The 132,158-nt window shown below is 41.7% G+C and overlaps 2 protein-coding genes across 2 annotated transcripts; one reads left to right on the forward strand and one right to left on the reverse strand.

The window, feature by feature from the left end:
* Positions 1 to 1,994: 1,994 nt before the first annotated feature.
* Positions 1,995 to 107,271, forward strand: tmem117 (transmembrane protein 117). Its single transcript, XM_060908783.1, has 8 exons — positions 1,995 to 2,141; positions 9,783 to 10,091; positions 56,589 to 56,721; positions 75,626 to 75,725; positions 80,859 to 80,956; positions 85,052 to 85,211; positions 93,532 to 93,661; positions 106,640 to 107,271. The coding sequence occupies exons 1-8, from the start codon at positions 2,111 to 2,113 to the stop codon at positions 107,269 to 107,271; spliced, it is 1,593 nt and encodes a 530-aa protein (XP_060764766.1). The 5' UTR covers positions 1,995 to 2,110.
* LOC132875569 (P2Y purinoceptor 1-like) lies at positions 39,147 to 43,282 on the reverse strand. The gene is made up of 2 exons (XM_060912442.1): positions 43,246 to 43,282; positions 39,147 to 40,171 (listed from the first exon to the last, which is right to left on the reverse strand). Exons 1-2 carry the CDS (start codon positions 43,280 to 43,282, stop codon positions 39,147 to 39,149), a joined length of 1,062 nt encoding a protein of 353 aa, XP_060768425.1.
* Positions 107,272 to 132,158: the final 24,887 nt, after the last annotated feature.

Genomic DNA, 132,158 nt, shown 5'->3' on the forward strand with positions numbered 1-132,158 from the left:
AGACACGGGGAGAACATGCAAACTCCGCACAGAAAGGCCCTCGCCGGCAACGGGGCTCAAACCCGGACCTTCTTGCTGTGAGGCAACAGCGCTAACCACTACACCACCGTCCCGCCCTGTTATACCGTAAGATATTATCCATCCATCCATCCATCCATCCATCCATCCATTATCTGTAGTCACTTATCCTGTTCTACAGGGTCGCAGGCAAGCTGGAGCCTATCCCAGCTGACCATGGGTGAGAGGCGGGGTACACAAACAACCATTCACACTCACGATCAATTAACCTAACCTGCATATTTTCAGACTGTGTAAGGAAGCCCATGCAGACACAGGAAGGACATGCAAACTCCACACACAAAGGCTGGGTTTGAACCCAGAACCTTCTTGCTGTGAGGCGACAGTCTCATCTCATCTCATCTCATTATCTCTAGCCGTTTTATCCTGTTCTACAGGGTCGCAGGCAAGCTGGAGCCTATCCCAGCTGACTACGGGCGAAAGGCGGGGTACACCCTGGACAAGTCGCCAGGTCATCACAGGGCTGACACATAGACACAGACAACCATTCACACTCACATTCACACCTACGCTCAATTTAGAGTCACCAGTTAACCTAACCTGCATGTCTTTGGACTGTGGGGGAAACCGGAGCACCCGGAGGAAACCCACACGGACACGGGGAGAACATGGAAACTCCGCACAGAAAGGCCCTCGCCGGCAACGGGGCTCAAACCTGGACGTTCTTGCTGTGAGGCAACAGCGCTAACCACTACACCACCGTCCCGCCCTGTTATACCGTAAGATATTATCCATCCATCCATTATCTGTAGTCACTTATCCTGTTCTACAGGGTCGCAGGCAAGCTGGAGCCTATCCCAGCTGACCATGGGTGAGAGGCGGGGTACACAAACAACCATTCACACTCACGATCAATTAACCTAACCTGCATATTTTCAGACTGTGTAAGGAAGCCCATGCAGACACAGGAAGGACATGCAAACTCCACACACAAAGGCTGGGTTTGAACCCAGAACCTTCTTGCTGTGAGGCGACAGTCTCATCTCATCTCATCTCATCTCATCTCATTATCTCTAGCTGTTTTATCCTGTTCTACAGGGTCGCAGGTAAGCTGGAGCCTATCCCAGCTGACCATGGGTGAGAGGCGGGGTACACAAACATAGAGACACAGATAACCATTCACACTCACATTCACACCTATGGTCAATTTAGAGTCACCAGTTAACCTAACCTGCATGTCTTTGGACTGTGGGGGAAACCGGAGCACCCGGAGGAAACCCACGCGGACACGGGGAGAACATGCAAACTCCGCACAGAAAGGCCCTCGCCGGCCACAGGGCTCGAACCCGGACCTTCTTGCTGTGAGGCGACAGCGCTACTACACCATAATCCACCCCGTTATAAGACATTATCCATCCATCCATTATCTGTAGTCGCTTATCCTGTTCTACAGGGTCGCAGGCAAGCTGGAGCCTATCCCAGCCGACCATGGGTGAGAGGCGGGGTACACAAACAACCATTCACACTCACGATCAATTAATCTAACCTGCATATCTTCGGACTGTGTAAGGAAACCCATGCAGACACAGGGAGGACATGCAAACTCCACACACAAAGGCTGGGTTTGAACCCAGAACCTTCTTGCTGTGAGGCGACAGTATAACACGTATAACCTAGAAATTAAAATATGTCCCCTAGGTACCTCACTGTCTGTGTGTGTGTGTGTGTGTGTGTGTGTGTGTGTGTGTGTGTGTGTGTATTCTGTTATACTGCATTCCCGGTTTGTGCTGTTGGGGACAAAAATCAAAACAATGACCCAGGAGTGGAGCATGAGAGTGAGTCATAGTACTGTCCCAGTGTGTGTGTGGGTGGGTGACAGAGAGGAAGGCGTGATCTCAGTCTCAGTGCCTATATTTCTGTAACATTTCAGTATTGCGGTTTGTTACTGTATCGTATATTATCCCGGATTAATCTGGCTTGTGATCGCTGTGTGCAGGACTTTCCCCGCTCAGTCAGTGTGTAAGGGGAGCCGGATCAGAGGAAGCGCCATTGAGGAGAGAGGAGCTAACCGAGCCGCGGCTCAGATGAGGTGATGGGCTCCGGGATGCTTTCAGACTGCCCTCGTAAGAAAACAAACCAGTTCTCGTTTGCCATGTGCACGCTTTCCTCCTGAATAAAAAGCAGGAATGAATGACTACACACGGAATACGGGCTTGTTTGTCCAAAGTGGCCCACGGTATCTTATCTTGTTTGTGTCGTAAAGTGTCGCTTAGCCTCAGGGAACAGCTGTCAGCAGCCTGTCAACAAACCACAGCCTGGCACTACAAGTGCATTCATCTGCTGCAGAAACGCATTTCCTTATAGTGCTGTTAAAAACAGATCCGATGTTTTGATTTGATTTACTATAAAAGCCCATTTAAGGCACTTGAAAAAAATTGAAGTCACATAGTATGTGAATAATAATAATAATAATAGAACAAGAATGTGTCTCATAATTATGACTTATTAATATGGCTTAGTGAATGAGAAGGTTTTCTCAAACGTGTGACTCATTATGAAGAGAATTTGAGATGCTAGGACATAATTATGACTTAATGAACAATGAGAACGTTTTCTCAAAATTAGGACTTGATATCTCATCGCCATCAGATAAGTTTATTTATTATTATGATAATGTGTCATAATTATGAGATGGGGTGGTGTAGTGGTTAGCACAAGAAGGTCCTGGGTTTGAGCCCAGCAGCCAACGAGGGTGTGGAGATTGCATGTTCTCCGCATGGGTTTCCTCCGGGTGCTCTGGTTTCCTCCACAGTCCAAAGACACACTGTACATGTGTACAGTAACAAACCGCAAAGGCAATAGAACAAGAATGTGTCTCATAATTCTGATTTATTAATATGGCTTCGTGAATGAGAAGGTTTTCTCAAATGTGTGACTCATTATGAAGATAATTTGAGATGCTAAGACATAATTATGACTTATTAATATGTCATTAATAAACAATGAGAACGTTTTCTCAAAATTAGGACTTGATATCTCATCGCCATCAGATAAGTTTATTTATTATTATGATAATGTGTCATAATTATGAGATGGGGTGGTGTAGTGGTTAGCACAAGAAGGTCCTGGGTTTGAGCCCAGCAGCCAACGAGGGTGTGGAGATTGCATGTTCTCCGCATGGGTTTCCTCCGGGTGCTCTGGTTTCCTCCACAGTCCAAAGACACACTGTACATGTGTACAGTAACAAACCGCAAAGGCAATAGAACAAGAATGTGTCTCATAATTCTGATTTATTAATATGGCTTCGTGAATGAGAAGGTTTTCTCAAATGTGTGACTCATTATGAAGATAATTTGAGATGCTAAGACATAATTATGACTTATTAATATGTCATTAATAAACAATGAGAACGTTTTCTCAAAATTAGGACTTGATATCTCATCGCCATCAGATAAGTTTATTTATTATTATGATAATGTGTCATAATTATGAGATGGGGTCGTGTAGTGGTTAGCACAAGAAGGTCCTGGGTTTGAGCCCAGCAGCCGATGAGGGTGTGAAGATTGCATGTTCTCCGCATGGGTTTTCTCCAGGTGCTCCGGTTTCCTCCACAGTCCAAAGACACACTGTACTTGTGTATATTAACAAACCGCAAAGACAATAGAACAAGAATGTGTCTCATAATTATGATTTATTAATATGGCTTCGTGAATGAGAAGGTTTTCTCAAACGTGTGACTCATTATGAAGAGAATTTGAGATGCTAAGACATAATTATGACTTATTAATATGTCATTAATAAACAATGAGAACGTTTTCTCAAAATTAGGACTTAATATCTCATCGCCATCAGATAAGTTTATTTATTATTATGATAATGAGTCATAATTATGAGATAGTATCTCATACTCAGTCATTATTATGATCAAATCAAATCAAATCAAATCAAATCAAAGTCCTTCCCATGCCATGTGGCGCATGGAGCGGCTCCGATCTCTGTTTCCGTAGCCCTCGGCCTCTCGCCTATTTCATAGCTAGGGTTACAATGAGTCATAATTATGAGATAGTATCTCATAATTATGACTTACTATTTCATAATTATGGGATACCGAGTCATAATTATCAGAAACTTTCTCATATTTCATTATTATGAGATAAGTCATAATTATGGGATACTAAGTCATTTTAAAGAGATTGGATGTCATTATTATGAGATAGAAAGTCATAGGAGAAATTCTCATTATTTGAGATATTAAGCCATTATTATGAGAACTTAAGTCATGAGATACTAAGTCACTATTATGATACCAAGTCATACTTATGAGACAGTATCTCATAATTATGACTCACTGTTTCATAATTATGAGATAGTAAGTCATAATTATAAGAAACTTCTCATAATAATGAAATATGAGAAACAGGTCATAATTATGAGATACCAAGTCATTATAATGAGATAGGATCTTATTATTATGAGACTGGAAATCATAATTATTAGATCGGATCTAATTATTATGAGATAGAAAGCTATAATTATGAGAAATTCTCTCATTATTTGAGATATTAAGTCATTAGATATTAAGCCATTATTATGATACTAAGTCAAAATTACCAGATAGTATCTCATAATTATGACTTGCTATTTCATAATTATGAGACACCATGTCATAATTATAACAAAGTAAGTTTTAATTATCAGAAACTTTCTCATATTTCATTATTATGAGATAACAGGTCATAATTATGAGATACTAAGTTATTATAATAAGATAGGATCTCATTATTATGAGACAAAATCATAATTATGCGATATGATCTAATTATTATGAGATAGGATTTCTTAATTATGAGCTAGCCATTTATAGTAATGAGAAATTCTAATTATTTTAGATATTAGATCATTATTATGAGAACTTAAGTCATAATTATGAGAAACTTTATTATTATCATTGAGGAAATAAGCTTTGATAACTTTCACATTAGGTACATGATATTTATAGCTGTATCACACACATGTCTAGAAACAAGAGAGTAGGTGCCAGTTGGCTGGAGTGCTATTCCAAGCCTTCTCACATCATTCTCTTTTCCATGTGGGTATTTTTGGGAAGTCTTCATTACCATGAGGTTTATTAATCATAATGTTGGATTATAGAGGCTCAGTTACAGCTTCCTGTATACTTAGGCAGTAGAAGTCTGAGGTGCAACATGGTCTTGTGAATGCTGCATGAATAAAAATAGCTATAAATAGGAGGTGAGCATGTTGTTGCAGTTACTTTTAAACTCACTTTCAGTAAGTGCTTTATCCTAGTCAGGGTTGAGGTGGATTCAGAGCCTATCTTGGGAACATCAGGTGTGAGGTGGAAATATACCCTGGGTGGGAAGTCAGTCCATCGCAGGGCACAGTGCATGCATGGGGGGTGTTGAGGAGGAAACCAGAGAACCCAAAGGAACCCCACACGGATATGAAGGAGAACAAGTGAAACTATGCACAGACAGCAATCTGAGCTCAGGTTCGAACAGGAATCCTGGCCACTACTCACTGCCCACCATGCTGTCCCGAAAATTGCTATCTTTTAATTCAGTAACGAGTTTTCTAGGGATACACTACATGGCCAAAAGCTTGTGGACACCTGACCATGACACCCATATGTGCCTGTTGAACATCGCATTCGGCATTTAGTCCTCCCTTTACTGTTATATTAACCTCCAATCTTCTGGGAGGGTTTCCAACTAGATTTTGGAGTGTAGCTGTGGGAATTTGTGCTCATTCAGCCACAAAAGCATTAGTGAGGTCAGGCACTGACGTCAAATGAGGAGGCCTGGTGTGTAGTCAGCATAACCTTCAGTTCATCCCAAAGGTGTTCAGTGAGGTTGAGGTCAGGTCTCTGTGCATTCCACTCGTGCCCTTCCACTCCAACATTGGCAAACCATGTCTTTATAAACCTCACTTTGTGCACAATTCTCATGTTGGAACAGTTTTGGGCCTCTTAGTTCCAGTGAAGGAAAATCTTAAAACTACAGCATACAGAGACATTCTAGACAATTCTGAAGTTCTGACATTGTGGGAACATATGGCTGTGAATATCAGGTGTCCACATACTTTTACCCATATTGTGTACTCGCTTCAGTTGTCTCTGTTTCTGCACTTGACAGAGAGGAGGTGTGTGGGATCATTTATGTTCAGGGGTGCCTGCAGGAATACTGGGCCCTCATACAGGTTATTGCATTTAGCTGTGCGACTTTGGTCAACGGGTGGCACGGTGGTGTAGTGGTTAGCGCTGTCGCCTCACAGCAAGAAGGTCCGGGTTCAAGCCCCGTGGCCTTTCTGTGCGGAGTTTGCATGTTCTCCCCGTGTCTGCGTGGGTTTCCTCCGGGTGCTCCGGTTTCCCCCACAGTCCAAAGACATGCAGGTTAGGTTAACTGGTGACTCTAAATTGACTGTAGGTGTGAATGTGAATGGCTGTCTGTATCTATGTGTCAGCCCTGTGATGACCTGGCGACTTGTCCAGGGTGTACCCCGCCTTTCGCCCGTAGTCAGCTGGGATAGGCTCCAGCTTGCCTGCGACCCTGTAGAACAGGATAAAGCAGCTACAGATAATGAGATGAGAACTTTGGTCAATTTTCATTACCTATGGTTAGCCCCCTTTGGCACACTGTTTACTCTTCAGCCCTTGGATTCCCAGCCCTTTACAAGCACCCCGTAATGATTAGAGTTAACCACTGCACACATTCAGTCATCTACGAATATACAACACACATTTGTACATTCAATTTGTACATTCAATACAACTCAGCTTTTTTCAAATAAAGTGTCACTCTCAGTTACACATACAACCCGCCTTTAAACATTGGATAATCACATGCCTTTCAACAATAAATTACTCATTTAACAATACATGCAATACATCAGATTAGAAGTTTAAACTAAGTATTAAGCCGGAATTTATTCAAAACTACATGTAGCATACCTAAATATAAATGCATTGTGCTGACCAACCAACCAACAGAAATGATCGTTCTGTTAATTCTTTTACAAATATATGATCATTTATGTTTTCTTCAGCAGTACAGCCTTTCACCAATCAACCAAGAAAGCTATTTTAAAAACAATATAAAAGTTTTTTTTTTTCTAATTAATGCTCTGCTCAGATTTTGTCTGATCTGCAGTGTAGAGCTGGGTAATATGTCAATATAATATCAATATAATATCAATATTATGACAAAATATTTCACAACATGCTTTTTGGGGTTATAAGGGAAATTGTAATATTATTAATCTTCATTATTAGTAGTATTAGTATTTCAGTAATTATTATAACATACAGTGTCTTACAGATGTATTCATCCCCCTTAATGGTTGTCCTGTTTTGTCGCATTCCAAGCTGGAATTAAACTAGATTTTTGGGGGGTTAGCACCATTTCATTGACACAACATGCCTACAACTTTAAACGTGCAATTTAAAAAAAAATTGTGACACAAAAATTAAGATGAAAAAAAAAACCAACAACCCAGAAATCTAGAGTGTGCATAGGTATTCAACTCCCCTCCAAAAGTCAATACTTTGTAGAGCCACCATTTGCTACAATTACAGCTGCAAGTCTCTTGGGATATGTCTCTATTAGCTTAGCACATCTAGCCACTGGGATTTTTGCCCATTCCTCAAGGCAAAACTGCTCCAACTCCTTCAAGTTAGATGGGTTGTGTTGGTGTAAAGCAATCTTCAAGTTATGCCACAGATTCTCAATTGGATTGAGGTCTGGGCTTTGATTAGACCATTCCAAGACATTTAAATGTTTCCCTTTAAACCACTCCAGTGTAGCTTTAACAGTATGTTTAGAGTCATTCTCCTGCTGGCACGTGAACCTTCATCCCAGTCTCAAATCTGTGGCCGACTCAAACAGGTTTTCCTCCAGAATTGCCCTGTGTTTAGTGCCATCCATCTTTCCTTCAGTCCTGACCAGCTTTCCTGTCCCTGCAGATGAAAAATATCCCCACAGCATGATGCTGCCACCACCATGCTTCATTGTAGGAATGGTGTTCTCAGGGTGATGGAAAGCGTTAGGTTTATGACACACATGGCATTTCCCATGATGGCCAAAAGATTCAATTTTAGTCTCATTTGACAAGAGAATCTTCTTCCATATGTTTGGGGAGTCTGCCACATGCTGTTGGGCAAACTCCAAACAAGTTTTCTTATTTTTTTCTTTATGCAATGGCTTTTTTTCTGGCACCTCTTTCATAAATCCCTGCTCTGTGGAGTGTATGACTTAAAGTGGTCCTATGGACAGATACTCCCATCTCTGCTGTGGATCTTTGCAGCTCCTTCAGTGTTATCTTTGGTGTCTTTATTGCATCTCTGATTAATGCCCTCCTTGCCCGGTCTGTGAGTTTTGGTGGGCGGCCTTCTCTTGTCAGGTTTGTAGTGGTGCCATATTCTTTCCATTTTGCTATAATGGATTTAATGGTGCTCTGTGGGATATTCAAAGTTTGGGATATTTTTTATAACCCAACCCTGATCTATACTTCTCCACAACTTTGTCTCTGACCTGTTTGGAGGCTCCTTGGTTCTCATGTTGCTTGCTTTGTAGTGATGCAGAGTCGGGGTCCTTCCAGAACAGGTTGATTTATACAGACATCATGTGACAGATCATGTGACACTTTGATTGCACACAGGTGGATCTTAATCAACTAATCATGTGACTTATGAAGTGAATTGGTTGGAGCAGCTCTTATTTAGGGGTTTCATACAAAAGCAGGTGAATACCTATGCACACTCCAGATCTCTGTTTTTTCATCTGAATTATTGTTTGTGTCACAATTAAAAAAAAAAAAAACAATGTGCACCTTTAAAGTGGTAGGCATGTTGTGTAAATCAAATGGTGCTAACCCCCCAAAAAATCCATTTTAATTCCAGCTTGTAATGCGACAAAACAGGACAAACACCAAGGGGGATGAATACTTTTGCAAGACACTGTAATAATATTTTAATGTACAATACAGCTATGTAGTACTTATAACATTTTAAAAATGCAACACTACTGTATTGCAGGCATTTTGTGAGCAAGCGTATGGTAAAACATATGGTAGTAGGCCTACATATAGTGTATCGTAGAAACACTTTTAAGGATCATGATATTATATGTTTGTCATGACTGCAAAGTTTTTTGAGTGTGGATGCTTTTGGGTACTCATTCCCTTTATGTTACTATAACTCAGTATATATATTAGTAAAACATGGAGAACTGTTTACGATTCAGGTGGCATGGTGGTTTAGTGGTTAGCACTGTCGCTTCACAGCAAGAAGGTTTTGAGTTTAAACCTGCTGGTTAACTGGGGCCTTTCTGTGTGGAGTTTGCACGTATCTGTGTGGGTTTCCTCCGGGTTCTCCGGTTTCCCCTACAGTCCAAAGACATGAGGATTAGGTCAGCTGGCTACTCTAAATTGCCCATAGGTGTGAATGTGAGTGTGAATGTCTGTCTATCTCTCTCTGTTAGCCCTGTGATAGACGGGTGACCTGTCCAAGGTGTACCCTGCTTCTCACCCAGTGTCAGCTGGGATTGGCTCCAGCTTCCTCTATGACCCTAACAGATAAGCGGTGTTGAAAATGAATGGATAGATGAGTTAATTATTTGTGAGGAGCATTTTACATTGTCTACACAGTTGATTTAATTTGTGTTGAAACAAATTGTGTTGTGTGCCATGGTGCACTCATACATTTATTACTTTTGCATCATTCCAACTTGGTATTCTGTCTCTTTTTTGAGGAGGCGGGTGGATGGCGAGGATTAAAGGAATGAAGCTAGGTGTCCGCTTCCGTTATTATTTCCAGCATCCATGGTCACGCCTGGTTGTAGCCTACCTTGTCACCTTCTTCAACTTCCTCATCTTTGCTGAAGACCCTGTATCCCACAGCCAGACTGAGGCGCACATGATAGTTGTGGGAAACTGTTTCTCCTTCATACTGAATAAGTATCCAGGTGGAGGGTGGAACTTCCTGAAGGTTCTGATGTGGATTCTGGCGATCTTCGTAGGACTCATTGCTGGGAAGTTCTTCTTCCATCGAAGGCTGTTTGGTATGTAAGCTGACTCTATTTTATGTTGGCTATTTGGCATATGATTGTTGTCGAGAGCCATTATGCACACTTGCACTTACACTGTTGAGCTATTTGTGTACATCTTGATGGTAGAACCAAGGACTCTGTCAGTTTGGAGAGTTAATTAAGAGTGAGGTGTCACAACAGTTACAACTTGATGCAGCCTGTAGCATGATGATACTTGTACACTTGATGTTCTTAATATCCTTGACCATACAGCTCTTATACGTGAGGTGAATCCACTTGAAAACATGGAAGCTCAAATAACAACTCACCGCCATCTGTGATAATGCATAGTGCTGAGGAATCATTTAAATGGCCATGACATATTTAGGGCACAATATGACAAGCCCTTCAAAATGCATCCTTCTGGCAGCTTCTGTCTATTTCTAACCTTTCAAACCTTGCCAAACAAAACACACCGCTAAACTTCCTGGCTTTCTGAGATAATAAACGCTTTCAAAATGAGCGTAAACGGTTACAGTAAACAGCTTAGAGCATGTGCAAATGTACTGGTCATCAATACCTATCAGCATTGCTGTAAAAATATTGACCTGTCGTTATTTGTCTGTTTCAGCGTGATTTAATTCTGTGCTGTATAGCCCTGACTGGTTTTGGTTTCTTGGGAAGCACAGGCCAGTGATATCCTGTGAATCAGAGCTCATCCTGTCCATCGAAATGGAGTAACTATTTCAGAATGAACTCTTGTAGCATATAAAGAATCAAGTACAGGTAACTGAAAGATTTTGGAGATTTTTTCATTAAGATGGTACTGTATGATTAAAGCGTGTAAGGAATAAATAGAGGATATTACACGGTTGCATGAAGATATGAAGTTTATTATTGAGTGGTGAACATATTCATGAGTGAGCAAAGCGTACAAGTGAAATATTTTTCAACATGAGAAGATAAACTTCTTATCTTTGCGCCACCATGTAATGCTCTTTATATTATATGGACAGATCCACAAAAAAAAAAAAAACACCGCAAGTTAACCAAAAGAATTTTAATTTTGAACCGGTTCGCCATTTTGACAACGCACAACTCAGCAGGAAAACACTGGGAGTGACATAATCAGAGTGAAATAACGGGAATTATTATACATACAGGACACTTTTTCCATGGAATAAAGCATGTATTGTATTCCTTTCTAGCGGGTTTCATTCATTTGATTTGATAGCATGCAATATTTTTAGCATATCGCGTATCCTACATGTATTACACCACTCTACCCAATGGAGAATAAGCATGCAATATTGTTACAATATTGCACGTTGTCCAGACAACACAATGTCACACATCGGAGACATAAAACTTCCGCGCTAGCGAGCGACAGTGACAATTTGTAAACAAACATGGCTGCCAGGTTTGCTTCATTAAAAACAGAAGATTTTGAGAGAATTTTGGCTGCCAGGTCACTCTGTTGTGTGTAGCTGTCAATGTTGATTTTAAAAGTAACTAAGTAAATTACACAGACCTCTTCTGCTCCTCGGACCTGCCTGATCCATCCTGGTGCCCTGTGTCTGGTCGTAGTCTCATCGCATCGCTCCTGTGGAGGACGGCCCCATATGGACAGTTGAAAGTCACACTTGGAGGATGCTCTGGACTCTTACAGTAATGCTTTTATGGCTGAGGACTACAGTTGACTTGCTAACTTTAGGACTGCAGTTGTCATGAACAGCTTTGCACTCAAGTTTCCATCAATGAAGAATTATAACATCAACAAAACTGACTTCATATTAAAACTGTTAATGTTACAGTCATGTTGTCTGTTGTTGCCCAAATGAGGATGGGTTCCCTTTTGAGTCTGGTTCCTCTCAAGGTTTCTTCCTCATGTCGTCTGAAGGAGTTTTTCCTTGCCACCATCGCCACAGGCTCGCTCATTGGGGATAGATTAGGGATAAAATTAGCTTATGTTTCAAGTCATTCAAATTCTGTAAAGCTGCTTTGCAACAATGTCTATTGTTAAAAGCACTATAGAAATAAACTTGACTTGACACAGGGAAAACAATTGTAATAATATTTGGCTTGACTGCACTAGCATTGGCCTTTGCTAACACTATACTGGCTGGAAGGTAACTGGACTGCCATGCTAACAGCACCGAGTCGTGGGTGAACTAGCGTTGGCGTTCGAGAATGCTGATATGAAGACAGTGTGTATGTATAATAATAATAATAATAATAATAATAATAATAATAGCTGGCTTTTTTGTGGTCTATCAGATATATTTCATTCACCTAGCATGATACTGAACTCGTCTTTGACTCATTCAATATCATGCTAGCTGAATGTTATATATATCTGATATACCACTCAAAGCCAGCCAATATTATTTAAATGTCACTCAGCTCCACAATGTATTTCGTATGAAAAATGCAAGTTTTTCAACCCAAGAAGTTAAAGTTCATATCTTCAAACCAATGTGTGATTTTCTTTTTATTATATAGACACATTCAGATGCAAAAACTACACAAGTTAATCAAAATAATTTATCGATTTCCTCACGAGTGAAGATAATGGAAAACATGTCACTCAATGTCCCAGATTTAGTTCATATGAAAAGCACGAGTGGCGTATTTCCCCAGTAAAACACTATAGAGTCTATATAATAATTAGAATTATACCACGGCATAATTGAAATCTCTGTTCTGATTGGTCAAAAGAAGTTGATTAATATCAGCACAGCTCTGACAGTGCAGGCTGCCGGGCAAATCACAGGTTTATATTAACGTCCTGGAAAAGTCTGCATTCTTTCACTTTCACAATATTGCACGAGTGTTCAGTTTTCAGGATGCTCAAACCCTAGTCCATGCTTTCAGAAGCTCCAGTTTCAACATGTCTGTGAAGATTCTCAGTCATCCAGGTCATGGTAAACTGTGGGTGGTAAAAGAGAGCAACTGGACTTGCTTGAAGATTCTTGAAGACGTTTCACCTCTCATCCGAAAGGCTTCTTCAGTTCTGTCTGACTGGTAGGGAGCATCAGGTATTTATCCTCTCATGGATGAAAAGCTCATCTAAGGTGTCATTGAGTCATCCTGTTGGTGTGGGTCACTGGGGGCTGGTTGTGAACGGCCTTGAGAGTCGTTAGGATGATCAGTGGATCGCCCGTTAGGGTGATCAATGGAATGCTGATTCTCTCTGTCCTCCTGTGAGTCACTGAAAACAGCTGGGTTTTGGTGTGCATGGCTTCTTTAACTCCTCGCTCATACCAACGATCCTCTCTGGCTAAAATGTGTACGTTGCAATCCTGAAATGAGTGTCCTTTGTTGTTAAGATGAAGGTAGACAGCAGAGTCCTGGCCTGAGGAACTGGCTCTCCTGTGTTGAGCCATGCGCCTGTGAAGCGGTTGTTTTCTCTCTCCAATATATGAGTCCGTGCATTCCTCACTGCACTGAATGGCATACACTACGTTGTCCTGTTTGTGTCTGGGTATTCTGTCCTTAGGGTGGACCAGTTTCTGCTTCAGAGTGTTACTGGGTCTGAAATGTACCGGAATGTTGTGTTTGTAGAAGATCCTCCTGAGTTTCTCAGATAGACCAGAAATGTAGGGAATGACAATGTTCTTGCATTTGTTCCTGTTATCCTCCTTGTCCGTTCTGTTCCTTTTTCTGCTCTTGAGGAAAGACCAGTTGGGATACCCGCAGTTCTGAAGTGCTTTCTTGATGTGATTCTGCTCCTTCTCTTTTCCCTCTATCGTTGTAGGGATATTCTGAGCCCTGTGTTGCAAGGTCCTAATGACCCCCAATTTGTGTTCCAGTGGGTGGTGAGAGTCAAAGAGTAGGTACTGGTCTGTGTGTGTGGGTTTCCGGTAGACCTCGATGCTCAGGCTTCTGTCTTGTCTAATGTGTACATCACAATCCAAGAAGGCTAGATTATTCCCACTGGCGTCCTCCCAAGTGAAGTTGATGTTAATATTCACTGCATTGATGTGCTTAGAGAAGGCTTCCACCTCATGGGTTTTGATTTTAACCCAGGTGTCATCCACATAATCTGAACCAGTGGCTGGGAGCAACTCCTGAAAAAGTGGTCAAAGCTTTATGTTCCACTTCCTCCATGTAAAGATTGGCCACAATAGGGGATACCGGTGAGCCCATGGCGCATCCATGCTTCTGTCTGTAGAAACTTTCATTAAACTGGAAATAAGTGGTAGTCAGGCAGAGGTCAAGCAGGGTGCAAATCTGGTCCGTGGTGAGGTTCGTTCTATCCAATAAGGTGCTGTCTCGAAGGATTCGTTTTCTAACAGATTCAACTGCTTCTGTGGTGGGAATGCAGGTGAACAGAGAAGTGACGTCGTAGGAAACCATGGTTTCATCTGAGTCTAGTTTGAGGTCTGCAACTTTAGTAGCAAAATCTTGGGAGTTTTTGACGTGATGTGGCGTATTCCCAACGAGAGGAGCCAGGATGGTGGCTAGGTGTTTGGCAATGTTGTAAGTAACAGAGTTTATACTGCTGATGATAGATCTGAGTGGAGCTCCTTCCTTGTGAATCTTGGGGAGTCCGTATATGAGAGGAACGGCTTCCCCAGGGTACAATCTGTAGTACAGAGATCGGTTGATAGCTTGGTCCTTTTCTAGTTGTGGCAGGCAGCTAACAACTTTCTTTTTGTAACAACTTGTGGGGTCCTGCCTCAAGGTTTCATAGGTGGTAGTGTCACTGAGGAGACTGGTCATCCTGGAGTGGTAGTCCGCTGTGTTTAGCAACACTGTGCCTCTCCCTTTGTCAGCAGGAAGGATGGTGATGTTCCGGTCTCTTTGAAGCAATGTAAACGACTCTCGAGGCCGTTCACAACCAGCCCCCAGTGACCCACACCCACAGGATGACTCAATGACACCTTAGATGAGCTTTTCATCCATGAGAGGATAAATACCTGATGCTCCCTACCAGTCAGACAGAACTGAAGAAGCCTTTCGGATGAGAGGTGAAACGTCTTCAAGAATCTTCAAGCAAGTCCAGTTTCTCTCTTTTACCACCCACAGTCCAGTTTCAACAATTTCTACAATCTTTCTGCCACAACATTCTCCACACTCAGTAGCAGTATATCCAATAGTCAGCTCTCACTGACACCAAACATTCTGTCCACATCACACCCACTCTATTTAGATTGCACTTGTTACTCATCCGGTACCTTATTCAACACAAAATCCCACTTCTCACCGACAAAGCCTTACATGGCTGTGCCATGGGTTGCCGTAGTAAAGTAGCTCTAGCTCCAGTGCACTTGTGGTCCCCAGATGTAGACTTTCTTTCATGGGTAGCAGGTCTTTCAATACTGTAGCACTCAAGCGTTGCACTTTTTTTCCCCCCGCAGGGCATCCATGAAGTCTTATCTCTCTCTTGCTTTAAACACACCTCAGAAGTCATATATTCTCTCTCTCTCTCTCTCTCTCTCTCTCTCTCTCGCTATTAGTGTCTCGATAACTAAGCAGGTCCTCTCCTACACACAGTCTCAATGTGCCTTTATGCATCTGCTCAATCTCCATTAAACCTTCTTGTATAGATGTTTGTATGCAATAGTTATTTGTTACTTTTTAAAAATGTATTTCGTTAAAAATTGTTTTTATGTCAACTGGAAAAACAGATAGTTTTAACAGAGAAAATGTTTCTGAAAGGAGAATGATGTTTATAGCTGAAAGTGACATTGGTCGATGCAGTGTAATTTGTAACATGCAGTGATATTTACAATTTTATGCATTTTTTTTTGAATTGTAAATCCAACCCCGATTCCAAAAAGTTGGGACAAAGTACAAATTGTAAATAAAAACAGAATGCAATAATTTACAAATCTCAAAAACTGATATTGTATTCACAATCGAACATAGACAACATATCAAATGTTGAAAGTGAGACATTTTGAAATTTCATGCCAAATATTGGCTCATTTGAAATTTCATGACAGCAACACATCTCAAAAAAGTTGGGACAGGGGCAATAAGAGGCTGGAAAAGTTAAAGGTACAAAAAAGGAACAGCTGGAGGACCAAATTGCAACTCATTAGGTCAGTTGGCAATAGGTCATTAACATGACTGGGTAGGTATAAAAAGAGCATCTTGGAGTGGCAGCGGCTCTCAGAAGTAAAGCTGGGAAGAGGATCACCAATCCCCCTAATTCTGCGCCGACAAATAGTGGAGCAAAATCAGAAAGGAGTTCGACAGTGTAAAATTGCAAAGAGTTTGAACATATCATCATCTACAGTGCATATCATCATCAAAAGATTCAGAGAATCTGGAAGAATCTCTGTGCGTAAGGGTCAAGGCCGGAAAAACATACTGGGTGCCCGTGATCTTCGGGCCCTTAGACGGCACTGCATCACATACAGGCATGCTTCTGTATTGGAAATCACAAAATGGGCTCAGGAATATTTCCAGAGAACATTATCTGTGAACACAATTCACCGTGCCATCCGCCGTTGCCAGCTAAAACTCTATAGTTCAAAGAAGAAGCCGTATCTAAACATGATCCAGAAGCACAGACGTCTTCTCTGGGCCAAGGCTCATTTAAAATGGACTGTGGCAAAGTGAAAAACTGTTCTGTGGTCAGACGAATCAAAATTTGAAGTTCTTTATGGAAATCAGGGACGCCGTGTCATTCGGACTAAAGAGGAGAAGGACGACCCGAGTTGTTATCAGCGCTCAGTTCAGAAGCCTGCATCTCTGATGGTATGGGGTTGCATTAGTGTGTGTGGCATGGGCAGCTTACACATCTGGAAAGACACCATCAATGCTGAAAGGTATATCCAGGTTCTAGAGCAACATATGCTCCCATCCAGACGACGTCTCTTTCAGGGAAGACCTTGCATTTTCCAACATGACAATGCCAAACCACATACTGCATCAATTACAGCATCATGGCTGCGTAGAAGAAGGGTCCGGGTACTGAACTGGCCAGACTGCAGTCCAGATCTTTCACCCATAGAAAACATTTGGCGCATCATAAAACGGAAGATACGACAAAAAAGACCTAAGACAGTTGAGCAACTAGAATCCTACATTAGACAAGAATGGGTTAACATTCCTATCCCTAAACTTGAGCAACTTGTCTCCTCAGTCCCCAGACGTTTACAGACTGTTGTAAAGAGAAAAGGGGCTGTCTCACAGTGGTAAACATGGCCTTGTCCCAACTTTTTTGAGATGTGTTGTTGTCATGAAATTTAAAATCACCTAATTTTTCTTTTTAAATGACACATTTTCTCAGTTTAAACATTTGATATGTCATCTATGTTCTATTCTGAATAAAATATGGAATTTTGAAACTTCCACATCATTGCATTCCGTTTTTATTTACAATTTGTACTTTGTCCCAACTTTTTTGGAATCGGGGTTGTAAGCTGTTGGACAGCACATTGGCACATCGGGCTGCGTTTAATCCTATAAGATTCATTTTGCTTACGTGTGTGGGGTTTGTCTACATACAAACCTGTTTGTAGTTCTTCTTTATAGAGGCATTTCGTACCTTATACACAATGAATCATGTTCTCCAGCTAGTTAATGTTGCCTGTTTTGTTATCAGTGTTCTGCCAGAGAAAGTGCTGGGAATTAGAGGCTTTATTTGGAAATGCATGTTTAAAGTCATGTTGTACAGAACGAGAATAGCAGGCAGATAAAGATGCATTGAAATGGCATTGCTTTGGTGTGTGTGTGTGTGTGTGTGTGTGTGTGTGTGTGTGTGTGTGTGTGTGTGTGTGTGTGTGTGCACGCTCTGATGAGAAGTATTTATATTTCTGTCATAACAACTCATATAATTAGTATGTAATTAACAGAGGTGGACAGTAACAAAATACATTTACTTGAGTACTCTACTTAAGTACACTTTTTGAGTATCTGTACTTTACTTGAGTATTTTTTTTGGAAACTTATGACTTTAACTTCACTACATTTGAAAGACAAATATCGTACTTTTCACTCCACTACATTTCTATCAAGGTCCTCGTTACTCGTTACTATGAAGCAGCTTTGAAAGTGGGTGTTTTTTCCTTTCTTTTCTAAAACGTGATTGGTTTTTTCCCAGGTGACACTGAGAGCCCATCAGTAATCACTAGGGTCACGTCACGTCCATAGACTGTATAAAATCAAGTTCAGTGATTTCTCAGCAGCATTATTTAACACGATCATTTGATGGCAGAATGGAAGGAGGCGGTTCTTCTGAGGAATGCACACACTCATGGCCATAGCTAGAACCCATGTTTCAGTTTCACTGATCGTGATACTGCGCAAGCGCCGGCATGGCAGCCACCTGGAGTTTTAGCTCTCTGCTTTTTATGAATGTTTTTGTTATTATTTGTCGGTTTGCCTTACATGATTTGGATAGCTGTTTTCCTAATGATGGTTTTGATCGTTTGGCGCTTTATTCAAGATCTCAAGGATGTTTTGAGTCTGCTTTTGGTCTCAAAATACTTTCTAACAACTACAACAATGGCGGGAAGTTTAAAATCAATTTGGCGAAGTGTGGATTTAAGAAGACATCTTTCAGTGTCTCAAAATGGAACAAACATGGCCAGACGTCTCTCCTTGTTGCTGGACATGATGCTCCCGTGGACATAACTATCTTTGTGGACGTCTCTCGAAACCCCGGACCTGTATCTTCACTTCCGAACTTATTGCTTTCAAACGCTGCTTCGGTCGCGAATTTGCATGTTCGTTCAACCATCACGACTTACACAAGGAACGAATTGTTTAAACTTCACCGCGTTTTTGATACTTCGCTTCCTGTTCCAATACTTTCTGAATTAAAAAACGCTGGTATTTTTCACTATCGCGGAAGCCGAGCTGGATGCAAGAAAATTTCTACGGTTATTTCCTCTGAAGAGACTCGTGTTGCTTCGACAAGTTTCGCCTCGTTGCGTAGTGGTGTCGTAAATAGCAATTTGATTTCGATTTCTATACGGGCTCCACTGGAATTTGTTCAACGTCCTCAGCTCTGTAATTTTGCTCTCATCAATGCCAGGCCTATTAGAAACAAGACTCTTATGCTCAATGATTTTATTATTGAGCATGATGTTGACATTTTAGCAATCACGGAAACTTGGCTTCACGATAACGATTTCAATGCTTTCTTTTGCTTTGATAGCTGTCCTGCTGGTTGTAATTTCTTTCATGATCCCAGAACTACTTCTGATGGCGGTGGCGTTGCCCTCCTGACTAGGGAACCTTTCAAAGTAGTCAAACAACAGCTGGCTGATTTTAAGAGCTTTGAGGCCTACGAAGCGGTCTTGAAATCGTCTGAAAATTACAATCTGAGACTGGTTAATATTTATCGTCCTCCTCTGTCTACTACAAATGGTCTTAGTGTTGCTCTATTTCTGGACAAATTTTCTACATATCTTGAACACCTAAATCTGGCTCCTGGACTTTTATTAATGGCTGGTGACTTTAATTTCCATGTAGATCAACCAAATGACTTGGACTCAAGGCGGTTTATGAGTATTTTGGACTCTTGATTTGAAGCAACATGTTGTTGGTGCTACTCACCGAGATGGCCACACCCTCGATTTGATCATCACACGGGCCAATGAGGATGGCCTTGTTTCTAACCGTCATGTGGGCGATCGCATTTCTGATCATTTTGCCGTCCATTGCGAGTTGCAGTTCAAAAAACCTCCTCTTGAAAGGAAAGAAATATCTTTTCGCAAGATACGCTCCATCGATTTTACCGAGTTCTGTCACGAACTCAGTAACTCCTGTTTGGTTTTGGACCTTGCTGATGATCTTGAAGTCCTCGTTGGACAATATAACGTCACTTTGAAATCGATGCTTGATGCTCATGACCCTCTGAAGACAAAAATTGTAAATATTCGTCCTTACTCTCCATGGTTTACAGATGAGATCGCCAATGAAAAGAAAAAGAGGAGGGCGCTTGAGCGGCATTGGAGATCGTCAGGCTTGTCTAGTGATTATCACCTCTATGTTATTCAGTGTGATGTTGTAAATAGTCTGCTGAGGACATCGAAGATTTCTTACTATCGTAACATTATTGAGGGCTCAAATAATGATCAGAAAGTTCTTTTTGAGACCGTCGACAAGCTATTGCACACCAAGGTTGAGGCTCGCTATCCTTCATCTTTTTCGGATTACGCCCTGGCGAATGAATTTGTTAGCTTTTTCTGTGAGAAAATAGTTAACTTACGATCTTCATTGGACTCTCTTGCGGATGTCTTTGGGTCTACACCTTTGTTCTGGATACCTCGCCTCCTGCAAGTTGTGCGTTATCAAGCTTTACGGCGGTTACTGAAGAGCAGTCATCCAGTCTTGTTTGTTCTTCCACGATAAAGTCATGTGCTCTAGATCCAGTTCCAGCTTCTGTCTTGAAAGAATGCTTGACAGTTTTACTCCCGGTCATGATGAAAATTGTGAACTTATCTATTGACTCTGCTATGGTACCTGACTGTTTTAAACTAGCTCTTTTGAACCCTCTACTTAAGAAGCCATGCCTTGATTTTGAAATTTTTGCTCATTTCAGGCCTATTTCAAACCTAATGTTTATTTCTAAACTTACTGAAAAAGTAGTTGCTATCCAGCTTGTTGACTATATAATATGTAATAATGTAGATGAAATTTTTCAGTCCGCCTATAAGCAGCTTCATAGTACTGAGACTGCACTAGTTCGAGTTAACAATGATATTCTTGTTGCTTTAGACAACTATCAGTCCGTTATGCTGCTACTCCTAGATTTATCGGCTGCATTTGATACTGTTGACCATTAAATTTTGCTCACCAGCTGAGTCATCGTTTCGGTATCTGTGGTTTGGCTCTCTCCTGGTTAAAATCGTATCTTAGTAATAGATTTCAGTATGTGGAAATCAGAGGAGTGAAGTCTTTACACCAGCCACTGGTCAGTAGGACTTAGGTCTTCTTAATTTAGTCACAAATGTATTTATTCCACTTAAAGTGTTTGGCAAACCAGCTACCAGATTTAGGACATTACGACATCCTGAATTATTTAGTATTTGGGACTTCTAAATACACCGGAGATGCTAAAGACTTACAAAAGTACAGATGCCTACCAATATTTCGTGGCAGGTTTCGTGCCGGAATGTTATGGGAAATTCCCAATAAATAAAAATACCTTATTAGGACAAAGGTAAGCTCAAACACAGACTTCTAATAGTCATGAACAAGCCAGGGCCTAGATCTAGCATATTTTATTGTGTTTAGCCTCGTCTACATTATCAGTACATAACAAACATGCTGCTAGTCTTGCCAAGCTTTAGGCCTAATCAAATGTATCGTGTCCAAAGCTCACATCTAAATATACATTTTAATGTTGCACAGAGCTTTCACACTAACCTGATATAAAATGCTCTCCACACACACAGGGATGTTTTGTTGGCATCCAGTTTTCCTGTTTAACTGCAGCTCGCCATTTTTTCTCATCTTTCTGGGCTCTCCGGGAAGCGGTGAAAAGTTAAACCAGGCTTATCTCCACATCTGTTATTACATCCAAAAGCACTACAGGTCTCTGGCATTGTTCTTTTAGATGTAACTTCTGCAAGTTTATCTGTAGATGTTTACTGAACTGGGCTTACAATCACTTATGTACATTTGTTCTGGTCGTTGTCAAACACAAAGCTTGCCAGGCAACATGACTGCGTAAACAAATCCGCAGTTACGATGCTGTCACATGAAAGCCCTCCATAGGAATTAACCTAATGTTGTGGATGTTCCATGACATTAATGTAACTATAAACTGATAAAAAAATTGGCAAATTGCTGAGGTAGAAGAGGAATAGAACACGATAACATAAGGACATGTTTCACCATCTCTACATGTATTTACTTTTTCTCTCATCATTGGTCTTTTGCCTGTCTTTCTCTTTCTTTCTCCAAGTTTCTCTTTATCTTTCAGCCTTCCAAATCTTTCTGTCTCTGTCTCTAGCTCATGTAGCCACTAGGTGTGGCATGTCACATTCTTAGGTTTTTCAGACATTTACAATGAAGGTCATTGCACCTAGCCCACACTTTCCCTTCAGGGAGCATTTTCACAAACCATTTAGTGCCAAACACCACATAGTGAATAATCGGTGTAACTAAAGAGGAAAATCATTTTTTTTTTATATTAACACCACTAGGTGAGATCATATTACCAAATCATATTATCCGTTAGTGGTAGATCACTTCAGTCAGTCTCAGGAGGGAACAATGTGCTTTCTAGTGACAGCTATGTGGTAGCTTGCTGAATACTAATGGAGGGCGTTAAACAATCAAAGCCTTTAGTGCATTGTGCAACCCACTCCCTGAGCTGAAATGCCTCAGAAAAGGAGTCTGTTAGATTTAGAGTCAAAAGTCCTGCTGAAATAGAGACAGAATCTGCAGAATCAGCTTCCTGTGTCGAAGCCCTTTGAACTCTAGAACCTGTGTTCCTCAACTGCTTTATCTGATTAAAACACTCAATTGTCAGCCACAAAAACCCTCATTTTAATTTATTAGGAACACCTGTTAAAGGAGAACTGAAGTCATTTTTAAACTTGCTTTATTTCTTAATTAACGTGTTATTCAATTACATTTTCGGTTTTAGTAACCTTATATCGTGACTCGTATTGGCAACTAATTGCAATTAAATATTATACTTATCGGCCTATTCAGTTTTTAGCCATGCTGATGTAGGTGCATTTGGGTAATTGAGTGATCAATCTCATTAAATCTGAAGGTTAATAATTAAATTGAATCAGTCTCATTTGAATCGTTTTCAGTGAATCATTTTCATTGAATCAGTCTCATGTTATCATTAAATCACTCATGGAATCAGTCTCATTAATCAGTCTCATTAATTAATACCATTAATTTTGGTGCTTAATAATAAATTACCAAACAGCTAAATTATGGTATATTCCAAATTATTATGATCACTTACCATATTACATAAATCATATGCACCTTTTAGAATTCTTTGGAGATTGGGGACTTCAGAGATATTGGAACACAAATAAACACACAGTTTCAATAATAAATGAATTTATTATAACAAAGATAAAAATGGATAATGGCAGTTGAAATATATACAAACAGTGAGATGTGTGTGTGTGTGTGTGTGTGTGAGTGAAAGGCCCTATGGCCTGAGCAGAAGGTTAGCGTGGAATGCTAGCTAGGTATGTTCGTGCGTGTCCACGTGGTGTAGGGATCACCACGTGGGATTTGAGGAGAACAAAGGAATTAGCCTTGTGTGGCTAAGCTAAGACAAAGGGAAGCTAGCTAAGGTGTGTTTGTGTGTGGGGAGAGAGAGAGGCCTTGTGTGTGGCCTACAAAAAGGGTTAGCTCTGGTAGCTAACTCCACGTGTGTTTGTGGGGGAGGAGTTAACCACGTGGTAAGGCCTATGGCCTAGCAAAAGAAATAAGCTAGCATGGGATGCTAACTGAGGTGTATTTGTGAGGCCAGGTGAGGCCTGTGACCACGTGTTTGTGTGTGTGTCAGGCCTGGTGACCACGTGTTCATGTAGGCCTAGATTAACCTCGTGTGGCTAAGCTAAGACAAAGGGATGCTAGCTAAGGTGTGTTTGTGAGTGGGGGAGGACCGCCACATGTTTCTAAGACAATACACTTAGCTTTGGATGCTAATGGGACAAAAGAAATTAGCCGTAGGCTAATTTCACTAGCTTATAACAGTACTGAATCCACTGAAACCTTGATAAGGTCAAAAAGTGTGATAAGGAAATTAAAGTGTTAGTCAGGAATAAAGAGAAGCATGCACAGCCTATCTATTAAACAATTGAGAGATTAAAACAAAACAGAACAATCAACAATTCAACACGCTGCGTGTCGAACAGTGTAAACAATTAAACCGTTCGAGTTTAAATTCACACTACTTCAATAAAAGCTAATTCCTAAGACTAGTCTTTATGCCCAAAATTTGCCAGTCTTACTTAGTATCTTGCATCTAGCAAGATTATGAAGAGATGTTCCGAGACTTTGGAGTTTCGCCGTTGTGGAGCACGTGAGTTGCTTCCGTGAGGCGCAGAGAACTTCTCGGTCCGACACGTGGTCGCTCGTGATGAAAAGAAAGTCTCTGATCAAACAATGTGCACAGCTTTTGAGTTAAAAAGGATCCAGTCACTTCTTAACTTTAAAATAACTGCCTGGACTGCAGTAGTACGTACTTATAAGGAACAAATGAAAAACCGGTTGTAAACTCAAGCTGAGTTTAAAATCACGCGATCTTAGAGTCTACTGTGGCCAAAGGTAAACAAAGAAAAGCGCGAAACTGATTCTTGCAAGAAAGAAAAGAAAAGACGTCTTTTTGGGTTTGCTCGCGGAGCGAGCGATTCCTCCCTGTGTCCGTGTTGAAATCACGGCGCCAAAAGAGGAGGAGCTAGGAGTTTCCGGGTGGTTTATGCCTTCCTGGAGGACGTGACATAGATGATCCCGCCCACGCGTGACGTAGGTCAACGCGGAAGTTAGCTGATGGGAAATGTAGTTTCTTAAAGAGACAGACTGAATGTACCTACACTGAATTTAGTTCATTTGGTCCACGGCAGGCGTCGCTTATCCGCGCGATCTTCACGAGACTTGTGCAAGACTTCAAAACATGAAGTGTCAGCCAGGTGTCAGTGCCACCATTTTGAAAACTGTTCTCCAAACGAAATATTGCACAAAAACGAGTTTAAATGATGATTACTGACTACTTTTTTCAAACTTTCCTGATTGCTATCAAAACAAACAAAACTTCCGGCTTGATTACATCAACATTCAAAAGGTCGTGCGCGCGTCTTTTGACAACGTTGGCAGATGTTGGTCACTTTGATTTCCGCTGTACGTTTTACTTCCGTCCTACAATGTCTCACACAGGTCTCAATGAATCTCGTTTACAGCCATTGCTTTGACATATGGACTGATATCATACAGAGCATATTTCAAACACTCATAACGTGCTATACCAGTGACAACATAGCTATCAAAATGCATTCCTATATTTAATAAAATGAGAAATAGAACTTTGATAAAAAATTTGCCTTCAGTTCTCCTTTAATTTATGCAGCTATCTGATCAGTCAATCATGTGGCAGCAGCACAATGCATAAAATCATACAGATGCAGGTCAAGAACTTCAGTTAATATTCACATCAATCATCAGAATTGTGTGATCAATAAAGATGACATATTATACCCTTTTTCCACAAGTTAACACAGTTCCCTGATGTCTTAATGAAGTGTATGTGACATGATTTGGTCAAAATACTACAAGGATAAAGCACCACAGCTCCCTTCGCACTCTGTCTAAACAGCCCAGTTCAAAATGGCTGATTTGAGCGCCTGTTCCTTTAAATGATAATGAGCCACTGATCACCCCAGCTCCTTTTCCGCAAGCCAATCAGGTAGTACTTTCCTCACGAATATTCATTATCAAAGGCAGTTCTCAAGCCATGAGTGGAGAAACTCAGATGAGGGAGAAGGCATCAATCCTAATGAGCTCCACTTGTGACATAGAAAAGGGAGCCAAATCTGAACGGCTTGTTGAAGCACGTTTTCTGAAACAAGCAGCCCAAAAGAAACTGACTGGGTTACCTTATTTCAGAGTTTGTGGGTTGGGAGGCACTCCAGATACCCAATTGTATATGTACAAGCACTGTAAAAGTGAGTTTTTCATAATATATCCTCTTTAAAGGGCGGCATGGTGGTGTAGTGGTTAGTGCTGTCGCCTCACAGCAAGAAGGTCCGGGTTCGAGCCCCGTGGCCGGCGAGGGCCTTTCTGTGCGGAGTTTGCATGTTCTCCACGTGTCCACGTGGGTTTCCTCCGGGTGCTCCGGTTTCCCCCACAGTCCAGAGACATGCAGGTTAGGTTAACTGTCTCGTCTCGTCTTCTTCCGCTTATCCGGGACCGGGTCGCGGAGGCAGCAGTCTAAGCATGGAAGCCCAAACTTCCCTTTCCCCAGACACCTCAGCCAGCTCCTTGGGAAGAACACCGAGGCGTTCCCAGGCCAGCCGAGAGACATAGTCCCTCCAGCGTGTCCTGGGTCTTCCCCGGGGCCTCCTCCTGGGGGGACATGCCTGGAATACCTCCCCAGGGAGGCATCCAGGAGGCATCCGGAAAAGATGCCCGAGCCACCTCAGCTGATTCCTCTCGATGTGGAGGAGCAGCGGCTCTACTCCGAGCTCCTCCCGAGTGACTGTGCTTCTCACCCTATCTCTAAGGGAGCGCCCAGCCACCCTGCGAAGGAAACTCATTTCAGCCGCTTGTATCCGCGATCTTGTTTTTTCTGTCATTACCCAAAGCTCATGACCATAGGTGAGAATCAGAACGTAGATCGACCGGTAAATTGAGAGCTTCGCCTTTTGGCTCAGCTCCTTCTTCACCACGACGGACCGGTAAAGCGACCGCATCACTGCGGAGGCTGCACCGATCCGCCTGTCGATCTCACGCTCCATCTTTCCCTCACTCGTGAACAAGATCCCGAGATACTTAAACTCCTCCACTTGAGGCAGGACTTCTCCACCAACCTGGAGAGGGCAAGCCACCCTTTTCCGGTCGAGAACCATGGCCTCAGACTACATCAGACAACATCAGACAACATCCAGAGACTTGAGATACTCAGGGCGGATCTCATCCACCCCCGGTGCCTTGCCACCGAGGAGCTTGCAGACCACCTCAGTGAATTCGGCTTGGGTAATGGACGAGTCCACCTCTGAGTCATCAGCCTCAGTCTCCTCAGTGGAAGACATGATGGTGGGATTGAGGAGATCCTCAAAGTATTCCTTCCACCGCCCGACAATGTCCCTAGTCGAGGTCAACAGCTCCCCACCCGCACTGTAAACAGTGTTGGCAGAGTACTGCTTCCCCCTCCTGAGGCGCCGGACGGTTTGCCAGAATTTCTTCGAGGCCGAACGATAGTCCTTCTCCATGGCCTCCCCGAACTCCTCCCCGTTCCGAGTTTTTGCCTCCGCAACTGCCCGAGCTGCAGCACGCCTGGCCTGCCGATACCCGTCAGCTGCCTCAGGAGTCCCGGAGGTCAACATGGCCCGATAGGACTCCTCCTTCAGCTTGACGGCATCCCTTACTTCCGGTGTCCACCACCGGGTTCGGGGATTGCCGCCACGACAGGCACCGGAGACCTTGCGGCCACAGCTCCAAACAGCTGCGTCCACAATGGAGGTAGAGAACATGGTCCACTCAGACTCAATGTCCCCCGCCTCCCTCGGAAGCTGGGAAAAGCTCTCCCGGAGGTGGGAGTTAAAGACCTCCCCAACAGAGTGCTCAGCCAGACATTCCCAGCAGACCCTCACCATACGTTTGGGCCTGCCAGGTCTGTCCAGCTTCCTCCTCCTCCAGCGAATCCAACTCACCACCAGGTGGTGATCAGTTGACAGCTCAGCCCCTCTCTTCACCCGAGTGTCCAAGACATAGGGCCGGAGATCAGATGAAATGACTACAAAGTCGATCATCGACCTCCGACCTAAGGTGTCCTGGTGCCACGTGCACTTATAAACACCCCTATGCTCGAACATGGTGTTCGTTATGGACAAACCGTGACTAGCACAGAAGTCCAATAACAAAACACCACTCGGGTTCAAATCGGGGAGGCCGTTCCTCCCAACCACGCCCCTCCAGGTGTCACTGTCATCGCCCACGTGAGCACTGAAGTCCCCCAGTAGCACAATGGAGTCTCCAGTCTGAGCACCCCTCAGTACCTCTCCCAGGAACTCCAAGAAGGCCGGATACTCTATACTGCTATTTGGCCCATAGGCACAAACAACAGCAAGAGCCCTCTCCCCAATCCGAAGGCGCAGAGAGGCGACCCTCTCGTTCACTGGGGTAAACTCCAACACATGGCGGCTGAGCTGGGGAGCTATAAGCAAGCCCACACCAGCCCGCCGCCGCTCACCACAGGCGACTCCAGAGAAGTGGAAAGTCCAGCCCCTCTCGAGGAGCTGGGTTCCAGAGCCCAAGCTGTGCGTGGAGGTGAGCCCGACTATCTCTAGCCGGTACCTCTCAACCTCCCGCACAAGCTCAGGCTCTTTCCCCCCCAGCGAAGTGACATTCCATGTCCCAACAGCCAGCCGCTGTGTCCGGGGATCAGGTCGTCGAGGCCCCTGCCTTCGACTGCCACCCAATCCACACTGCACCAATCCCCTACTGCTACCTCTGTGGGTGGTGAACCCACAGGAGGTCGGGCCCACGTCACCTCTTCGGGCTGAGCCCGGCCGGGCCCCATGGGCAAAGGCCCGGCCACCAAGCGCTCGCATACGAGCCCCAACCCCGGGCCTGGCTCCAGGGTGGGGCCCCGGCTGCGTCATGCCGGGCAACGTCACGGTCCTTGCTTTTTTCTCCATAGGGGTTTTTGGTGAACTGCTCTTGGTCTGGCCTGTCACCTAGGACCTGTCTGCCTTGGGAAACCCTGACAGGGGCATAATGCCCCTGACAACATAGCTCCTAGGATCATTCAAGCACACAAACCCCTCCACCACAATAAGGTGGCAGTTCTAGGAGGGGTAGGTTAGGTTAACTGGTGACTCTAAATTGACCGTAGGTGTGAATGTGAGTGTGAACGGTTGTTTGTCCAGGGTGTACCCCGCCTTTCACCCATAGTCAGCTGGGATAGGCTCCAGCTTGCCTGCGACCCTGTCAAACAGGATAAGCGGATGGATATATAAAAAATGGACCCAGTATATGGATGGATGGATATGTAAAAAATGCTATGTAAAGCTACACTCAAACACTTTATTAGGAACCTATACACCTGCTCATTCATGTAGTTATCTAATCAGAAAATCACATGGCAGTGATGCAATGCATAAAATCAAGCAGATATGGGTCAGCAGCTTCAGGTAATGTTCACTTCAACCATCAGACTGGGGGAAACCGTGATCTCAGTAATTTTGACTGTGGCATGATTGTTGGTGCCAGACAGGCTGGTTTGAGTATTTCTGTAACTGCTGATCTTCGGGGATTTTCAGTCTGGACTTTACTCAGAACAGTTTAATAAACTAAAAAAACATCCAGTTAGTGCCTTTTTGATGAGAGAAATCAACAGAGAATGACCAGACTAGTTCAAGCTGACAGAAAGGCTATAATAATAATAATAATAATAATAATTTATATAATGCCTTTCACAAAAACAAGGACACTTTACAGAGTAGGGAAAGGAAATAAACCTTATTCGTTTCCAAACTGGGCTTATCCATGGAACAATTCAGTGACTGTGCCTGTATTATATCGCATCACATTTCATGCTCTTTACAACAAACACATTCAATGTCAGTTTTCCGCTTGGCACACTTTCCACATCAGCACCAGATATCTGCTGAACCCTTTTTCCTGCCTTCCTAACTTTGCATTTGCAAAGCACCACCAATTTCTTCATTAGAATCATCTGATGATTCGCTGCTGACATCATTCCCCAGATGCTGGTCGTCATTTTTCCAAGGTTCATACAGGTTTCTCCGCTGTCCGTACTGATTTGAAGATAACTCTTTCTCATCTGACTAAATAAATCCAGCTAACAAGTACCGTATGTTTACATCGACTGCACTTAACTTCCAGTACCTGGCTATTAATGACTTGACGTCACATCCTGGGTGCCGTATTGATTACCCATGTGCAATAAAACTTAACATGCTTTTGGAACTTTAAACACTTAAAGTTACTTAGGATAGCTCATCAGGTGGCTGCACTTGTGTGCATTATTATAATTAGGGCTTGTACTGTTGATATTAATCATGTTTAAATGCTGTATCAGTACCCTTTCTCTCATCTACCTGCTACACCGGTCACTTTTACACCTGGAGGGCACTGGGAGCACTGTGAGAGTCATGTTCTTTGACTTTTCCAGTGCTTTCAGCACAATCCAGCCATCACTGCTTAGGGGGAAGCTGGAGGGAGCTGGTGTCGACTGCCACCTGGTTGCATGGATCATCGACTACCTCATTAACAGACCGCAGTATGTGAGGCTCCACAACTGTGTGTCTGATGTGGTAGTCTGCAGCACAGGGGCTCCACAGGGTACAGTGCTCTCTCCTTTCCTCTTTACACATCTGACTTCAGCTACAACACGGACAGCTGCCACCTCCAGAAGTTCTCAGGTGATACAGCCATCGTTGGACGTGTGTCAGAGGGGGACGATCTGGAGAATAGAGAGGTCATCACCAACTTTGTTGCCTGGTGTGAACTGAACCACCTGCGCATCAACGCCAGCAAGACAAAGGAGGTGGTGATCGATTTCAGAAGGACAGCTCCTCAAATTGCACCAGTGAACATCCAGGATTTGGACATTGAGATCGTGGAGGAGTACAAATACCTGGGTGTTCACCTCAACAACAAACTGGACTGGACAAACAACACAGATGTCCTGTACAAGAAGGGCCAAAGTCATCTCCACCTCTTGAGAAGACTGAGGTCTTTTGGTGTGTGCAGGACACTGCTTAGGACTTTTTATGACTCTGTGGTGGCATCAGCGATTTTCTACACTGTGGTCTGCTGGGGCTGTGGAAGTTCAGAGAGGGACAGGAATAAACTTAATAAACTGGTCAGAAGGGCTGGCTCAGTCTTGGACTGTCCTCTGGACTCCATTGAGGTGGTGAGTGAGCGGAAGATGTTAGCCAAGCTGACATCAATCATGGATAACCCCGCTCACCCCCTGCATGAGGCTGTGGGGGCTTTAAGCAGCTCTTTTAGTAGTAGACTGCTAAACCCATGGTGTAAGAAGGAGAGATACCGCAGGTCATTCATACCTACTGCTGTCAGACTGTATAACACCCACAACTTGTAATGTAGCACCAATAACCTGTTTGTCGTTATATTTGCACTACTTCACCACTACTACCTCTGCCATCTCTCATCTCATCTCATCTCATCTCATCTCATCTCATCTCATCTCATCTCTCATTATCTCTAGCCGCTTTATCCTTCTACAGGGTTGCAGGCAAGCTGGAGCCTATCCCAGCTGACTACATCAATGCAATTATTATGTGCAATAATATAGGCCTTAAACTATTTTCATCTCATCTCATTATCTCTAGCCGCTTTATCCTGTTCTACAGGGTCGCAGGCAAGCTGGAGCCTATCCCAGCTGACTACGGGCGAAAGGCGGGGTACACCCTGGACAAGTCGCCAGGTCATCACAGGGCTGACACATAGACACAGACAACCATTCACACTCACATTCACACCTACGGTCAATTTAGAGTCACCAGTTAACCTAACCTGCATGTCTTTGGACTGTGGGGGAAACCGGAGCACCCGGAGGAAACCCACGCAGACACGGGGAGAACATGCAAACTCCACACAGAAAGGCCCTCGCCGGCCACGGGGCTCGAACCCGGACCTTCTTGCAGTGAGGCGACAGCGCTAACCACTACACCACCGTGCCGCCCCTGAAACTATTTTATACATATATATATTATACAGAGTCTACCTGTAATGTGCAATTTTTTCTGAGCCTCTCAATTAGTCAATATTTCTATACTTTTTCACAGTAGATAATGCAAATAGCCCTCTGTATTTAATCTTTCGTTTGTCTAATTTTTATTTCACTTTTATTTTGTTATCTGTATGACATTTTCTTGTGACTGTAACACGTGATTTTCCCCGATGTGGGATCAATAAAGTGTATCTAATCTAATCTAATCTAATCTAATCTAATCTAATCTAATCTAATCTAATCTAATCTAATCTAATCTAATCAATCTTTGCTTCAGTGCCACAACCTATTTGAGTATTGTTGCTGACCATGTGCATCCCTTCACAGCCACAATTTACAATCTTCTAATGGCTTCTTCCAGCATAATAAAGCACCATGTCACAAAGCAAAAGTTGTCTCACGCTGGTTTTATGAACATGACAATGAGTTCAGTGTTCTTCAGTGGCCTTCCCAGTCACCAGATCTGAATCCAATAGAACACCTTTGGGATGTAGTAGAACAGGAGAGTCACAGCATGGAAGTGCACCTGAAAAATTGCCGACATGGACCAGAATCTCAAAGGAATATTTCCAACATTTTGTAGAATCCATTCCATGACGAACTGCCGCTGTTTTGAGAGGAAAAGGAGGTCCTTGCCAGTATTAGTATGGTGTTCCTAATAAAGTGATCAGTGAGTGTATATATTGTAAATATTCACATTCAGATAAAAGGACTGACTTATATTCAATTGATTATTAATTGATTATTTAATTATATCCAAATCTTATACCAAATTGACCCCAAATTATTACACTCATTGCCATAAAAACAACCAGCACTCCACTGAATATGATGTGGTCTCATTGTCATAGCTAATCATTTATGAATATATATGTAATTCTGTGACTCCAGTTTTGAACATTTATGTTTATGGAGACTGTAAAACTTATTTTAATACTGCTTTGTTAAATAGGGTGACCAGACGTCCACGTTTTCCGGGGATAGGCCCTGTTTTTGGTGGCCTGTCCCCGGGTGGAGCTGTCCCCGGAAATCTCATCTCATCTCATTATCTGTAGCCGCTTTATCCTGTTCTACAGGGCCGCAGGCAAGCTGGAGCCTATCCCAGCTGACTACGGGCGACCGACAGACCTGGAAAAAAACAGACTGAAAAAAACCATACCGAAACCCTCTATCCATCCATCCATTATCTGTAACTGCTTATCCTGTGCAGGGTCGCGGGCAAACTGGAGCCTATCCCAGCTGACTACGGGCGAAAGGCGGGGTACACCCTGGACAAGTCGCCAGGTCATCACAGGGCTGACACATAGACACAGACAACCATTCACACTCACATTCACACCTACGCTCAATTTAGAGTCACCGGTTAACCTAACCTGCATGTCTTTGGACTGTGGGGGAAACCAGAGCACCCGGAGGAAACCCACGCGGACACGGGGAGAACATGCAAACTCCGCACAGAAAGGCCCTCGCCGGCCACGGGGCTCGAACCCGGACCTTCTTGCTGTGAGGCGACAGTGCTAACCACTACACCACCATGCCAACCACATACCGAAACATCTACCATATTTCAGCAGATGCCTCGTGGATCACTTTAAGTTGGGTTCAGGCCGATAGCAGAGATATTCTAGAACCCCTCTGGCAATAGCCTTTCCAGTATTTTGATTGGTGGAGCTGAGGAACAACTTTTTTAGCGCAGCGCTAGAATCTTTGCCTCAACAAAATTCACTCATGCAGCTTTGACAGATCGCTTCATCCGCTCCTGGACAGGTGACCCATAGTCTTTTCTTGTAGGCCTAAGTGACATTGTCATCTGTTATTTAGCCTTTAAATAGGTAAGCTACATTTTGCGATGTTGTATATGACATAACATTGCTTGTTTTAAGGCAAGGTCGTCAATTCAGCTATGGCTACAATTTAGGCTATGGGAGATCAGGAATAATTTGTATCCTCAATAATAATAATAATAATAATAATAATAATAACAACAACAACAACATGTTACCATACCTTGAAATTGCTTGGATTGAAGTAAACTGTTTATTTAAATTGTGTTATGTGTTTTGTATATTTTTAAATACATTGGCCATTACTAGGGGTAGCACGATGGTGTAGTGGTTAGCACTGTTGCCTCACAGCAAGAAGGTTCTGGGTTCGAGCCCAGTGGCCGATGGGGGCCTTTCTGTGTGGAGTTTGCATGTTCTCCCCGTGTCTGCATGGTTTTCCTCTGGGTGCTCCAGTTTCCCCTACATTTCAAAGACATGCAGGTTAGGCTAATTGGTGGCTCTAAATGCTGACCTCTTCTGCTCCTTGGACCTGCCTGATCCATCCTGATGCCCTATGTCTGGTTGGAGTCTCATCACATCGCTCCTGTGGAGGACGGCCCCATATAGACAGTTGAAAGTCACACTTGGAGGACGCTCTGGACCCTTACGGTAATGCTTTTATGGCCGAGGACTACAGTTGACTTGCTAACTTTAGGACTGCAGTTGTCATGAACAGTTTTGCACTCAAGTTTCCATCAATGAAGAGTTTATAACATCAATGAAACAGACTTCATGTTAAAACTGTTAAAAAATGTTATAATCACGTTGTCTGTTATCACCCAAATGAGGATGGGTTCCCTTTTGAGTCTGGTTCCTCTAGAGGTTTCTTCCTCATGTCGTCTGAGGGAGTTTTTCCTTGCCACCATTGCCACACAGGCTTGCTCATTGGGGATAAAATTAGCTCATGTTTAAAGTCATTCAAATTCTGTAAAGCTGCTTTGCAACAATGTCTATTGTTAAAAGTGCTATAAAAATAAACTTGACTTAAATTGACCGTAGGTGTGAATGTGAGTGTGAATGGGTGTTTGTGTCTATGTGTCAGCCCTGCGATGATCTGGCGACTTGTCCAGGGTGTACCCCGCCTCTCGCCCATAGTCAGCTGGGATAGGCTCCAGCTTGCCTGTGACCCTGCACAGGAAAGGTGGTTACGGATAATGGATGGACGGATGGATGTCCATTCCTCGTGGCATATATGGTAATTAATTTAAAATATTTACTTTCATGGCGGCACGGTGGTGTAGTGATTAGCGCTGTCGCCTCACAGCAAGAAGGTCCTGGGTTCGAGCCCCGTGGCCGGCGACGGCCTTTCTGTGTGGAGTTTGCATGTTCTCCCCGTGTCCGCGTGGGTTTCCTCCGGGTGCTCCGGTTTCCCCCACAGTCCAAAGACATGCAGGTTAGGTTAACTGGTGACTCTAAATTGACCATAGGTGTGAATGTGAATGGTTGTCTGTGTCTATGTGTCAGCCCTGTGATGACCTGGCGACTTGTCCAGGGTGTACCCCGCCTTTCGCCCGTAGTCAGCTGGGATAGGCTCCAGCTTGCCTGCGACCCTGTAGAACAGGATAAGCAGCTACAGATAATGGATGGATGGATGTTTCCTTTCTTCATTATCGACCTGACACACTGAAGCAGTATGTACAAAGCAGTGCTGTGTGGAAATCGCAGGTTTGCTTTGTCTGGAAACAGTGTAGCAGTGTGTTTGAACAGGTGAAACAGGATGCGTTGAGCGGAAGAGCACAGTTGCTGTGTGATGTGTTTGCCCACACACCTGCTGTGTTCTCACTGTTTCATTCACCACTCAAAATGGCTGGAAATTTCATTTCCCAACATTTTCTGATTAGGCTTGAATGAGCGTAGTGTTTATTCTCATCAGTAGCATTGAGAAACAGCTGAGCTTGCATCATTTATTCCAGATGACAGCATTGACCAGGTACCCACAGCTAATGAAATCATATTCAAAGGTGCTGAAGTAGGCTGTTATTCAGAGAGTAAGCATTAAATTGCCTTCTGCTTTGTTAGACATATGGAAAGAACAGGTTTCTTATGTCCAAAGAGAAACGCTAACAAGTATAATCAGCCTACTGGTTTCAAGATAGAGGATTTCTGCTGGCTCTTGTCCACACTGATGCTTAAATGGAACGAATTTGGCAAAAATGTTTTAAAAATACATACTGTAGATAAAATATGCACATATTTTACAATTTTCGGGGTGTTTTTAACAGCAGTATCCTCAAATGGAGACCAGACAGTGGTATTCCCATCCCTGATTAATCAATGTGAACAGTGTTTCTGCACTTATCTCCCCAGGGTCAGTCATGACATTAAACCACAACCCTTTTACAACATGATGAATGGATTCTCTCTGGCTGAGTCCATGGGGAACTGGGCACAAGTAGTTATGACTGGGTTTCAGTATGCCTGCGTTCACCCTGCATAGTCACGAAGCTCCCAAGAGGAACACACAGACAATGGCTTGACATTTATTATGTGCCAAATAGCCAAGAAGGGCTTATAACACTTTTGAGGATTGAAATATAATAATTACAAATGTAGTAATAATTGAAATATAATAATTACAATGTAGTAAAGCATGCAAGGTTATTCATATATATATATATATATATATATATATATATATATATATATATATACACACACACACACACACACACACATACACACACAGTGCTGTACAAAAGTCTGAGGCAAATGCAAAGAAATGCTGTTGATCAAAAATGGCTTAAAAATGATGAAATTAATTGTTTCAACATTTAAAAAAAAATCTATAAATAGCAGTAAGCCATAAAAAAATGAAGCAAAGTCAATGTTTGGTGTGAGACGACCCTTTGATTAAAAAAGAAAAATAATAGTCTCAGGTACAGTGAGTGCAGTTTTATAAGGAAATGAGCTGTAGGTTTTACTGAGCATCTTACAGAACCAGCCACAGTTCTTCTCAACACTTTGACTGTCACACTCGCGTCTTAATTTTGCAGCAAATCCCAGCAGTCTTCGTTATGTTTTCTTTTTTAATCTGAAATGTGGTCTCTTTTGTACAGTGCTGCTGAGATACAAACTTTTTTTTCTGTAACATTCAATTTTGTGCTGGAAAACAAACGTTTGGAAATCTAAAATGTTTTTGTACTGACTCGATAATGTAGAAGTCATAAAATAAAAATCTATAAGTTATATAAAATAAAAATCTATACACTTGAAAAAAAAAGATTCTTCAGCCCTGGAAAAATTGCTCAGAAAAAAGAGAAGATTTTACCTAAAAGGCTGTTATCTGAACTTGGCTCAATTAAAAGAATAAGTACAGCTCATTATTTTATGTGTTAAGTGTCTTTAAGATTTTGCATAAACGTTGTCTATTATTTTTAGCAATACCTACGTTCAGGAGATTTGTTGACTTGTTTCAAACATTTGACATGTAATGTTTTACAGGGTGTTGTTTATCTCTATCAAAAGGTGTTTTGACTGCAACATGAGGCAGCCTCGGCTAGCAAAGTGGAGCTCGCACTGATAAATTAGCAAATCTAAATGGGGTCAGTTTTTCAAATCATTAATTCAGTCTTTTACCAGAGATGTTCTTAAATACAACCGTGTTAGAACTTCTCGGGTTTTATTTGTTCATATCGTGAAGTCGGTCATTGATGTAAGTTTGCACCTGTGTGCTTTTGCTAGTTAACAGTACCATTGATCTAGTTTTCTGGACACGATGATTTGAAAGTTCTGTTATTATATGGTGATTATTAATTTATTTGTCATATAAGAAAATCTGTGTGTTATAGATTTTCACTGTGGTGGAAGTAGCAATAGTAGCAATAGTAGTTTTCATAGTGATAATGTTTAACCAAGATATTGCACATATACAACTTAAAATATTAAGAAAGTCTAAATGAAACAGCTTAATTTTACTGGCTGGAAAAACCTATATTTTTAAGTAAAGACATGAAGTGAAATTCAGATTTATTAGTAAAGTCAGCTTAATTTTATGTGTAAAAATGATACAAAAATTTATGCATTTTCTACATAAAATTTTGGATGCAAAAATCCAAAATTGTGATGACCTGGCGGCTTGTCCAGGGTGTACCCCGCCTTTCGCCCGTAGTCAGCTGGGATAGGCTCCAGCTCGCCTGCGACCCTGTAGACCAGGATAAAGTGGCTAGAGATAATGAGATGAGATGAGAGATATATATATTCACAACAATAATAATCAATTCCATCCACTTTAGCTTCTTCCTTTTCTTTAAAATATATTTTGCAGCAACAATAGTTGAATAAATAATTAAATTGGCCAAAATAATTGGTTGTATTTCAGTTTATAAATGTATACAAACTCTACAATTTACTGATTAGCCAGAAGGCAAATTTCTCCAATATCAGATTTCAAAATCCAACAAAAGCTGGAATAACAAATACAATTAATATACAATATCCAGTAATTGTGCAATCTTTAGCAGCAAACCAGCAAGAATCAATTGGTTTAGTTGTTTTTGAAAATAACAAAGAGGATAGCAGGCACGATGATAAACTTTGTTGCACACTTCTAACATTACTCACTGTAATGACTTTATAACAATGAGAACTTACTCTGAAACACATTAATCCTACCTTTGGCAACTCAGAAAAGCTGAAGATGCTGCTTGTCCCACAGGTTTCATTTGCATAGGAGTTTCTCATCTCATCTCATTATCTCTAGCCGCTTTATCCTTCTACAGGGTCGCAGGCAAGCTGGAGCCTATCCCAGCTGACTACGGGCGAAAGGCGGGGTACACCCTGGACAAGTCGCCAGGTCATCACAGGGCTGACACATAGACACAGACAACCATTCACATTCACACCTACGGTCAATTTAGAGTCACCAGTTAACCTAACCTGCATGTCTTTGGACTGTGGGGGAAACCGGAGCACCCGGAGGAAACCAACGCGGACACGGGGAGAACATGCAAACTCCACACAGAAAGGCCCTCGCCGGCCCCGGGGCTCGAACCCAGGACTTTCTTGCTGTGAGGCGACAGCGCTAACCACTACACCACCGTGCCGCCCGCATAGGAGTTTCTCCTTCCTTTTATCATTTCCAGTTCTCTCTTCAAAGTGTGACAATGATGAATAAAATTCCACAAATTTCCAATGCGCCTCCGAAAGCCGGTGCACTTGAATGCCATCATGAGACTCAAGCTCAAGAGAAATGAAAGGCTTTTGCTATTTTTGTATATATTTCATTTGTTTAGAATATTGAGTCATAGTACATTTTGACTTCTAAACTTGATAAGTGAAGAATGTGCTTTACAGAAGTAAAAATAACCTGTAAAATAATCTTTCTCTGGATCCGGAGGTGCTGTATTTTTCAGAAATAAAAAATTGCCAAAAATCTAATAAATCTGCAGAATTCATCAAATCTGGCTGAACAAATTGATGAATAGAATGGAATATTGAAAAGGGCACTCGTGACTCAGTGGTTACTGCTCTGGACTATTGGTCAGAAGGTTGAGATACAGGATTTTACTGCCACTTTTGGGCCGTTGAGCAAGGACCTTATCTTAAGTCCAGAAACTAGAAGCTGGAAGGCTTTATTAGGATAATTAGATGTATGTACAGTATGCTTTGGAGACCTTCATTCAAAAATGATTATGTATGGAGATTTCAGATCGTACTTTCTAAATTTTTATCCTAAAAATCATTATATGGTCAATCAGTTCAACCTTTTGGTCAACTTCTTTTGGCATTTTTTAGCGAATTCTGTTGTATTATTTGATAAATATTTATTTCTGCACAGATAGGCATCACATGAATAAAGCTGGCAATGCTCCCTTGATATCATCCCTGTTAAAAGAATCCTGCCAGAGTAATTTTCTTGCAAGGCATCTTTCCCACTCACAGTGGCTTCTGAACACCCACCCTCCTGGTGTCCCTGCAGCACAGGCGTGCCATGGCCATCTTCTGCCTCCTCCATCTCTGCTGGAAGTTCTGGCTGGCAAGAATGTAGAGCACAGGGTCCAGACAGCTGCTCACACTGCACAAGGCCTCCAGGAACTCGTAGGCTATGTAGAGTGTCTTCATGTTTTCAGTTGTCACCTTGCCAATGAATCGCATGAACACTAAAGTCACAATCATGATATGGTAGGGGGCATAAGACAACAAGAAAACCACCAAAGCTGCCGTTATCAGAAGGAGCGGCTTCCCAGTTCTGCGGGGAGCTGAACTCTGCATTCTCAAGGCCTTCCTTCCTGGCATGCTCCTCAACACCTTTATCATCTGGGTGTAAAAGGCCCCCATCACCATAAATGGCAGCAGGAAACCCACCAGCGCCCGCATTAGCGAGATGGTCATCACATAAGAGAATGGGCTGTGGATGTGGTCCGTGCAGATTGTAATGTTGCCAGGACGGTTCATGTCAAAGGTCATGAATAAATCTGGAATGCAACCCAAAATGAGGAAGATCCAGGTGAAAACGGAGCAGAGGCAGGCTTTTTTACCATCCCACCAGCGCAGGGAGCTGATCGGGTGGACCATACCAGCATAACGATCAAAACTTATTAGAGCCAGGAAGAAGATGCTACCGTACACATTGATGGTGAAGAACATGTTCTTGAACTGGCAGAAGATGTTCATGCCTTTTATATGTGTCTGACACAGGGTGAAGTAAACTGTAATTGGCAGCAAAAGGAGCCAGGTGATGTCGCACAGCGCCAAGTTTAGCAGAAACACCGTCCCTGTGTTCCAAGGTTGTCGACAGCATGTGTAGTTTACGATGGCCGCCATGTTACCCAGCAACCCCACTGGTAGACCGATGACAAATAAGACCAGCAAGATAGAGCAGTACCACCTACCAACCCTGAACTGACTGCACAATGGTGTGGTCTCATTGGGGTAATCCAGGAGTGCTTTCTCATGGTGTTCTGTGAGGAGATACAGAAATGGAGCATGTTTACCAAAAGTCTAATGTGCTTCACTCTATGCAGCAATAATTAAAATTGTGTTAAAAGTTTAAGTGTGATCTCTTATTAGATGTTCCCAAATCACAGAGTGTTTATATATAGTCAGTATTTAAATACGCTTTTAAGGCCCCGGTCACACCGCCCGAACTTTGCTGGAGCGTTCCTTGAACGGTAGGGAGGGGGGGCCGAATTTCGACAACGCTCGTCACCGCGCACAAAATGGGAAAAAAAATCGAAAACACGGGCGTTGGCTTAGCGGTGCACCGCTGAAGCCGGCGTTGCTTTAGCGTTGGTTTAGCGGTAGCGAGCGTTGGTTTACCGGTGACGCGAGCGTTGGTATAGCGGCGTTCTGCGCATGCAGGCTTTGGCTCAGCGGGGGTATAAAGTTGGTTTAGCACCAATCATAGCAAGTCTCTCAGCATCCATGGTGATACAGTTTTACTGTAACTTTGAGCAAATTCGATATAGATGAGGTCTGAACTCAACGGCAGCTCGATTCCAAATGAGCTCCTGGTCCATTTCTCCCTGTATTTATAGCCAAATTCTGGTCCCGCTCTGACACCTCTATACCAACGCCAAACCAAAGTTCATCGCCGCCATGGATAGCTGCTTCAACGCCCGACACCGTTCCAGCAACCCCGTGTCCGCTCGTAAAACGCTTACAACCGCTCCACCGAAGTTTGTGCAACGTTTAATCGCCGCCCGGGCAACGCTGGCGAAGCAGCGGTGGTCCAGCGTTCAAGATTTCTGCGTTGGCCTAGCGGACCCAAGCGTCCACGAACTTGCGTCTAGCGGTGCCAAACTTTGACTGGGCATTGGTGGAGCGGGGGTGAACTTTGCCGGTGCGGAAAATTGCCCCCTCCTCACCGCTCACAATATTTTGTGCAGCTCAAAACTTTCGGAGCGGTAGGAGGGCCCCTCGAGAAACATCAGCGGTGGCCGAGCGTATACGGCGTTGCTTTAATGGGGGCCAACTTTTGTTAAACGGTGGTGAACGGTTACGAGCAGTGATGAATTTTTTTCACCGCTCCAGGAACGCTCCAGCAAAGTTCGGGCGGTGTGACCGGGGCCTAAAGGTAGACTGCCGTTCAGATTTTTCAAGTGTAGGTCATAAAAAGGATTTTCCCTGACACCCAAATATTTTTGTTTAGTGGACTGAAAGCTCCTGAATTTGAATCACAGACTTCCAATTTTATTCAGGTTTTTTCCTTAATAGAACTGTTAATGAATTTAAGGCCATGTGGCCCAACATTCTCCGCTATTTTTTCCTGCTTCACCATGACCCAATTCAAGATACTGTACTACGTCATGCATCATGTGGTGGGCTTTCCCCGTTCGTGCAAGGCATTGTGGGATACAAATTTGAAACAGGAGAGAAAAATGGAGAACGTGAGTGTGCGAATGAAACATGAAGGACCGACTACAGTAACCGAAAGTGAAAAGAAAGACGCTGTATTGTGAAGGAAAAGAAACGCAGGACCACACTTGTAAATATTGGCGATCGGTGGAGATGGTAGGATGATCAAAGGTAAACTTATGCATGCACACATACACTTCCTCCGTTTGCTTAAGTGCACAAACCGGGTGATCTCATGCACATTATTTGCTATGGAATCCCCTCAAATTAGATATGTTCCCAGTCACATAATGGCCTGATATTTTGTGAGATATTAGAGAAATAAACATACATCATTATGACCAAGTTTCAGAAAGAACTACATTTTATCGATTTTATTAAATTGACAGGCAGTCTTCCTTTAAAGCTACACAGCCTTTTGATTTCATAAAATCGGTGAAATTTAGTTCCCTCTGAAATTTGGTCATTGTGATATATGTTTATTTCTGTAATATCTAAAAAAAAAAAAAAAAAACAGGTCATTATGTGGCTGGGAAGTTATTTAATTTGAGGGGATTCCATAGCAAATAATGAGCATAAAATTGCTCACTTCGTGCAGTCAAGCAGACAGAGGAAGTCTGTGTGCGCATGCACAGGTTCACCTGCTTCTTCTTCTTTTCCTTCTTCTTTTGGGTTTTACGGCAGCTGGCAGCCAGTGTTACATTACTGCCATCTACAGGTTTACCTTGACTGTGCACTGACAGTTACATCGTTTTGTCGCTAAATGAACAGCTGATCACACCGAGGTGCTCGCCGACCGCCGATATTTATTAGTTTGGTCCTGTGTTTCCTTTCCTTCGCAACATAACATCTTTTCTTCTCGCTTTCCGTTACTTCAGCCGGTCTTTCATATTTCATTTGCACACTCACGCCCTCCATTTTCCTCTCCTGTTACAAATTTGTATCCCACAATGCCTTGTGCGAACGGGGAAAGCCCACCACGTGATGCATGACATAGTATCCGGAATTGGGTCACGGTGAAGCAAGAAAAAATAGCGGAGAATTTAGGACCACATGGCCCTAAATTCATTAATTGTTCTATTTAAAAAAAAAAACTAATAAACTTGGAAGTCTGTGATTCGAATTCAGTAGCTTTCGGTCCACTAAACAAAAATAATTGGGTGTCGGGGAAAATTATTTTTATGGTTTACACTTGAAAAATCTGAAAGGCAGTCTACCTTTAAAATCGACAATAGAAAATGTCCAGTTTTTCCCTTCAGGTTTTGTATCAAACTTTTTCCAATATATCTGTCCCATTAAATTGCACACCAAGCTGTGTTTATAGAAGGTGCTTTTATTCATTAGAATTAATATATTGCTTCCTGCAGCTAACATAGTTGTTCATTTTCCATCTTAATTTTAATTGACATCATCATTGTAGAAAAAAAGCCTCAATACGCCTCAGTTCCCTGCAACAGAAAACATTTTTAAAACAAATCTCTATGCTACATGTAAAACGATGGAAGGAACTATAACTCACACCCACACCCAGTAAGAATCAATCTGGTAGATGTCAGCTCAAAAAAATGAAAGGTTATTATGTACATTTTATATATACTATACAGCTCTCTATATTGACCTGATGAGTATCCACTGTCTGTTCTAATCGCTCATGTTTGTGAAAAAGTCGAGTTCTTACCAGGATTATAAGAGTTATTGATGAGAAAATGGATCATGGTGACAGATCGCTGTTCTCTTCTCTCTGTTTGTCTACCAACTCCACCCACCTCATCAATCAACAACAGACGGTGTGGCGGTGCGTGTGTCTGTGTGTTTTTAAGGACATGGCCCTGGTATTTGAGAGTGTAAATACTGAGATCTGCATGTATTTCATCATGCATCTCCACTATGTTGGTCTATTCTGTGGCATTTTACTCCAAACTGAGTTGATCTGAGCTTTCAGGACTTACAGTGGTGTTTGAAAGTTTGTGAACCCTTTAGAATTTTCTATATTTCTGTATAAATATGATCTAAAACATCATCAGATTTTCACACAAGTCCTAAAAGGAGATAAAGAGAACCCAGTTAAACAAATGAGATAAAAATATTATACTTGGTCATTTATTTATTGAGGAAAATGATCCAATATTACATATCTGTGAGTGGCAAAAGTATGTGAACCTTTGCTTTCAGTATCTGGTGTGACCCCCTTGTGCAGCAATAACTGCAACTAAACGTTTGCGGTAACCGTTGATCAGTCCTGCACACCGGCTTGGAGGAATTTTAGCCCATTCCTCCGTACAGAACAGCTTCAACTCTGGGATGTTGGTGGGTTTCCTCACATGAACTGCTCGCTTCAGGTCCTTCCACAACATTTCGATTGGTTTAAGATCAGGACTTTGACTTGGCCATTCCAAAACATTAAATTTATTCTTCTTTAACCATTCTTTGGTAGAATGACTTGTGTGCTTAGGGCCGTTGTCTTGCTGCATGACCCACCTTCTCTTGAGATTCAGTTCATGGACAGATGTCCTGATATATTCCTTTAGAATTCGCTGGTATAATTCAGAATTCATTGTTCCATCAATGATGGCAAGCTGTCCTGGCCCAGATGCAGCAAAACAGGCCCAAACTATGATACTACCACCACCATGTTTCACAGATGGGATAAGGTTCTCATGCTGGAATGCAGTGTTTTCCTTTCTCCAAACATAAAGCTTCTCATTTAAACCAAAAAGTTATATTTTGGTCTCATCCGTCCACAAAACATTTTTCCAATAGCCTTCTGGCTTGTCCACGTGATCTTTAGCAAACTGCAGACGAGCAGCAATGTTCTTTTTGGAGAGCACTGGCTTTCTCCTTGCAACCCTGCCATGCACACCATTGTTGTTCAGTGTCCTCCTGATGGTGGACTCATGAACATTAACATTAGCCAATGGGAGAGAGGCCTTAAGTTGCTTAGAAGTTACCCTGGGGTCCTTTGTGACCTCGCCGACTATTACACGCCTTGCTCTTGGAGTGATCTTTGTTGGTCGACCACTCCTGGCGAGGGTAACAATGGTCTTGAATTTCCTCCATTTGTACACAATCTGTCTGACTGTGGATTGGTGGAGTCCAAACTCTTTAGAGATGGTTTTGTAACCTTTTCCAGCCTGATGAGCATCAACAACGCTTGAGGTCATCAATGAGGTCCTCAGAAATCTCCTTTGTTCGTGCCATGATACACTTCCACAAACATATGTTGTGAAGCTCAGACTTTGATAGATCCCTGTTCTTTAAATAAAACAGGGTGCCCACTCACACCTGATTGTCATCCCATTGATTGAAAACACCTGACTCTAATTTCACCTTTAAATTAACTGCTAATCCTAGAGGTTCACATACTTTTGCCACTCACAGATATGTAATATTGGATCATTTTCCTCAATAAATAAATGACCAAGTATAATATTTTTGTCTCATTTGTTTAACTGGGTTCTCTTTATCTACTTTTAGGACTTGTGTGAAAATCTGATGTTGTTTTAGGTCATATTTATGCAGAAATATAGAAAATTCTAAAGGGTTCACAAACTTTCAAGCACCACTGTATTAACAGTGTTGTTAGGAGGCAGTTATGAGGAATAAGCTTACTTTTAGAGCACATCAATAACTCATTTGCTAAATTTGGAGCTTAAGAGTTATAACCACTAGAGGGAACTGTCTGCAAAGTGATGAGGATTTTTTTTTCCCTCTTGCAATCAGGCGTTGGTTGTCTTGGTTGTAAATGTGTCCTGCAGTGAAGTATACCAACTTATACACTACCGTTCAAAAGTTTGGGCTCACTTTGAAATGTCCTTATTTTTGAAAGAAAAGCACTGTTCTTTTCAATGAAGATCACTTTAAACTAATCAGAAATACACTCTATACCAGGGGTGGGCAATTATTTTTTCCATGGGGCCACATGAGAAACAGAAAATTTTGTGGAGGGCCGGACCAAAAGGCTGAACTAAATTCTGCATAATATTAATTGTATTTCTTTATATAAAGCAGTAAATAACATTGTTTTTACAAGCTGCTAAGACTGGTAAGAGTGTGGAAAAAACGAGGTTGCCTTATAAAAAATGTCATTTCTTCAATCAAACTTCCCAAAACAATGGTTAACAAAATGTGAACGTTTGTACCATTTTTTTTCAGTCACATTCAGCCCAAAACACAATAAAGACATCACAATATTGTCTTTCTACTCCACATACCAAGCAAGATACATCATCTCATCTCATTATCTCTAGCCGCTTTATCCTTCTACAGGGTCGCAGGCAAGCTGGAGCCTATCCCAGCTGACTACGGGCGAAAGGCGGGGTACACCCTGGACAAGTCGCCAGGTCATCACAGGGCTGACACATAGACACAGACAACCATTCACACTCACATTCACACCTACGGTCAATTTAGAGTCACCAGTTAACCTAACCTGCATGTCTTTGGACTGTGGGGGAAACCGGAGCACCCGGAGGAAACCCACGCGGACACGGGGAGAACATGTAAACTCCGCACAGAAAGGCCCTCGCCGGCCCCGGGGCTCGAACCCAGGACCTTCTTGCTGTGAGGCGACAGCGCTAACCACTACACCACCGCGCCGCCCAAGATACAGCATATTATAATAATGATGCCATGTCAATTCGGTGTAGGTATCAGATCTACAGATCGGCTCGGGCTCCGGCGCCTGCTGGTGACGTCACACTATGTGATTGGCTGGACCGTTTGAAGGATGACGTACAAGTTTGTGGTTGGTCTGGACAAATTACGGAAGTAGTTGTCGCGGGATTAGGTTTCGTGGGATTTCATGTCGTGCGCATTGTGTTTTTGTTGAACACAACTTCAAAATGAAAGCAATGCACATTCAGTCCATGCATGAGGTAAAATTAGAAAATACGTTTATTTTGTAATTTCTAATTAACCTTACATGGGCCGGTCAGAATGAACCAAAGGGCCGGATGTGGCCCGCGGGCCGAAAAATGCCCAGGTCTGTTCTACACATTGCTAATGTGGTAAATGACTATTCTAGCTGCAAATGTGTGGTTTTTGGTGCAATATCTCCATAGGTGTATAGAGGCCCATTTCCAGCAACTCTCACTCCAGTGTTCTAATGGTCCAATGTGTTTGCTCATTGCCTCAGAAGGCTAATGGATGATTAGAAAACCCTTGTACAATCATGTTAGCACAGCTGAAAACAGTTGAGCTCTTTAGAGAAGCTATAAAACTGACCTTCCTTTGAGCAGATTGAGTTTCTGGAGCATCACATTTGTGGGGTCGATTAAATGCTCAAAATGGCCAGAAAAATGGCTTGACTATATTTTCGATTCATTTTACAACTTATGGTGGGAAATAAAAGTGAGACTTTTCATGGAAAACACAATTGTCTGGGTGACCCCAAACTTTTGAACGGTAGTGTATTACATCTGTTAATTCATCTTCTGTTATTACTAGCCACATCATTTTCTATCAAGCTGTCTTTACAATCCTGTACTACATTTGTATCTCTCTCTCTCTCTCTCTCTCTCTTACACCTTCTCGCTAAAAATGATGATCAGTTCTCATTCTCCAGTTTGGGGTCACGCACAAGGCCAAAATGAACAGAATGAATAGAAGCAGATGGCTGATTACTGTACCATCAGTGTGGTGTTTGTAATCACATTTAAAATGAAAAAGCCCAACACACACAGAGTTAGTTAGTTCACCTCCATGACTTTTGGCTTTTTTTTTTTTTTCCTGTGCGTGTCCCTTTCTGTCTTTCTCTTCTCCATGTTCCTCTCTCTCGCACATTGACACATACACAAGTAATCAGTCTCATCTACACACATACCGTTCACCTCCACTAGAGCCAAGTCTTTGAACGCCCAAAGCAATTAAATTCATTCATGCAAATCAGTCCAATTATGCAACTAAGACAGACCTTGAAATTACCCAAACTGGGCTCAGCTCAGAATGCAAGGAAATGTTCAGGGAAAAGTTGAGCAGTTAAGAGTTTCAGAGGGAGAGTCTTATTACAGTGTCGATCAGTTTATAATGTTCCAAAGGCAGTGAAAGCACAATTAACTATTTTAACAAATAAAGACATTCAACCATCCAATCATATCTAATATAAAGTGAAAATCCTGTGTTTATATTAGAATTAATATCAATGTATATAATTTTTTTTTTTTTACAATGAACGACCTGACATTACTTAATAGATCTGGGTGATAGAGGACAGTGTAATGTTTTACAGTGCTGAGCGTAAATGAGTGCACCCCCTTTGAAAAGTAACATTTTAAACAATATCTCAATGAACACAAACAATTTCCAAAATGTTGACGAGACAAAGTTTAATATAACATCTGTTTAACTTATAACGGGAAAGTAAGGTTAATAATATAACTTAGATTACACATTTTTTCAGTTTTACTCAAATTAGGGTGGTGCAAAAATGAGTACACCCCACAACAAAAACTACTACATCTAGTACTTTGTATGGCCTCCATGATTTTTAATGGCAGCACCAAGTCTTCTAGGCATGGAATGAAGAAGTTGCCGACATTTTGCAACATCAATCTTTTTCCATTCTTCAACAATGACCTCTTTCAGTGACTGGATGCTGGATGGAGAGTGATGCTCAACTTGTCTCTTCAGAATTCCCCAAAGAAAATAATTTCTTTACACCACCAAGGTGAAGGCTACAAGAAGATCAGCAAAGCTTTACTTATCAGTCAGAATACTGTCACAAAAGTGGTACAAACATTTCAGAAAGTTGGAATTGCAACCCTCTCACAGAGATGTCCAGGTCGTCCACGGAAGTTAACACCTCGACAGGAGCGTCTTCTGATGAGAAGGGTTGAAGAAAATCAGCATGCACTTTCACTGCAGTTATCTAAAGAAGTAGAAAGCCAAACTGGGGTGACTATTTCCCGTGACACAATACGGCGTACACTGCAGAGGAATGGCATGCATGGATGCTGTCCAAGAAAGAAGCCTCTCCTAAAGCCCAGGCACAAAAAAGCCCGCCTAGAGTTTGCCAGGGCCCATGCTGACAAAGATGAAGACTACTGGGACTCGATACTCTGGAGTGATGAGACCAAGATAAATGTTTTTGGAACTGATGGCTTCAAAACTGTATGGCGTCGCAAAGGTGAGGAATACAAAGAAAAATGCCTGGTGCCTACAGTGAAACATGGTGGTGGCAGTGTCCTTATGTAGGGCTGCATGAGTGCTGCTGGTGTCGGGGAGCTGCATTTCATTGATGGCATCATGAATTCACAGATGTATTGCTCTATACTGAAAGAGAAGATGCTACCATCACTCCGTGCCCTTGGTCGTCGTGCACTTTTCCAACATGATAATGATCCTAAACACACATCTAAGGCCACTGTTGCATTTCTGAAGAAGAACAGGGTGAAAGTGATTCAGTGGCCAAGTACGTCTCCTGATCTGAACCCAATCGAACACCTATGGGGAATTCTGAAGAGACAAGTTGAGCATCACTCTCCATTCAGCATCCAGTCACGGAAAGAGGTCATTGTTGAAGAATGGAAAAAGATTGATGCTGCAAAATGTCGCCAACTTGTTCATTCCATGCCTAGAAGACTTGGTGCTGTCATTAAAAATCATGGAGGCCATACAAAGTACTAGATGTAGTAGTTTTTGTTGTGGGGTGTACTCATTTTTGCACCACCCTAATTTGAGTAAAACTGAAAAATGTGTAATCTAAGTTATATTATTAACCTTACTTTCCCGTTCTAAGTTAAACAGATGTTATATTAAACTTTGTCTTGTCAACATTTTGGAAGTTGTTTGTGTTCATCGAGATATCGTTTAAAATGTTACTTTTCAAAGGGGGTGCACTCATTTACGCTCAGCACTGTATATATAGTAGCAGTTTTGCTTGGAAATGCACTTCCTGGAGCACATTTTGTGTTGATATAAAAAAAAAAAGATCCCAGCTGTATATGATATCCCTAAAGGATCCAGTTTAACTACTTTCCATAGAAGAAATGTGTAGAATAATGAATAATAAATACAGATACAATAGCAGTCTAAAGTTTGGACACCCCTACTTACTGTCAGTCCTGCGTGCCTTGGCTCGTGCCCCTGAATGTGCGCCTCGGGCTGCGTGCGCGCCGAGTGAGCTACAGCACGCATGCCTTGAACAAGGCGCACCTGTTTTCAATCAGTGAACTATGTTGGGCTATTTAAGGACTGCACCGATGGTAACGTGCTGCGAAGTATTACGTCATGTTCAGTGCGCATTACCGAGCCTTGTTTCCCATCCTTGTGGTTTTCCTGGTTTCTCGACTCCTGTTCCTGGTTCTAGTTCTCGTCCTCGTTTTGCCTCCGATATCCTGTTCGCGCCTCAATCAACCTTTTGCCTGTTTCCCTGTTTATGACCTTGCCTGCCGAGTTAGACTGTTTGCTTTTGTGTGTGCTTTCCTGCACTTCCTGTACAGATCGCACTGTATTATAATAAACACTTCTGCGTTTACATCCACCCAGGGGCGTCAGAAGCATTTTTAATGTGGGGGGGACATATTGGTGGGGGGTCCTCCCCCAGAAAATTTTTAATTAATTAGATGCCATTTCCTGCATTCTGGTGTATTTTTAACAGGTTGTTAAACACCTAATTTTACCTACAAAAGTCACTTAATTCAATGACTATTTTAGAGACTCAACAATAAGTCCTCATTCAACTAGTCCATATATTCATCAGCCTGTTTTTAAACCCACCGCTACGCCTAAGATAATGAGATGAATGTGACATAATTTATCACCAACAATGACTTTATGGGGGCGGCACAGTGGTGTAGTGGTTAGCGCTGTCGCCTCACAGCAAGAAGGTCCTGGGTTCGAGCCCCGGGGCCGGCGAGGGCCTTTCTGTGTGGAGTTTGCATGTTCTCCCCGTGTCCGCGTGGGTTTCCTCCGGGTGCTCCGGTTTCCCCCACAGTCCAAAGACATGCAGGTTAGGTTAACTGGTGACTCTAAATTGACCGTAGGTGTGAATGTGAATGGTTGTCTGTGTCTATGTGTCAGCCCTGTGATGACCTGGCGACTTGTCCAGGGTGTACCCCGCCTTTCGCCCGTAGTCAGCTGGGATAGGCTCCAGCTTGCCTGCGACCCTGTAGAAGGATAAAGCGGCTAGAGATAATGAGATGAGATGACCAGGCATGACATGGCATCATGCAAACTTCATAACACAAAATCACACTGTGTCAAGCAACGGTGACACATAAAAAATAACTTCACACAATGGACAGGTGCAATTTTGTTCACCACCAACAGTAACTTTAGTGGGTGCGTTTTACTTTTTTCCGATTTAGTGATACTCATAACAAAAATGGCATGGCATCATGCAGTCTTCATAACACAAAATTACACTGGGTCAAGCAATGATGCATAAAAGAGAACTTCACACAATGAACAAGTGCAGTTTTATCAACCTACATGCAATGGTGGTACTACAGTAACATTTACAGATTAGTATAACAAATAGATTTATAGATATTACTCCTTCTTATATTGGTGCCACCACAATTTCTACCACTTCATAACTTTTATCCCCCTTTCCTTCACAATCCACCTGGAATAACATCCATCTCTCTCCACTGCTTTCCTTTCTACTATTCCTTCCCCATACACTGATTTCCCATCTTACTTTCCAGAAAACTGGCAAAGACCAGACAAAACAAGGAATCAATAAATATCATCAGAGCAGACTTGACCTCATTCTTGGCATTACAGTAAGGTCGGCCTACTGGGTTTGAATTAAATGATAGCTAACATTAAGCTAGCTGATACATCTCCTAACATTGACTAGCCAGCTAACTGCACTAACATTTCCATTGGGACAAAAAAACCCTGTCCTGTGGGGAAATTTTGACTGACTTTCCGCTTCTTTGTAAAGAATGTCCTTATGTCCATTGTGTCTGGTGAGGGAGCAAATACTGCAAACAATTCATCATCAACCAAGAATACCCCATTAGGCTAAGCTTATTTCATTGTTTAGTTGAATATTAATTTAACGTGTCCTAGGGTTAATTTTGAGGGCATATAACAAAAGAATAAGGTTTTAGCAAAAGCTAGACATTATGAGGTTGCAATGGGGCTGACGTCACCTCCTCCACTTTCGTAGGGAACGCCCGGAAAACCCGGAGTGGATTTTCAGTGCTCTGTGTATTCTCTTATCGATCAGGTGGAATGGATTCTTTCACGAAGCAATAGAAACGGCGCTGGGTGAACTCATATTTTATGTTAAATGTGGGGGGGTCCAAACGAAGAATTATGAAATGTGAGGAGGACACGTCCCCTTCACATTCAATGGTGGCGACGCTCATGCATCCACCTCCTTCGCGCACCTGACACTCATTCATAGGTTTTTCTGTATTGTGACTATTTTCTACATTGCAGAACAATACTGAAGACATCAAAACTATGAAATAACATATAGAACATAGATGGAATTATGTGGTAAACAAAAAAAGTTTTAAACATAATATGTTTCATACATTGAGATCAATGCGTTTGAGATCAAACAGTAAATAGTAAATAATAAAAATACAGAAAATAGCCTTATTCCACAACTGTAGTAATCCACTGACGTTTTAATTAATAAAAATAAAGAAAAAAACTATTGAATTAGAAGGTGTGTCCAAACATTTTGACTGGCACTGTGTATTATAATGACAGTAAATGAATATGCTACTGAAAATGCAAAATGTTGATTGCATTGGTTTGAATTTTTTTTTTTTTGGGGGGGGATGTTTCAGTATATTATAAGTGATTGGTGGTCATGGTAAATAAATCAAATAGTACATTATTAGTACTAGCTACTGTATTTGTAATACTATACGAATAGTACAGTACATTAGAGGTTGCAGTATGCAATTTCATAGACAGTTTTACAAGAGGTGCAAAAGATGTATTGTTTAGGTGGTGGTGAAAGCCTTGCTGGAAGGGAACTGACAGAAAATCTAAGCATTATAAATAATACTTTGCAACATGGCGGCACGGTGGTGTAGTGGTTAGCGCTGTTGCCTCACAGCAAGAAGGTCCGGGTTTGAGCCCCGTGGCCGGCGAGGGCCTTTCTGTGTGGAGTTTGCATGTTCTCCCCGTGTCCGCGTGGGTTTCCTCCGGGTGCTCCGGTTTCCCCCACAGTCCAAAGACATGCAGGTTAGGTTAACTGGTGACTCTAAATTGACCGTAGGTGTGAATGTGAGTGTGAATGGTTGTCTGTGTCTATGTGTCAGCCCTGTGATGACCTGGCGACTTGTCCAGGGTGTACCCCGCCTTTCGCCCGTAGTCAGCTGGGATAGGCTCCAGCTTGCCTGCGACCCTGTAGAACAGGATAAAGCGGCTACAGATAATGAGATGAGACTTTGCAACATAGATTGGGAGAACATGCATGCCTGTTGGGAATGGTGATGGAAGAAGTGAGGACACGTGCAGGGTAACTGTAACATGGAACTGGGGCGGGTGGCTAAGCCTTCGTGATAATGGTGGAAATGCTACTATTTCACGTCCCCAGTAAATTTCACTTGACCATATTGACAGCTGGGCTATTTATTTATTGGAGCAGGTAGACACTTTGCTGTTCGCACTGGACTGACAGCATTTTCAGTGTTGAGTTGCTTTGCACACAATATGACATGACAGGCTCCTATGAAATTTGATCACTGTCAGAGGAAGCCCACAATAATTGTGTCAGCAGCAATGAAAACAGGAAGGAAGACTGGTAGTAGGGGCAAATGCTGTCACCTGTTGGTTAAGAAATTAGATCAAGTGACAGATTGGAGCTGGGTTGATATGATTTTCTTTGGGTCTTGGGGATTGTGTTAAAAACAGACTTGATGAATCCAGATGTTATAAGACATGTTGGAGACCTGTATTCATCACATCACTGGCTGAGCACTTTGCCCTGTAGGCTGATTCAAGTTAGGGTTCCTGAGTAATTTGACATGGACCAGTACCAAGCTGGCTTCTCAGAGCCCCAGGGCCTCAGTGTAATGGGAAAATAAATGGCCTCATCATGCCTGAATGAAGGCCGGAGAGCTGTGTCTGGGAAAGGGAATAATGCAGGCTGTCACTCAGTCACAGAGAAGGTCCCCAGGCTCATGAAGCGAACATAGTAGGAAACGTGCAGTGTGTAGGTCAGACAAGAGCAAAAGTATGTGCTTACCTACACAGGCACTAAACTCATCCTCATCTTGTTGGCTTCATCCCAGCCTGACTGGGTCTTGGAAAAGCAATAATCCAGAACAAGTGTAGTTACATTTGTGTTTTCATATTTCTCATAATACTGGAGACTGTTCTTACTTTTATTCCACATAAATATGTTACCAGCTGTGTCACTGTCTAATTTAATCCTCACTGCTTGACTTTATATTGCTTGGCTGTCTGGTGCTACACTCAGATGCTACACTCAGTGCATGAAAATAATATATAGTTTTATGAGGATTTATGTGGATTTTTCTTATGCCTACGCTATTCTATGTGTTTGTTTTCATAATTACGCAGCCAACTAATCGTTCTTCTAAAGCATATCTAAGAGGTGAGCCTCCGTAATGCATTTTTAATTGCAGCGATTAAACATTTTAATGGCAAATCATAAATTGTTAGGACTAGGACTGTTTTGGCCTCTAGAGGCCGCTGTTATTTCCTTTTCATGTCGTGTTTATTTTGGCCTCTAGAGGCCGCCACTGTTCCTGTGTTTTGTGTTTGTGTTAATTGCCTAATTATCTTCACCTGTGTCCTTAATTAGTTTGTCTATTTATACCCCTGAGTTCAGTCCTCTTGTCACGGAGTCTTTGTGCTGTTATGTTTATCTCCAGTTTCCTTTGTACTGTGTTTTTTGATCTTCTTAGCTTTTGAATTTTTGCACTTTGCTTTTCTTTTGGATTATTACTCTTTGGTTTTTTTTTGTCTTTTGTTTTGCCCTGTATATAGTGTATATAGTTTAAATAAACCTTTTGATTCTTTTTCTACTTCCGCCTCACGCCTCTGCATTTGAGTCATCCCCCTGGTGGCCTAGTGGGGGTTTGCTGGATTATCACACCAACGAACCAGGTTCGAATCCCAGCAAAACCCTAACATAAATAGTAGTACACAAAGCCATTATGAGGAAACATTTGAAATAAATTTATTAGAGTATAAATAAAATTGATTTCTATGAATGTTCTGCATGAATGCAAATACTCAATGTCACTTTTCCTTCAATGCAATGAGATTTATTTTCTTACATACAATTTGGGATTCATTACATTCTAATATGGCCAGCATGTAGTGGTTCATAATATTATTGTCTCGGGGTGGAAAATACATCATTAATCTATATAATAAGCAGTAAAGTTTGTTTGTTTGTTTGTCTTGAGCTAACATTGACATTTCTCGACTGATTTTCACCCAATTTGGCAAGAAGGTCCGGGGATGACCCTGAATTTTGCAGATATAAACAAAATTCATGTACGGGCCCCAGGGAAGTTCCTGGGGGGCACAACATCCACCCATCCCCCTCCCTCAATGCCTTTCACGTTACATTTATCAACACAAACTCTTGACAGATCTTCACTACAATTGGCACGTAGGTACAGGAGATAGCCACAATTTGGCACAACTCAGAAATTCCATATTTGGGCCCCAGGGGGTCCTCGGTGGGCCCCTGGGTGGTGGATGTTTGGATTTTTGTTTGTCTTGGGTTAACATCACCATTTCTCAACGGATCTTCAACAAATTTGACATGGAAGTCTGGGGGCAACCCAGAATTTTGCAAAACCCGGGCAACACCGGGTAACCTGCTAGTTTAAGATAAAGTACACATTTTAGCATATTACATTATTCTTATACCATGCATGGAAATTGCTTTCCTATACAGGAGCTCAACAATATAAAATGCCTCTAGGGGTCACTAACCTGCTGCACGTTGGCCAGAAAATAAAATAAAATTTAAAAAAACCCTCTCTTTCTCATATCCATGAGATATTAGCGTCATGACTGCTATTGTGGAAAAAGTGAACAGTGAGGCAAGGAACATGCCTCTGATTACATGCTCCTCAGTTTATTCATTGTGGTTTATTATAATTTTGATCATTATTGTTGGCGGTTATGTGAGTTGGCTTTAGTTCTATGACATCTCTGTTTACAGTCACTTAATTGTCTCAGTAAAGATGACACCAGCTGGGCATACATACAAAACAGGAAAAAACAATCCTTAAACAGGCCAAGTAACGATGAGGGAAAACATTAAAATGTGTTAGAAAATGGATTTGAAAAGGTAAAACGGTGCTTTGGAAGTTTTGTATTACTTCAGTATGCATAAGGGATGTTGTGTTTGCTCTCCTTGGCAACACAATGCATTATTAAGTTGGTGCATAGCAAAACTAATTGAGTAACACTATAATAGGAACATTAGAAATGTGATTTATTCCTTATTCACTGCCCAGGAAGTGTTTCATTTTAAATGCCTGTTCCGAGCTTAAACAAAGATTCTGCGTAATGGTGCAGCCTTAAACTCAATTTCCCTGAAACATCAAGGCAGAGGAGAAACAGAAGGACGTGATTACACATTCAGAGCAGACACTTTGGTATCTGAATCAATCTCATAGTCTCAGAGAGGGAGTGTGCACAAGAGAGGGAGAGTTATCCTGCAGTGATTTGATTTTTTTCTGCAATAATTTGATTCCCAAGGGAAGAGAAAAGAGAAAGCTTTACAGGTTGTGTGTGTCAGAGCAATCTCTGTGATCATATAAAGTCAACATGAAGCCCAAACAGCAGATTAGAATCAGAAAAACGCCATGCAGACTAGTGAGTAGTTCATATAATCAAAAAGTGAATATTTACTGCCAAGTGAATTGTCATTAAAGTGAACTTAAGGTGATGGACTTGGTTTGAATAAACTTTAAAGCTCTTCATCATCGGGTCTGAACCCATACTGATGAGAAATACTAGGACATGCTACTAGGGATTGTGCATGCATATTTTAAACATTTAGTTTTATGAAGATGAGGAGTTTGTACTTAGAATGGGCTCTTCTCTATGTACTAGGGCGGTTCCTGCGACTGAAGATGTTTCGTGAGGACCATGGCTCCTGGATGACTATGTTCTTTAGCACTATCCTTTTCCTCTTCATCTTCTCTAACATCTACAACCTCTTCCTCCTCATGACTGAAGGCATGCGGTAAGATCACTATTTTTTGTTTTGTATTTGTCCGACCATGTACCCATGTTTTCCTTTATGTATGCGTGTATCAGACAACAAACCCAAGTCCATTCAATTCCTTCATTCATTGATTCATTTTCTATATTGCTTATCCATTGCGGGTCGCTTGTGAGCTGGAGCCAATCCAGGGGCACACCCCAGACAGGTCACCAGTCCATCACAGAGAGACAGACAGCCATTTACACTTACATTCACACCTATGGGCAATTGAGAGGTACCAGTTGACCTAATCCACCTGTCTCTGGACTGTCGGAGGAAACCGGAGCACCCGGAAGAAACCCATGCAGACACTGGGAGTGCATGCAAACTCCACACAGAAAGGCCCCAGTCAACCAGAAGGTTCGAACCTGGAACCTGCTTGGTTTGAGGCAACAGTGTTAACCATGGCACCACCATGCCACCTACCCATTAAATTGCATTTATGTACAGTACATACTCTATTTCACCCATATCATGTCAGTAATAGGTATTATTCTATCCACATTCAATGGATATGAGCAATCACACACTCTGATTGGCTACTCTGCTACTAGGCTATCAGCTCATATACCGTGAGTAGAGAAAAACAAAATGGCGGAGCGTGTTACTGAACCAACTGAGGATGAAATAAAAACTCTACTCGAAAACAAAACCCCAAAAAATACAAAAAAAGCAACCAAATATGGAATGAAAGTTTTTGAAGGCAAGACCTTTTTTTTCCCCAAGAATTATTATTAGAGCATTTTTCACAAATTGCTACTGTCATTTCACCAGTTTGTTTACATTCTAAGTGGAAATTATTTTATTGGACATTTTGCATAAAGTTTTTATTTGTCAAATTTGCAAAAAATAGAAATAAAAATGTTCGGTTTCTCAAAGTCTCGTCGGCTATCAGCTCATGTACGACTCAATTTCGTGGAATAACTGCTAATTATTTGCCTTCTACCTTTGTACATACTTCTTTATTCAGAATCTAATCAGCTAAAATGCTTTACTCTGAAACTAATCAACTAAACTCCTTCAGATACTAACCAATGAGCTGTCAAAAAGAATGGACTTGAAAGTCTTGTTAAAATGGTCAGTAAGATCTCAAGAAGGAGTCAAGCCAAGCTTATGGTCGTTTATAACAGGCAGGTCCTTAGGAGGGCTAATGCTATCCTGAATTGCCAGGACAAATCCACTCCAGAGAGATTTTGAGCTATGGTCTCAGGCCGTCGTTTTAGGACACCTGTTTGGAGGATGAAAAGACTCCACATCTCTTTCATCCCAAGTGTCATTAATATGCTTAATGGAAATTGGCACTCTGGTCCATTCCTTGCACCACCCTGGCACATTTGCACATTTGTACTTGATATGAATTTCCATTTCCTTGCACTAGTTTTGTGATTTATTTTTGATTTTGTCCCTTTGTATTCTGTCATTATGTGAACCCTTGCTGCATAGCAAAATTCCTCTAGTGGGACAATAAAGATAACCTTAACCCCTAAACTGTTTGTTACACAGACGTTGATCAGATAATATTCTTTACTCAGATGCTCATCAGTTTGTATTATTTACTCAGATGTTAATCATCTAACGTTCTTTATTCAGAAGCTAATCAGTTAAGATTATTTGCTCAGTCAGCTAATATTCTTTACTCAGAATTAAATTAGGTAATATTAACTGTGCAGAAGCTAAAATGATTTACTCAGAAGCTAATCAGCAAATAATATCTGCTCATTACATTACTGGCATTTAGCAGATGCTCTTATCCAGAGTGACATACAACACACCCAGAGCAGCCTTGGGAGCAGATGGAGGTTAGGTGCCTTGCTCAAGGGCCCTTCAGCCATTCCTGCTGGTCCTGGGAATTGAACCAGCAACCTTTTGGTCCCAAAGCGGCTTCTCTCATCATTAGGCCATGGCTTCCTCAGAAGCTAATCAGCTAATATTTACTCAGAAGCTAATTAGCTAATATTATTTAATCAGAAGCTACTCAGCTTGGTAGCATGGTGGTGCAGTGGTTAGCACTGTTGCCTCACAGCAAGAAGGTTCTGGGTTCAAACCTCACAGGCAATGGGGGCCTTTCTATGTGGAGTTTGCATGTTCTCCCCGTGTCTGCGTGGGTTTCCTCCGGGTGCTCCAGTTTCCTCCACAGTCCAAAGACATGCAGATTAGGTAAAATACCCAGCCACTGGGGTTGCACAAGCCAGTGCATACTTAGTGCTGGTCCCAAGCCCAGATAGACTGGGGAGGGTTGCGTTAGGAAGGGCATCCGGTGTAAAACCTAAGCCAAATCTAATACACGGAACTGATCCACTGTGGCGACCCCTAATGGGAGCAGCTATGAAGAAGCAGAAGAAGCTACTCAGCTAAGCAAAATCAACTTCTGTCATCAGAAGCTACTTAGCTAAGCAAAATCAGTTTTCATTATTTGCTCAGATGTTAATCAGGTAATATTCTTTAGTCAGAATGTATTAATTGTGCAGTGAATATAATTTACTCAGAAGTACAAAATAACATTCTTCCTGGTTTCAATCCCCAAAGCAGAGTCCCATCTCCTTTTCCGTGTCTTACTCACACTGCACTGCTGACTAATGTCTACAGCTAGTGATTTTGAGACAGCTGTGATTTTTTTCGCATTCGCATGGCCACCGATGGACTTGTGAATGGATGATCCAGAGTCACTTCTTAAATATGGGTATTCATTAGATCATTTAAATATTAGAGTAGCCATTTTGGCTCCATACCATCAAGCAAGATTAATGTCCCACTTAGGGCCTGCCTTTTTTGTCTGAACCATGGTTTCACGCTGATGTCTTCTGTTTTTGAAGCGTTCAGAACCAACAAGGGACTTGAAGATTGAGTGTGTTTGTGTGGGCATTATGACCACAATCCATCACTCCAAGGTTACTTTCAGCTGACAGAAAACACAACGGTCATTAATGTGCACATGGCCTGATAGCGGTCACTTTGTTGTTTCTCTACATAAAAAAACATACCTTGTTGACATGGCTTGTAAAATCCCTGGCTGTGTTCATTAAATAAATGTTTTCATACATTTTCGAGACATAAAGTAACATTGGAAGCCCAGGGCAGATTTTATTTTAATAACTTGTTAAGAAAATGTTTACCGCTATTTAAATTATATTTTGGTATTCCAGGAAAGGTCTAAAGAACGGAGCTAGCCAATCTGTTTCTCTTATAATTGTCACAAATGTCTTATTTATTGATTGATTGATTGCCTGACCAACAAATGGCATGTTGTCAAGCTGTATTTGGGTCATTTAGTGTGAATTGCTGAGGTCATTCTGGTATGACCAGCTAATTTCTCACACATTCTGAGCCATGACAGTGATATCCATCATATCCATTCGCTCTGATTGGCTCAGAGAGACAGGAAACCTGTCACTGCATATTATCGGTCAATAAAGAATTGATCCATGAATGCAGAATGAAATGTATGAATAACCTATACGGTGTCATTTTTCAAAAATATTGCTGCTGCCTTGTGTTTTTTTTTCCCCCCAAACATGAGCTAAGAGCGTATGCTCATATCTAATTGCAGTGTAGTTTTGTTGCGGTTTTTACAACAGCTCAATTGAATTTGGCCCAACCACTGTTATGCTACTGGTCCCCTCTGATAGTATAAAACACAGATAATGCGTTTGGCACACATGGCTGCCGATGGGTGGTGCTGTGCCACAGCAGGCAAATATATCACACACAGTGAGTGTTTCCTCCATCGCAGAGCTCTGAACTGTTTTCTGTCCTTAACGATGTTCTTTTTTCTCAACCTCTCCTTTTCCCTTCACTTACTTTTTGGCCCATCCTGTCAGGTACACAGCGAGGAATTGTTTTGCTTTGTCATGAGAAATTAATGTTTACACACTGGTAGACAGCAGACACGTGGGAAGCTCAGCATGCTTTCTACAGGAGACCTGCTGCAGACATGCTGCTACACAGCCACTGCTGCGGGAGAGAGAGTTTTCCCATCAAACACCTTTATTTACACCTTAATTGCTTTCATTTTACGTAAAAATTCTTCGATATTACTGTATACAAAGCACTGCTCAGACTAAATATTAGAAAAGTAATATAAAACTTAGTTGTCCATATTAGCGACTGACCTCCTTGTAATTACATCTGAAAAACTGATAAGTTATCAAGTCCACTGACATCGAGCATCTGCATTAGATCTTATGGCCTGTACTCTTTCAAATTGTTTCATTTTATCAGTCAAAAGGCAGTATTGCTCAGAATACTAACATGTACAACATACGTACATATCATAAGTTTCATTAAGATCAGGACAAGCTTATTATGCAGGGTTAGTCAAAATTATGTTAACACTAATGGATTATTTTTCTCCTGAATGTGTGGTGCGCCGTAACCGCTGCTGGCGTAATTGGGCCCTACTTTTTTGACACCCCAACAGTGACGTCAGACATCTACTTACAGATGGTGCAGCAGTACGCCATTGATGAACTTCCACGACAGATCCGATTGGCGGGGTATTTCCAACAGGATGGCGTACTGCCGCATTTTAGCCATACTGTTCGTGCTTATCTCGACCACACATTTCCAAGTCGATGGATAGGTCGCGGTAGACCATTGCCGTGGCCTCCACACTCCCCTGATTTGACGCCCTGTGATTCTGGTTATGGGGTATGGTGAAGGAGCACGTGCATAGCAGGAAAGTTCGTGATATCAATGACCTCAAGGACAGAATAAGGACTGTGGTGTCATCTATTCCCCGCGTAATGTGTGTCCGGGCTTTAAATGGTACTGTTGCTCGCTGGTTTTTGTGTGTTGAACACAATGGCGAACAAGTTGAGACTGTCCTGTAAATCATCTTGCACATATGATGTATGTTTTGTGAATAAATGGTTTCTACCATTTAAGTGTGAACATAATTTTGACTAACCCTGCATATCTGGGTTAACAGTTTTTTATGCACAGTGACCTGATGGATAAATAGGTCTAGTAAGCTGCTGATGTAACTCAGTTCGATTCAATTTAATTTTAGAAACACATCCTCTTCTGAGTGGCACTGGATAGTGGGACGATGAATCATCACTTTTCCACAAATAATAGCCACCAGTATTTTTTAACTCACTCCTCCAACAACTGGAGAAAGAAACTTTTTAATGATATATGTTTGTTGCAACATAACATGCTCTGATTAGTTTATATAACTTTCAGCACCTAAAAGCTGTGGCACCTGCAACTCTTTTCTGAATCCATGCCACCTGCTGCACTATGCACATGCACAGAGGATTTGGACTGGCCATTAATTCAATTCAATTTCATTTACATTGTGCTTTTAAGAATGGACATTACCACAATGCAGCTTTAAAGACAGCAGGATACATATTTAGATTTATCCCTAATGAGCAAGCTAGAGGCTTGTATGTTGTAGAGACTAATGTTGTAGTCATGACCACCTAAACCGAGACCAAGTCATGACCAAGACAAGACCAAGATTTTGATGGGTTGAGATCAAGTCAAGACCAAGGCAGGGCAAGACCGAGTCAAGACCAGGACTAGACCAGTGTGTGTGAAGGGGTGACAGTCATTAACAGGAAGAAAATTTTCAAATCAGCAGTGAGTCACATTATTGGTCGCATTTGAAGTTACATCCAATCACAGTAATGATGTTACCAAATAAATCAGACAGTGCACAGGCAATCTAGTGATATCCTTGCATTTATGGTCTTGACAAGCCTTGAAATAAAATCCTGAGTCCTTTATGTCTGAGACCGAGACAAGACCGAATAAAAATGCGGTCGATTCTGTGACGAGACCAAGATCTTCAAAAAGTGGTCATGAGACCAAGACCAGTCTCAAGTACTACAATGCTAGAGGAAATATGCCTTCAAAAATAATGAAATTAAACATTTTACCAAGCATTTGTTTTTACATTTTGTTAAAGAGAAATACTATAAGGAGCAGTAAACAGTAATAAACTAAACAAAGTGTGACAATACTGCTTTTTTAAGAATTATTAGTCTCAGGTACAAAAATGTTGTACAGTTTTATAAGGAAATGAGCTGTAAGTTTTACTGAGCATCTTGCAGAACCAGCCACAGTTCTTCTGGAGAGTTTGACTGTCACACTCGCTTCCTTTTTTTTTTCTTTTTTTGCAGGAAAACCCAGCAGTTGTCTGAAAAGTGACCTCTTACATAATATGCTGCTTTCTTCACTTCCATACAAATATTTTTGTAACACTTCTTTTTCATACTGACTCAGTAATGCACAAGTCCTAAAATAAACATCTATAGCAAGACTTGTTAAAAAACAACAACAACCTTTTGCACAGTACTGTGCGTGTAACATATATCCAAAACACACTCACAACACTTGGGCTTAAAGAAATGGTCAACTATAGAATGTACAGTAAGACTATTGAAACAGAGTAATATCTCATCTCATCTCATTATCTGTAGCCGCTTTATCCTGTTCTACAGGGTCGCAGGCAAGCTGGAGCCTATCCCAGCTGACTACGGGCGAAAGGCGGGGTACACCCTGGACAAGTCGCCAGGTCATCACAGGGCTGACACATAGACACAGACAACCATTCACACTCACATTCACACCTACGCTCAATTTAGAGTCGCCAGTTAACCTAACCTGCATGTCTTTGGACTGTGGGGGAAACCGGAGCACCCGGAGGAAACCCACGCGGACACGGGGAGAACATGCAAACTCCGCACAGAAAGGCCCTCGCCGGCCATGGGGCTCGAACCCGGACCTTCTTGCTGTGAGGCGACAGCGCTAACCACTACACCACCGTGCCGCCCACAGAGTAATATACAATATAAAATATAAGGGAGAATGAAACAGAAGTAGCATACACTCAGCAAAATAATGGTATGGGTAATTAGCTGACAAATGTAAGCTTAATATATAAACATTTGGTTAGTCTAGTCCAAATAGTCTCTGAGTAACTGAGAGAAATTCAAAAAGTGCTGCAACCTTCCTCAGTCTCACCAACAATATACAGTAAGGGGGAATTAAACAGAATTAGTGGAGGTACACTTGACAAAATAATGCGTGAAAGTGCAAAGTGATTAAGTGGCAAATAAAAAGTTATTCAATGCTAATTAAATGTTAATTAAGTGTTTTGATTTAATTTGACACTATATGTAATGTTTGCCAGAGTTAATTCTACACTATAAATAATTCATAAAGCATGAATTAATTTTAAGGAATAAATTATTTTGCATAAAATTATTTGCTCACCAAGTTAATTAATAACAGTGTAATAACAGGTGTAATTAGCATGTAAGAATAGAATGGATTGACAATGGAATAACTATGCAATAACACATTACAACATGTGTAATAACGTGTAATAAACAGTAATAATTGCTATAATAATGTAATAACAGGTGTAATAACATGGGCAATAAGCGGTGTAATATTATAATCACGTGCAATAACAACGGGTATATAGCATTGCAATAGAAGATGTAATAATGCACTATTGTGCAATAGCGTGTGTGGGCCAACACTGTAATAACACTGTAATAACATGTTACAGGTGTAGTAATGTGGAATAATGTGTAATAAACATGTAATAACAGGTCTAATAACATTTGTAATAATAGGTGCATTAACAGGTGTAATATCAGGTCTCATAACTGCATTGTCAGTCACCCAGCATGGCACTGATGTCACTACCCACTGTAATACACAGCCATCAGTAAATCACACTTTTTACTTCAGCGTTATTACACAGCACAATGATGATGAAACTGAACTTAACAAGCAAAAGAACAGCTCTCTCCCTCTCTCTCCCACTCTCTATCGCTGGTTCTGTTTCTCTATCTCTCCTTGTCTCTTTTTTCTCTCTGTCTGTCTGTCCATATCTCTCTCGCTCCTCTGTGTGTGTGTGTGTGTGTGTGTGTGTGTGTTATGATGATGATGATGATGATGATGAACAGGTGACAAGATGCTACTTCTGAATACCAGAACTAATAACGTGTGTGATGAAGACTTGTGCTCCCACGTAAATGTGCTATGTATCATTATTGATGGATGGTGTTCATTCAGGTGATTCAAAATGAATAAATAAACATAAATAAGGCTTGTAATGTAAATGTGAATGTTACTTTAAGTCTATGGCTGCATCATTGGGAATGAACAGAAGAGGGCAGCACATCAACAAATCAGTCCAGCTCGAGATGCAGTGTGTACATTCACCTTCATTAAGAAACTTATCTTGCACAGAATACATGGGAATGGAAAGAAAATCCTCCCCCCCGACACACAGAGATCAATTTCAAGTGCTACAACGCTATCTGAGACAATGTTACCCCTTTTCAACCAACAGGGGACAGGTTCCATTCTTGTTAACACACCAAATTTTGAACCATTCGGACCAAAAATAAATTGGCTTGGAGCATGAAAATTTGGTTCCCAGCTGGAACCAAAATATAGCTGGTTTTTCCAGTGCAAACCGTGACATCAGTGGGCATGTCATTAGTTTGGAGAAGAAATGAAGCACAGCAATGGAGAATGCAATAGAAAAGGATACAGTTTCAAAAAAAATGGACTGAAAAGAAATATGTGCAATAACAGAAGGAAAGCTCACAGGTAATCAGTGCACTCTGCCATCTTGCTACTACTGTTTACTCCGATTGTGAATTGTGCAACACCCTCTGATCATGACGCATCCTTGATTAGAACAGTTCCACTCAAAACTGGTGGGCCGGTTCGCTAGCTGGCACCAAGGTTCAAAGATTCTTGAACAGAACCAGTTCAAGAACCAGTTTCCTGTTGGTCAGGAAGGGGTATGTGAGGAAATCACATTAAGAGGAGCCAGACTGAAAAGGGAATCCATCCTATCACATCTGGATGTTACCTTATAGTGGGAATATAAATCATTACTCTTCTATTACTGTATACTATAGAGTTAAGCACCTCTATGTGTATTGGAAAGATCTTCAGTATAAACGTCAATGCCTGTTTTGATTTCAGTAGATACTAGGAGCTATATTTAATAGCTATTTTCATTAGCTTGAATGAATGCTCAACAATCTTCATGATAATCAGTGACAAAACAGTGATAAACCTGTTATATAACTGTAATGCTTGCACAAAATAGAGTCGCCTTGCATTTAAACACTTCACTGAACAAAAACAAAGATGCTAGTCAGACACAAGCAGCACTTTTATGAGCGACGAGGGAACACCAGAGCTCAAAGCTGAAATGCTAGTCAAAGACTTTCCATCTCTTTTGTGGATGCAAACACCATATTTCATCACAAGAGCATGAGAGAGACGATGGCTACATAAAAACACCCCTCTCTGGGATTAAACTACCTGCTTATTTTCCATACTCTGTATTAATGCATGTAATTAGCTTTTCATACTTTTGTGGTAAATGACATTAGTTGCTGCTTTTTAGCCAAGGTAATTGGACTTCCTGGCAAGCAAACCATGGGATTGGCCAAACATATTGGAGTTTTCATTTTCCCAGTAGGCTAGCTAATGCATTTATAATTGATCCACCACTGTATGCATCAGCGCAATAACAAAAAGGCTGTCAATCAACACCTCTGAAAATATAGTGTATTTTTCTCCTCATGTAAACAAGTAAGCAAGTAGGGAATAGATTTAATTTGTAATGACGATGTCATTTTGAAGATTTATGGCAATGGTGCCATTTGTTTATTTCACAGTTTAGCTGTAGATTTTATTCCTTCTACGGGTGGCAGAATACACACTGTCGCATCTGTCATACTGTTCCTGCGCTTTTATATACTTTTTTTTATGTCTGTTACTTTGATAGCTATGCGTTTCTTTGTTAATCTTTCCTGTTTACTTTCTTAAGTGCTTTCTGTCATGACATATTCATTCTGTATGTACAGTACGTACATGTATATATGAACACTAAGTATCTCAATGTCTGAGGTTTTGCATATCGTCACTTTAAGCTAACTTGTGTGTGTGTTTATCTCTCTCTCTCTCTATCTATCTCTCCATCTTCCTGTCACACCTCTCTTTTTGTGTGAACCTTATGGCTGTCTGTCTCACCTGCTGTCTTTCTGCTCAGACAGCATCTGTTGCTTCTCATCTCATCTCATTGATATTCTTTTATTCTCCGTGACCTTCCAGCCTGCAGGGGTGAGGGGGGAGGAATATTCACCAAGCACCCCTCAACCACTGGCACTGAAATCAAATTTCAGCTGAAGATACATCCTAATGCTTTCTCTTATATTGAATAAATCATATTACTGTCACACATACGCTTGCACTATAAATGTGCATGAGCTAGGCGTTTTATGTTTAAATCACTGTAAGAGATTGTAATAAGATAGTCACTGTTGCTAAAGAACAGTCAGCCATTTGGCACAGAAGCTTTTCTTCTTTCTAATGTAGCTTTATCTGGATTGGCTAAAAGATATTAGCTATCACCTTGAGATAAACCCACTTTGATTGAACATAATGAAACATCAGTGTTGAGGTTTAGCCAGGGGTTAAATTAGGGGGCTCACAGGGAAATGGAGCTCCCCCACCATTCTTTTATGTGAATGACAAGCTGAGCTGTACTAAAATCTAATAAAAATGTAAATTATAGGATGGTGTAATGGCGATAATGATGATGTGATGCTGGTTCGTATAAAAATGCTTTCATTTCTATTCAAAACCGTAAAACTGTAACATGTAATGTAAAATGCCATTCGTCAAGGTGGTTGTTAACTACTGTGTAAATGTATTTTTTGCAAGGTTAAAAAAAAAAAAGAATCTTATTGCCAGAAAAAAAAAATTAGAAGATATTTTAATGCCAAAAAGTGAGAAACAAGCCAAACTGAAAACTTAAGCATCGTTAGTAAAATGAAGCACTAAAGACAGGAACTTAAATTTTGAAAAAAAGTTATTATTAATAATAATAATAATAATAATAATAATAATGGGGTGGCACGGTGGTGTAGTGGTTAGCGCTGTCGCCTCACAGCAAGAAGGTCCAGGTTCGAGCCCCGTGGCCGGCGAGGGCCTTTCTGTGCGGAGTTTGCATGTTCTCCCCGTGTCCGCGTGGGTTTCCTCCGGGTGCTCCGGTTTCCCCCACAGTCCAAAGACATGCAGGTTAGGTTAACTGGTGACTCTAAATTGACCGTAGGTGTGAATGTGAGTGTGAATGGTTGTCTGTGTCTATGTGTCAGCCCTGTGATGACCTGGCGACTTGTCCAGGGTGTACCCCGCCTTTCACCCGTAGTCAGCTGGGATAGGCTCCAGCTCGCCTGCGACCCTGTAGAACAGGATAAAGCGGCTAGAGATAATGAGATGAGATGAGATAATAATAATGGGGCGGCATGGTGGTGTAGTGGTTAGCTCTGTCGCCTCACAGCAAGAAGGTCCGGGTTCGAGCCCCGTGGCCGGCGAGGCCCTTTCTGTGTGGAGTTTGCATGTTCTCCCTGTGTCCGCGTGGGTTTCCTCCGGGTGCTCCGGTTTCCCCCACAGTCCAAAGACATGCAGGTTAGGTTAACTAGTGACTCTAAATTGACCGTAGGTGTGAATGTGAGTGTGAATGGTTGTCTGTGTCTCTGTGTCAGCCCTGTGATGACCTGGCGACTTGTCCAGGGTGTACCCCGCCTTTCTGTACCCCGCCTTTCGCCCGTAGTCAGCTGGGATAGGCTCCAGCTTGCCTGCGACCCTGTAGAACAGGATAAAGTGGCTACAGATAATGAGATGAGATAAGATAATAATAATAATCATCATCATGGGCGGCACGGTGGTGTAGTGGTTAGCGCTGTCGCCTCACAGCAAGAAGGTCCGGGTTCAAGCCCCGTGGCCGGCGAGGGCCTTTCTGTGTGGAGTTTGCATGTTCTCCCTGTGTCCGCGTGGGTTTCCTCCGGGTGCTCCGGTTTCCCCCACAGTCCAAAGACATGCAGGTTAGGTTAACTGGTGACTCTAAATTGACCATAGGTGTGAATGTGAGTGTGAATGGTTGTCTGTGTCTATGTGTCAGCCCTGTGATGACCTGGCGACTTGTCCAGGGTGTACCCCGCCTTTCGCCCGTAGTCAGCTGGGATAGGCTCCAGCTTGCCTGCGACCCTGTAGAAGGATAAAGCGGCTAGAGCTAATGAGATGAGATGAGATCATCATCATCATTGATGCTGTAAACGGCAAAAATGTGATTGAAATATTATACAATATATACATGGTTAAATCTTACACCTTACACGTAGATAATGTTAGAGCCGTTAGCGTCTAGTCTGATTAATGGCAGAATTACTGATATGAACATGTCGTCTCGCTGTGCTCAGGCTGTCACCCAGCGGCACTTCGTAACTCATTCTGATTTGAGTCAGCGTCTGCGTGATCACGATCACAGGACAGTAACCTGCACTTGCTGGCTCATTCTGTCTCTGTCCATTTGCTTGTTCACCAAGACTGTCATAATAGTGAGGGGGGACAGAGAACAGTAGGTGCTGCTCATGTAGTAAGCTTCAGGGAGAGAGGAGGAGCCTCTCTCCTTTCCTCTATCTTAAGGCATCCATTATGGGCATAAATCATTTGCTAATTAAGCAGTGTTATTTAATTAAGAACGCCCAGCGCGTGGAGATCTCATTAATCACACCCGATTTAGAGCCATGGCGCATCTGTGCCTGGTAGAGAGAGGGATCTGCATGGACCCAATGACACATCTGCAAAAAGAGAGAGAGAGAGAGAGAGAGAATAAGGTGGAAGAAGAAGAGGAGGAGTGAGAGGTTGACTGAGAAGGGTCTGAGTGATGGAAAGAAGATGATGGAAGATGGAGGAAAAGATCATGCATGCACGAGTGTGCAATGAATAGAGGAGAAACAGATGGAGAGGGGGAGACAGAGGGGTTTTTTCTCACTCAGCTATAGAAAGGAGGGCAAGGTAATGCACAAGAAGTCATAGCTACCGTACATTAGTCAGAATCACAGTGTTGGTTCAGTCCTGTTTTTCCCTACACATGTGCCACGTGTGTAGAGCTAACAGAACTCATTAGTTCTCGTATTCCGTAGTTCAAAAACCCACAGAGAGATACAAAGAAAGAGATAAACTATGTTTTGTCTGCAGTTTATCTCTCCTCCATGCAGAGGCAGCTAGGGGCAGAATGGGTGAAATTGAACAAGGTCACTGGTGCACTGAAGTGCTGAGTTTAAAACGTCTTGACCTACAAAATCTAAAACCCCATCTGGTGATGGATCTGTTGGTTCTGCTCCAACTCCCAATGAACTAAAAGTAGTTGATGTTATTTAACTGGTGTAAACCTGTATTCTCTTAAAGCATTGTTAGACGAAATTATGTGCATGGACTCTTACTATTGAATAATCAATGGAATCGATTTGCTCAATTGAATAGGATAGAATTGAATAAACTTTTATTTCCTCCTGTGGCTGCAGGAGATAGGAATATCTAGGACTATGTGCTGTTATTGTCAAACAGTGGAAAGACGCATGTGTAACACAACACAATGACAGTTATGATGCTTGATGTATTATGAAAGCATCTTGTGTTCTGTGTGTGTGACTGAACTGGGACCCAGTTTCAATCCTCAGGACTACTTTTCCCCATAAAACAGTAGCACTGAAGCTAACTAGGCCAGTGGGCAGGGCCAAAGCAGAAGGAGGTGTGGCTTAGAAGGAGCAATTGTTACCGTGACAACCAGGGTGGATCCCATGGGATTCACGGATATACGTACAGCTAGAGTTATACATCAAGACTGTCAAATTGTATCTGGGTGAAAAAGTGTGTGTGTGTGTGTGTGTGTGTGTGTGTGTGTCGCAGTCCATAGGATCTTGGATTACAACCCAATATTCCCATCATAGTATGGTTTTAACAGCAGGGGTTGTCATAAATTACAGTTTCAGCTCTGTTAGCTGTCAGTTTTAATGTTAAATATTTCTCATTAAACTCTGCATGACACTTCTAAATACTGCACTCTGTCCAAATCCCCTGGGGAAGTGCAAAAAAAATTCCTGTGTTTTAATTTATTTTTGATTTGAGTTTGATTATTTAATAGCTAATTGCTTATCATAAATGGCGTTAAACGCATCTCTGCAGCGGCTGACTGGAATTGTAAATACAGCAGGTGGCTGTGATAATGAGATATTGATATTCACACTAGATTCATTTGGACCTGTTCAACTCTGACTTGTTCATTTTTTATTACATTCATTATGCAGTGGATACTTTATGCACAGTTTCTGTGCTTGTCTAAAGAGCTTCAAAGAGCCCAGGAATGCTGACGTGGGTTTCAGAGACTTTCTGAACCGAGAAGGTATTATGCTGATCGAAAATATATTGTTGAATGATGGTGTGGTAGCTGCACCAGGGCTCCGTGGAAATTCATTGCAATGGAGCGTAGAAGAAACCCGGGACATCATATTTTAACTGGAAGCTAACATTTCTGGGTTGTATTTTCACTAAAAGTTTTTCATCAAAGTTCTCCAAGCAAATTTACCAGATGGTAATATCTCATCTCATCTCATTATCTGTAGCCGCTTTATCCTGTTCTACAGGGTCGCAGGCAAGCTGGAGCCTATCCCAGCTGACTACGGGCGAAAGGCAGGGTACACCCTGGACAAGTCGCCAGGTCATCACAGGGCTGACACATAGACACAGACAACCATTCACACTCACATTCACACCTACGCTCAATTTAGAGTCACCAGTTAACCTAACCTGCATGTCTTTGGACTGTGGGGAAACCGGAGCACCCGGAGGAAACCCACGCGGACACGGGGAGAACATGCAAACTCCGCACAGAAAGGCCCTCACCGGCCCCGGGGCTGGAACCCGGACCTTCTTGCTGTGAGGCGACAGTGCTAACCACTACACCACCGTGCCGCCCCAGATGGTAATATGCCCCCTTGAAATAAAATGAAGGATATTTACATTAAATGTAGAGTACTTTCATGTTGTGATGCCAAGCAAAGACAATTAATCAGAAGCCTTTAATTACCATAATTCGGTTGATGTCTTCAGCATGTGACTAGGCTTTATGAGTGAGAGCTCTGCAGCATCAGGCACCAGGCTTGGGAATGAAGAATTTGCACATGCATATTAATATGCATGGCTGGAGTCCTCTAGGCCCATGGGCTTATGCTACAAGTGGTGTATGATGTGCTTGGACAGACCACACAAGCATATGTTCAGAATCATTAATAATCTTGTCACGACCATGATCTATGGAGGAAACAGGCATCTGAACTTCTTTTTCCAAGTGAAAAAAATACTTGAGAGAATGACTAGGTAATTTTGTAATTTCTCACGTTTTTGAGTCAAGCCAACAGGCAGAACATTTAATCTCCTCAATGAACCAGAACACCTGGGTCCTCTTCCAGTAGATCCCCTGGACTAGGCCTGATTTCCATGAGCCTAGCTGCTGGAGATTATAATTAACACAAGAGCCTTAGGCAAAGTGCCGCTTCGTGTCTGCATCTTAGCACTCTCACAAAGGGTTTCCATGTTGTTGTTGTTTGGATAACCGCAATGTTATGGCAATTTCTCTTTCCCCATTCTCATTAGTGGTGTAACCTCACTTCAGCGGATCCATATGTAACGGGAACCTTCGGTCTGCTGTAGTGTAAAGAGAGTAGCACTATGACATGACATTACAGCGGCTTATGGTTCTGAGGCAGTGATATAGTTTATATTGTCACATTGATTACTGACTGACTGGCTGTTTCCCATTGTTGAAATGTCACAGGTTCCCATGTGGCACCACAGAAATGCATTCACTCTGTTGTTGGGAGATCACAAGTTCAAATCCAGACTGGCCATGCTGTTTGGTTGGAAGTGATGACATTACTCTCCCCTATCACTCAGAGCCACTCTAACCAATCACGGGCATCTGTGAGCTCATGTATGAGGAAGAGGGTAGTCGGCACTTTGATTTAAGTGTACAGTTGACCTATGATGCAGCATTTGACACAGTTTGAATGGCTTCACATGAGAGGATAAAGTCACCTTTCTTGCTTGACAGCTGTTGTGTGATAGGGGGTGCTTCTCAGTATTTGGTGTCCTTGACGAGCTTCATCTCAAGTTTTAGAGGTCACTGAGATACTGATGTTTTTAACATCACTCACAGGGTAAATCCAAAGTTGCTCCTTCAATTCAATTCAGTTTTATTTGGATTCTTGTCTGAAACAAACTCAGAACACATTGCGTTCACAATGTGGAGTTTGCATGCTCTCCCTGTGTCTGCGTGGGTTTCCTTCAGTTTCCTCCCACAGTTCAAAGACAAGGTAAAAACACCCAGTCACTGGGGTTGCACAAGTCAGTGTAAGGGTAGGGTAGGAGTGGCGTCCCCCATCTGACGTTAGCTATAGAAAGGCAAGTTGCCCGCGGAGACTCGCAATGATAATAATAATAATAAAGTCTGAAACAGGGTTAATGTAGCAGCAATGAGATATTGGATAGAGGTGCTCAGGAGCTGGCTGAATGAAGCTTTGCATTAAAGGTGCCTGATCCTGCTGTCTATGTTGCTTATGCTAAGGACTGCTTTCCAACTACTTTTTTTTTTCTTTTTGCTTTGGTTAGTTACAATGATGTGAATATTCCATTGATTAACTGCCATCCTGGGAAAATAGTTTTGCCTCTTTCTTTTTAAATAAGGCCTTTTGGTGTGTGTGTGTGTGTGTGTGTGTGTGTGTGTGTGTGTGTGTGTGTGTGTGTGAGGCTTGTAGTACTGGACTCGAGTCCGACTCATACCCTAATTTTAAGGACTCGTGACTTGACTTGGACTTGAGCACTGATGACTCCGACTCGTACATTAATTGCATTCGGACTCATAAATTGGAGACGAGGACTCAGATTTTTTCTTTATTTTTTGTAACATGCCATAATAATTTGGCACAAGATATTTATATCTACATTCATTTTTGTACTAATTTCGTGTAAGAGTGTCACACCTGCGTGCCTTGGCGCGTGCATCAGATAGACTCTCGGGCGCGCTCTGGACAGCGTACACACAAATTAGACTCTCGCGCATGCAGCATAAATTACTCACACCTGCACAGGATTAAGGCGCAATCAGCGCCTATATAAAAAGTGTGAAAACACACTTACTTTGCGAAGTATTGAGTTGCATTGCTGACACATTACCGAGCCTTATTTGGTTTCCTGATCCCTGATTTCCTGTTTCTCGTCTTTGATTCTGCCGAGTCTACGGTAGCCTGTTTGTGCCTCACTCGACCTATTGCCTGTTTCACTGTTTTACGATTTTGCCTGCCGTTCTGGATTGTTTACCTGTCTTCACTTGTATTAATAAACACACCTTCTGCACTTACATCTGTCTCCCAACCATCCCTGACAGAATACTTCGCACTCACAATGCACATTCACCTGTTCATGTGTCATGTTCAGGAACAAACTAATGTTAATGGCGCTGAAACAGCCACCGTCAAATGGTGCGGTTGGAGTGTTGGACTCGACTCAGACTCAACTCGAAATTTTCTTTAATGACTTGGGCTTGAACACTGGGGACTCGAGACTGGACTCGGACTCGAGGTTTAGTGACTCGACTACAACACTGGCACGTGTGTGTGTGTGTGTGTGTGAGAGAGAGAGAGAGAGAGAGAGAGAAAATGCAGGGGTATTTTATGGAGGAACTGAGGGAAATATTGCACCAGTGTTTTAGCACACAGAACTTCCTTCATTAGACCACTTGACTTGTTACTGCATTAAAATTTCAGCCTTTATGAATAAGTCAAACCCCCAAGCTTTAATCACATGGAGTAGACAAATTTTAATAGAGTACAGACACAACATCTACAGGATACAGGAAAAAGAGGGGAGGGGAGTTTAAAAATAAACAGCACACAGATTCATCCTGTTCACAATTTGGTGCATTTTAAAAAGAGAGAGAGAGAGAGAGAGAGAGAGAGAGAGAGAGAGAAAGAGATTTAAAAAAAAAAATGCTCTTCATTTTGCAAGAAGCCTGTATGCTGTTTAAGTATGACACAGGAACTTGAACAGAGTGCTTAAGATTTATCGATCAGAATGTGTGTCCTCAGCGAAGGGCTTCCCATGGGATCGTTATAGTGACTGGCAGTGTTCCAAATCCAGACACTGTTCTGAAGTGTCTTAACAGTATGACAAATCTGCATCCTAACCACGCAGGCTTTATTCACAAGCAAAGTGTGCTGTTCAGCATCCATGCCGCTTGCGTTCGCTCTAACGAGGGCCTGTCCACCAGTCCTAAACAATGGGATATAGATGCACTTAATGCATCAGGCATACCTAATGCAGGACAATGATGGCAGTTTGCCAGGCTGTTTGATGCAATGTGGTGTTTGTACACTGAGACACGTGAATGAATAAAGAGAAAATGAGTGTGGTGGAAGGTATATTGTTGAATAATAATCATATTGCCAGCTCTTTCTTTAATGGCTGAGTGTATGTAATGCTCTGCTATGGGGAGGAAATGTCAGCTAATGGAAAGAGGAAGGGACGGATAATTGGCATTCATTAAGATGAGAGCCTGTTAAAGCTGTCCGTGTTCGTTAATAAAATGACATAACTACTTTAGTGCTGGGAGGGAGACAGGAGAATGCAGCGTTTATTCTGTCATCAGCCCATCCAACACAAAGTTGGCTGCAATCACAAGTTCCCTGGTCCTGGATATTTTAGGTTAATTTTATTAACTTTTGGCTTCTAATGGCCAAGATTAAGCCACAGTCAGGGTGGAGTGTTTTGTACTCTGTCACTGTAAAATCAACTAAAGAGGCAGTATCTGATTCTAAGCTTAAAACGTTTGGGGTTGTTTTTTTTTTTATGTGCGGGGAAAATGGAAAGCAATCAAGTGTGACAGCCAACATCATGACACTTCATGACCATTTCTGGCCTTTTCTCCATCTGCTTTTCATAAACCTTCTATATTCATCACCTCCTCTCCCTCCTTCTCTGTCTGTCTCTGCAGCACTCACATGGTCACAGAGTACATGGGCATAAGGAATGAGAGCTTTATGAAAATGGCTGCTGTTGGTACGTGGATGGGAGACTTTGTGACTGCGTGGATGGTAAGGTGGTTTTCAACTACAGCTCTGCTTTTTTGCCATAACCTTTACCTCAGTAGCCGCCATAAACATCATATTAAATGCCAAATCACAGAAAATATTGCAGCTGCTGTGAAAACCAGCATTACAAACATTCCCATGTTGTTGTAGTGGAATAATTGTTTGTTTGTTGCTAATGAGTTTTTTTTAAAAAAAACATTTAAAAGTTATAATTTAATTGTTCAGAATTTAACCTGGCGCGCCGAGTCTAATCGAAATAAATAACTTGAAATAAATAATTACTGAAATTCATAAATAAGTGAAAAGACATATTCCTATGAAATGTCATTACATTTAATTATTAATATAATTTTCTTATATGTTTTAGTATTACATAAATGATTTTTATAACATATGCATTATTTTATTTATTTATCTCTATTTAATCAAATCCTCTATTGTACACCAAGGAATAATTTTTACCTTTTCTTATCACTGAAGTGGTACCATCATAGGTACTCTTTAGTACCTTTAGTGTATATCTATTACATTTAAAACAAATTATGGACCACTCTGGTACCTTTAGTAAGCTTGAATAGAGTAATAAAGGGACATGAAAGGTACATTAACCTTTAAAGACGTACCCTTTACGGTATCGCCTCAGTCACAAGGTCAAAAGGTAGATTTTAATCACAGTTTACAGGCCTGTTTATCACTTTTCACTGCCTACAGACTAGAAATAGGAATTAGCATGTTCAACAAGCACATATGGGTGTGGTGGTCAGGTGTCCACATACTTTTGGCCAAATAGTTCAGATTGAAGTGAGATGGCAATGCTGTAAAAATGTTGAAATAAAATGGGTAATACAGTATAATGCCTTGTGCTGCACTTGAACCAACACATACGGTGTACAATGAACCAAAGATGTATAAACTTATACCACATATTTCTAATTTATTAACTCATGGCATTTATGCAAAACTGTCAGATCATGTGTTTGAGTTATTTCCATATTCATGCACTTCTATTCACTGTATATTTCTTCTTTAAGAGTATACGGTTAAAAAATTACATATATCCATCCATCCATTATCTGTAGCCACTTATCCTGTTCTACTGGATCGCAGGCAAGCTGGAGCCAGCTGACTATGGACGAGATACACACACACACACACACACACACACACACACACACAGAGTGGTGCTTGAAAGTTTGTGAACCCTTTAGAATTTTCTATATTTCTGCATAAATGTGACCTAAAACATCATCAGGTTTTCACACAAGTCCTTGAAGTAGATAAAGAGAACCCAGTTAAACAAATGAGACAAAAATATTATACTTGGACATTTATTTATTGAGGAAAATGATCCAATATTACATATCTTTGAGTGGCAAAAATATGTGAACCTTTGCTTTCAGTATCTGGTGTGACCCCCTTGTGCAGCAATAACTGCAACTAAACGTTTGCGGTAACTGTTGATCAGTCCTGCACACCGGCTTGGAGGAATTTTAGCCCATTCCTCCATACAGAACAGCTTCAACTCTGGGATGTTGGTGGGTTTCCTCACATGAACTGCTCGCTTCAGGTCCTTCCACAACATTTCAATTGGATTAAGGTCAGGACTTTGACTTGGCCATTCCAAAACATTAACTGTTTATTCTTCTTTAACCATTCTTTGGTAGAACGACTTGTGTGCTTAGGGTCATTGTCTTGCTGCATGACCCACCTTCTCTTGAGATTCAGTTCATGGACAGATGTCCTGACATTTTCCTTTCAAATTCACTGGTATAATTCAGAATTCATTGTTCCATCAATGATGGCAAGCCATCCTGGCCCAGATGCAGCAAAACAGGCTCAAACCATGATACTACCACCACCATGTTTCACAGATGGGATAAGGTTCTTATGCTGGAATGCAGTGTTTTCCTTTCTCCAAACATAACACTTCTTATTTTAACCAAAAAGTTCTATTTTGGGCTCATCCATCCACAAAACATTTTTCCAATAGCCTTCTGGCTTGTCCATGTGATCTTTAGCAAACTGCAGACGAGCAGCAATGTTCTTTTTGGAGAGCAGTGGCTTTCTCCTTGCAACCCTGCCATGCACACCATTGCTGTTCAGTGTTCTCCTGATGGTGGACTCATGAACATTAACATTAGCCAATGTGAGAGAGGCCTTCAATTGCTTAGAAGTTACCCTGGGGTCCTTTGTGACCTCGCTGACTATTACACGCCTTGCTCTTGGAGTGATCTTTGTTGGTCGACCACTCCTGGGGAGGGTAACAATGGTCTTGAATTTCCTCCATTTGTACACAATCTGTCTGACTGTGGATTGGTGGAGTCCAAACTCTTTAGAGATGGTTTTGTAACCTTTTCCAGCCTGATGAGCATCAACAACGCTTTTTCTGAGGTCCTCAGAAATCTCCTTTGTTCGTGCCATGATACACTTCCACAAATGTGTTGTGAAGATCAGACTTTGATAGATCCCTGTTCTTTAAATAAAACAGGGTGCCCACTCACACCTGATTGTCATCCCATTGATTGAAAACACCTGACTCTAATTTCACCTTCAAATTAACTGCTAATCCTAGAGGTTCACATACTTTTGCCACTCACAGGTATGTAATATTGGATTATTTTCCTCAATAAATAAATGACCAAGTATAATATTTTTTGTCTCATTTGTTTAACTGGGTTCTCTTTATCTACTTTTAGGACTTGTGTGAAAATCTGATGATGTTTTAGATCATATTTATGCAGAAATATAGAAAATTCTAAAGGGTTCACAAACTTTCAAGCACCACTGTGTGTATATATCATTGATGTATTTCAGTGGAGAAAGTAGCAGCTCCTTCTTAATCCACAAAATCAGAAGACCTCACCATAAAGAAAAAAAAAGAAAGAAAGAACAACTTTATTCATCACACACTCGTGAAATTTCCTCTCTGCATTTAACCCATCTGAAGCAGTGAACACACACACACGTGAGCAATGAGTACACACATATACCCAGAGCAGTGGGCAGCCATACTAACAGCGCCTGGGGAGAGTTAGGTGCCTCGCTCAAGGGCACCTCAGCCCAAGGCCGTCCCATATTAACCTAACCACATGTCTTTGGACTGTGGGGGAAACCGGAGCACCCGGAGGAAACCCACGCAGGCACGAGGAGAACATGCAAACTCCACACAAAAAGGTCCTCGCCGGCCACAGGGCTCGAACCCAGAAGCTTCTTGCTGTGAGGCGACCGTGCTAACCACTACACCACCGTGCCGCCGACACGGTGGTGTAAAGCACGTTTAATGAGGTTTATATGTGATCATAAACAAGGGCCATTCTTCATCACACACAAGCACGTCATGACCATATCTCCTGTCTCATCTCGGCTGGGTTAGGGATCATGGGGGACAGAACTGTCTGTAGCGGACAAGCAGCCCGGCCAGTTCGGACTGTTTATGTGTGTCTTTAGATAGCAGTGTGTGTTTGTGTGTGCATAAATGTGTATGTGTTTGGATGTGGATGAGGCTCAGTTTTGACAACCCTGTGCTGCCTACATTACATTAGTATGCCTGACAGGGAGGGAGAGAAAAGAGAACGCGTGAGAGAGAGACAGAGAGAGAGAGAGAGAGAGGAGAGGAGAAAGAGCAAACAGCCTCTGAAAGTGCTGAATCGCGACGTTACAAGGCTTTTTTCATACCATTAATTCAACACAGCTCTCTTTCAACGACCTCCCTGTCTCCTCTATTGGGCTTTGCCTTTTTATGGGGGTGGGGGGGTTTCATGGTCCGAGGAGGGAACACACACACACACACACACACACACACACACACAGGCGGTTTCAGACTGTTGGCCATAGCACAGAGATTCCATGCCAGTCTCTCCCCAGTGAGGGGACATGCTGTGCTCTTGCCTCAGGGCACACTAATCTATCGACATACTAACCTTGGACAAAATGTGTCATCCTGAAAAGGCCAGATTTGCATAGAAAAAGAGAGAAGCAGAGGGAGACAGGACCAGAGACGGATAGAGAGGCGGCTGAGTTTAATTACTTTTACAGATTCCTCACGGGCGATATTTTTCCCAAACAGCAGTAAACTTTGACAGTAAAAGCGTGCTCTGACTACGAAATCTGTCTACAGGGAACTCAATTGTCTGCAAGACTTTTCGAAAAAGCAAAAGGGAAAACAATAAATTAAAAATCACTAAGTTGTATTATGTCTCTGTTTGCTAACATTCCAGTGGTGGATGCACCAGTATGTTATTTTCAGCCCTTCTTTCTTCCATATATCCATCTGCTGATTTCAGTGTTCGAGAATAGAAATGCAATGATCCAAATTTGAAATAAAACACGGTTTGGTGGCTTTTTATTTATTTATTTGAAGCAGCATACAGTATATTTAAAGCGATCACAGGAACGATAAATGATGTGTATCCATAATGTCAGTCAGTATGTTTACATGCACACTAATATTTCACTATTATTCCGAATATGATCATAATTCGGTAAGTGCATGTTCCAAATTTGTACCAAAAGTGCATTTGGTAAACAGCATGTTCCAAATTTGACCTCATTCTGAATTTATCATTTTCTGATTAAGACGTGGGATATGTAGATATTATTCGGGTACACAAATCAACTAGATAATCAGTATGCATGGCTGCATGTAAAAGGGAATATTTGTAGAATATTCATTTTCATTAGCCATGTAAACAGCTTCGTAGGAATATTGTCTTTTTCCAAATAAGGGGAAAAACTGAAATATTTTGTGCATGTAAACATAGTGAGTGTAAGGTAAGAGCAGTACTTGTACCCATTTTTGAGTAGGAATTAAATGTAAAATAAATAAATAAACAAACAAACAATTTACCTTCTTTCTAGAAAATAGGCATTTGGAATAAGCACAATTTTCTGTCAAAACGATAAGACGAAATTCATACATGTTAATGGGTAGAATATCTGGAAATAGACTTAATAATATATTTGTTTTTGAATGATCTTATGACAAGAAGCATTGCATAAATGTCGTATATATTTCAATATGTTTAGTTCTTCAGACATATTTTTGTAGTGAACTGTTATGGCCTGCACTAAGCATAGTTTAATCACATTTGCACAGAATTACCAACACAGATCCATCTTGCTCTCTCTCTGGGTCAGGTGACGGATATGATGCTGCAGGACTCACTGTACCCGGACTGGGGACGAGCAGCTCGACGCTTCTGGAAACGGGGCAACAACAGAATCGTGCTCTTCTGGTGAGCTACAGGATGATTCTCTCCTTCAGGTGATGGATTTCTGGGGAAAACATGACAGCCGTGTCAAATCACCAGGCAGCAGCGTGAGAGATACTATTATTTATGTAAGCCAATTGGAGGAGGTTTACTAAAAAAGGGCCATAGTAGCCTGTAATAAATGTTTGGTGCATTTCTGTGGGTTTATGCATGTATCTTTGAAGAACTTTAATGATAGTAAATCAGATTATGTACTCCATTCAACAGCACAAAAATGTACTCGGAAGTTTAAAGCAATAGTTCAAGCAAATATTTCTTCTTGGACAAGTTTCACCCTAAGCTCAATTCAAATAAGAGACAACTCCAATTCCAAAAGAGTTGGGATGCTGTGTAAACTGTAAATAAAAACAGAATGCGATAATTTGTAAATCATGGAAGCCCTATATTTCATTGAAAATAGTACAAAGACAACATATCAAATGTTGAAACTGAGAAATGTTATTGTTTTTTGAAAAAAATATGCTCATTTTGAATTTGATGTCAGAAGCACATTTCAAAAAAGTTGGGACAGGGGCATGTTTACCACTGTGTTGCATCACCTCTACTTTTAACAGTCTGTAAACGTTTGGGAACCGAGGAGACCAATTGCTGTAGTTTTGAAAGAGAAATGTTGTCCCATTCTTGCCTGATATACAAATTCAGTTGCTCAACAGTTCGGGGTCTCCTTTGTCATATTTTGTGCTTCATAATGTATCAGATGTTTTAAATGGGAGACAGATCTGGACTGCAGGCAGGCCAGTTTAGCACCCGGACTCTTTTACTACTGAGTCGTGCAGTTTTAATAAGTGCATAAAATGGTTTGGCATCGTCTTGCTGAAAGAAGGAAGGTTTTCCCTGAAAAAGATTTGGTCAGGATGGCAGCATATTGCTCTGAAACGTGTATATCTCATCTCATTATCTCTAGCCGCTTTATCCTGTTCTACAGGGTCGCAGGCAAGCTGGAGCCTATCCCAGCTGACTACGGGCGAAAGGCAGGGTACACCCTGGACAGGTTGCCAGGTCGTCACAGGGCTGACACATAGACACAGACAACCATTCATACTCACATTCACACCTATGGTCAATTTAGAGCCACCAATTAGCCTAACCTGCATGTCTTTGGACTGTGGGGGAAACCGGAGCACCCGGAGGAAACCCACGCGGACACGGGGAGAACATGCAAACTCCACACAGAAAGGCCCTCGCCGGCCACGGGGCTCAAACCCGGACCTTCTTGCTGTGAGGCGACAGCGCTAACCACTACACCACCGTGCCACCCCAAACGTGTATATATGATTCAGGATTAATGATGCCTTCCCAGATGTACAAGCTACCCATGTCATGTGCACTAATGCACCCTCATACAATCACAGATGCTGGCTTTTGAACTGTGCACTGATAACAAGCCAGATGGTCCCTTTCCTCTTTAGTCTGGAGGACATGATGTCCATGATTTCTAAAAATAATTTCTACTTTTGATTCGTGGGGGCGGCACGGTGGTGTAGTGGTTAGCGCTGTCGCCTCACAACAAGAAGGTCCTGGGTTCGAGCCCCGGGGCCGGCGAGGGCCTTTCTGTGTGGAGTTTGCATGTTCTCCCCGTGTCCGCGTGGGTTTCCTCCGGGTGCTCCGGTTTCCCCCACAGTCCAAAGACATGCAGGTTAGGTTAACTGGTGACTCTAAATTGACCATAGGTGTGAATGTGAGTGTGAATGGTTGTCTGTGTCTATGTGTCAGCCCTGTGATGACCTGGCGACTTGTCCAGGGTGTACCCCGCCTTTCGCCCGTAGTCAGCTGGGATAGGCTCCAGCTTGCCTGCGACCCTGTAGAAGGATAAAGCGGCTAGAGATGATGAGATGAGATGAGATTCGTCAGACCTCGGGACAGTTTTCCACTTCACTTCAGTCCATTGTAAACGAGCTCAGGCCCAGAGAAGGTGGCTGTGTTTCTGGATATTGTTTATATCTGGTTTTAACTTGCATTTGTGGATGCAGTAATGAACTGTTTTCACATAAGATGGTTTTCTGAAGTGTTCCTGAGCCCATACAGTGATTTCCACTACAGACTCGTGTCTGCTTTTAATGCAGTGTTGCCTGAGTGCCTGAAGGTCACAGGCATCCAATATCAGTTTTCAGCCTTGTCTCTTGCATACAGAGATTTCTCCAGATTCTCTAAATCTTTTCATGATATTATGTACCATAGTTAATGTGATCCTCAAATTCTTTGCAGTTTTATATTGAGGAATGTTATTCTTGTTGCCCTGTTTGTCCACGCAGTCTTTCACAGAGCAGTGAACCCCTCCCCATCTTTACTTCTGAGAGACTCTGCCTCTCTGGGATGCTCTTTTTATACCCAATCATTTTACTGACCTGTTGCCAATTAAAAATTAAATTAGGTTTTTTGTTTCTTTTTAGCGTTACACAACTTTTTCAGTCTTTTGTTGCCCATCCGGACTTTTCTGAAATGTGTTGCTGACATCAAATTCAAAAAGAGCATATATTTTCCAAAAAACAATAAAATTTCTCAGTTTCAACATTTGATATGTTGTCTTTGTCCTATTTTCAATGAAATATAGGGTTTCCATGATTTGCAAATCTTCACATTCTGTTTTTATTTATGTTTTACACAATGTCCCAACTCTTTTGGAATTGTCGTTATATGTTTGGTCACATGGTTCTCACCAATGATAAGAATAGTGTTAATATACAGTACATGCACCTGTGACCACAAGACAGTAACTGTATTCTGTATTAATGTGCCAGGTTTTAAACCAATAAAACCTTTATTCTTAAGTCATTCTTCTGTCCATACATTTTCCTAATCATTGTTATGTTGCTTAGCAATTAAAGTTAACAGTTAGCATGCATGGCATATGTGAAGAATTGTTTATGAACATTATTAATGATAAAATATTTCTCAAAAACTGGATATTAGCTTATAGTTTTATAAAAAATTACAGTGATAAACTCACTGTAATGCACGTGCTCATGTGGCTTATTGTGTTAAGCAACTGGCTGAAACATCACGTTTACCTTATATGACATTGAGTTCTATGTGACTTCCTCCTGTATGACATATAGATATTTATAAAAATAATCACATAGCTACAACCCTGTAGTGACAGTTTTTATGAAATGTAAGAGCAGCATGATGCTACTTGATGGTGAAACGTTTCCATTATTTATTGGCCTGTTAGTTTAGCCTCGTAGACAATTTGTGCTAATTAGATTTTCTCCCCCAAACTTTTCATTTAACTGCTTAATAACAAGAATTTGTCATTTGTCAAGGCATTTTCCATTACTCCTACCATCTGTCTCAGCTCCTGATCATCAACTGATTGGTGTTAGAGCAGGAAAGTGCAGTGCACTGTAAGAGAAGGAAACTGGTCAAGTATAACATGAAATAGATGAAGTCTTGGGTTTCCACAGTGAATATTATGAAGATTTTATCTCACTTTGGAGTCACAGCCAGATGTCACTCTAACAGTTCACATGACTGAAATGTGCCCAAAAGCCATTTGGTATTTCACCATTGTAGCATACTTGGTGAATTAACAGGACCTAATAACAAATGACTAGTAATTTACTTTCATTGTACTATGTGCTTCCATAGATTTGTTTAGCAGGACTATCCTCTTCTTAACTAAACTCAGCTTTGCATGCATTTTGTTATGTAACTGTTGATGATGCATTCTGATGCAAAAGCAGACCAGGAGGGGAGAGAGGGGTGGTTGGGGAATCGGGGTGTCGATAGTGTACTTAATGCTTAACTGAAAATTGCTACTTCCATGCAAGGGTAGGTAGTTGAACGTTTGTGTTTTTGCTAATGAGATTTCATTAAGTTTTCGTTTCTGCTGCCCTAGCTTTTGATTTTCTCTAACTTTTGCATGCAAAATTAATTCAGGCCTTTTATTTCTACTGAGCAGCAGGAAGTGAGAGATCAGAGATGATATCAGTTTGATTTTTTTCCCCTCACAAGAACAGCTGCATAGTCGCAAAGAACTTGCATTTAAAATTTCACCGCATCATCAGGAAACTTACACTATTTGCTCTTTCTCTCTCTCTCTCTCTCTCTCTCTCTCAGGACAGTGTTGATTTCTCTGACCTCAGTGGTGGTATTGGTTATTAGTACAGATTGGATTAGTTGGGATAATCTGAACCGAGGGTTCTTACCTAGCGATGAAGTCTCTCGAGCCTTCCTCGCCTCCTTTATTCTCGTCTTCGACCTCCTCATCATCATGCAGGTGAAGCACTGCCCCCTCCGATGACCAGTTAACTCGCATGTCCATCTGCTTTCTCTCTTTTTCTTTTGCCTTCTCCTTGACTCTCTCTTTTTCCCCTTTCTTTTCTCGCGCTATCTATTTAATGCTCTTTGAAACAATTGTGTTTTTGTGCATTGTGCATGTTTTTGAGGATCTCAGTTATCATAATCCTGTGTATGTGTTTCTGGCTTTGTGTTTGAGGGGGTTTTTTTGTTTGCTTTTCAACTGATTCATGTTTAAAGATGGATCACTATAGTATGTCACTAATTTATGCACATGATAAAGTTATCTTTTGCTTTAAGTTTGCTCAGAGCGTAATAAGTGGATATTGATATTATGTTTTGACTGGAAGGCTGGGTTTGCAAAACATTATTATGTAATTCACCCCCGATAATTATACAAACTGCACACTTTTAAGTCTCTCAGTGCTAATGAAATAGAGTGATGTTAAATGCATGTCACCTTTAACCTGAGAGTACTAGTATTTACACTGTTAAAAAGTTTAATCACGACAAAAATTAAATGTGACATTATGAAAAACCTACTTTTTTAGTGCATGTGCACCTATATTTGGGTATCTGGAGTGCCTGCTAACCCACAACCCAGTCAGTTTCTTTTGGGACTGCTTATTTCAGAAAACATGTGTTTTAACAAGTTGTTCAGATTTGGCTCCCCTTTCTATGTCACAAGAGGAGCTCATTAGAATGATCCCACCTACTCATCCGAGTATCTCCACTCATGGCTTGAGAACTGCCTTTGTGAATGAATATTCATGAGGAAAGTACTACCTGATTGGCTGGCACTGGGGGGGGGGGGGATGAGCAGTGGCTCATTATCATTTAAAGGATATGGGACATGGATTTTTACCTGGGCATAATTATGTATAAAGGACATAAGAAATGCCATCTAAATCACTGCAGGGCGTCAAAAATGTGAAAATCATCACATTATTCAAGTTTTTTTATACATCAGCGTAAAACAAGGATTCGTTAATGAGCTAGGTGGTCACGTGACCCGTGACGTCACAAAAACTTTCCAAGGAGCCAGCGCTTGGGAATCTAATGTGTAAACAGGTTACCGAAATGGACACCATCGACAGTGACATTCCCGATGTTTCACAGAGATGTGAATTTAGACCCTATCAATTCGAACAGATAGCTGGAAATTCACATGAACATGGATCTTGTCTTTACTCTGACGGGTCAGATGATTCTGAGAGTGAGAGTTCATTCAGCCCTCATGAAACTGAAAGCGGTCGGCTCGATAACACTTCCTGGTAAGTTAAAAACAATTCTGCTCAAAGGCTAATGATCTGTTGAAAGAAGTATTATTTTTGTATCATACATTGAAAGTTCATCATAGATCTAGCTAAAGTCCGTTGCAAGCTAGTTTTTTTTTTTTGCTGATATTTTTCGAGATTGATTGCGATACAATGCTTCCAGAGTCCAAGATGAAAACATTCAAAATGGCGAAACGAGTCAGAATTATGATAATCAATAATTGATACACCCAAAATTATAATACTAATCCTTACCTCGGCTTTCAGTCGCTTAGCGCAGAGGTCTTCAACAGGGGGGTCGCGAAATCGCACCGGATCACTCATATCAATAAAAATATTCCTGCCCTGTCCCCTGGCCTCCGTGCAGGGATGCAAACAGCGCGCCTTTCGGCGGATGCCGCCTTTTTCACGGCTGAATCGCACAGATCCGATTTAAAAAAAAAAAATAGCGATGTTGGTTCATGGAGCACGAGGCATGAAGTGTAAGGATGAGAGAGAGGCGGTTTGGGTCGGGAAGCTGCGCGCATTTGTGCAGCCTGGCGCAGGTGTGCGCGGCTTCCCGATTTGAACTGGTTTTTTTTCTCATCCTTATGCTTCCTGTTTCATGTTTCATGAATTAATATCGCTCAGTACCCGAGTATTAATGTTGAAAGAATCCTCAGTGAAATGGTCCGAATACAGTCTGTGGGAAACAGTAGGTGCAAAGTTTTTTTCAACAGGTGTTCTGTAAAGTTGTCCTACCAAGCCTACTGCGCATGCGCGAAGCCTACTGCGCATGCGCAGGTGAGCCCACACTTTCCTCAGCTTCGGGTCCTTGGGGAATGCAAAAAAACTTACTCCAGGGCATTTCCCATTGGAATTACTGCAACCATAAGCAGCACAATACACCATGATGTCCAATGTATGATGTCCAATGTACTTTAAAGACTATAAAAACAATTTTCTTGTCATCCACTTCTCCGTTCATCTACCCGCTTGTGCTGTGCCCGAAAGTTTTTGTGACGTATGATCACGTGACAGCGGCTCTTCCGGTTGCAAAAAATGCATATCGGAAGTCGAGCAGAAATGCCATATAATCATCACGAATATAACGATTTTGCTGAATTTAATAGATGATTTTGTATTTGTTGATGCAATTAATTCATATTTTTAATGGAAAGAAACTGATATAGCGTGCTTTTATGTTTCATGTCCCATATCCTTTAAAGGACCAGGCACTCAAATCAGCCATTTTGAACAGGGCTGTTTAGGCAGAGTGAGAAGGTGCTGTGGTGCTTTATCCTCATGGTATTTTGACCAAAGCATGTCAGAGACATTTCATTAAGACTTCAACGAACTGTATCAACTTGTGGAAAAGGGGTATGTCACCTTTAATCTATGCAGTAAAATGTAACCAGTGCTAATTGAGAAACTGAGAGGTGTGTCCAGAATAAGTACCAACTCTGTAGTCGATTCCAAAATGGCTGAAAAAGCTGTATAGCATTGAGAATGACTGGGAATATATTGGGAATAAAACATGTCAGGAGTGATGTTATAAGAAAATTATCAATAACAGGTTGAAGTGTTACCGTGACAAAAGTTGATTATTTTCGAATACCAGAAGGCCTACAAGTGTTTTGCTCCTCTTATACGACAGACATTTGCCAACAGTTCCAGTTTTTATGAAGTAAGGAATAACACACTTTTTAATCATCTATTGTTGTATGTTGTGACTCATCTGTGAGATCAATTACATGTCCTCACCAGCCTCCCTCTCTTCTCTCTGTTCAAGCCAATAAGCCAAAATACTTACTTTACCATGATACCAAAAAACTGCAAAGCATAACGTCCTCTGTCGTGAAGACTCTCCTGTATCTCCTTATAGCAAACTTCATATCAAGGATTATACATATTTATTCATTTAATAACAGCACATTTGGTATCTGATTATTATTAGTCTTAGATTATGTGGAGCATCCACGACAAGTCCTTGTGAGTAAATTGTTACGATAGAAATTATAATATATTAGAGCTAGTACATTAATATAATCCTCTGATTCGCCTTACTGTCAGAGCTGCAGTTATAGAAAATTAATCAATGCCTTTACACCAATCAGATTAGAGAATTCAACAGCACTGTGGTATTAAATAAAATACTCTGAGAATGCCTCATGTATGCAAAGCACTGCTCAAATCTCAAGGTGGAAACTTTGAGGAAAAATGGCCATACTTTGATATTTACAATGTATTACAGTATATATGCACTATAATCTTTACTAAAATATAGTTTTTCCTCAACTACTTGAATCCATACAAAGATGAACCATACATGAGTCGCATCGCTTTATAAAGTGTTCCACTATTCCAGTCAACCATCATTCAGCAAATTAACTTCATCGGTGATGTGATTAGTACTTGTTGCAAACCATCTCAGTTTCAGCCAACGATATTGATCTCATGCGGTGATGCTCTGCCAGCCCAGATCCATTGTGTAGCCATTATCTTGCAGCCATTGTTTCGTTCTAGTTTTTTGTGGGGCTTTTTGCTTTCAGTACCTTTGGTGGAATTCATTCTTAGTGAGGTTCAAGCCACATAATTTATGTATTCAGACAAGAACATTCCACTGTTTGGACCTGAAAAACTGAAATGTTGTTTTCGTGGTATATTTCACGAAATATTCCTGCTGCAGGTTAAGTCTTTGAAACCACTTGGTTAGATTTAAGCAGTTTATCATCCCTTGTACACGTCTGAATTAATTCTATCTCAAGCTCGTTTATGTACTTGTTCTTAAACTGCAACCTTGCATTCCTGTGCTGGAGGCCAGTGCCAGGCATCTTACAGTAAAACGTCTGGTATATTCTTCTTGTTAACATATCTGTCAGTCTTTGATAGTGTCCTTTACCAGTTATTCCTAACAAAGTACAAAACATACCACTGTCTCTGATGTGGTTTCATTTTTTCAGCCACGTGATGGTCTGCTTTAGAGAACGTGGCACATCTGTGGGCCTTATGTTAAGAGATAACAGCATATAAATCCACAAAATCATGACAGTGGCCAATTACTTAGAGACTGCACTGTACCCATTAGCCTTGAGTTATGGTATCCTTCAAAAAGCCACCTCACTTTGATTTAGAGTAAAGTACAGGCCGCCCACATAGGACCTTAAATTCTGCTCAATATGCAATACTTTGAGAGACACGTCCAGGATTGCCAATTTCCATTTGCGGCCCTGTGTACCTTGCCAACATGTTTATTAGCCTTATTTACGACTTCAATTAGTCCTTTACATCTTGAATATACATCTCCTTGATCAATTGTTTCCCTCACAAGTGCAGTCAATAAACAACGAGGTCTCCGATGCGGGAATGTCTTGCTTTACCTTTGTCTGTGTTCGCCATGTGTGACAGTTAATCTCCATGCTCTTTGTGATGCCCCTGATATTTTATTCAAAGACTAATTAACTTTTCCTGTGTATTGACCCTGATCATGCAGAACCTCTTCAGCCTTGGCTCTTAGAAGATTTACAAGATTTTTATTTGACATACTGCTATTACGTTTTTTCCCCCCTCACTTTTAAGGCTTAAAGCAGGCTCTGAAGCTAGTGGAAAGAACTAGAGGGAAGGAAGAGACTAATTATCATCTTTTTAAAGAGCGAAGATTATTTTTGTCTTATACCACAGCATTATTGACTCCTCCAATCTGATTGGTCAGAAGGTCAACTTCTATAACAGCAGCTCTGACAGTAGTGCTGACTGCTAATTCCAAAAGAGTTGGGACATTGTGTAAAATATAAATAAAAACAGAATGTGAAGATTTGCAAATCATGGAAACCCTATATTTCATTGAAAATAGGACAAAGACAACATATCAAATATTGAAACTGAGAAATTTTATTGTTTTTTGGAAAATATATGCTCATTTTGAATTTGATGTCAGCAACACATTTCAGAAAAGTTCGGACAGGGGCAACAAAAGACTGAAAAAGTTGCGTAATGCTAAAAAAAAATAATAATTTGGTTAATAGGCAACAGGTCAGTAACATGATTGGGTATAAAAAGAGCATCCCAGAGAGGCTGAGTCTCTCAGAAGTAAAGATGGGGAGGGGTTCACTGCTCTGTGAAAGACTGCGTGGGCAAACAGTGCAACAATTTAAGAATAATGTTCCTCAGTGTAAAATTGCAAAGAATTTGGGGATCACATCATCTATGGTACATAATATCATGAAAAGATTCAAAGAATCTGGAGAAATCTCTGTCTGCAAGAGACAAGGCTGAAAACTGATATTGGATGCCTGTGATCTTCAGGCACTCAGGGGACACTGCATTAAAAGCAGACACGAGTCTGTAGTGGAAGTCACTGTATGGATTCAGGAACACTTCAGAAAACCATCGTATGTGAAAACAGTTCATTACTGCATCCACAAATGCAAGTTAAACCCATATATAAACAATTTCCAGAAACACAGCCACCTTCTCGGGGCCCGAGCTCTTTTACAATGGACTTAGGTGAAGTGTAAAATTGTCCCGAGGTCTGACGAATCAAATGTAGAAATTCTTTTTGGAACTCATGGACACCATGTCCTCCAGACTAAAAAGGAGAGGGACCATCCGGCTTGTTATCAGTGCACAGTTCAAAAGCCAGCATCTGTGATGGTATGAGGGTGCATTAGTGCACATGACATGGGTAGCTTGGACATCTAGGAAGGCATCATTAATGCTGAATGATATATACACGTTTCAGAGTAATATGCTGCCATCCAGACCAAATATTTATCAGGGAAGGCCTTCCTTCTTTCAGCAAGACAATGCCGAACCATTTTATGCACATATTAAAACTAGATGGCTCAGTAGTAAAAGAGTCCGGGTGCTAAACTGGCCTGCCTGCAGTCCAGACCTGTCTCCCATTTAAAACATTTGGCACATTATGAAGAGCAAAATATGACAAAGGAGACCCCGAACTTTTGAGCAAGTTCAGGCAAGAATAGGACAACATTTCTCTTTCAAAACTACAATCAATTTGTCTCCTCAGTTCCCAAACATTTACAGAGTGTTGTTAAAAGTAGAGGTGATGCAACACAGTGGTAAACATGCCCCGTCACAACTTTTTTGAAACGTGTTGCTGACATCAAATTCAAAATAAGCATATATTTTAAAAAAAACAAAACAATACATTTTCTCAGTTTCAACATTTGATAGGTTGTACTATTTTCAATGAAATATAGAGTTTCCATGTTAATTTGCATATTATTACATTCTGTTTTTATTTACAGTTTACACAACCTCCCAACTTTTTTGGAAATGGGGTTGGATATATTCGTGAGCTCATTCTAATGTATTATCATTTCTTACACAGGTGGTTGTATAGTGGATGCGCCACATAAACTGAATTGAAAAAAGAAGTGGTGTAATTGTTGATATGGTGAAGTTTTCTGTGAGGAGACATTTATTTGGAAGGAGTTACCAGTGTTAGCACATTGTACCAGTTTTCAGGACACAGAGCTTTGCAGATTTTTTTGTGACTTATTAACTTTAAGAGGGAAAGAGCAAAAAGTGAGGCTGGTGAGAGGAGGACTGTTTATACTGTAGCTGCTATAATGTAAGTGATAACAGAAATTAACTTGGTTCATGGACCAAGTTAACACACACAGCTATAAACAGATAAAATGTATAGTCTGTTGTTCTTTAAAAAAAAAAAGTGTTGGGGATTATTTGGCAAATTGCTGTGGGATAAACAAAGTAAAACACTTTGGGATGTGTTAGATATACATCTGTGATTTATTCCTGACTTAATTAGAAGTATCTCTTGAGGTTTTCATGTTTCAAATTTTATTAGTATAGCACTTTTAACAACATTGTCGCAAAGCAGCTTTACAAACAATTAAAGACTTTAACCATATGAGCTAATTTTATCCCTAATTTAATCCCTAAAATTGATTTATCCCTGATGAGCAAGCCTGTGGTGATGGTGGCAAGGAAAAACCATGAGGAAGAAACGGTGAGAGGAACCAGACTCAAAAGGGCACCCATCCTCATCTGGGTGATGAGATAGTGTGATTATAAATTGCTTGCTTCTATAACTGTGTCCTATATGGTCACAAAGTACAACTGTATAACCAGGAAATTCGTTATAGTTTTAGCATGAAGTCTATTTTGTTGAAGTTATCAACTGTTTGTTGATGGAGACTTGAGTGCAAAATTGTTCATGACAACTGCAATCCTAAAGTTATCATGACACCTGTAGTCTTCAGCCATCATAGCAAAACTATGATGGCTAAAGACTATAGTTTTGCTATGATGGCTGAAGTGTCCAGAGAGTCTTCCAAGTGCAACTTTCGACTGTCCATATGGGGCTGTCCTCCACAGGAGTGATGTGATGAGACTCCAGCCAGACGTAGAGCATCAGGATGGATCAGGCGGGTCTAAAGAGCAGAAGAGATCAGCATCACTGGTGTCTCAGGATCGACATGTACCTCGACAGACGGGGGGTGTACAAGTTTTCAAATTCAAATTACCTAACATCTATATTCTTTTCTTACTCCAATTATTTTTCTCTCCAACCCAAAAGACGAGCTTAGGTCGTACATAATTCATACTGATATATGAAAGTTATGGTCAGATGTCATCAGCAGCTGTTGAGATCCTACATCAACCACATGCTGTGTGAGGTTTGACTGGGTTTACGAGCTCCTATATCAGTGACGCTACAAGCAGATAATAGGCAAATCTGGCATCTGCTCATCTGATGTTTAATGTCACTAGTCACTGCAGAGCCCTGCAGAAACCTCCGGCCAAATATGGGCTTTCTGTCTGATTGTGAATAAATGTCAAAAAAATTCAATATCTGAAGTTTTCTGATCTGCGAAAGTCAAAGAAGGATTTTTAATGAGTGTGTGGAAAAATCTCCATCTACTATTATTGGTGTTACCAAAGACTTTATTGTACATTACTTTGTAATTTGGTTTCAAGTTTGTTTGTACTCTAAATTATGAACTTTATCCTGTGCTCATATAAACATTTCTTATTCTTCTGTTTCTTCTTCTTCAGGACTGGGAGTTTCCCCATTTCATGGGGGATTTGGATATGAACCTACCTGGCTTGTCTACAACTCAGCTAAAATTTAAACTCCCAGTCTGCAAACGAATTTTCAAGGAGGAGTATCATATACACATCACCGGTATGTTTGTATTCATTACCCATTTTATGTATTCACCCACAATGTTAACAGATCATTAAAACATAACTAATGCAACATCATGTTCTCAGGCATCATTTCAGGTGCATGTAAGAAATCACTTTCTTCCCATCGGACAAACTAAGAACATTTCACTTTGTAATTACATATATGATGTACATGTTTATATTTATGATCTATATTTATGATCTATATTTAAAATGTAGGGACACACACACACACACACACACACACACACACACACACACACACACACACACACACAGTACTACAGCCCTTCAGCAGTGGCTGCCAAGGTTGTTATTGTCCCCTTGCTGGGCAAATTCTTTTCATGTTTCAGCCATCAGCAACATCAAGTTGCCAAGTCACTGAACCAAAAAGCTCACCTTAGTCAACAGTGTCTTAAAAGTAAATCCCCTGGAGTTTCACTCTGTGGTTATCAGGTGCTGCCAGTGCTTTGTGTGCCAGACACTCTTCATGTCACAGCTATCAATGTGATCAAAGTGTAAGCCTGATGTCAGATATATCCAAGTAAATGTAAAAAAAAAAAAAAGAAATCTGAACAGAAGGACATAACATGTTTACAACAAAGTATGATAGCAAAACAGTAAAACAACCAACAAGACACTTTTCCTAATTTTCCTTCACATATCTGGAAGTAGGAGTTTTCCAGAACACTCACAGCATCCAATGTTGTACACTATGCTATTTGTATGGTTATTACATGCACTATGAACGTGTTATCCTTTCTTTTTTTTTACTGAAATATGCACAGAGCAAGACATCTACTGTATATCACATTTGGTGTGTCATGGTATCTCAAATCATACTGGGAACCTTCTAGTTATATACCATGAACATACTTAAATAATTTTGGCTCTTTTTTTCATGATATATTAGATACAGTATATTCCATCCAGCTAGCATGATATTGAACAAGTCAAAGACAAGTTCAATATCATGCTAGCTGAATAGAATATATCTGATATACCATGAAAAAAGCTAGCCATTATTATTATTATTATTATTATTATTCATACACACTCTTCATATCAGCATTCTCGAAGGCCAACACTAGCTTACCCGTGAGTTGGTGCTGTTAGTGCAGCAGTGCAGTCTCCTTCCAGTCGGTGTAGTGTTCATGAGTAGTGTTAGTGAATGCTAATAAAGCAGTGCTATCAAGACTAAGTAACACAGGCTAACGACCGAGAAACTAAAATTTCTGTCTCCAGACTCTTCTATGCGTGCTCGCCACAGTATTTTTCACTCAGACTTAAGTATTCATTTCCCTGTATAATTTACTTAGTTACTTTTAAAATCAACATCGACAACTACACACAACGGCACTACCTGGCAGCGAAAATTCTCTCAAAATCTTCCATTTTTAACGAAGCAAACCTGGCGGCCATGTTTGTTTACAAATTGTCACAGTCGCTAGCTAGCGCGGAAGTTTTACATCTACAACATGTCTCTTTTCCAGTTTTCCAATGTCCTTTGGCGTGTTTTTCTCTTATAAATATGCATGAAGAATATCTAATGAAGTTTTAGTAACCTTTCAGGTGTTCAACGTGTCTTTCTCTTTCTTGGCGAACACAGAAATGATTGTGTGCATGCGCAGCAGAAATGTTTCTCATTGCATATTCGCACACCGACGTGTGACATCGTGATTGTCTTGCCAACGTGCAATATCATAATATTGCACGCTCATTCTCCATTGGGTAGGAGTAATGTAATACACGTAGGATAAGCAATATGCTAACAATATTGTATGCTATTGAACCAAATGAAGGAAACCTGCTAGAAGGGAATAGAATACATGTTTTTATTCCATGGAAAAAGTGTCCTGTATGTATAATAATTCCTGCTACACAACAGTTCCTAATATATACAACAGGTTGTGATATGTGACACCTTTGTGAAGTTATAACCAGTCAGTATCTTCTGCAAAATACAAGCTGGTAAAACTGACACTCGTCAGCATACAACAGTTACATTTTTTTTATCGTCTTAAAGATATTCTGTTGGAGGTTTCTACTTAAAAATGTGTTTCTTAGAGCGTAAACAGTGCAATTAATGCTCATGTTTAAAATAATTTCTTAATCAAAATGTATTAATAAGTAGTTTTTACTTGTTAAGTTATTTCCCCAGATACATAGCTTTCAGTTATTCCAGGTAAGCTAAGTAAACTCTGCCCATTTGGGAAGTTTAATAACGCTCCCTCATTAAGCTGTCACGATATTAGAGGCAAAAGCAGATGCTTAAGTGCAGAATAGTTTAATGTGGAGCTGTAGAACACACACACACACACACAAAAAAAAACCACACACACACAAACTATAAGCATGCAGTCATAGAACTCAAGCAAACATGGCATGAGTAAACAGCAGTGGCAAACTATTATTATTAGAGCTCATTACTATCAGCTTTACTATCAACATTAGCTTTACTTTACTATCAACATTACTATCAGCTCAGCCAAAACTTAGCCAGACACACCAAAAAAGGCAGCAGGGCAAAGGATTTTGCAAGGGATTAGCAGCAGGCTTCCAGGTAGCTCTGTTGTGTGTAGTTGTCAATGTTAACTTTGAAAGTAACTAAGGCTACGTTTACACTAGACCGTATCTGTCTCGTTTTCTTCGCGGACGCACTGTCCGTTTACATTAACCCCCCTGAAAAAGCGGGGAAACGGGAATCCGCCAGCGTCCACGTATTCAATCTAGATCGTATCAGCTCCGGTGCTGTGTAAACATTGAGAATACGCGAATACGCTGTGCTGAGCTCTAGCTGGCGTCTCATTGGACAACGTCACTGTGACATCCACCTTCCTGATTCGCTGGCGTTGGTCATGTGACACGACTGCTGAAAAACGGCGCAGACTTCCGCCTTGTATCACCTTTCATTAAAGAGTATAAAAGTATGAAAATACTGCAAATACTGATGCAAATACTGCCCATTGTGTAGTTATGATTGTCTTTAGGCTTGCCATCCTTCCACTTGCAAGTAATAAGTGATCTGCGCTGGGATCTCACACACAGCGGCTCAGTCCCGAATCGTGGCTTGTTCACTTCACTCGCGCGCTGTGTGAGCTGCGCAGGGCCGGAGTGCGCACCCTCCAGAGGGCACTCGCTGTTCAGGGCGGAGTGATTTGGAGCGCAGGATGCCTGCGGAGCCGAGCGTATCCGCGTATTGGTGTTGCTGTGTGCACGGCTAACGGTTGTAGTGTCAACGCGAATCGTTTTAAGAACGTTAATCTGATGATCCGCTGATTCGACGTAATGTAAACGTAGCCTAAGTAAATTACATCAGGAAATGAATACTTAAGTGAAAAATACTGTGGCGAGCGTGCATGGAAGAAGATTCTGGAGACAGAAATCTTAGGCCCTGTCCACACGGCAACGGATTCAGGGGAATCTGATAAAATTGTTTATCGTTTCGGCCTGGCATCCACACGGCACCAGCGTTTTGGGTGCCCCAAAACAAAATCTTTTGAGAATGGGTTCCAGAGTGGAAAAATCTGGCAACGGCGCCGTTGCAAAGTCGTCTGGATAAGTAGAATGGATTTGTTTACGATGACGTCACAACCACATGACTGTCAGTGCTTCACGCCGGGTAGAAGTGTAACGAACTCGATGCGAGTTGTCAACAAATCCTATAACTTGGTTCATGAAACGCGCTTACAAAATATTTTCACTGCTTAACAAAAACAATCCCGCCAGCAAAAATAGGGAAAAAAAGGAGCGATCTCACCTCTTCAAATGTTGGTTTAAGTCCAACAATACATTCCTCAAAAAGGGCGTAGAAGAACAAAGTAATCCATCAACGTGTAGCATTCAATTTATTCCGGACCATTAAAGAATTCTGGAGGATATCAGAATGTTGGTGTACCGGCTTCCATCTACCCCCATTCATTCCTCTTTCCGCGTCTTTCGTTTTACGCTACTGATTAATAATCAAAACTTTATGTGGCTGATGCTACAGAAGAAGGGGTTTATGCGCATGCGTCTACTTCTTCTATTGTTCTGGTGTCTCTGATGGGACCGTCTTACAGCGCACGTAGAGGTGTGGCATGTGTATTGCATCGTTTTCAGCAAGCGTTGCGTTGCCATATGTACCTGAAATTTTACTGATCCGTTGCCCATGTGGACGCGATATTTAAAAAAAAAAAAATCTCGTTGCCGTTGTCGTGTGGATGTAGCCTTAGTTTCTCGGTCGTTAGCTTGTGCTGTTTGCTCTTGATAGCACTAGCTTGACTGCTTTATTAGCATTCGCTAACACTACTGATGAACGCTACACTGGCTGGAAGGTTACATCACTGCTGCGTTGAGTCACGGTTAAGTTAGCTTTGGCCTTCGAGAAGGCCTAGGGCAATAAATTTTTGGCCTCTCCCACTATAACTCAAAATCTAATTGGTTAATTAATGTCACTTCCTACATATATATACACTGCCATAACCTTCTGTCCTGGCAGTGAAGTCCTAACTAACGAGTGAGCCAGCTCTAAACCCTTCTCAGCCTAGAGACAACAAACAAAAAATCTCACTGGATAACTATTTTAATGTTTTCAGGACAGTAACCCTTTCATTTCCAAAGCAAATTTGAGAGAAAATGAGGCTAAAGTAAAATTAGAAGAGAATAATTATAATGAACTTATGAAAGAAATTAAATATAACATTTGAAATGCTGATATTATGTTTGGGCCTTCTCTGAAGGTCTAGAAGCCCCTGACAGTTCCCCTCTGGTAAACACGATAACATACAACAATAGCTAGACCAAGGAACCTTGGTACTGAGCTTAAATAGAGTGCTAAATTAGGCATGACAAGACACAGGTGCTAGTGATGTGAGACATGTGACATGCAGTGGTTGATGGGTAAGGTGGCTATGTTTGTAGACCATGGTGCATTCTGGGAAGCGTAGTCTGGCACCAGTTTCGGCATTGAAGTGACAGATGCCAAGAGTGTGTCAAAATCTCTCATCTCATTATCTCTAGCCGCTTTATCCTTCTACAGGGTCGCAGGCAAGCTGGAGCCTATCCCAGCTGACTACGGGCGAAAGGCGGGGTACACCCTGGACAAGTCGCCAGGTCATCACAGGGCTGACACATAGACACAGACAACCATTCACACTCACATTCACACCTACGCTCAATTTAGAGTCACCAGTTAACCTAACCTGCATGTCTTTGGACTGTGGGGGAAACCGGAGCACCCGGAGGAAACCCACGCGGACACAGGGAGAACATGCAAACTCTGCACAGAAAGTCCCTCGCCGGCCACGGGGCTCGAACCCGGACCTTCTTGCTGTGAGGCGACAGTGCTAACCACTACACCACCGTGCCGCCCTGTGTCAAAATCTTGTTATGAATTTAAAATATTAAAGAGATTTGATTTGTTGAATACTTTTCTTGGTCACTTCATAATTCAAAATGTGTTATTTAACAGTACTGTCTTTGTTGTTATTCTAAATTAAAATATGAGAATTGCATTCGACTGGCCGTTTCTAAAACGTATAGTTTCAATTCTAAAATCTCATTGGCAGAGCCATTTGCAAAGATGGAAAACACTCGATGCGCACACACACACCTGTGACTGCATCACAATAATTGAATTCTATTTTAATACACCTGATTTTAAACCAATAAAACCTTTACATTTGATGAGCCATTGTTCTGTCCATACATTGTGTCCATTTTGAGGGAATTGATTGATCATAAATCTGATTGGCTGGTGGAAAGAAGCATTTCCAGTGTCTGGTTTTTGATGCACATTGATCTAAAGCACCTGCTGGAGGGAAGGAGTTTAAATACGTGGAGGTCTGACTGTGGAGAGTCAATAATGATTTTTTTTTTGCTGCTCGCTTCCTGGCTCTGGAGAAGAATAGATCCTTGTGGGAGGGCAGGTTGCTTCCTCTGAGCTTTTCATCTGACCTGAAAATACATTGCAGTCTCTTCTGCTCATTACTGGTTGCAGAGCCAAACCAGACTGTTATTGAGGTGGTGAGCTCACTCTCAATGGTGGTTGCGTAGAACTGGGTCAACAGCTCCTGTAGTAGGTTGCTTGCTCAACTGTCACAAGAAGTACATCCTCTAGTAAATCTTTTTGGCAGTACAGTCAATGTTGACTACCCATATACATATATAGTAGTCTTCAGGAACTTGAATGCCCACTCAACCATCACAGGGTTGTCCAGTATGATAATGAGCGGTAGTGATGGTGGCACTGCTTGAAATCCAGCTCCACCATTTTGAGCATGTTATGCTCTTTGCTTTTGTGACTGCAGGGAAAAAAACAATAGAAGTAGTAATCCAGTGTTGATGGCTACAGTTGCAGATGTGAGGGTTCTGTTGCTTCCTCACTCACTTGAAGCTCCTTCTTCCAGCTTATCACACTTATATGTGTGGGGTCACTGCCACATGGACCCTATTGATCCACATGTCATATTAGGTGGGGTTTACATTAGACCGTATCAGCGGATCATCAGATTAACGTTTTTAAAACGATTAGTGTGCACACAGCAACGCCAATACACGATTCGCGTGCACACAGCAACGCCAATACACGGATCCGCTCGGCTCCGCAGGCATCCTGCGCTCCAAATCACTCTGCCCTGAACAGCGAGTGCCCTCTGGAGGGTGCGTACTCCGGCCCTGCGCAGCTCACAGAGCGCGCGAGTGAAGCGCACGAGCAGTGATTCGGGACTGAGCCGCTGTGTGTGTGGTCCCAGTGCATATCGGGCATGCGCGTCACTTACCACTTGCAAGTGGAAGGATGGCAAGCCTAAAGACAATCATAACTACACAATGGGCAGTATTCGCATCAGTATTTGCAGTATTTTCATACTTTTATACTCTTTAATGAAAGGTGATACAAGGCAGAAGTCCGCGCCGTTTTTCAGCAGTCGCGTCACGTGACCAATGCCAGCGAATCAGGAAGGTGGCTGTCACAGTGACGTTGTCCAATGACGACGCCAGCTAGAGCTCAGCACAGCGTATCCGCGTATTCTCAATGTTTACACAGCACCGGACCAGACACGATCTGGATTGAATACGTGGACCCTGGCGGATTCCCATTTCCCGGCGTTTCCAGGCGTTTTAATGTAAACGGACAGTGCATCCACGAAGAAAACGAGACAGATACGGTCTAATGTAAACTTGGCTTTAATTGGAGCATGGTTTTACACTGGATGCCCTTCCTGCCACAACCCTCCTATTTCCGGGCTTGGGAAACAACCATTCACACCTATGGGCAAGTTAGAGTAGCCAGTTAACTTAACTGCATGTCTTTGGACTGTGGGGGAAACCGGAGTACCCGGAGAGAACCCACACAGACACAGGGAGAATATGCAAACTCCACACAGTAAGGCCCCCCCCGCCAGCCATTGGGCTCAAACCCAGAACCTTCTTCCTGTGAGGCAACAGTGCTAACTAGTGTACCACCGTGCTGGTGCGGTTCTATTGCTTCCTACCAGTCAGAAAGCTTATGATCCAGTGATAGGTGGAGGCAGCTATGCTGAGAAGAAGAGCTTGGAGTGGATCAGATCCAGAGTGGTTGTATTAAATGCTGAACTAATGTAGAGGAACATAGTAAAAATAAAGGAAAAATGTCATATTACTGGAAATATGAATGTAAGCTGCTCACACCTGTCTCTGAGGTGTGCATGGAATTTCCACCCATAGTATCTAGACTATCCATGATCAATTTCACAGTATTCCAGAGTAACATTGGCTGATATTTATCTCAGTATGTGTTTCCTGTTACAAGATGAAAGCAAATGAGAAACTGATGTTTAGGATGATCACAAGACTTCCTCACGTCACAGCAAGACCTCTCGCTCACTAACCGAGAACACACTCCGTGGCCTCAACGTTTAAGGGAATAAAAGGGTGCGAGGCAGAGAATAGGAGGGTACAATTAAAAAGGCTGAAGCCCTTTACCGTGGTGAGAAAAATGGAAAACTGGTTTTATCAGAGACACAGTTTCAAGGCATCTGGGGAGGAATTTCCAATTTATTGTAAACAGCAAAATAGAGTCTGAGTGATGATAATCAATAAGAAAAATTTTAACAAACTGCCATATAGTAACGAATCAAAAAGAAATTTGAGAATAAAAAACTTTATATATTTTTGATGTTTACAAAATCAAGTAGGAGTTAGAATAACTTGATTTTGTAAACATCAAAAACATGCAAGTTTTGTATAGTCAAATTTCTTTTTGATTCATTATTCAATTTCTGAACAATCTGAGTATTGATCTAATCCTAAAGCTTCTATAACAGTGTCTGTAGTGATATCAGGTACTGAACTTGATTCAGGTTTTTTTTTTACATGTTCTATCTTCCCCTTTATTCTTCTTTTCTTTGAAAGGAACTGCTCTGTTGCCTTTTGCACAAGTCTATTCACTTCAGATGAAGTCAAATGAGGTCCAAATTAGGTATTATATTAGATATTATGCTTTATGTATATATTGATATATGTGATGGTCCCTTTATATTAAGGAGGTTCAGAGTTCAAAAGATTTTTCAGATATTTTGAAAAAATATATGAATTAATTTAATCACAGTGTTTTCATTTGGCATTGCACTTTATATGTTATAATAAGTGAATCTATATTCATCTGACAATGAGTGACAGTTCTTGCAACAGCAACTGTACAAAAACAAATTCGTATAAACTCGTATACACATCATTTTAACGATTACCGTTAACATTAACTGCATGACAGATGTCAAGTCTCGATAAGTGACTTCCCTACAAGGATACATTGCATTCCATCGCAAGTTAAAATGTAAACAATGTCAATGCGCCAAGCGTGCCGAATGGGCAGGTTTGACCCAAAACAGGCCGTATACAATAATGGGATAGCGATCGATAGTTAGCCGACCAGCATTTATACATGGACCCATACTCAGATGTATTTCACTCGGTAATCAGAGTGATGGCTAAAATTACAGACTTACCTGTGGTTCGAGGCCTTTTTGAAAACCAGGCATCTAATGTGCCGCTCCGCTTCTTAGTCGCCATTTCTAGCCATGTGCTAACACGGCTCAATCACAGTACACGAAACAGTCAACACCTTGTCATCCAATCAGATTACATCTTAGTTACAGCACACGGCTAGCCTGGCAAGCTAGACTAAATGTGAATATTAAGTCTGGCCTCGGTCGTAGACATTTCCGAAGCGGGTAGGAGGAACAACCCGCTGTCTTTCAAACTGTCTCTGTGCGTATAGGCCAACGCTCTGACCAATCAGCACAACAGTGACTGTGACGCAGTCAGAGCAACAGAAAGCAGTGGGGGAGGCCTTGAAATAAATAATTTTTCAAAATGCATATTAATTAATAAACAGGTTCTAGATATTAAGAAGTTTGGAGATAATGACCACAAGTTTGGAGTCTGTACCACATACTTAACATACACTCTTATTTTTTTCAAGTGTTTTTCAAGGGTTTGCTTAAACTGTTTTTGAGAGTTTTTATTTAGTGGTGTTTGGTGAAATAATTTCCCTTAAATTTAAAATAACGGGAAAATAAGAAACAATCAAAAAGTAATGTTTCAAAGCTGTTTATTAATTCTTCGTACTGCACAAACTAGCCCCATCCTTTTGGCTACCAGCGGAGCCAGCTGGTAGATCAGACTTTTGCTATAGCCGGTCGGCAAAACAGCGAAAACGTCCTTCTTGAAAAGGAATGAGCGGAGAGCCTCTTCCTGCTCATGTTTCAACGAAAACTCCAAATCTAATTCTTCTAAAACTGATTCCAAAGCGGAGTCAAACGTGCGCTGTTCACTAGCCCGTAGCCATCTTTCCTGTTGTGCTTTCTCCAGCGTCGCGCAGCTTTGTCGTCGCTCCTGCAAAAGCCCGCCCAAAGAATCCAAACAAAAACCTTGTGTTGTGATTGGCGGGCACGATTTGATGCCCGGGGTGTTTTGTTGATATGGTGCGAGGCTAGACCCACTCGCAGGCAAAAAATATTTTTGGCCGCTAGGCGGGTGGGTCTAGTTTACTAGGCTAGCACACGGCAGCATAATGTCTGCCTCTATTTCCTATGGACGTGTTAGTATTTGTCCATTATTTAGTTGAATAAAACTTAGTTTCACATCGCACGCTGCTCAGTTTTGTACAGCTATGTAAACAAAAATATTTTTTGTTACTCAGTGAAAAATAGACGGTGGCAAATCCTACTACAGATGGTGAGTTGCCACCACCGACCGGCTACTTTTGAGACCTCTGCACACTGTCTTAATTTAACGATAAAGCTTCTCTACTGACCTTCCCCAGTGTTAGCTTAGTAGTGTAGCTATAATTACCTCATTTATCTTCAATGTCCATATTACCACTGTTCACTGTACTCCATCATGGAATATGTATAGAGTGAGAGAGAATATACTCTCTCAATGTAGTGTCTTTGCTATGCTGCCTCCTTTTCCTGCTGCTGTCCTATTTTCCATTCTACCATTAGCATCCACAGATTTTGTACAGAAAATATTTTACTTAAGAAGAATAAGCCTTTGTGACACATACACTCAAGAACAGACTTACGTAGCTTTATCTGTTTACTCTAATGGCTATTGTGGGAATGCTCTTTAGTTCCCTCATGCACTGCTCAGTGAACTGCATACTCAACAATTAGCAGTTCAGTGTTCACCTTAAAGTTTAATGTGTTGCACTGCAATTCTCTTTCATGAGAATAATCTTGTATAACTAAATTTACAACATGCATATTAAAAAATTGGTGTCACGGTGGTGTAGTGGTTAGCACTGTCGCCTCACAGCAAGAAGGTTCTGGGTTCGAGCCCCGTGGCCGGCGAGGGCCTTTCTGTGTGGAGTTTGCATGTTCTCCCCGTGTCCGCGTGGGTTTCCTCCAGGTGCTCCGGTTTCCCCCACAGTCCAAACACATGCAGGTTAGGTTAACTGGTGACTCTAAATTGACCGTAGGTGTGAATGTGAGTGTGAATGGTTGTTTGTCTCTGTGTCAGCCCTGCGATGATCTGGCAACTTGTCCAGGGTGTACCCCGCCTCTCACCCATAGTCAGCTGGGATAGGCTCCAGCTTGCCTGTGACCCTGCACAAGAAAAGCAGTTATGGATAATGGATGGATGGATATTAAAAAGGTAGACTTCTGAAGTGCTCATTTCAGATCTTTCCAGACGCACATGGCTATTTGTTTCCTGTATCTTGTGTGTCAGTTCTCCACTGTCCTCTATGATGAAAGCATGTATGTGTAATTAGTTTATATGTATAATAAATTCCGCATTTATAGCAGTTTATATGCATTTCTACAAACACATGTACACACACTCATTCATGCAATTATTCAATCAGCCAATCAAGTCGGAGCTGTGCAACAGCAGTCTTTTCCGATCTTCAGCTGTCCGAGTTCAAGTGAGGTTGTGTCCACTGTATCCTCAGATCCCTGTTCTTGCCTGACAGGAGTGGAACCTGATGCAGTCTTTAACTCTTATGTCTCATCTGTCTCAAGATTCAACCTGTCGTGGATTTTGAAATGCTTTTCTGTACATTACGGTTGTAAAAAGTGGTTGTTTGAGTTTTAGTCACCTTCGTGTCAGCTGGAAGCAGACTGGCCATTCTCTGATCTCTCTCATCAATAATGCGTTTCCACATGCAGAACTGCCTCTCACTAGATGCTTTGTTGTTGTTTTTTACACCATTCTGTGTAAATTCTGTAGACTGGTGTGTGTGTGTGTGTGTGTGTGTGTGTGTGTGTGTGTGTGTGTGTGTGTGTGTGTGTGACAATCAGCAGTTTCTGAAATAGTATACCCAGCCTGTCTGGCACCAGCAACCTTTCCCTATTGTGATGTTTGATGTGAACATGAACTGAAGCTCTTGAGTTGTGTGTGCATGATTTTATGCATTCCACTGCTGCATTATTGGCTGATTGAATAATTGTGTTTATCACATGACCCTTACAGACCCGAGCATGCGCTCATAATAAAATCTATGGGAAAAGTCACATGAATGGGCAGATACAGATTTTTGAATCCAGTCTGGAAAAGCCGTATGCAGCCCTGGGCCCACTTCCCTCGCGTCTGCCATTTTCATTTTGCTCTGAATTGTTACTTTGAAAAATGAGCAACACAACCGAGCACAGTGAAAGTGAATTTTATTTATTTTTTTAACAATTTTTAGCAATTTTATTAAAATTGCTTTCTTCAAAAATACAATCAATATCTCCACCAGTCAAGGCTTCTGTGGCATTTGGTTTGTTGCCTTTTCCATTTTTTCTGAGGTCTCTGCACTGGGACTTCAGGACTTCCCTGGACTTTTTAAAGTCTTCGTCTTTCAGGATGTTTATCTTACTGTTGTTGTTGTTGTTGTCGTCGTCAAGGTAGCGTTGAATACTTTACGAAAAGGAAGACAAAGTATCAGGTTCATAGTCTAAATTTCCTTTTTTCTTCGCTTGTATATAGAAACTACGGTACATAGCAAGCTGTCGAGCTCCTTAGAGGAGACGACTGTTATTGTCTCTCTCCTCCTTGACTTCAGCAAGAAATCTTTTGAAAATGTTCATGCCGTACTTAATTTTTTAGAGTTTTCTTCTTGTTGTCCTTGCATAAACAAGTGAATTTCTTTACTCAAAAGTGCCTTTTTTCATTTTCTTTGACAATTTCAGCTTGTTCAATTAGGTCTGTGTCTGATAAATCATCTGGATAATAAAATTCACTTTCACTGTGCTCAGTTGAGTTGTTTTTTTGCACACCGTTGTTCATTGTTTTCCATTGTGTATGCTAGTTAAAAAAAGGTCATATGATAAAATGCTTATTGATTGAGTTAGGTCAGGCCGGATGGGAAAATATTTGGCTCTTGGGCAGGACCTTGAGGCAAATATTTTCCTGTCCGGCCCTCCCACTCAGTCAATAAGTACATAGAATGTGCATGTATACAGGTGTTTTCATAATAAAGCTGTGAGTGAGTCTATAAGATAACGCTTTAACTTTTTCATTGCAGGTAAATGGTTTAACTACGGCATAATTTTCTTGGTCCTCATTCTTGACTTAAACATGTGGAAGAACCAGATCTTCTATAAGCCCTACGAATATGGCCAGTATGTTGGACCAGGAGAGAAGATCTTCACAGTAGAGGAGCCAGACACTCTTAGCCACTTCAACCGCAGCACACTAACTTGGGAATGGCGATCAACTAACATAAACCCTGACACCAACCTTCCATACGTCCACAGAGACATGTTTCTCCATAGCCGCTACACTGGTGCCAGCCTGGATGTCAAATGCTTGGCGTTCATTCCCAGTTTAGCTGCCTTTGTTCTCTTTGGTTTCTTTATTTGGCTTTTTGGACGTTTCCAGGACAGTGAGACGTTCCTGGATAGCCAAGACAAGACTTATGAGCGCATCAAACGTAAGTCACCTTCAGATTTGGGCGTCACACCTGAGGAGGTGCATGTATCAATGAGTGAGACCCTGAAAAGGAGTGGCACTCCCATGTTGCTGCTAGTGGACACTCACCATTTTGGGTCCTCTGCTAACTCCATATCCCCCTCTTCTAATGAGACCCAGGAGACACAACCTGTAGATGAAGCAGCATGTGCAGAAGCGGCAGATGTTAGCAAACTGACTCCATAACCTTAAGCAAAGTTAATAACTCTGGAGAGTTATTGTAATTGGAGAGTTATGTTTCTGCTAAGCTTCTCCAACTCCATCCTTGCCTTGATTCAATCGTTAATGATGACCAAGCCAATAACTGAACACATGCCTCTAACACAGGGCCAGCAAAGAGACATCGTAAGCTGGCAGTTAAATTCTACAGAGATCTGCTTTCAAAGTTGGACTAGAAGAGATCATATAAAATTGCACAATGTGTTTTCTACATTTTAATAATAAGCTTTTCAAGACGCCACTAGCGGCACTGAAATTTTGGTACTTCTAATAGTTTAACTTTCTTTTCACTGGAGTATTGTGTATATGATCCAACGGTGCTTAACCTTTTTTTTTTTTTTTTACATATTTTTATTGCTGCCTACATGGAAAATCTGTTTCTATACCACGTGTATGGCAAAGTAGTCATGAGGAATATTCAGCAGAAAAATCTGTGCCTTCAGTAGTTGTATCCATTATTGGACAGTAGAAAGGTCTTTTGAGACATCATTACATTACATTAATTTGTTATGCAATACAATGTGTTCACAATGTGGTTTGTATTAGCATTTTATCATTTACAATGAATTAAAACTTTTTATTTAAAAAAAAATCATACCAAAACAAATTATACCAAATACAAAGCTGAAAAATAGTAATCATGATCACATGGTCACTCAGTAAAGTGTTGAATTTTCACACAGACCTTCATTGATTATTTGTCATTTAAGTAACAGTTAATCCTTCAAGATATCCAGTATTTTGCTACGATAATTTGTCTTGTTCCTATTAATGTTTTATGTCATTTGTCTCATGTTTCTATGATCAATTTTCAAGACTGCCAATTCGACTTTAGATCTAGTGACACAACAAATAAAAACTGAGACAGTCTACCATATTCGATCTCTATCAGTCATTTGTTGAAGTTTGGCATGACCAAAGTTTTTGTCTGTATGTTTACCTCCGCTAACTGTGTTGGAGGAGGTTATGTTCTCATCTTTGTTTGTTTGTCTTTTTCCAGTGTAACTCAAAAAGTAGTGAACAGATTTTGATGAAATTTTGAGGAAAGGTTTGCTGTGGGCCAAGGAAAAATTGGTTAGATCTTGATGCCAGTCCAAATATGTGGCTTGGCGGAGGTATACACTCGACCGAGTGTTGCATCTGTTTTTGCTCATTTCACATTATGCTGTTAACTTGGTTAAGTTTTCTTTTCTAATAAAATATGAACATGTTTGTTGATTAAATCGCATTTACTTCTCTCAAGTAGTGTTACAGATAAATGACATTTCAAAGTATCTGATCAGTGATGCTTTCTTGATGAAGTCTGGGTTGTTGTTGTTGTTGTTGTTGTTGTTTTGTGTATTGGTGAAAATGGTGCTGCTGGTCTTGAAACGTATGCAGAAGACCAACTGTTTCCATTTCAAATAGGCTCGGTCCACAGTGACCCTGTTGCCAAGCAACTCTTCAGGGCCGACCTCTTCCAGCTGCTGCCCCAATTAGTTCATTAGGGAGGGAAAATAACTTTGTGCAGCCAAGGCAAACCATGTCATTTCGAGAAAAATTTGGTAAATGACCATCAGTTCCAATTAAGGCTAGCATATAAAAGCTACAAAAGCATGCATTACTAGACCTTATCATAAGACTTTCAAATACATGACCCTTATTCAGTCATGACCAGAAATGTTGACTGTGTTGTTTTCAAAACAATTTATGTATTTATCAGTACTGTATACAGTTAATTAAGGAAAGTTAAAGCAATAGGTTGTATGAGTACATTTTTGAGGCAGAGGAACAAGAACAAAACTTAATTTTACGAATATAAGGCTCCATGTAGGCGGCACGGTGGTGTAGTGGTTAGCGCTGTCGCCTCACAGCGAGAAGGTCCGGGTTCGAGCCCCGTGGCTGGCGAGGGCCTTTCTGTGCGGAGTTTGCATGTTCTCCCCGTGTCCGCGTGGGTTTCCTCCAGGTGCTCCGGTTTCCCCCACAGTCCAAAGACATGCAGGTTAGGTTAACTGGTGACTCTAAATTGACCGTAGGTGTGAATGTGAATGGTTGTCTGTGTCTGTGTGTCAGCCCTGTGATGACCTGGCGACTTGTCCAGGGTGTACCCCACCTTTCGCCCGTAGTCAGCTGGGATAGGCTCCAGCTTGCCTGCGACCCTGTAGAACAGGATAAAGCGGCTAGAGATAATGAGATGAGATAAGATGAGATGAGATAAGGCTCCATGTACAAACAAGGTAAATGCAGGGGATTATGAGGAGACAGACAGAGCAAATGAACAGGATTGTATGTATGACTAGAAAAAAATGTCCATAAATTAGCAGCACTTCAATTATAAGACTATCAATTTTGGATACCTTTTTAATAAGGCTCTTTGTAAAAAAAAAAAAAAAAAAAAGGTATAATTGACATTTTTGGAAAATAATCTACTTTACTTGAAGTTTAGGGCATGCAACAGCGACAGCAGCTGCATCTGAGATCAAATTGAGTTGTTCTCTGTCTCGCCGTCGTCTAAATTTCTCCCAGATCAGTTGTCATGTCATCCCTCTCTCCCCCATCTACTAGATCACAGTATCAGTTGATAAGTCTTCCATCAAGCCTCGGCAGAGCTTGAACTCTGAGGGCTCTCTGAATCTGTCAGACTTCCATCATGATTGCTCCTGTGAGATTGTGGTAAGGATATTTTTTGTCATCTGCTGGTGTGTGTGTGCGCGCGCATGTGTATGTTTGAGCTCCAAGATTGCCTTTGACACTCACACAGCAAGGGTGGACCATTGGACAAATCCCAGGGTAGAGTTCGTCACTTGTTCAGAAGTGAAATACAAAGAGACTTTTCTTTCTTTCTCTTTCATCCACCCCTCCATTTCCTTTGAACTGATTTCTCCACAGACATGAAACTACATTTTTATCAACCCAATTGCAGGAAAAGGCAAGACAATATCAGAAAGTCCTCCTACGATAAAGAACAAGGAAAATGAGAAATTACGCATTTAAGCCCTTTTCCAATGCACTGTAATAGCCATCTTCCAAATTTAGGCAATCTAAAAATGTTATCATGATGACACCGAACAGTATAAAATATCTTTCTAATTACTTTTGCCACAAAAATAACTCGCTGTGGTGATGGATAAGAAAAAGAATCATTCATCTTTCGTAACCACTTTATCCTGATCAGGATCTCTGCAAATCCAGAGCTTCTCCTGTGAGGCAAAGACACATCCATCACAGGGCACCATGTACACCACAGGCGATTGCTCTAAGACAACGAGGGAGGCTCAGCCTCCTCTAAAAATGACGAACATCATGTAGGATGAATTGCGCTAGGCTTATGTTATAGCCGACCTTATAACATTGCTATTTTAGATCCAGAATCATAGAAATACATGTGCTCAACCCAACTACAGTGCGAAATCATTCCGTTATAACTTTCCCCAGTTCGCCTAATGTGCGCGTGAGTTTTTCCCCCTCGTGACAGCACGATGCAGCGCAGCCTCAGTGCACTTCAATGGCATTTGGGAGCTATGCGCTTTTCAATCTCAAAATGCAAGACGGTTATTGGACAAATACTGCGAAAACGCCCGCCCACGGAGTCTCACGGACTCCCAGCCTCAGTGGACTTCAGTGGCATTTGGGAGCTATGTGCTTTTCAATATCAAAATGCAAGACGGTTATTGGACAAATACTGCGAAAATGCCCGCCCACAGACTCCCAGCCTCACAGTGGGAGGGACATGGCAGTTTCCGCGAGGAGACTGGTGATTGGTGAAAGCGGCTGGATATTTTCTTTGATTGACAACTCGTTTCAACTATAGACCCTTTTCAGTCACGTGACCTTCGTAAACGCGACCGCCATTTTGGACATGTAGTGGACTTCGGCTCGAATCAGTTTGAATGCGAGGAAGGCGACAAACGAAAAACATAAAAGAAAAAGGAGCGAGATACAGAAAACACCTTCACTATCCAGCGACGTAGGGCATTTACAGGGCGAGCAGAGGGAGAGGTATTTGCAAAAATTGAGGTTAGCAGGCTTAGAGAACGACGTTTACCTGCTTCCACCAGGATTGTTCACTGACGTACGGAAGTACAAGAAGCCCTCGTCTTTACCTGACTTCGGCCCACATGATCTGTATACCTATGTCGTTAAAAACCCATCGCCATACACATACACGCCAACGTCCGAGGTTCCGGAGCGCGCTCCGGCTTGCTCCAGCCGAGGTTCCGGAGCGCGCTCCGGCTTTACTGGATTTACTAGTTTACTGTAATTATGATCCGGCAGCTATTTACACCGGATCCAGTGTAAATAGCTGCTGGAGCCAACGTCCGAGAATTAAGCAGCGCGCTCTGGCTTGCTCGCCCTCAAATTAAGCAGCGCACTCCGGCTTGCTCCCGGAGTGTTCCGGCCGAGGTTCTGGAGCTCGCTCCGGCTTGCTCGCCCTCAAATTAAGCAGCGCGGTCTGGCTTGCTCACCCTCAAATTAAGCAGCGCGCTCCGGCTTGCTCCGGAGCAAGCCACTTAATTTGAGGGCGAGCAAGCCGGAGCGAGCTCCAGAACTTCGGCCGGAGCACTCCGGGAGCAAGCCGGAGCGCGCTGCTTAATTCTCGGACGTTGGCTCCGGCAGCTATTTACACTGGATCCGGTGTAAATAGCTGCCGGATCATAATTACAGTAAACTAGTAAATACAGTAAAGGAAAAACTTGAGACTGAAAGGTTTTAACAGTCATCCAAATGACTGAACGTAAACATTGCTACAGTAACATACCAGCTATGATGTTGTTGACATTAGCTAGTCAACAATAGCTACTACAGAAGAACAAAGAGGTTACAATGGGTTATTTTAGCCTATTTGGTTACACACTCGCCGCCACAGAATGTTAACAGCAATGTAATGCCTTTTCTGGCTAATTTTATTCGTCTTACCTCCAACAAAGTGGTCACTACACAAGCGTTGGTATGCCGAGGGCTGCCAATCTGTTAATTGCCGCTATCCATCTTCTCCGTCGGGATCCGATAAAATGATAAACCTTGCCTTGTTTGTTGATGGTTACTACATCCAGGTGCACAACAATATAGTGGCATGATGGAAGTCTTGCTGAAAATAAACACTTTCTTTGCTGCCGTTCCTCAATGCTGGCTGTGGTAAACTACTGGTAGTACACATCCAAAATGGCGGCCGCGTTTGTCGTGACGTCACGTGAAAAGGGTCCATAGACAGGCAGCGGTGAATCTCAGTTCAGTCCCATGCGGATTCGCAAGTGCTGTGGTGTATTGTAAGAGATCAGCTTACATTTCGATTTCATTCATTACATATGGTTTCTACCAGCTTTTTTAGTTTGTATATATTTTCATTGTAAATAAAGTGTAAATATAGTGTTGTCAAGATTGCTATCTTAGTTCCAGAAATTTCGTTTATTTGAGTGACTGAACTTGAACTTGAGGGGGCTAGTCAGCTAGCAAGAAAGCTGCGCACGGATGACAAGCATTGCTGATTTAATTTTGGCGAAGCCATTTGCCAGTCTTCCTTTCAAGGAAAAAATTAAAATTAAAGAGCAGGGTAGACCAACGCCTCAAACTGACTTGGTGAAAAAGGTAGGGAATAATACTCGTTCCTTTCAGCTCTCCTGGTACGAGAAAGTGAATTGGCTAACAGCAAGTGACCCACATCAACAACAGTAAATAGGCTACTTTAGTAATATGTCATGGATGGACCAAAAATATAGAATCTATTTAAAATGTTTATGCTGAGTATATTATATTGGAATATATATTTTTCTGGATATGAATTAAACACGGGTGCTCCGGTTTCCCCCACAGTCCAAAGACATGCAGGTTAGGTTAACTGGTGACTCTAAATTGACCGTAGGTGTGAATGTGAGTGTGAATGGTTGTCTGTGTCTGTGTGTCAGCCCTGTGATGACCTGGCGACTTGTCCAGCGTGTACCCCGCCTTTAGCCCGTAGTCAGCTGGGATAGGCTCCAGCTTGCCTGCGACCCTGTAGAAGGATAAAGCGGCTAGAGATAATGAGATGAGATGAGATGAGATGAATTAAACACATCTACAATTTGGAAAACATTTTTAAACAAAAACACAGCCGAGAACATTTCACACTACAGACCTGGATTAAAAGTGAAGGGTTATCAAAATTGTCAATAAAACATTTCTCAGTCAAAATAAGTAAAATATAGGGAAAGTGTCATTGAATGAAATGTGTGGCACCCAGCTCTATGTTTGGCTCCCCAAGGTCAGTGCTTGTGCCTATTCCAGAACACTCTGCTGTTACTGCTGAGGTTCCTGACAAAGAGCTGCTTTCAATAATGATCAATTTTTAAACAACATGCCACAATTTCAAAATATAAAATGTTAAAATATACCCCCCCAACACCACCATCATGTATATTGGACAGTAGGCTAATGGGCCAAAAGAACCTGTTATTTCACAGTTTGTGACCCTGCCAACAATCAGCCAGATCAGAGGCAAGAGTATGGGCAAAATTGATGTGTTTTTTCTTTTTTCTTTTAAAATCTGGAAATATCGTAACCGACCAGCCTCCCCTGTTTGCCAGCCGCCACTGATGTACACACATATTCACACACTCATTCACACACTCATTCAAACACTGGGCAATTTAGCATAGCCAAGCCACCTATAGGAGTGTTTTTTGAAATATAGGAGGAAACCAGGGAACCTGGAGGAAACCCACACAGGCACCTGGAACCCATGCACAGAAACAGACACTTACCACAACCAAGAAAGTTTTATTTGCTTACATGGTTAGAAATAATAAGCGCTATAAATGTCATTATTGCATATATGATTATAGTTTTGTAGGTGACTGCTTTGAACGTTTAATTAATTTCTATTCTTTGTCTATTCCTTTCTTAAACCCAACAGACCCAGTACCGGGTCCAATACAGCGGTACTATAATTGACTTCTGGTAAAAAGTTTTAAAAATGCTTTGATAAGTTCAATACTTACTAAAATTTTGTAGTATGTATGTACATACTTATGGTATTTCTATGATTTTTTTTTTTTGTCCAGCTGTAGTCATGGTGTTGCTGAATGAAAAAAGTGGCATCTCTGTCCATGGACCCATTGCGATCATGGCAAAATTCTTTGGTTTATCACAGTTTACTCAGGTACACTAAGAGTCCCAGTGTTACTGACACTGGAAATATATTCTCTGAGCTCTTACATATCCATACAGACCAAAATAATGCATATTGACCTGATAATTGTGGCACTATTTTTGATTAATTTTTGGTGTATCTGTCTAGGTGAGCCACACCTCCCAGCACCCTAGGGCTTAAAATATGATTGAAGAAACACAGGACGAGTTGGAATTATCCTTTATGTGCCAGCGTGTACTAAGACTTGCCAACAGAAATGACACAGATGAGTTATCAAGTGGGCACCCCCTTCATCAGCGTTTCGTTGATTTAAGCCCACGATGCCTCCGGAAGGCTCAATGGTAACCCCAGGCGTCCCTGAAGTACCCCCCTCTGTGTCATCCCTGGCTGCCACTTGATGCCCAACAGGTGTCCTCGCGCTTCAGCCAAAGCCAGTGGCTACTAACTTCAGCTGCTCCTGACAGCGCTTTGATGGCATGACGTAGGGCGTGGCCTCTTATTCCCATGTCCTTGAGCAGCCTGGTGGTGGATGATGCCACAAAGCCTCTGCATCCCACCTCCACAGGGCACACCTCCGTCCTCCAGCCAAGCTGCTGTGCCTCCGCAGCAAGGTCAGCATATTGTAGGTGTTTCCTTTCATATGCCTCTTCTACGGACTCCTCCCAGGGCACAGTGAGTTCAGTGATATAGATCTTCTTAGCAGATGGTGACCAAAATACCAAGTCAGGCCTAAGAGTAGTGGCAGCGATCTCAGGAGGAAAGGCAAGACATTGACCAACATCTGCCAGCATTTTCCAGTCACAGGCTATGCGTAACTGGCAATGCTCTGCAATTGCAGGTGCGCTGTAATTTTCCTTTGCCCCCTCCCGCACAAATGCAATGGCTGGCAGGGAGTTGGATCCTACAGATGTTGCTGAGTTGGCTATTGTTCGTCTGTACTCCAAAGTGGCAGCAAGGTTCTTCAACACCTGGTTGTGACGCCAGGTATAACGCCCCTGGGCAAGACTCACTTTACAACCAGTGAGAATATGCCTAAGGGATGCCGGCTTGGAGCAGAGTACACAGGCTGGATCTTCTCCTCGCCACTGCTGGAGATTTATGGGTGTGGGGAGAACATCGTAGGTTGCCCTGATTATGAAGCTGATTCGCTTTGACTCCATACTCCATAGGTCTTTCCAGCTCAACTTCCTTCCCTCCACACTGTCCCACTTAGTCCACTTTCCCTGCTTACCAAGTGCCACCATCTTGGCCCTCCTGATGCCTTCCTCCTGGTTTTTCACCTCATCCACGATCATCCTCCTCCTTTCAGCAGCTGAGGCCTTGCTCCAGGCTGGACGCTGAGCAGTTAAACCCAGACCTCCTCTTCCATGCTGAACATATCCCACAATGTCTGCATGCTTGAGGGCTGCCACTGCCTCCTCAACTGCTTGCACTGGTCTCCATTTGCGGCCTGCTATGATGGCTGGGGCATTCTTGCTCACCATTAGGTCTTTGGATTCCGTCAGTGTCACCTGGAGTCTTATCTTGGCACACTTGAATTCCTCCATAAGACTGGTGAATGGCAGTCTGAGGAGGCAGTCTCCATAGAGGGCAGTGGATGTCAGGCAACGAGGGACTCCCAACCACTTCTTTATGTGGTTAGTGATTCCCTTCTCCATCCTCTCCACAACTGAAATGGGCACCTCGTAGAGGGTGAGAGGCCACAGCACCCGAGGCAAGAGGCCAAACTGTAGGCACCAAATCTTTAGTTTCCCAGGGAGTTCAGTATTCTCAATGGCTTGCACTCCACTACTGATATCCCTCTGCAGTTGTGCTATTTGTTCTTTATCTTTCAGGCTTGCATCAAACCATCTCCCCAGGCTCTTGACTGGCTGCTCAGAAACTGAAGGGATTGGCTCGTCCCCGATGAAGAATTTGAGGTCTGACAGCACTCCCTTGACAATGGAAATGCTGCGTGACTTAGATGGTTTTATCTTCATACGGGCCCAGCTGATGTTCTCCTGTAGTTTCCTGAGCAGACGTCTGGTACATGGCACCGTGGTTGTTAGGGTAGTAATATCATCCATATACGCTCTAATTGGAGGAAGACGGGAGTCGGGGTTGAGTCTTTGTCCACCAACAACCCATTTAGAGGCTCGGATGATTACCTCCATTGCCATTGTAAAGGCCAAGGGAGAGATTGTGCAGCCTGCCATGATGCCAACCTCCAGGCATTGCCAGGAGGTGGTAAACTCCATGGTGGTGAAACAAAACTGCAGGTCTTGAAAGTATGACTTGACCAAGGCTGTAATATTTCCTGGGATACTGAAGAATTCAAAGGCAGTCCAAAGGAGCTCATGTGGCACTGATCCAAACGCGTTGGCCAGGTCCAGAAAGATCACATAAAGGTCATCTTTCTTCGCCTTTGCTGTCTGGATCTGGTGCCAAATCATGCTAGAATGTTCCAAGCATCCAGGGAAGCCTGATATACCTGCCTTCTGTACAGATGTATCTATGTAAAAGGTTATCAGTGCAACTTGGGCAGTGTAATCGGTGCTAGATCTACAAGTTAGGGAAGCTGAAAAGGTGATCATTTTCTATTAATTCAACTGATTACATTTATTTCATATTGGTATTAGCCTAATCCAAACTGATGAAGTTAGTTACTAGCCAACTTTAAAGGCAGACTCACTAGCAGACCTGTTGCAACAAGGTAGGCAGACTTGGCAATTGCCTAGGGCCCCAGCCCTCGAAGGGCCCCCACTGCCGAACGACTGGTTATGTATTCAATAGCAATGACAACTTTTTGAGCGCGGCAGCACAGCGCCTAATGACACTTGTTGAAATACCCTAGTTCCAAGGGGGGCCCCCCTAATGCACAACAGCGCCTCCCTACATGCTTTGGCCGAAAAGTGCAATGGCAGTCTGTTGTCAACCCCTCAATGCCCATCTCCGTCTAGTCAAGTGGTTGCAGAGCTCCCCGGCAAAAAAACAAAAACAAAATCAAATATGAAGCGAAATTACCCCTCAGGGAGCCAGAAGAGAAAGAAGAAAAGGGAAGGGGAAGACAGGAAAAAAACAAGACACTGGTAAGTGAGAATGTACACACTCATTAATACCAAGCGGGTCGACAAGCAAATTTGGTAGCTAGCTTACGTTAATGGTAGTTATCTTGTAGACAGTGTTTATAACAGTGATGTAAACGTTGTCATGCACAACAGGCTTACAAACTTGCAAGGACTGGCTAAAAATTCTAGTATGTGCCACACAAATAGGTGAAAGACTGTCAACTTCTCCCAGATTAACTTACTGTGTTTATCAAAATGTCATAGTCAGTGTTAGTTTCAGCGAGCTGCATGGCTTTCATCAGAAGTAACTAGTGTGTCGTGAGCATGAATGGAGTAGGACAGGGGATGGCTCACAAGAAAGCTCTTTTTTACATAAATAGCCTATTTATGTAAAAAAGTGGCACTGATGTCAACTGAATGTGATGTCCGCAGGTCTTTGGACATGGAGGGTATTGTGGCTGCCTTTGCTGAAGCCAAAGCCCGCAAGCAGCAGTTTTAGACATTTTGCCCATGATTCTAGTTGTATATTCTTAAATTTTTATGTGTTTTTCTATACCTTTTGCACTTTTCTGTGTGTGCTGATTCTTATTAAGATTCTTATTCATGTTTGTAATAATTTAATCACCATTTGAAGTTATTTCTACTTGTGTATATACTGTAAATATTTAGTGTTGTTATTTGCACATTTTATATTACTTTGTCTTATTTTCATATTTGATTTATATATATATATATATATGTATGTGTGTGTGTGTGTGTGTGTGTGTGTGTGTGTGTGTGTGTGTATTTTGTCTATTCTTGTGTTTAATTGGGTTTGATAATTATTTATAATAATGTAAAGAGTTCATTTATTAAGTAAAAATCGTAAGAATGATTACAATATGTGTGATGTTTATTTATTTAGTCTTCAGTGGGTAGGTGGCCATAAGGCCTTTCGTCAAGGGGGGGATAATTATGGGCCCCAGATCCCCCTTTGCCTAGGGCCCCCAAATAGCTTGAAACGGGCCTGCTCACTAGTATGAGCTCGCTTCAGGTAGAGGCATCTGTTGCACTTCTCTCATCTCTCCAGTAGAAAATTGGACATTTAGGAGCCAGCTGTACAAACCCAACACGCCTGCTGTGACTCTACTTTCTAGCCTCTGGCAAAAAGCCACCACTCAGTGAGAGCCGCTGAAGCCAGTCATGCCAGGACATACTGTTGCCAAATCCATCCCACACACTATGAGCTAAGTGTTATCCTACTGGCATTTCACTGATTATAAGTTCATAATGATTAAGCATATTCCTGTGACCTTAGTTCATTCTCGTCTAAGGTGACATTTCAAACCCACTTTAACCTTTTTAAATGTAGTAGTGAAACCCCTTCAAGACATCTTCATGGATGACTAGGTTTTCTCTGCTTCTGCATTTTTCTTTATTTTTTAAGTTGGAAGAAGAAGAAGAAGAAGAAGAAGAAGAAGTGAACATACCCTTTCCCCAGTTGTACATTTTCCTAGTTTTATGAACTACTACTTTTTCCACAAATAAGTAAAATTTTATATTCATATTTTGTGAATTTTGTAAAAATGGATCAATAGAGCCACTTAATGTTAACATCATCCTTTCTAACCTCACAAATGGCATTAGGTCTCATATTCGGTGTACACAGAAAGGTGTTTTATGATTCCATTGATATGGAATAGACCTTTTAGCCATTAGAAAGGCAAAAGAAATGGCACTTAATTGATAGCCTGGAAGATTGATTTCTTCATCAGTTACTCCAAAGGTTGCTGTCAATGGAGACAGTAGCTACAAATCCTCAACATATGAGTATATTCTGTAAATTCAACCTGTACAGAATTTGGGGCAGGGCTAAAAATGTGTGTGCAGAAGACCCTATTTTATTTTGGTATCTGTTGCTCAAAATACTTATGCTAGGGTTTATCTTTGCAAGCCTCCAATAAGATATAGTCTATGCAATTTCATACTATACATCAGGAAATTTAGGTGAAGGCAGATGCAGGTGCAGATGAAATAAAACACACAAATAAACAATACAAGACTTTTAGAATGATAATAGAGCCTAGACACGTAACAAACATTAGAAGCTAGACAAAGGAACATATTGCTAACATAACATTAGGCATATCAGACGCTCACTGGCCGTGCTGTGAAAATTGTGCATGCAGACGCTCATCTAAGTTTCCAAATCTGTCATTGTGTAACTCTTGAATATTTTCTATCGTGAATACTATAATTTAAAAAACTTATAATCTCTGCTTTACAAATAAATTTATCTCGTTAAGATCTGTTCAGTACTTTGGGAGTAACGGCAGATTGAGCTTGGTACAACAGAGTGCACTCTCTGCTCGCATGACATCAGGAAACTGCCAGTGCTTTTTGAGTCACAGGAAAGCGGTCAGGCTCTCTCTCTTCTGATCAGTTACTCATAAATATCAATCAGATAACTTTTATATGGATGTTCTCGAGCTCTCACTGTTTCTGATGAAGTATTCAGCAAAATGTTCCATCAGTTTTGATGTTATGATTCATGGGAGACTGTGAGGTGAGTTTTCATAGCTTTACCTACTTATTTTTTCAAATCAAACAGATTCATGTAAATAAATAACTATTTTATAATATAACTGTAGTTGTTTTGATGAAAAATATTGAGATCTTAGTGGTCGGAATGAAAACTGGAAGTCAGAAACGCGAGTGTCAATTTCAATTCAGTTAATCGGAATTGTTTATTGGATATGAATCACACAGTATTTTTGAGGTTACCCTTGAAAGCTGTGAATATTAATTGAAATTATCATTTTTATCCTTTCATATAAACACTAGTAGGCCATTCTTAGAAATACAAAGGCCTACAGAACACAAAGAGGGTATTAGAAATATTCTTTTATTACTTTTTTAATTTTGATAGAGAATGGTAGATTTGAATAACATTCAGTGCTTATTTATGCATATTTTATAATTAACATTGATTTCTCCTTCTTTGTGATGTATAAATGAGAATTAAGGCCAGCTTTATATTGCACAAATAAAGCCATTTGGTGAAATTTTGAAGAAGAGAGTGTACCGATTTATTGGTTTAACCCTTATTAGCATAATTAATACTCATTATTACTAATTTGCATAATATGTTTTTACTAATTTTTCAAACTTTGTATTCGGTATACAACTATCTATGTGCCTGCTAATTTCCATGTAAATATCTTGAAAAATAAAAAAAGTTATGAAGAAAAAACATTTGATCTCATTTGTTAATGAGGCCCATTTTGGACCATGTTATCCTCATACAGAATATTATGGCAGTTTTCTAAAAAATTAAGCCATTTCTTCAGTGCTTGACACTGACAGCAGTGTCAAGCAATTTTGATTGAATTTGAATTTTCACCTGATATGCCTAATAACATAAATAGGGTGCTTAACAAGGCACAACGAGACACAAGTGCAGGTGATCAGTGAGACGCATAGCATGCAGAGGCTGATGGGTAATGTAATTCCACACCATCTTGGCACTACCATGACACTTAATCTGTATCATTTTGAATATTCAGAAGACAGATTCATTTCTCATCACTATGTTATGTTATGGAATGTTTGGTTGGTGCAGAAGTTGGGCTAAGTCAATTTATACAAAGTTCTCATAGATTCAGACAGGTGACAAATTAAAGGAAAAACCAAAATAAAATGTCTTAATAATGAGCCAACAGAACAACTTCAATTGTCTTCTGAAATTGTACTGGAAGGATGAACACCATTTTTCACCCATTATCCATAACCACTTATCCTGTGCAGGAGCTATTCTGTTATCCTTTGATGATCTGGCAACTTATCCAGGGTGTATCCCGCCTCTTGCCCATAGCTGGAGCCTATGCCAGCTGACTATGGGCAAGAGGCAGGGTAAACCCTGGACAAGTCGCCAGATCATCAAAGGGCTGACACATAGAGACAAACAACCATTCACATCTATGGTCAATTTGGAGCCACCAATTAACCTGCATGTCTTTGGACTGTGGGGGAAACCAGAGCACCCAGAGGAAACCCACACAGACATGGGGAGAACATGCAAACTCCACACAGAAAAGCCCCCGTCAGCTACTGGGCTCGAACCCAGAACCTTCTTGCTGTGAGGCAACAGTGCTAACCACTACACCACCGTGACACCCTGGGATGAGCACCATCCATCCATCCATTATCTGTAGCCACTTATCCTGTTCTACAGGGTCACAGGCAAGCTGGAGCCTATCCCAGCTGACTATGGGCGAAAGGCAGGGTACACCCTGGACAAGTCGCCAGGTTATCGCAGGGCTGACACAGAGACGAACAACCATTCACACTCACATTCACACCTACGGTCAATTTAGAGCCACCAATTAACCTAACCTGCATGTCTTTGGACTGTGGGGGAAACCGGAGCACCCAGAGGAAACCCACGCAGACACAGGGAAAACATGCAAACTCCACACAGAAAGGACCCCATCAGCTACTGGGCTCAAACCCAGAACCTTCTTGCTGTGAGGCAACAGTGCTAACCACTACACCACCGTGCCACCCTGGGATGCACCATTGTTCCAAAAAATATTTCCCCAACTGGTTTCTTGATGATGGTGGTGGAGAATGCTGTCTAACACATCAGTCCTAAATCTTTACTGATGTTAAATTGGGTTGAGATCTAGCTACTGCAAAGGCCATAGCATATGATTTACATAATTTTCATTGTCATCAAACAATTCAGTGAAACCTTGTGCCCTGTGGATGGGGCAGTCATCTTGGAATAGACCACTTCTATCTGTTTATGCACTCACTCGTTGGCTCATCTGACCATATCACTTTTTTTTTTTACCTCAACTCTGTCGACCAATACTTTTGGTTTTCATACCACCAAATTCCCAAATGTGCATTCATTATTTTAATGAGGGGTTTCTCTACTGTAACTCTATAATAATAACAACTAATAATATAATAGCTCTCTCTGTTGTTGTGCACTGTTCTTTCTGACAGTCTGATCACATCATCCATTGACAGTCTCAGTCATCTGAAGAACAGTTGCTCTTCTGTTTCCATATCTCAGTAATACACAAACATCAGTCAGTAAATATGGGCTTTCAACCACAGTTTCCAGCTCTGATTTCTGATGTCTTTCCCATTGTTCTAAATGAAGATGTTTAGGCTACATCCACACGACAACGGCAACGAGATGTTATTTAAAATATATCGCGTCCAAATGGGCAACAATCAGTAAAATATCAGGTCCATATGGCAACGCAACACTTGCTGAAAATGATGCAATACACATGCCACACCTCTAGGGGCGCTGTAAGACGGTCACTTCGGAGACACCAGAACAATAGAAGAAGTAAGGACGCATGCGCATAAACTATTATGCGCAAGACTTAATATTAGCCACAAAGTCAGGAAAATCTGTTCGTAAAATTACATTATAATGACCAAATACAATGAAAAGTATTTTTCCAGTCTCACCTGTGAAAGGTAATCCCATGTGATCTCGTTTGGATGGCAAACCTGTTGGTACAGTTAAACACAGCTAATCTTTATTCTCCGCTTTGACCTATCCAATATGGCGGCGAGGATGACATATGATTCTACGCGGAAGGCGGCGTCTTTAATGGTCCGGAATAAATTGAATGTTACACGTTGATGGATTAATTTGTTGTTTCTCACCTGTGAAAGGTAATCCCATGTGATCTCGTTTGGACGGTAAACCTGTTGGTACAGTTAAACGCAGCACATGAATCTTTATTCTCCGCTTTGACCTATCCAATATGGCGGCGAGGATGACGTATGATTCTACGCGGAAGGCGGTGTCTTTAATGGTCCGGAATAAATTGAATGCTACACGTTGATGGATTAATTTGCTCTTCTACGCCCTTTTTGAGGAATGTATTGTAGGACGTAAACCAACATCTGAAGAGGTGAGATCGCTCCTTTTTTTCCCTATTTTTGCTGGCGGGATTGACTCTGCCCTATGGGCAGAGTCTCTCTCTCTCTCTCTCTCTCTCTCTCTCTCTCTCACTTTGCACCATAACACAATAAATATTCACAGTGAAAATATTCTGTAAGCGTGTTTCATGAACCAAGTTATAGGATTTGTTGACAACTCGCATCGAGTTCGTTACACTTCTACCCGGCGTGAAGCACTCACAGTCATGTGGTTGTGACGTCATTGTAAACAAATCCGTTCTACTCATCCAGACGACTTCACAACGGCAATGTTGCCAGATCTTTCCACTCTGAAACCCGTTCTCAAAAAGATTCCGTTTTGGGCACCCAAAACGCCGGTGCCGTGTGGACGCCAGGCCTAAACGATAAGCAACTGTATCGGAGTCACCTGAATCCGTTGCCGTGTGGACAGGGCCTTAGGCTACGTTTACATTAGACCGTATCTGTCTCGTTTTCTTCGCGGATGCACTGTCCGTTTACATTAAACCGCCTGGAAACGCCAGGAAACGGGAATCTGCCAGCGTCCACGTATTCAATCCAGATCGTGTCAGCTCCTGTGCTGTGTAAACATTCAGAATACGCGGATACGCTGTGCTGAGCTCTAGCTGGCGTCTCATTGGACAACGTCACTGTGACATCCACCTTCCTGATTCGCTGGCATTGGTCATGTGACGCGACTGCTGAGAAACGGTGCGGACTTCCGCCTTGTATCACCTTTCATTAAAGAGTATAAAAGTATGAAAATACTGCAAATACTGATGCAAATACTGCCCATTGTGTAGTTATGATTGTCTTTAGGCTTGCCATCCTTCCACTTGCAAGTAGTAAGTGATATGTGCTGGGATCACACACACAGCGGCTCAGTCCCGAATCGTGGCTCGTGCACTTCACTCGCGCGCTGTGTGAACTGCACAGGGCCGGAGTGCGCACCCTCCAGAGGGCACTCGCTGTTCAGGGCGGAGTGATTTGGAGCGCAGGATGCCTGCGGAGCCAAGCGTATCCGTGTGTTGGCGTTGCTGTGTGCACGCAAATCGTGTATTGGTGTTGCTGTGTGCACACTAATCGTTTTTAAAACATTAATCTGATGATCCGCTGATACGGTCTAATGTAAACATGGGCTTAGTCAGTGTTCCAATTGAGGAGTCTTCATGACAGAAGCACATGCTATTCAGTCCCAATATTGACCACTCTTTCAATGTAAGATCTTTTGAGATCTTTTCCCCATTCAATCTTGATCCACCATTGAGGATAACTGGGCCTGCTTGGGATTTTATACAATCCCACAGAGCACGGTAGGAGGCTAATTACATAACTGCATCATGCAATAGCATGTGTCTGTGAGCATTTGTGCTCAGCATGTTTCTCCCCTTATTTATTCAAGTTTTTCCTTTAATTTGTCACCCATCTGTATGTATTTAAACAAAATGTATTCTTATTGTTTTCCTTGACAGAAAAAAACTACCTTTTGTGTTGATGTACGACGTCACCCTGGAATCTTCAAAAAAGGATGGTGTTTACATACTATGTCCTATATACTTACCTACTGCATACTGATTTCCATTTGTTTATAATAGAACTATTCAGGTAGCTTACAGATAGAAATACTGTGTATGTTTCTGAGTATTCAGTCCACCATGTAGGATTCAGCGCAAGGTCCGCTACACTGGAACTTGGGGAAAATAATGGCCCTTTTCCACTACCCTTTTTCGGCTCACTTCAGCTCACTTCAGCCCGACACGGCTCGCATTTCGACTACCTTAGAGCAGCATGACTCAGCTCGCTTCAGCCTTACTCAGCACCCAAAACTCGCACGGTTTTGGAGTGGGGCTGAAGCGAGCCAAACCGAGCCGAGTGGGGCTAGGGGCGTGAGGAGACACTCCCCTGTGCACTGATTGATGAGGAGGAGTGTCCTCACATGCCCACACACGCCCCGCGAGCACGCTAGGATCTGTAAACACCGTAAACACGGAAGAAGAAGAATTACGAATTACGAGAATTTCTGAAGCCTTATGCGCCTCGCCTCATCTATACGCTCTTGCCAGTATCTGTTGGCGTTGTTGGTGACAACAAGCCACAGCACCAAGACCAGCAACACTAACGACTCCATGTCCTCCATGTTTATTGTTTACTATCCGGGTCGTGAGACTACCGCTTAAAAGGTCACTGATGTCACTGTTTGTGCCGCCTAACGACATCACGTGACGTCCACCCACTTTCGCTAACTCCACCCAATGTGTCCACCCACTTCCAGCCAGCACGGTTCAGCGCGGTTGTAGTCGAAATGCAACTCCAACAGCCCCACTCAGCTCGACTCAGCCCAACTCAGCACGGTACGGCTCAGCCCAACTCAGCCGCGTTGGTAGTGGAAAAGCGGCATTAGGTTCAGGTTGAGGATGAGATGTTGTAATCACATAATTATGTTTTATGTTACATTAGTCAACTAATGGTTAACTTCATGCCAGTTTTAATTTCATTATTATTATTATTTCCATCATCTGTGGTGGTGCAGTGGTCAGCAATCTTGCCTCACAGCAAGAAGGTTCTGGGTTCAAACTTGGTGGTCAGCTGGAGCTTTTCTGTGTGGAGTTTGCATGTTCTCCCTGTGCCTGCATGGGTTTTCTCTGGGTGCTCTGGTTTCCTCCCACAGTCCAAATACATGCAGATTAGGTCAAATGGCAACTCTAAATTGCCCATACGTGTGAATGTGAGTGTGAATGGTTGTCTGTCTCTCTGGTGGGGTTTACATTAGACCGTATCAGCGGATCATCAGATTAACGTTTTTAAAACGATTAGTGTGCACACAGCAACGCCAATACACGATTTGCGTGCACACAGCAACGCCAATACACGGATCCGCTCGGCTCCGCAGGCATCCTGCGCTCCAAATCACTCCTCCCTGAACAGCGAGTGCCCTCTGGAGGGTGCGCACTCCAGCCCTGCGCAGCTCACAGAGCGCGCGAGTGGAGTGCACGAGCAGTGATTTGGGACTGAGCCGCTGTGTGTGTGATCTCAGTGCATGTCGGGCATGCGCATCACTTACCACTTGCAAGTGGAAGGATGGCAAGCCTAAAGACAATCATAACTACACAATGGGCAGTATTTGCATCAGTATTTGCAGTATTTTCATACTTTTATACTCTTTAATGAAAGGTGATACAAGGCGGAAGTCCGTGCCGTTTTTCAGCAGTCGCGTCACATGACCAACGCCAGCGAATCAGGAAGGTGGATGTCACAGTGACGTTGTCCAATGACGACGCCAGCTAGAGCTCAGCACAGCGTATCCGCGTATTCTCAATGTTTACACAGCACCGGATCAGACACGATCTGGATTGAATACGTGGACCCTGACGGATTCCCGTTTCCCTGCGTTTCCAGGCGTTTTAATGTAAACGGACAGTGCATCCGCGAAGAAAACGAGACAGATACGGTCTAATGTAAACTTGGCCTCTGTGTTAGCTGTGTAATAGACTGGCCAATTGTCCAGGGTGTACCATGCTCAATGCCAGCTGGAATTGCCTCACCCGTGACCGGCAGTGGATAAGCAATATAGAAAATGAATGAATTTCCAACATCCATTTTTGGATTTGATACTTAATATTTTATTTGTGGGTCTTTTCATTTTAATACACTGTCACAGAATTTATTCCATACCCTTTGGTGGACCTGCTAGACAATTATTTTTGAGATGTTTTGATTATACTTAGATATTAATCATCTTAACTTCAGTACTGCTTGCTCAGTTTTCTTTGCACTCAGTTTCTGTGTATTTTTGTACAATGAAGGATAGGAAGAGGGTGAGTGCTAATGGTCCAATTTTTTTTAGAGTCATCTTTTCTGTTTGTTTTAAAATGTACTTTATGGGATTGCTCCACACCAAAAATATGCTTTGAGACTTTCACAAACTGCACCAAGAGGAACATCATGAAAGGGTTTCAGATTATATACAATAATATATAATTTGACACAAATTTGAATCTGCAAATAAATCATCAGGACTGGGAGGCAGCAGACAAAAGTAGGAGACGTGGTTCTCCATAACTACAGGACAGCCATAATGTAAACTTTAAATAAATAAATAAATAGTATGACTAATGCACTGGAGAGAATAATGATTATTGTTGTTGGAAATAGATGGAAACATTCTTATACTTATAAAAAGTTTTTAACCTTTGGATGACTGCAAAAATGCCAGAGATGTAAAAATGAGTGGCCTAGAATCTAGAGTTCATGTATCCACCACTTATCTGATGATGGTCATCAAGGTTTGTCTGGGATTTGAAAAGCTTATTAAGCAAATTAGCAAATGACTGTACTTCTGGTTGGGAATGCGCACTCACTCACTCACACACACACACACACACACACACGGAGGGCCTTGGTCTTCCATGATTTTTCCTCTCTTCATTCTCATCGCCCTGTGTCTTCTGCTGCCTGAGGCACTATCTTACGAGTTCATCCCAGGGGACCATCTTTCTGATGTATTCATGAATGCTCCTTGTTTCATCCTGGATCGCATTTCTGGCATTCATTAATCCTCACCCTCCCTGTTTCTGTGGCTCGTAGAGTCTCAGGGTGCTACGCTTCAGATGGAACCCTCGATGCATTGTGAGGAGTTTTCATGTCTTGACATCAGCTGCATCTATCTCTTCTTGTGGCCAGCGTACAATTTCAACTGGGTATCTGATGAATGGTAGGGCATTCATGTTGATAGGCTACGCGAAGATACCCCTGAGACAGTCCAGCACATAGAAGCAGAGTGTAAGATGCAAGCTGGGACAGTGTACACTGACAGGCATAACCAAGTGGCTGGGATAGTGTACAGGAACATCTGTGCTGAGTACAGAATACAAGTCCCCAAGTCCCAGTGGGACATTCCAACAAAAGTGGTTGAGAACAACAGAGCTAAGATCCTGTGGGACTTCAAGTTCCAGACTGATAAGCAGGTGCTGGCTAACTAACCAGATATAGTGGTGGTAGACAAGGAGCAGAAGAGTGTAGTTGTGATAAATGTGGCAATCCCAGCTGACAGTAACATCAGGCAGAAGGAGCACAAGAAGATCAAGAAGTACCAGGATCTGAAAACATAACTGGAACAGATGGGGAAGTCCATAGTGGTCCCAGTGGCTCCAGCAGATTCCAGGTCCAACATCTGAGGTCTCTGTCCAGAAGAGTGCAGTCCTAAGAAGAGATAAGATACTGTGTAGAACCTTCAAACTCCCAGGCCTCTGGTAGAGAACCCGAGATTGAGGAAGACACACACCATCTCGATCCCCACCCCACTGGGGAGTGAGAGGGAGTTTACACACACACACACACACACACACACACACACACACACACATATATATATATATATATATATATATATATATATATATATATGACCCCAATTCCAAAAAAGTTGGGACAAAGTGCAAATTGTAAATAAAGACGGAATGCAATAATTTACAAATCTCAAAAACTGATATTGTATTCACAATGGAACATAGACAACATATCAAATGTCGAAAGTGAGACATTTTGAAATTTCATGACAGCAACACATTTCAAAAAAGTTGGGACAGGGGCAATAAGAGGCTGGAAAAGTTAAAGGTACAAAAAAGGAACAGCTGGAGGACCAAATTGCAACTCATTAGGTCAATTGGCAATAGGTCGTTAACATGACTGGGTATAAAAAGAACATCTTGGAGTGGCAGCGGCTCTCAGAAGTAAAGATGGGAAAAGGATCACCAATCCCCCTAATTCTGCACCGACAAATAGTGGCGCAATATCAGAAAGGAGTTCGACAGTGTAAAATTGCAAAGAGTTTGAACATATCATCATCTACAGTGCATAATATCATCAAAAGATTCAGAGAATCTGGAAGAATCTCTGTGTGTAAGGGTCAAGGCCGGAAAACCATACTGGGTGCCCGTGATCTTCGGGCCCTTAGACGGCACTGCATCACATACAGGCATGCTTCTGTATTGGAAATCACAAAATGGGCTCAGGAATATTTCCAGAGAACATTATCTGTGAACACAATTCACCGTGCCATCCGCCGTTGCCAGCTAAAACTATAGTTCAAAGAAGAAGCCGTATCTAAACATGATCCAGAAGCTCAGACGTCTTCTCTGGGCCAAGGCTCATTTAAAATGGACTGTGGCAAAGTGGAAAACTGTTCTGTGGTCAGACGAATCAAAATTTGAAGTTCTTTATGGAAATCAGGGACGCAGTGTCATTCAGACTAAAGAGGAGAAGGACGACCCGAGTTGTTATCAGCGCTCAGTTCAGAAGCCTGCATCTCTGATGGTATGGGGTTGCATTAGTGCATGTGGCATGGGCAGCTTACACATCTGGAAAGACACCATCAATGCTGAAAGGTATATCCAGGTTCTAGAGAAACATATGCTCCCATCCAGACGACGTCTCTTTCAGGGAAGACCCTGCATTTTCCAACATGACAATGCTAAACCACATACTGCATCAATTACAGCATCATGGCTGTGTAGAAGAAGGGTCCGGGTACTGAACTGGCCAGCCTGCAGTCCAGATCTTTCACCCATAGAAAACATTTGGCGCATCATAAAACGGAAGATACGACAAAAAAGGCCTAAGACAGTTGAGCAACTAGAATCCTACATTAGACAAGAATGGGTTAACATTCCTATCCCTAAACTTGAGCAACTTGTCTCCTCAGTCCCCAGACATTTACAGACTGTTGTAAAGAGAAAAGGGGATGTCTCACAGTGGTAAACATGGCCTTGTCCCAACTTTTTTGAGATGTGTTGTTGTCATGAAATTTAAAATCACCTAATTTTTCTCTTTAAATGATACATTTTCTCACTTTAAACATTTGATATGTCATCTATGTTCTATTCTGAATAAAATATGGAATTTTGAAACTTCCACATCATTGCATTTCATTTTTATTTACAATTTGTAATTTGTCCCAACGTTTTTGGAATCGGGGTTGTATATATATATATATATATATATATATATATATATATATATATACACACACACAGTGGTGCTTGAAAGTTTGTGAACCCTTTAGAATTTTCTATATTTCTGCATAATTATGACCTAAAACATCATCAGATTTTCACACAAGTCCTAAAAGTAGATAAAGAGAACCCAATTAAACAAATGAGACAAAAATATTATACTTGGTCATTTATTTATTGAGGAAAATGATCCAATAGTACATATCTGTGAGTGGCAAAAGTATGTGAACCTCTAGGATTAGCAGTTAATTTGGAGGTGAAATAAGAGTCAGGTACAGTATTTTCAATCAATGGGATGACAATCAGGTGAGAGTGGGCACCCTGTTTTATTTAAAGAACAGGGATCTATCAAAGTCTGATCTTCACAACACATGTTTGTGGAAGTGTATCATGGCACGAACAAAGGAGATTTCTGAGGACCTCAGAAAAAGTGTTGTTGATGCTCATCAGGCTGGAAAAGGTTACAAAACAATCTCTAAAGAGTTTGGACTCCACCAATTCACAGTCAGACAGATTGTGTACAAATAGAGGAAATTCAAGACCATTGTTACCCTCCACAGGAGTGGTCGACCAACAAAGATCGCTCCAAGAGCAAGGCGTGTAATAGTCAGCGAGGTCACAAAGGACCCCAGGGTAACTTCTAAGCAACTGAAGGCCTCTCTCACATTGGCTAATGTTAATGTTCATGAGTCCACCATCAGGAGAACACTGAACAACAATGGTGTACATGGCAGGGTTGCAAGGAGAAAGCCACTGCTCTCCAAAAAGAACATTGCTGCTCATCTGCAGTTTGCTAAAGATCATGTGGACAAGCCAGAAGGCTATTGGAAAGATGTTTTGTGGACGGATGAGACCAAAATTGAACTTTTTGGTTTAAATGAGAAGCGTTATCTTTGGAGAAAGGAAAACACTGCAGTCCAGCATAAGAACCTTATCCCATCTGTGAAACATGGTGGTGGTAGTATCATGATTTGGGCCTGTTTTGCTGCATCTGGGCCAGGACGGCTTGCCATCATTGATGGAAGAATGAATTCTGAATTCTACCAGCGAATTCTAAAGGAAAATGTCAGGACATCTGTCCATGAACTGAATCTCAAGAGAAAGTGGGTCATGCGGCAAGACAACAACCCTAAGCACACAAGTCGTTCTACCAAAGAATGGTTAAAGAAGAATAAAGTGAATGTTTTGGAATGGCCAAGTCAAAGTCCTGACCTTAATCCAATCGAAATGCTGTGGAAGGACCTGAAGCGAGCAGTTCATGTGAGGAAACCCACCAACATCCCAGAGTTGAAGCTGTTCTGTATGGAAAAATGGGCTAAAATTCCTCCAAGCCGGTGTGCAGGACTGATCAACAGTTACCAGAAACGTTTAGTTGCAGATATTGCTGCACAAGGGGGTCACACCAGATACTGAAAGCAAAGGTTCACATTCTTTTGCCACTCACAAATATGTACTATTGGATCATTTTCCTCAATAAATAAATGACCAAGTATAATATTTTTGTCTCATTTGTTTAACGGGGTTCTCTTTATCTACTTTTAGGACTTGTGTGAAAATCTGATGATGTTTTAGGTCATATTTATGCAGAAATATAGAAAATTCTAAAGGGTTCACAAGCTTTCAAGCACCACTATACTGTATATATATTGCTCAGCGTAAATGAGTCCACCCCCTTTGAAAAGTAACATTTTAAACAATATCTCAATGAACACAAACAATTTTCAAAATGTTGACAAGACAAAGTTTAATATAACATCTGTT

Source organism: Neoarius graeffei, chromosome 2 (assembly GCF_027579695.1).
Source record: "Neoarius graeffei isolate fNeoGra1 chromosome 2, fNeoGra1.pri, whole genome shotgun sequence".
In the NCBI taxonomy this organism is placed as follows: domain Eukaryota; kingdom Metazoa; phylum Chordata; class Actinopteri; order Siluriformes; family Ariidae; genus Neoarius; species Neoarius graeffei.

Bases quoted from the DNA above. Each gene is read 5' to 3' on its own strand.
- tmem117 (XM_060908783.1), top strand. From the start codon at position 2,111: ATGGGCTCCGGGATGCTTTCAGACTGCCCTC. The intron at 10,092-56,588 runs GTATGTAAGCTG...TCTATGTACTAG, and splicing joins CTTCCATCGAAGGCTGTTTG to GGCGGTTCCTGCGACTGAAG. The intron at 80,957-85,051 runs GTGAGCTACAGG...TCTCTCTCTCAG, and splicing joins AACAGAATCGTGCTCTTCTG to GACAGTGTTGATTTCTCTGA.
- LOC132875569 (XM_060912442.1), bottom strand. From the start codon at position 43,282: ATGATCCATTTTCTCATCAATAACTCTTATAATCCTG. The intron at 40,172-43,245 runs GTAAGAACTCGA...ATCTCCTCACAG, and splicing joins CAATAACTCTTATAATCCTG to AACACCATGAGAAAGCACTC.